Genomic DNA, 124627 nt, shown 5'->3' with positions numbered 1-124627 from the left:
GTATTCAGCTGGGAGAATCCACAGCCATTCCTCCGAAGGTGGATTTTTTGCAAGGGCAATGTGGATGCATTATCAACTACTTCATTTAGAATAAAACTGCACTTTACAGGTCCCATGATGCCAGGGTCTGTGGCACCATCTCTGTCCTTCAGGAGTGTTTCCTGTCCTTGTTTCCAGCTACCTGGAAAATTCAGATTTCTGCTTCAGCCAAAATTTTAATTCATGCTGGAAAGCAATTCATTGTTTGGACAAGCAAGCTCCCCTGGGCTCTCTCTGTTGGAGCGAGCAAATAGCAGCCCTATTGTCTGGCCAAATTATAGACTGGCCAGTGACTCTGTGCTTCCCAAAATCCCTCACCATATTCTTCCCTCTCTCTCCTAGACTGTTGCATGGTGTTACTGTGTGCTGGGGAACAGAAGTGGCGGTGTCTCAGAAACGAGTGACGTGAGCCCAGTACACACGAGCTTGCAATCAATTTGCAAAATGCCTTGAGCTCTTTGGACGGATGACAGGCACTAGGTAAATGTTACCCGAGCCTTTATCACTGTGCGCGCAAACAGGAAAGGAACAGATCCACTCATAAATCCACTCCCGTTGTTCAGTTTCTCACAAGGGCAGCTGGATAAGGACAGGCTATATTGTCCTCCATCCCACCCTTGGTACCAAAAGCTAATTACACTGGGAAGGACAGTCACACACTTTTCCTCTTCTCTAGGTCACGATCCACCTCTTTTTTCAGGGTGACTGGCGCTTCTGGGTATGTGTTGAGAAGTAGCCACTTGATTCGGTGGCAGGACAATGCCTCTCAGGGCTGCAAACAGCATTATCAGTGTGAAAGGAAGCAGATAGACAATTCCTTCTGATCTCTTGGCTGAGAGTTCAGGGATGGACAGAGCCCTGCCCAGTCTGCTACCTATACCCAATTAGCTCTGCCAGAGGGGAACATAATTATCCAAATAAGCAGGCAGCATGATGGCAGAGACCCTGCAGCGAGGGCCCAGCACATGGTAATTAGAGCCTTCATTAGATAAAGAAGAGATTGCACAACAGCCAGAAAGGTCCTCCTGGTTTTCATAACGATCACTGCCTAGAAAATTCATTTATGATCTTCTCCAGCAGGCAAGGCAGTCGGATAGCAGGCAATGCACAGGGTCAGCCAGCCCAAAGCCCTTCATAGGAGCTGGGCCTCCAAACACTCATGGGGCTAAACCAACACATAGCTGAAGAATGCCGCAGCCACCTCGCAACAGAACAGGGGAGGAGAAGACACATCTTCAATGTGAAAATGAATGGAGAGCTGGGGAGGCCATTCCAGACAGCAGGCACTGCGGAGGAGAAGCCACTCATACCAGCAACACTTGTATTTTCTGTAATATCTTCTGTCTAAAGGCCGGCAGAAGGTGAACCCAGCACCGCACAGACACAGCAAGGTGCCCGCAAATCTCCCCAGGTGCTAAGATGAGTTCATTCCATTTATGTCCCCACCATCCCCAAGATCACTGCACTGTGGAGAGGGAATGAAATCCCCCCATGCTGCAGAACGTGGGACCTGCCCGTGTCTGTGCAACCTGCCCTCATCAGGAGCCTCCTACTTGACACCGAAGCCACTGCAGCTCTCAAGGAGCGTAACGGAGTTGGGAGCAGCCACCCAGTGTAACTTGGTGTGCCAGAGTAGAACTGGGGGCTCTGGGGGGCTCCACCTGCTCATTTCACCCCTCCCAGCAGGTAGCGCAGTGACTGTGCCAAATGGGGCAGTGGTTACACAGACCTGGCCTTGAATTGGGAACCTGGGGGAGTGAACATTGGCCAGCACCGGATGGGGTGTGGGGGAAAGTCGTTGTAAACCCTTGGAGCTGCATTGCCACTCCCCAGCCTTTGCCCCCTTTCCCCATTCACCTGAGCTGAGTTTGGCCAGGTGGATATTTACAGAAAACACCCAGGACTGGTGCACAGACCTTCATGAACAACCTGTGTTCTGACCAGTCCCGTGGGTGGAATAGCAGAGACCCAACCACAGATCAATAGTGCTCCAGTTTGTGAGCTGCCCACTGGCTGAAACTTTTTCACATTAAATCTTCAAACATCAACAAACATCTATAAAATCTGTGATTTCTTGGTGGGCAGTTTAAGAACAGAAAGCAAGGCTGGATTCAGCAGAATAATTGTTTGTGATGTACTATTGAGCCAGTTCTAGCCGCGACATTGGGATATTCCTTCCACATGGAAATGGTAACAGGAGCTTTGTTAGACATTTGTACAGCACCTAGCACAATGGAGGTGGAGTGTCTAGGTGCTACCACAATACAAATAACGTATAACAGTCTCCAGCATTCAGCTGGACACAGCACCCAGAGCAGGGAGAGGAAACTCCAGTACTTGCCATGCTAGTACCTAAGCATTTTGCCCACTTTGATGAATTTAGCCTCCCAACAGCCATGCAAAATGTCATCCATTAGCAGCATGGTGCTGCAGTCATTTGCCTATCATGCTGTGACTGAGCAGCGAAGCCAGCGAAAGAACCCAGCTCTCCTGACACCCCATCCTATTCCTTAATCACAAGGCCATGCAATAGTTCCTCCAGCACTGCCTTGTGCACCCCTTTGGAGCACGGGGTGAAGCAGTGCTGGATGTCCACTGGCATTAAGAATTAGGTGTAAAGATCTTTTCTTTGGTGGGTGACACCCTCTATGAATGCAGCAAACCCCAGTGTTACGGAGTCTGAGCTCAAGATTCAGGGGGACTGGACCTGACAGGCTGTCCTAGAGCTGAGAGCCATGCCTGTGGATCTATGTTAACATTGCAAATGTAAGGCACAACTTCTGAGGCTTTTTGCAGGTAGCAGTTGACTAAGCAGTGTATTAATGGAGGACTACAAACCAGGAGTGAGGCAGCTGGGACTGCAGCATTCGGAGGAAGTTGACGGAGCAATAACAGAATCCAACTCCATTTATGAAAAACAGATTCATTTTATCCTAGAGTAGCACCAACAACTGACTTAATTAAAAAAAAAGTCATTAGTGCTCTTCTTCCTGTCCTTTGTGGCAGCAAGACTCATTTGCTGAGGCGGTCTGAAATGGAAAGAGACGTGCGATTGCTAATGGGAGATTAGAAACGAGCCCTTTGCACTGGAAGTAATTAACCGCCCAGAAAGTATTTACAGATGTGAACTGATTACTGGGTCAGGTTTCCTGTGTATTGGTTTGCTACGTGTCTCTCTGAGCCCAGAGTGTACAATGCCAACGTGCTGTACAGAGAGTGCAAGGGTTTCCTCCCTTCCCAGCTGCTCACCCCACAGCGCTTGCACCCGTCCGATAGGAAGGCAGGGAAATGACCCTTAGCAGCTTGTCCTGAGGGCTTCCTCCACCCCAGCTCTGGAATTTGAAATCCAGGCCCAAGCTTTGGGGCCCAGCGGGATCATCCCTGTTAGTCTGTGAGCCAGACATGCCAGGCAGCAGGTCAGCGCACAAACCTGCTGGCCACACAGCATCTGTCTCTCTCTCTCCTGCAGAGCCAGAGAAACCAGAACCAGCCCAGGCGGGACACAGCCAGGGGTGGTGCAAGTTCCCAGGCCCGCCCCTCTGCATCCCTCAACCAGAGTCCAGAGCCACCTCCATCCCCCGCAGCCACCAGTCCCCACCCCAAGCTAGCTCCCCCCAGCCCTGGAGCCCTGGGAGGGCGGGTGGAGCGGCCCGAGCCGGGGCCACCCTACAGGGAGACAGGACTCCAGCTGCATGGAGCAGGAACCAAAGGGGTCACACCTGGTACCTGATACCCACCACCCATGGACACAGCCAAGGGTCAGACGGGCCAGGGGATGATCTCATGTCTGAGGAGAGGGCAGAAGCGAAGGAACTGCTACATCAGAAGCATCCCCCACTGGAGCCCTGCGAAGAGCAGCCACCAGCGGTTCCCCTTGCTTTCCATATGGGCTTGGGGGGAAGAAACATTCTGTTGCCACCTGTGGCATCCCCCAGGGACCTGCCATGTGGCTCTCACAGGCAGAGACTGGAACACTTTCAGGCTGGAAGGGACCATCATGATCACCTAGCCTGACCTCCTGCACATGACAGGCCACAAACCTCCCCCACTAGCGAAATGCCCTGCAGCAGGATTCTGCATGGAAGAGTTCAGAGACACGTACCAAGCACTAGCAAACCGTGTCCCCCAGTTGTTCTGCATTTGAAACTCTGCCCCAGGAGAAGTGATTTGGAAGCCCCCATCCCAGTTGCCAGGGAAGGGGGCTCCATTCTACACCCTAATTGTTTCTTTGACATGGCCAGGTGTAACATTTAGATAAGTACTGCTCCCACAGGCATGGTTGCTCTTTGACACGTGAGAATCAGTGGAGCTCTCATGGATTACATGGGAGTTGACATGCTGCCCATCATTTCTCTTACAAGTTAGTGTTTGGATGGCATGGCTCAGCTGCCAAGCAGACAGAACAGGGACTTTCTCCTTTTGATTTGCCCTGCTGTGGGGGCTGGGGGTGGGGGGGGAGAGAGGTGTGTTGCTCAACCTTGGACCCATTACTCCAGTCAGGAGGTAGGCACCATACAAATGCTTGGGAAGAACCAGTCCCTGTGTGCTCATAAGCTAAATCGATAAGGCAGAGTAATGGGGATACAACACAGAAGCAAACCCATCCTGTTTCCGGTTACCACATGCCCTAGCTGAATCTAACTGCTCTGTGGATCTGGATCATGATGACGTTGGAATGAAAGTGCTTCTCCAAGTTTAGCAAATCCCATTTCCCTGCTTGCAGAAATCCTTGTGCATTTCTCTCTAGTTTCCCTTAGGCCACAAGCACAGCTGGGAATATAAATCTTGCTGCCCCATGAACCCAGGACCGTTCAGACTGCAGCACCAGCAGTTTGCAGCCCACAGTTTGGCCTGAAGCAGTCACTGCATGTTTCCCACCTGCAGCTATATACAGCGTGTGGGTTTTTCCAATATGACTAGTAGTGCACCTTCCCAAAGAGTCAAGAGCTTCCCCTTTGTGAGCCAACCCAGCAGAGCTGGGAGGCTGTCTGCACTTCGCCTGAGTCTCCCCTGTCTGCAGAGCCAGCGTGGGAGCAGTTACAAGAGGTTCCCGGAGGACATGGAGTTACCAGCAAGGCCCTCGCCCTGCAAGCTGACTCCACAGGCAGAGCGCTGTGCTCAGCAGTTTGTCCCACCTAGGTTTAGTTTGAACCCCTCTATTTTCAGCCCCTCCATAAAGCAGTTTTCTCCATCCTGCTGCCTGCTCTCATGTGTAGCCCATGTTCCCTAGCTGGCAGCTGTGGTCTGTTACAGGAGCACTGGGCTGGGCAGCTCCTCTGGGTGTTGGTCAGGCAGCACTATCCCCCTTGCCCAGTGCAGTACTCTTAGCTATACACGTTTTGCATGGCTACTCTCCTAAGAGGTGTCACTACCAGCTAGCTTACACCAGTGAGCTCCAGCCCTGCAGGCTAAACACCCTGTGAAAGGGACCTTCTGAAGCAGCCCCTCTCTCCACTTTCTCAGGGTGTCCCTGGAGCTAAGCTCAGGTGCATTGAACCCACTGCTCTAGTGTGGGAGCTTCTAGAGGCAGCAGTTCCCTGCCACCTGCCGTCCCTTTCATTCAGAGTCCTGGCCTTGGCCCCGAGGCAGCTACAGTCCACTCCAGTTTGCCCAGGGCCTGGCTCTTCCCCTAGGTCAGCTAGAAAAGGAATCTCTCTAGCAATGGCTGCAGTGCAAGAAAGTAACAGCCCTGCCCTCAGCTGGGCACAGGTTACAGAGCCTGCCTTGTGACCCTCCTGATATAAGCTCTCCTGCAGCCCAGTCAGCACCCTGGAACACCATACACCTGTGTAGGCTTTAACCGGAGCCCAGCAATTAACCCTCCATTAACCCTCTGCACTTGTGCTCCTAACGAGCTCTGGCCTGTCCCGCCCCTTGCTCTCTAGTTCCCCAGGATTGTTCTATGGGGTGAGATTAGAAGAGATTGGACAGCCTCTGTTTACTTTTCCTCTAATTACCTCATGTTGGTTCATGTGTCAAGGTCTCCCAATCCACCTGTTATCAGACTGAAAGGGCTCCTGTCTCAGCTTTAATGCCCTTCTTTAGATCCCTAATTACACAGAAGTTTGTTGGATTTCCCCAGGTTGGAACTCAGCAAGGAGGGGATCCAGCTATTGCAGCCCAGCTGCTTCTTAAACATTTACCCCGGTTCTGAACAAAGATTCCTCATTGTCCTTAGAATTCCAGTCAGCCCTGCTCTAGGGAGGAAGCACTCCCTAGTGGATGGAGCCTCTGGGTTCTGTCACTGAACCCCTGTATGAGTTGGAATGAGCCCCCTGCCCTGCCCCCTCTGTGCCTTAGTTTCCCCAACTGTAAAAGGGAGCAATGACAGCGACCTGCCTGTGTAAATGCTTGTGAGATGTATGGATGAAAATCTCACATATATTCATCCATATGAAATAACGGATTTTATTGAGAGTTCTGTTGTTATTAAGGCACTGGATAAGCCCTCATGGTTCCTTCCTCAGCTATTCTGATCTCTATCTGAGCTAACTGGGCCCAGCCATCTAGCCTCACATTCTGAGTTACAGGATCTGCTCTTCACTTGCACTGAAGAGTCTATACAGTGACATCCAAGCATTAAGAAAAGGAGTACTTGTGGCACCTTAGAGACATGCATCCGATGAAGTGAGCTGTAGCTCACGAAAGCTCATGCTCAAATAAATTGGTTAGTCTCTAAGGTGCCACAAATACTCCTTTTCTTTTTGCTTATACAGACTAACACGGCTGTTACTCTGAATCCAAGCATTACTATCCCTCCCGCCCACAGCCCCTAGCACTTACCCAAATGTAAGCGGTGGAATGTTCCTGCTATCATGGGGAACTTCCCTGGCCTATACCTCACCCCGGTGAAATTGGCTAGCGAAAGGAGTCCTGAGTCCTCACTCCCACTCCCTTTACCCAGAGGCCTGCCTGCCCTCGAGGACTCCCCTTCCTCCCTCCCGTGGGGCAGAGTCCTCATAATCCCAACAAGGCCAGGCCCGGGATCCCTGGGGGGCTGGACCCCCAGTCTTGTCGTGGTCACTTAGGACAGTGGCTAGGGTGTCCCCACGGCGGGGGGGTCTCTCCGCCCCGGCCACGTCCCTGACCCACTGCTCATTACATAGAGTGGTTCAAAGCAAACACGACTGATTAAACAGCAACCAACAAACAAAATAAGGACAAATGGGCCGGTTACAGGAAACCACGTCACCCCCTCGGTGGGCCGGGGACACACCACCAGCCGCCTCTGGGCTGCAAGGCAAGGTCAGTCCGTCCCTCGCACGTCCCAGGCCCTGGCCGCGCGGCAGGGACGCCGTGGGTGAGTTGCCAGGTGTCCAGTTTTCACCCAAACACCCAGTTGAGAAAGGGCCCTCCCCAGCCCGGTGAAACAGAGCGAGTGGGGGAGGGGGGGAGATGGAGGGGGCGGGGCCTCGGAGAAGGGGCGGGGCAAGGGTGTTCGGTTTCGTTCGGTCAGAAAGTTGGCAGCCCGGCGGGTCGGACACTTGCTCTGGCCGGAGCCACCCTCAGGCTCTAGGTGGCAGGGCCCTTCCCCCAGTGTTGCCCCCTCCCCCCGTCGGGGTCACGGCCCCCCTCCTGGTCCGGCCTGTGAGACCCCTGGGCTGGTGACCTCTCCCTGCGCTGGGCCCTCGGCCTGGGGTCCCCCCTCGCAGTCCCCAGCTGCTCACCGCACGCGGCTCCGGACGGCCCCGGCCTCGGCCCCGGCCTCAGCGCGGCTCCCCAGGCGCCCCTCCGGCCGGCCGGCGCGGCTCTGCTCCCGGCCCGGCCCGGCCCTCTGGGCTGCTCCTTTCTGGCTCTGCTCCCGGCTCAGCTCGGGCCCCCGCTCCCCTTAGCTCGGCCCCGCGCTGCCTCAGGCAGCTCCAGCGCACACGGAGGACGGGACCCCGGGCTCCTGACTCCCTCACTGGCCCGTCTGCCCTGTCAATCGGGCTGACCTGGAGGTTGGCCCCTCCCCATTGGCCCTGGGGACCATCAGTCTCAGGCTCCTGATTTCCCATTGGCCCTGCCCCTGTCCTTTGGCACTGGGCGAAGACCCACCAAAACCGCCACTCGGTGTCAGCGAGGGGCCGACGGTCCCCTTACCCAAACGTCTGTAGGGCAGCACCACACCCGTCAGAACGGATCTGCGCGCACACCACGTCGGGCACCCAGCTGTCCTGTCTCCTGCTCTGCGCCGGCAGCAAGTGCATTATCACGAACTTCAGCACAGCCGCCATGTTTCCCTGGCCTCGGGCAGCCCTAGTTGCTATCACAGCGTGTCGTGTGGAGACGCTGTCGCTGGAAAATAGGCTTTGGGGGTCAGACTCAGACAGCACTGAACAGGAATTGTCGCTTTACGAGTGGGGTGACCCCAGAGAGCCTCTGGGTAACATGGAGGCTGGATTTTGTTCTCCGGACCCAGTCACATGAACTGGGGCTGGGTGACAAAGCCGCTACCCTTAATAGGCTGCTGTTACTCCATGTGCAGTCAGAGCCAGGAGCCTTGGTGCCCAGAGGGTTTTGTGAAAAGGCCTGTTTTGTGCACTGATAGGGAGAAGCGTCCAGGGCCGGCGAGTTCTCACCCCTCTACAGCTCCTCTCCTAATGGCACATCTGACAGAGTGGTGTGTCCCTCCCTCTCCGTAAGCAGCTGGTTGTTCATCCTGGTTACTCAGCTCTCCCTCCGCCAGCCTCATGCCGCAGCTCAGAACTGTTTGGAGAGCGAAATGTGGAAGAGAAGCATATGGAAGAGAAGCATCTGTTCAGATCTTCAGCCCATTCCTTCCCTTCCCCTCTGGGGCAACATCCCAAGCCTTGGCTGATCATTTACTGAGACTGATCCTGCAAGCTGCCCACACAGACAGGTGGTTGTGTCTGGAAAGAGCCATATGTAATCCACTCTGGCAGCAGGGCTTCCTAGGCTGGGCCTAATGCGTGGCTGCAAAATGAGGGGATGCTGGAGGTAAAGGGCTGGCCACGTTATGCTAGGTCATGATGGCTAAGGCTGGAAATTTACCCAATTAGCTATTCTGAATTCTTACTCTGGGATGGTTATTGCACTATAAACCCCGGGTGGACACGCTTATTCTGGAATGAAAGATTAATCCACCGCCAAGATATGGATGATTATTCTGGACAAGCTATTTCAGTCAATCCCAAGTGCAGACAAGCCTTATGTCTTTACTGCCCAGTGAACATGAGTCAGCTGCATTCCGGCTAACTCTTCTCGAGCTCGCCTCGCTCAAGTGAGAGCAGCCACACTGCCCAAGGACATGCAAGTGGCACGGAGAGCATTAGCAGCTGACAAGTTGTGCTAACTCAGCCTGAAGGCTATACCTGCCGACAGGCTAACCAATTTGAGTTCAAAGCACCACCACACTTGGGAGTGTGGACAGGACTTGAATTAGAGCCAACACTTGAGTTATTCCTCGAGTTAACTGTGCAGTGAAGACAAGGCCTGGGAGCTTTCCATACGTGGCACATCAGGTGAGAACTTCCTGATACTCTTGAGTTCCTAGCGTTAATCCTTGCCACTGTCTTTCCCAAGGGTGACTGAATGCTCTGGGATAGATTCCTGGGAGTAAGGAGACCCAGAATGTGCAGATGGGGAGATGTGCAGCAATCACTCATGGGGCAATGCACCAAAGGGAAAAAAGCCAGGGGAAAAAAATCTCATGTCCATTAGTGAACTGGACCCATCAGAATTAAAATCCTCCCCGCTCCAGCTGTCATTGGCCCTCAGTAGCAGCATTGTCCATCTGCCCCAGATCAGCCAGGGGAATTTTTTGCCTCACACATGGCTTAGGCATCTCTGTACACTGTGCTGCTGATAGTCCTTCCCACAGTACAGTGATTTCTTGGCCTTGTTGAAGTATTTATCCATGTTTTCCATTTGCCAGTGAGAGTGCTAGGTCCAATATCTGGCTATATGTCAGTGCCTTCTCTCATTGACACACAGGATTCTCGGCTGTGGGCGGGAGACTCAATGCTCTGCTTACTGGTCTCTTGGCTCCACAGGCCTTCTTCTTCCCAAGAGACAGTGGTAGTTGGTGCCCAATGCACAATGCCATAAAGGAGCTGGTTTTCAGGCCATGCCAAGCACCCACCCTCTGAGAGCCAGGCCCCTCAAAGGTGTCTAGGCACCCAAAATCATTAGCCTAATAACCAGGGAAGCTGTAATCCACATGTGTTGTGTAAGACCCAGGAAGCAAGAGCAAAGCTTGGCTCATGTCCTCAGGAACTAAGCAGTTCCCTGAATGTGCCGCTTTGACCTTCCTGCGAGATGCTTCCATCACTTTATGGTAATTTTCTTGCCTTCCTAAGCTTTCCAGTGAGACTTTTTCCTCTTGTTCATTCGTATATTTAATACTTCTTGGGGGTGACTCTGAGTCTGGTCCCTGAATGTTCCAGCACTGTTTGGAAATCAAATCCATCTGAAGGCCCTGATTTCTTGGGGTGCAGGAGCTCTATAGTTACAATGACTCGCATTGTGACTAGGTTGGCAGCCTGGTGTTTGACACTGTCCTAGGTACAGGAAGTTCAGTTTTTCTTTGTTCAGGTATATAGGATTTATAGTAATGGATCAATCCCTTAACCACAGTCTGGTATCCTGCCTCTTACTGTGCCAGACCATCCATCTGTCTACTCAGCTAGCTCACTACCTTCTCCACCAGCTCCAACCACTGGAACATACAGTCTGGCAGCTCAGCTTTGGAGGAGGTAGAAAAAAAATCTTCCAAATGCCCCTGTCCAGCAGTACCACGCTGCACATGGAGGGAAATTCCGGGGCCCAACAGAAATGTATTATAACCCACATGTCTGGTGGTATGAGGAAGACGCTATAGGGGAGACTGGCTGTTGTGCACTTGGGCTTAGCTGGGCATTGCAGCTCACTGGCAGACACTCACAGAGGGACAGGAAGGAACAGGGGGAATTGTGGGTTGTTTGTTTTCATTTTATTTTGTACTTGACAAAGCTGCAGGTTATGCTCATCACCATGGGTGTTTTCCATGGCAACAGAACATATATTAAAATGAAGACTCACAATGAACCATTCTAAGTTATTTTATTAAATTTAATAAACTACATTTTTGAATTCATGTCTAGACTGGATTTCGGAAATAAAGTGTATTGTAAATTCCTTTTTCTTTTTAATTAGGAGTTAAATGGAAAAAATAAACTATACACATAGTTGCATGCTTAATGCCCTGTTTTAAAATATAGAGACTCTCTAAAGACAAAGACAATCACTGCATGGCACAAAACTGTGCAATTATTTTACACATCTAGGTACAGGAAATAAACATTCCTCATAACACAAAGATTCAAGTAAAATTGCCAGTGATGGTGCACTGAGGATGTAAGGCACAAGGACGATCCCAAGATGTTTAATGCAGTCATGTACTAAGTGCCATTCTCTGTAAACCCAGGCTGACTGTAACAATGAGTGAGAGCCTGCTTCTTAGTCCCAAATTCACCATGGGCAGATGACCAGAACAAAGTCTGACCTTACCACAAAATAGACTTTAAATGGCGCACTGGCCTAGTTTTGGCCCTTTTCATGGGGCGGCATTTCTTCTTGGGCAATAGAACCAGCCTACATCTTTCCCTTCTGCACAGTGAGGAGTGAGTAGGGTGACATATTTCCCAGAGAGAAAATGGGACATCCCCAGCTGCTTGCCCAAGGACCATTCTCTCCACACACCCCCTCCGCGAGGCTGTTGCCCATGGCTAGAACCCTGCAGGGGTTGCGGGGAGCCCTCAGGAGGCTGTTGGCCCCTTGCTAGAACCTTGCTACCCTCCCTCCCCCCCATACTGGAACACTGCCTCCCCTCCCCAGCCCTGCCTCCCCTGTTGCAGGGAGCTGGCATCTCTGCTTGCCCTTCCCTCCCCCCGAAATTCCTCCACACCGCACCCCACCTTTTTGAAAAAGTGGGCATTTGTCCCATTTTCTCTTGCCAACTGTGCCAGCAAGAGCACAAGGGACAAATGCCTCCTTTTGGAAAAAAAAGTCAGGACGGCCAGGGCAGGGCTTAAAAAAGGGAATGTGCTGGCCAAAATGGGACGTAAGTTCACACTAGGAGTGAGCCACTCCAGCCCCATGCACAGACACACACTGCAGCTGATCTTCTCAGCAGGGCCTGCGGAATAAGGTGGTGATCCAAGACCGAACCCATTGCTGGAACGGACTACAGAGCACAACACAAAAGCTAAGGGAGACCCAGAGCATTGAAGTCCTGTCTGAATGATGGAATCAGTAAGGGCAATTTCCTTCCAATTGCCTCACAATGTGTGCATGGACTGTGGGAGGTTGTAACTGTGACAGCCACGGGTAGTCTGCACAGCATGTGCCCTTTTCATGCACACTTAGCAAAAAAAAAAGCACAGTCCAACTTGACTGCACACTGTGCCGCAGGATTCCCACATGTTCACAACACAGCTAGAGCTAAAACAATGGTCCTTAGGGTGCTCCAAGACTTTTCTCACCTGGGAGGGCTTTTTCCTTGCCAAGGGTCGGCCTCCAGCCCTCTGCCGTTTCTGCTGTGCAGCTGCTAAAGAAATGACCAGAATGTTTTTCATAAAGGGGAAAGTATCTTCCCTTGCTGCTCATACCAACAAAGAGCTGAGCCATTTTTGCTCACCCTTAAAAAGCTCTTCTGGACAGAGAGCAAGCTTGGAATATGTCAGCCTGGAAAGGGAACGTTTCAGAAAGTCTGACAGCAGCAGAGCTCAGGGGTTTATAATAGAAACGGTCACAGCTTTTTAGCTAGGAGTTGCCCTGTGCTCCCTAAGAGATCAGACTTGGTGACAGTGATCTTCTATGAACTCTGGGTGAAGTTTCTGCTAGAATGACGTCCAGGTTGCTGGAGAATATGTACCTGTGACTGGGCTTCTGCTCTCGTAGAAGTCCATGTATAGCAAACTGCTGACAGCTCTGCTCTGGCAGAGCTCGCGGCTGGATTTGGCTACCAACATGTGGAACGATACTGATCGCACGCACTGGACGCCACAGGAAAGATTTTCTCTTTGGACCCGTTGCCCTTCTTGCCTATATGCAAAGCTTTGCTACAAAATAGAGAGTCATGAATACATGTGTCAGAGAGATTATCCCAAATCTGTCTAATTGGGGGGCTCTTGCACCTTCCTCTGAGGCAGCCAGTGCCACTGGCAGAGCCAGGATACTGGACTAGATGGCCCCCAGATCAGATCCAGTCTGGCAGCTCTATATTTCTATTGGCTTCTAGGGAAAGCATGTGTGCAAAGTGCTTTGCTGGATCAGGGCATAATGTCCCAACTGCACAAACCTTTCCCTGGCTCCTGGTATCGCAGGCAGACTTTGGAACTTTCTCAAACTGGCACAGATGCTTGCTGGGAGAGCTCTCACTCAACTGAGGGTCCCATGATTGCAAGGGGGAAGGACTGCTCAGGTACTTCACCACATTACCAAGACAGCTGCAGGGAGTTAGACAGTGGGGGACACACTCACTGCATGGCAGTGCTGAAGTTCGTCTTCTGTATTTATTGCTTTGGTCTCTCTCAGATAACGGCACAGAACCTTCATTTATTTCTTAAGGCTTTGTAAAGCCTCTCTGGCTGCTCTGGCCTCCTTTTTCAATTTGTCCAGCTGTGACAGTCTAAAATCAGGGCTCAAAGACTTCCTTGAGATGTAACAATAACTTGCTAGGACAAGGTTCCTGTCATCAGCAGGTCTTGGGCTACTGGTGCTTAGGAGAGTTTCCTGACACAGCAACTGGCCTGGAATCTGTGGCAGATGGAGGAAGATGGCCAAGCTCCCCAACTAAAAAGGACAATTTATTTAAAAAGGAAAAGAAGATATTGCGATAAACTAGTCCTTGGGGGCCTAGGGAAGGAGGGCAACCAGCTGACGGGATACTTGTCAAGCAAGCCTTGTGAATTGTGGGGAAGCAATAGACGTGGTATATCTGGGCTTTAGTAAGGCTTTGGATACTGTCTCGCATGACCTTCTCATAAACAAATGAGGGAAATACAACCTAGATGGAGCTTCTATGAGGTGGATGCAAAACTGGTGGAAAATCATTCCCAGAGAGTAGTTATCAATGATTTGCAGTCAAGCTGGAAGGGCACATCGAGTTGGGTCCTGCAGGGATCCATCATGGGTCCAGTTCTATTCAATATCTACAGTGATTATTTGGATAATGGCATAGAGAGCTCTCTTACAAAGTCTGCAGATGATACCAAATTGGGAGGGATTTCAAGCACTTTGAAGAACAGGATTAGATTTCAAAATTATCTTGACAAACTGGAGAAATAGTCTGAAATAAATTGGATGAAATTCAATAAGGACAAATTCAGAGTATTACATCTAGGAAGGAATAATCAATTGCACAAATACAAAATGAGAAATGATTGCCTAGGAAGGAGCACTGCAGAAAAGGGTCTGAGGGTCATAGTGGATCACAAGCAAAATTTGAGTCAACATTGTCATACTGTTGAAAAAAAAGCAATCATTCTAGGATGCTTGTCAGCAAGACAGAGAAGTAATTCTTCCACTCCACTCAGCACTAAGGCCTCAGCTGGAGCAGTGTGTCCAGGTCGAGGCACCACACTTCGGGAAAGATGTGGACAAACTGGAGAAAGTCCAGAGAAGAGCAACAAAAATGATTAAAGATCAAGAAAACATAACCTATGAAGGAAGATTGAAAAAAATGGGTTTGTTTAGTCTGGAGAAGAGAAGACCGAGGGGGTACATGATACAGTTTTCAAGTACATAAGAGGGTGTTATGAAGAGGAATGTACAGTTCCTCCCTCTCGGGGCTGGGGCGACCCCTTTTGATAGTGTCGGGCAGGTGGTATGCCTGCTGGCAGCTCGCCAGGCAGTCTGACTTGTGGCCGCACAATTGCCCATATGACAGTTCAGGGTGCAAAAAGGAGGATTCAGCACACCACCAGTCAGATTGTAGCCTCGGCCTCCTGGCTGGGTGGGCAGCAATACACTGGGGTGCTGGCCCTTTGGCATGGGCAGAGTAATTAAACAGTCTGAATCACTGACCTTCTGGCCTAAAGGTTTGCATGCAACCAGCCCCGCATACAGGGCTAGAGGTAGGGAATCCAGGCCCACCCTGCTCCACCAGGTCCCAGCCCAGGGCCCTAGAAATGACGGGCGATCCCACCACGGGGCCAACAGGGAAACTTGCAGTCGCTGCCTTGTGTCCTGGCAGCACAAATGGACCAAAATCTTGTTTCCCTGAACTACTTCCTACTGGGTTCTGCTGGTGCTGCTCCTTCGCTGCTGGGACCTGGCTCTCAGTCTCAGTCGGGTGGCCCTTCCTCCCGTCTCTCCCTGGGGTCTTCAATCTCCTGGGGCAGTGGGTGGGGCTGAGGGCTCAGCTCCCTGGGAGAGATGTCTGCCTCCTTCCTGGCTCCAGCCCCAACTGAGCTGCAGGGCCCTGCTCTTATACTGCCTGCCCTGCCCTGCACATCCTGGGGGAGTTAACCCCCTCTGTGCTGGAGGGAGGCCATGCTGCCTCACTACAAGGAGGGTGATAGATTGTTCATCTTATCCACAGGTAGGGCAACCAGATGTCCTGATTTTGTAGGGACAGTCCCGATATTCGGTGCTTTTTCTTACATAGATGCCTATTACCCCCCACCTCCTTGTCCCGATTTTTCACACTTGCTATCTGGTCACTCTATCCACCGAGGACAGGATAGGAAGCAATGGGCTTAAATTTCAGCAAAGGAGATTAATGTGAGACATTAAGAAAAACTTACTGTCAGAGTAGTCAAGCACTGGAACAAATTACTTAGGGATGTTGTGGAATCTCCGTCATTAGTGAACAGGTTGGACAAACACCTGTCAGGGATGGTCTAGATAATACTTAGTCCTGCCTCAGTGCAGGGGACTGGACTAGATGACCTGGCACAGTCCCGTTCAGTCCTGCATGTCTCACACCAGTTAATTTCATCAAGATCACTAAGGTTACTTCAGAGTTGCAGCAGTGTATGAGATCCGGGCCTGATTCTCATCCACACTGTGGCCCCTTCATACAGCTCCAGTGTAGCTGTGGAGTCAGGCTTGTATAGCTCAGTCTGGAGCTACAATAGATGTTTCTTACTCTGACTGTTACCTGTTTTTAAAAGAGTGTGATTGTGTGAGGATGAACAAAATCAGCTGTAGTCATTGAAACGTTTCCTTCCACAGAGTACTGGGGGATCGATGCTATAACCCAGGGCCTGTCTACCCTGGCGCTTCACAGCGCTGACACTTTCTCGCTCAGGGGGTTGAAAAGCCCTCCCCTGCGCACTGCAAGTTTCAGTGCTGTGAAGTGCCAGGGTAGACAGTGCCCCAGCGCTGGGAGCTGCGCCCCTCGTGGAGGTGGGTTTTTATAGCGCTGGGAGAGCGCTCTGCCGCGACTACACAGCCACGTTACAGAGCTGCTGCGACAGCGCTTTAAGGTTGCTAGTGAAGACGTGCCCCCAGTGAGGGATGCCCAGAGGTCTTTCCCTCCCACATATCTGAACACTAACGTGCCTGTATATGATGCAAAGTAAAGGCAGGATTGATGGCAGACCATGACAAGTGTGTCATGCAAAAACATATTTGCAGGACAAGTATTTAGATACACCCAGTGTGTCACATTGTCTTCTAGCTTCATTTCAGAGAGTCCCACAGGAGCACTTGGTAATTAAGCTGCACCTCAGGCAACAGCACTCCACTGGTTTTTCTGCCCTTTAGCATGGCTCTGAAAACCAGGAGCTGTGCGAGGCTGTAACAAAGAGAAGAATGAGGCTGAGGTCAGGCCCAGGGCTTGGGAACATTTGGCAGGGTTTGGTTAGCTAGTTTCCCTTACACTGAGTAAAGTTCACCACTTGTGGCTATTGTTCTGATTTTGCAAAGTTGCCAGTAACTGGTTCGTGCCCTGTAAAGAGTTATGTGTCTCCGTTGTGTGGAGGGTGTACGCAATCAGGGGCTGGAGCTTGAGGGGCTGAAGGGGCAATGCATACTTTGAGGCGTACTTAGCAGAGCCTTGCTCCAGCTCCCATTGGAAAGACTGCCAGTGACTTGGCTGGATCAGGCCCAGAAGCTGTCCCACTGATTTTAATGGGACCATTGGCATGAATCCATACTAGAGGGGTGAAAATCACCCTTGTGCAGCGGGCGACCATTGGCCAATGTAGCACTGACATCCCACCTAAGTCCAAAGCGTACGTGGTGCATGGCCCTGGCCTGCCCCTCTGCACGAGGAAAGAAAGAATTGGTTCTGCATTCCACATGTGCTGGCCCAAGCTGCTCGCAGAGCTAAAAGAACAGGTTTTCCATTGGGACGAAGGGAAATGGTGTGGTCAGCTTGTGGCCTAGTTGAGGTCAAGCGCTGATGAACATACAGTGGATTGATTATCCCCTCACCAAGAGTCATAGCTCAGCTGCGGTGTTTCTACTCTAACTGTGGGTTTCGTAGCATGCTGGGTTGGGGGTGTTATTCAGTAACAAGGTGGCAGCATTTCAGCAATGCCGCTGACAATCAATAGCAAGAGGAAATTGATTATCTGTGTGAAGCAGGAATTAAAAATAGAAGCTTGATGCCAAACCCCAGGTCTATTTTGACTAAATCCCAGCTAATGAGAGACATGATGGAAAAGCAGTGATGGTTACAGAAGCACAAAGCCCAAGAAGCGAGGCTTTAGGAAGCAAGGGACGGAGTGGGAGAGTGATTAATACATTTTTAGATTACATCTTACCATCCAGCCGAAACTGGACATGCAGCTTCCAGGAGGTAAGTCTTCCCTGCAACCGTAACCCCTGTGATGGGCACCTAGGTCTGAGCCCTGGGTTAGCCTAGGTGGGGTGTGAGCTGCCCTGCAGCAAAGCCCTGCCTACATTGCTGTGACCTCCCTGGGGCTGCATTCACTGGGACCGCTGGGAGCACAAACCAGGGTTCTTTGGGTTACAGTCAGCTGAGCCGCTCTCTGATTCCTGCCTAGGGAATTGTAGGAGAACTGCTCTGGGGGTGGGCGAGCAGGAAGCACTAGAGAGCTCTGAGCACTCACCTGTTCTCACTGCAGAGGGAGCAGGTTACTAGCCTGTGTGAACCTGGGCTCCCCCAGTTAACGTGGCCTGGGTCAAAGCTGGTTAGGTCTGAGCAGTTTAAAAAACACCAGTTGGCATCAGTGGGAGCCACGTGGACACAGAGGCCATGGCTGGCTAGCATGGGATAGATTCACACCCCAATGTGCCACGAACAAACTGGTCTTGCAGCCACACCCTTGGGGAACTTGACTAATGTGACCGTCATTCTTGTGCTGGCTGATGAGCAGCTGAGTGTTCATGGGGAGGCTGTAGTGGGGCAGGGGCAAGCTGTGCACCTCGCTCAGTCACCAAAGAGACTGAGCAATGGACCCAGGCCAGCTCTGAAAGGAATGAGTGGAGCAGGGGCCCACATCGAATCTAAGTTACAGCACAATGACTCCAGAGTAATTATACCAGAGCCAGTGAACCTAGTGTACTGGGGAGCAGAGTCCGACCATAGGACTCACGACACTCAGGGTGTGTCCGTGCTGCCTCGTGAGCACAGCTCTGAAGGAACTGGCCTACGGACTCAGCATCCCACTTCATTGTAATCCTGTTTGGCCGACTGCTGGCCCTGGGTCTCACAGCTGTGCTAACAGAGCTGCTGATGGGGCTGTGGCTTGAGCTGCGGCCACACTGCAAACATGCCAGGACTTGGGTCCAAGGCTCAGTGGGAGTCGGGCTCTGACCTGCCCTGGTAGGTAGCCAGACTGATTTGTGTGTGGACAGAATGAGGTCTTGGCAGGGCTTAAAGACTCATAGAGTAGTTCCCAGTGCCTCCCCCTCCCCCCCGCAACATCCTCCCCATTCTCTGCCTACCAGACTGGGAAGGGGATGGAGCTCTGCAAAGTGGGGAGGTCATGGGGCTAGGGGAGTTGTGGGGGGAAGAGCCTGGGGCTTCTGCCCTGCAAGGTGGGGTGGTCTAGGGGCTTTTGTCCTGTGTGGCTATGTGGCTCCAGGCTTCAGCTACAGGGCAGGAAGCCCCCCCGGGAAGAATTGGGGCTCAGGGCTTCTGCCCAGCAGGTTTTAAAATATTTTCCGGAACACCACTCTGGCCAGCACCCCCTGAATTTAAGCTCTGGGTCCTTGGGTTCAAACGCGAGCCAGAACCCAGGCTCAGTGCCCACTGTAGCCATAGCCTGCAGTGTAAGCCTAGGGTTAGTGACTAGCGTTAGCAGAGCCTGTGTTTGTTACCCTAGGGCTTGCACGTCCACACCCATTTTTAACCCCCAGGTTAGGAATTGTTGAACCCTGAGCCCAGCCTCACTCCTCTCTAACAGCGTCTATACAGTTTTATATGGACCTGAGGCCAACCTCCCACAGCCCAGACTTTCTAGTGCCCTCCCACAACGTGGCCACTCTAGCCCTCTGTTCATGGTGTAGCGTGAGAAAACTTGCCTGCCCATCCAAACTTAACTGTCCAGAAGATGGTCCGTGGGCTTGTGGGATACTATTGGCCAAATCGCAGTGTCTGGCCACATCTACACTGCAAAGCAATAGGGCATAAAACTTGGGCTTGACTCAGACTTGGCCCCTCCAGCCCTGTGGGGGCCTAGCATGATAGCTGTGTAGACCGAAAGGGATTGGGCTTAAATCCTGGACTCACATTGCAATGTAGACCAGGGGTGCTGGAATTGTGGTGGGGGGGAGCATGGCTTTGCCACTTTTTACCGGCCCTAAAGGCAAGCAATGCGGGGGAGGAGCAAGCGAGGACAGAGTTGTCGGGGGGCGGAAGAGGCAGTGTGGGAGTGGGGACTCATGGGAGAGGACAGGGCAGGGGCTCAGGGAGAAAGGGTGGCATGGGGCGGGGCCTCAGGGGGAAAGGGTGGCATGAGGGGTGGGAGAGGCACACTTCAGGCACCAGTGACCCCCTACTTTTAGGAAGCTTTCATCGCTCCTGGTGTAGACACACTCTCAGTGGCCCCAGAAGGCCCATCAGGAGATAATAGCATGCATGCATTGCAGAAGATTAACATAAGCCCCTGAAAGCAGTGGGAGGCACTTTTTAACTTATGATAGCGACCCTCAACAGGTTCAATTCAGCTCAGACCGTGGTTTAGAACATTATACTGGGTCAGACCAAAGATCCATCTATTCCAGTATCCTGTCTTCGGACAGTGGCTGGTGCCAGATGAGTTAGGGGGAATGAACAGAGCAAGGCAGTTTATCAAGCGATCCATCCCCCATTGTCCCGTCCCAGTTTCTGGCAGTTGGTGGTTTAGGGACAGTCAGAGCATGGGGTTGTGTCTGTGACCATCTTGGCTAATAGCCATTGATGGACCTGTCCTCCATGAACTTATCTAGTTCTTTTTTTAATCTATATATAGTCTTGGCCTTCACAACATCTCCTAGCAAGGAGTTCCATAGGTTGACTGTGTGTTGTGACGTAGGACTTCCTTATGTTTGTTTAAAACCTACTGTCTCAGCATTTCATTATGTGACCTCTAGTTTTTTTGTATTATGTGACATGGTAAACAACACTCCCCTATTCCCTTTCTCCACCCCATTCATGATTTTATAGACCTCTATTCTACTTCCCCCCTTTAAGTGTCTCTTTTCTAGACTAAGGGTAAGGTCAGTCTTTGTGTGGTCCATAGCGGTTCGGCTTTCCCTGCTTGTGAGTCACTATTTTGACCTATTTCAGAGTAACAGCCGTGTTAGTCTGTATTCGCAAAAAGAAAAGGAGTACTTGTGGCACCTTAGAGACTAACCAATTTATTTGAGCATGAGCTTTCGTGAGCTACAGCTCACTTCATCGGATGCATACCGTGGAAACTGCAGCAGACTTTATATATACACAGAGAATATGAAACAACAAGAATATTGTTTCATATTCTCTGTGTATATATAAAGTCTGCTGCAGTTTCCACGGTATGCATCCGATGAAGTGAGCTGTAGCTCACGAAAGCTCATGCTCAAATAAATTGGTTAGTCTCTAAGGTGCCACAAGTACTCCTTTTATTTTGACCTATTAAAGCTTTTTCCTACTAGAAGACACAGGACACTACAGGAAAGGATATACTGTCCAGAAGGTGTTTGTAGGATACCACCTGGGCGGTATAAGCTATAGCACCAATCACCACACCTAATTCTGCACCTTCCCTGCACTTTCACTTCTCTTTTTAAAACAAAGTGTACGTAGCAGTGGACTGCAAAGTAATATGTTTTATTGGGCCAACATCTGTTGGTGAAAGAGAAATATTTTCAAGCTCTTCTTTCACCATTAGATGGGCCAATAAAAGATCTGACCTCCCCTCCGGTCTTCATAACATCCTGGGACCAACACGGCTACACCACCACTGCCAATATCATTGGATTGTCTCATTTTCAGCAGGGTGTCTTCACTCAAATTTAAAGTCACATAGGGGTCTTTGTGTGTGTGGTCTGATTGGCTGAACATCTGGACATGGATAGACACAGTCACTACTTTCCCAAGAGAAACAAGCATTTAGGCCAGTAAAACAGGCATTACAAATCAAATCTTTTATTGAGTTTCTGCTCCTTTAGCATGTGGCACACAGAGTATTAAGATACAAAGTCTAGTGAGAAGTTAGGTATTTGTGCTTCACCGAACAAAGGCTTCCTCCTCTCACCCAGCAAAGATATACATACAAGTCTAGAACATTCAGATCAGTCAATCATGATGCACAGTATAGACTAGTGCATGGTGTGACATTTAGGGGAAATGAGGCTGAGCTGGAAACTGATTGCTGGCTCAGGTGCTTGCTAACCTGAGTCACCGTACCTGTACATTGGTGATTAGAGAGGAAGGGGATGACTGCCCAAAATTGTTTAATATCAGTGAAACAAACACTAATGTATTTAGCAACTTAGAGAACAGAAGTCCAAGATTAAAAGTCTCAAAAAGTCCATTTGCTGATAAATACCAGCTGACTTTGTAGGATTCAAAAACCTGGTACATTGAGATGTGGTAACATCATTTTCTGGATCTTGCAGGTAGTGGCATTAGCAACCATTCATTATTCACAACAGACTTTTACCTTGGTTTGAGATTTTAGACACTTCTCTTATTAAGTAGCTGCTTACAATTTATGGAAAAATTTAAAGTAGGGCTGTCAATTAAATCAAGAGATTAACACAAAATTAGCTACAATAAAAAACCTCTAATTAATCACAGTTTTAATCACACTGTTAAATTTAAACAATAAATATCAATTTATTATAAATATTTTTGATGTTTTTCTACATTTCCAAATATATTTATATAATTACAACATGGAATACAAAGTGTACAGTGCTCATTTTAATATTACATTAAAAATGAAACAAAAGTATTTTTCAGTTTACCTCATACAAGTAGTGTAATGTAATCTATTATGAAAGTGCAACTTACAAATATAGAAATGTTACATAACTGCTCTCAAAAACAAAAACAATGTAAAACTTCAGAGCCTACAAGTCTACTCAGTCCTACTTCTTTTTCAGCCAATCGCTAAAACAAACAAGCTTGTTTACATTTACAGGAGATATTGTCAATAAGAAGCGGGCAGCATTGTCACCAGAAAGTGAGAACAGGCGTTTGCATGGCACTGTTGTAGCTGACGTTGCAAGATATTTACGTGCTTGATATGCTAAACATTTGTATACCCGTTCGTGCTTCCACCACCATTCCAGAGGACATGCTTACCAATTGAAATTCAGCATGGATTCTAGTATTGTTTAACAGTGCAATTAAAATTACGATTAATCACAACTTTTTTTAAAAAAAATCTCATGATGAATTGTGATTTTTTAAAAATTGTTTGACAGCCCTAATTTAAAGCTTTAAAAATTAAAAAAAAACTTGTTTATATTTTTTGTGCTCCCCTGTATTCTCTCACGCTGTACTGCTAAGGATCATTTATAAAAATAAAGATCTAGTGTTTATGCAAGACTTTCACCTGCTCCTATAGCCCATTTCCCACCTCACATCAGAACCCTGCTTGTGTCAACACAGTACTCTTCACTCCGCATCAGACAAGTGACGTCACAGAGGAACAAGCAGCAGTAGCAGACAGGGGTCGGGGGGAACGGATAGCTCAGTGGTTTGAGCATTGGCCTACTAAACCCAGGGTTGTGAGTTCAATCCTTGAGGAGGCCATTTAGGGATCTGGGGCAAAAATTGGGGATTGGTCCTACTTTGAGGAGGGGGTTGGACCAGATTGACATCCTGAGGTCCCTTCCAATCCTGATATTCTATGATCTATAACTGTGTTCATGCAAATGGCCCTAGTGAGAATACAGAAAATGGATCATTTTCCCTGAGGAATCAACAAATCTTCAATACATCACAGAAGGAAGTTTGGGGTACACACGGCACAAACTTTGAAAGGCTCATGAACATTTCTACGTGAATAAGAAACCTGTAAACATGTGGCTGAATTCAGATTGATCACAATAATAAAGAGCTGGTCACATGAAGTCTAATCAAGGCTTCTATTTATACGGTTCCAATCAGTCAGAAAATGCAGCAGCATGCTTCTCCCCATGCCTCTTCCCTGGGGCATGTCATCGGTGTGCAGATAGGCTGAGAAGGTCTCTGTTACTGGTCCAGCATTTTACACATTATTTTACAGACCAACCTCCCAGCTCATGTTTTATTCCATCTTCTTCCTCGGGCAGCAGATCCATAAAATGTAAACCACAAACATCATCTTGGGAGACATAACAGACCAAGACAAATTTGACCACAAAGTGTTTCTTCTGCCTTTACCTACGTTGGAACAACTAGGCCTGGAACGCCTCACTGTTGCCACTCAGCAACAAGTTGTTCAGACTGTAGGACAAGTGCAAAATAACTTTGTTTAGTTCCATTCTAATCCACTGCTTCAGTGGCTCATGGTGTGGGAGGTGGCTTAGGAGATGGACATGAGCCTTGGCTGTCGAAGCTTGCTGCTCGGCCTTGCCACTGATGGGAGAGAAAAGCAGCACGTTATTTCCCTTGTCACGATCACAGTCTTACTTTCCACAGTCTCATCTGCTGCTGAATTAGGTTTAGCCTATGATTGTCTACTTCCATCACTTGGTCATTAAGACCTCATTGGTGGCAGCCATACCTGCCTGACACCACCTATGGGAGGTTGCCAGTGCGTTTTATTACTTTTTTAATCCTGAACCCCGGTGCAGAGACTGAGCATCAGCTAAATCATGCCCATGCTCCTTAGCTGGAGAAAGTTTTGCCCTCCCGCTGCTTCCCATTTTACCATGCAACTTTTTTTTTTTTTTTTTTTTGGTAATACTGAACGACAGCAAAGTGAATTAAATCACTGCAGCACAGAGAAATAATGAGACTCCACAGGACCCAGTGCCGGAGCCACTTTTCAAATTGAAAATCAGATCAGACTGGGGATGGATGGATAGGTTAGTATGTAGTAAACACTTCATTGTCAGGGACTTCAGACCATAAATTATTAGCAATTTGTCTTTGAGCTATTAGTGTAGTTTAAAACCAGTATCACTCGAGCTTTTGACGTCTTGCCAGTCTCTTTCTCTCTCTCATTTTATTGAATGCGAATGACAAACTACATGTATCACCCAAAGACTGCAGGGAACATGGTATTTCACACTGCACCTGCTCCTGGCTCCTGTTGCAGTGTTGTCCACCCCAAACCAAATCTTCCCTCTCCTGAGCCAGCAAAAATCTTTGCATGTAAATATTAGAGCTCAAAGTGCATGAAGTTCACATAAGAGAAAATTCACCAGCTGATTTGCACCAAATCACTGCAAATGAATGAATCCAGGCAAAAGTCACACCACCGACTGGCTTTGCCACAGGGTTTCCCTGTTCCAGTCCAAACGTGCAACGTGAATGTTACACTGTTTAGGAGGACCAATGCTCTCAACCATCATCCATGCACGTAAATCACCCTGTGCCATGGAAAGCATACACAGGACCCTGGGGAAAATCAACTTGCCCAGTAGGATCTGAGAGGTGCAGTTACTCACTTAAACTCTCAGAATAACTGTGATAATAAGTTCCAGAGTAATTGCTCCCCCAACCCAGTATAAACCTTGCAAGTGGCTGGGTTTACTGCCATAGAGAAACAAATGTGGTTCCATACCTGGTTGTGGCTCTCATGTCCACGTGATGTCATTGCAGCTTTGGCCTCTGATGGTCTAGTAATTCATTCCATGTAAAGTGGGTGGAAAATGCCATGACAAGTATGTATGGGTGGAGAATTCGGATTCAGTTTCATTTAACACCCACTTTGCACAGGTATATATGGTGATCCGAGGTGCAAAGCAGTGGCCAATCAGGCCTTTCACCCATCACTTGCTACCTTGGAGGTACTGTCCCTTCCACGTGCAGTTCTCTCCTGTACTCTGTTATGCCACCAGCACAGGATGGCAGATCAGAGCTATGTAATCTCCTTTGTGTAGGATGGCTGGCTCCAAAGATCCTGTTTAAGACATGCTATCTGAATACACTCGCTGGCCTGTAAGAGTTCTCATTAATTCTTTCCCCGTTTTTCACTTCAGAAAATAAATGCTTGCTTTGGCCCAGGCCCATTAGTGAGAAGAATGAGTCAGCATGGGGAAAAGGCATGGTGGTGGGAACATGATAGTGACCAACCAGAGAGAAAAATAGTCAAAAAATCCTGCTTCCATGTAAGAGTCATTTACTCAAAGCCAGAGGGCTGCAAGTGGGACATCAGGGTTGCATAGGCCTTGGGCTGGTTCCTTGTATGGGGGAAGTTTCTCAGGACTCCCCATGTTCTTTGCAATGGGCACAGTCCATCTGCCCAAGAGGATCGGATGTGCTAATGCACAGATATGCCTGGCCGGATTGTGAGGTCTCCAGTCAGTGCTGAGCAAGTCACAGGGGAAGGTGTGCTGGCCATTGCCCATCTTGGCTCAGCTCTGCCTTTGCAGGGTACACTCAAATTAATGTAAAGCTAACATTATGCCAGCAGCAGACCTGCTTTCATGACTTATCTGTACAAATACTCATGCTGGGGAGGCAGGGGGCAGAACTGGGGGGTTAAGGGTTGGCATTTACTTCTTCTCCTCAAAGAGGACAGACCTTTTCATTTCCAAAGCAATCCACTACACAGCAGAGTGGGCATTTAATTAAAGGTCAGCAGAAAGTACTGCGTTAAGAACCAAGAATGGTCTCTCAGACCTAGGGTACCTTAAGGTAATAAAGGCATTCTGCTCACTACAACCTAAAGCCCCAGAGGAAAGCACAATGCAGATGTAATCTCAATGGTAGAATTGCCTCCAAAAAGATGGGACATCAGAAATTACTCCAGAAATAAGCTCTTGGTAGAGTTTAGGATGTGCCATTGCAGCATTTCTCCTGCTTTTACATTGATAATGTTATCTATTCTTAACAGTGAAGGAAGCTCTAGTGAGACCAGGTCAAGTGACCTATGTGTCTTGAGAAACCTCAGGATAATTTTCCCTTCTCTTAATTAGAGAAGTGAGCCATTCTTTCTGTAACAGCCAGGGAAGTGTCAGTTCTTGGAAGGCCAGATGGACTCAAAGGACTAGAGGAGATTGGCTTTGCATATCATTAAAGATGAGCAGTTATCCTTCATTATGGACTAGATCCTGCTCCCAGTGAAGTTAAATTATTTCTCCAGAAAAAAGTTTAAAAACAAATAAATGCCCAAGTGCTGAATGTTAAAACTGCCTCGTAACATTGGAGACGCATTTTATACTGGGCTGGTGATATTAGGTGCTCCGAGACAGAGACAAATCTCCACTTTTCACTGTTTCCTTTAATGTTCCTAAAAATACTCTGATTTTTAAAAATCTCTTCCTGTAAACATGGCAGTTAAAGATCCTGACTGACTGATGTCAGGAAGTATTTTGAGGGAGACAGCAAGGCATGATAAAGTAATTGGAATGGCTGAAGCATACCTAGTACTGCAAGGGGAAACTCATCAGATGCTGAATTGTCCTGGATCAGCCTGTTGGTTCTTTAGCCGTGTGCTGATGATTGTAGGAAGCGTGTGTTAGGTACCAATTAGTGCAAGGCACTGGAAAGCAGGATTCCTGGGTTCCATGACCAGCTCTATTGAAGTTGGTGTGAATGTGGACAAGCCCCTTAATCGGTCTGTGCTCATTCAAAGAAAGGGGGAATAACACTTCCTTACCTAATAGGGGCCTGTAATTAATTAATTACTTTAAAGTGCTTTGAAATCCTTCGAAGAAAGTCACCAAAGAAGTGCAAGCTTCTCACTTACTGGCAGCAAGACAAGAGTGAACGGAGCTGTGGCTATTGACCGTGGTTCATTGGAGATCATCGCCATGAAAGAGGGAAAGGGAGAGCAAGGACTTGGCTCATGCAGACTCAGGCCTGATTCACCATTTTACTACTCCAGTGCTATTCCTGCAGGAGCCATCCGTGTAAGACTGATGCAATGGCTGGAGGAACCAGGCCATGCAGCACACAGGTTCCTCTTGTTGAATAGTCAGGAAATGCCAATGGGAAGGCAAGAAGTCCCTGGAAGAGAAATCCAGGTTTTACACAACTCTGGAAGATTGCCACTGAGAAGCCATAGTGCAGTGTTGTGTCTGGAACACACACCAGCAACTGGAACTGTACAGGGATGGGCAGCAGCAGCCTTGGAGGAGAGGAAACCTGGGGGAGGGACAAGTTCATTTCATTAAAGAAAGTCCTTCCTAGCAAGGAATGTCTTTTTCTGATTTATTTGAGGTCTGTGATCTTATTCCAAGTCCAGAGTGTGACAGGAGCACCTTTTAGACAGATTTCTTCCCCCTCCCCACAAAATAGGCATTAGTTGAGTGCAGATTAGAGAACGTATAACAATTAGCAAGGAATTCTACATTGCTCTTCAGTTTGCACATGTGCAGTCAAATTGGGAAAGGAAGATGAGATGGCCGGGAGCTTTATCTGAGAGGAGGAGAGGAAAGACGTACAGAACTGAATGGCATAAGTCACTTCAAATTCCCCCAGGTTGACACAATTTTCTGTTTTACAATTTAGATCACTTAAAAAAAAATTCAAATTGGTTTCCTTGCTTTTGACTTAAGATCCAGGTCTGCATTTGGAAAGAAACTGTCACATGACAGATTGTTCCATTTCTTTCTAAAGTTGTTGATATTCCTCATATTCAGAGGGAACACATGTGGTGGACGGAGAGAAGGAAATCCAGAACTTGCTTATTCTAATGGAAGCTTCCTAATAGAGACATTGCCCTGAATACCCTGGTTATTACTGTTCCCCACAATAATGCAAAGTAAGCTCACCCAACCCCAGAGGGCAGGAAGGGGAGACAGTGGCTGCTTCATTGTGACAATTCACACTACCCTCTGCCATGTACATTGGTCAAACTGGACAGTCTCTACGTAAAAGAATAAATGGACACAAATCAGATGTCAAGAATTATAACATTCATAAACCAGTCGGAGAACACTTCAATCTCTCTGGTCACGCAATCACAGACATGAAGGTCGCTATCTTAAAACAAAAAAACTTCAAATCCAGACTCCAGCGAGAAACTGCTGAATTGGAATTCATTTGCAAATTGGATACTATTAATTTAGGCTTAAATAGAGACTGGGAGTGGCTAAGTCATTATGCAAGGTAGCCTGTTTCCTCTTGTTTTTTCCTCCCCCCCCCCAGATGTTCTGGTTTAACTTGGATTTAAACCTGGAGAGTGGTCAGTTTAGATGAGCTATTACCAGCAGGAGAGTGAGTTTGTGTGTGTATGGGGGTGGGGGGGATGTGAGAAAACCTTGATCTATGCAGGAAATAGCCCGACTTGATTATGTAAAGAGTTGTCACTTTGGATGGGCTAGCACCAGCAGGAGAGTGAATTTGTGTGGGGGGGTGGAGGGTGAGAAAACCTGGATTTGTGCTGGAAATGGCCCACTTGTTGATCACTTTAGATAAGCTATTACCAGCAGGACAGTGGGGTGGGAGGAGGTATTGTTTCATGATTTCTGTTTCAGATGAACAGCCGTGTTAGTCTGTATTCGCAAAAAGAAAAGGAGTACTTGTGGCACCTTAGAGACTAACCAATTTATTTGAGCATGAGCTTTCGTGAGCTACAGCTCACTTCATCAGATGTTTACCGTGGAAACTGCAGCAGACTTTATATACACACAGAGAATATGAAACAATACCTCCTCCCACCCCACTGTCCTGCTGGTAATAGCTTATCTAAAATGATCAACAGGTGGGCCATTTCCAGCACAAATCCAGGTTTTCTCACCCTCCACCCCCCACACAAATTCCCTCTCCTGCTGGTGCTAGCCCATCCAAAGTGACAACTCTTTGCATAATCAAGTCGGGCTATTTCCTGCATAGATCAAGGTTTTCTCACATCCCCCCCACACCCCCATACACACACAAACTCACTCTCCTGCTGGTAATAGCTCATCTAAACTGACCACTCTCCAAGTTTAAATCCAAGTTAAACCAGAACATCTGGGGGGGGGGGGTAGGAAAAAACAAGAAGAAACAGGCTACCTTGCATAATGACTTAGCCACTCCCAGTCTCTATTTAAGCCTAAATTAATAGTATCCAATTTGCAAATGAATTCCAATTCAGCAGTTTCTCGCTGGAGTCTGGATTTGAAGTTTTTTTGTTTTAAGATAGCGACCTTCATGTCTGTGATTGCGTGACCAGAGAGATTGAAGTGTTCTCCGACTGGTTTATGAATGTTATAATTCTTGACATCTGATTTGTGTCCATTTATTCTTTTACGTAGAGACTGTCCAGTTTGACCAATGTACATGGCAGAGGGGCATTGCTGGCACATGATGGCATATATCACATTGGTGGATGTGCAGGTGAACGAGCCTCTGATAGTGTGGCTGATGTTATTAGGCCCTGTGATGGTGTCCCCTGAATAGATATGTGGGCACAATTGGCAACGGGCTTTGTTGCAAGGATAAGTTCCTGGGTTAGTGGTTCTGTTGTGTGGTATGTGGTTGTTGGTGAGTATTTGCTTCAGGTTGCGGGGCTGTCTGTAGGCAAGGACTGGCCTGTCTCCCAAGACTTGTGAGAGTGTTGGGTCATCCTTTAGGATAGGTTGTAGATCCTTAATAATGCGTTGGAGGGGTTTTAGTTGGGGGCTGAAGGTGACCGCTAGTGGCGTTCTGTTATTTTCTTTGTTAGGCCTGTCCTGTAGTAGGTAACTTCTGGGAACTCTTCTGGCTCTATCAATCTGTTTCTTTACTTCTGCAGGTGGGTATTGTAGTTGTAAGAAAGCTTGACAGAGATTTCTGTGTGTATATAAAGTCTGCTGCAGTTTCCACGGTAAACATCTGATGAAGTGAGCTGTGGCTCACGAAAGCTCATGCTCAAATAAATTGGTTAGTCTCTAAGGTGCCACAAGTACTCCTTTTCTTTTTGCGAATACAGACTAACACGGCTGTTCCTCTGAAACCTGTCACTACCTAGGTGTTTTCACCAGAGGATCTTTCGATGCAGGTGATGCGTACCGAGTACACTGGATAGGGACATCTCAAACAAGTGCCTCTGTCTTGAGAAGTGTGACCAAAGATTTGAGTCATCAGCTTTGCTAAGACTGTACATCATGAGAATAGAGCCAATCAGCTCCCTTGTTGGAAAGCTCAGCTGCACACACAAGATCTGAAAAGGCACACTTGCTGACAAGCTCTGGGAACAAGATACCCAGCATTTATAGGAGAAACCTTTCATTTGCCACCCACCTTGTTTTCTGTGAATTGACGTCTGTGAACATGACAGTGGGTGATGCCCAACACCACACAACAGACCATTAAGGAGCAGGAGGAGGAGGGGGATGTGCAGGGATGAAGCAGCTAATTCATCAAGGCATTTTAACAACCTTACCCATCTGTTTTACACAGGGATTGTGTCCTGACCTCCTGAGAATCCTCAATAGGAAAGTGATCGGCAGATCCAGCAGGGGGGCAGCAGAGCTATTTTTATGCTCAGAGGGAGATTAAAGACACCTTGACCCTAAACGCTCTTACAAGACTATCTATATTTAGTGCAATAGAAAAAACATTTCCCCAGTAATTGCTGCTTGGGACTCTGGTAGGTTTTTTTGTTGTGTTTTGTTATTTGGTTTTTAGATATGTCTGTGTACAAAAGAGTTGCACACAGGCGGGCTAAAAAATAAACACAAATAAGAGATGGTATGATGGGATAACATGATTTTGGTAATTAATTGATCTTTAAATATTCATGGTAAATAGGCCCAATGGCCTGTGATTGGATGTTAGATGGGGTGGGATCTGAGTTACTACAGAAAATTCTTTCCTGGGTATCTGGCTGGTGAATCTTGCCCACATGCTCAGGGTTCAGCTGATCGCCATATTTGGGGTCGGGAAGGAATTTCCTCCAGGGCAGATTGGAAGAGGCCCTGGAGGTTTTTCACCTTCCTCTGTAGCATGGGGCACGGGTCACTTGCTGGAGGATTCTCTTGCTCCTTGAAGTCTTTAAACCACGATTTGAGGACTTCAATAGCTCAGACATAGCTGATAGGTTTTTCGCAGGAGTGGGTGAGATTCTGTGGCCTGTGTTGTGCAGGAGGTCAGACTAGATGATCATAATGGTCCCTTCTGACCTTAGCATCTATGAAAAGGGACCATTTGCTTGCTGGCTGTGTGTAGTGGGTTGTGGCAAGAATACAGGACTCAATGATGCTGGGCTTTCGTAATTGTCCCCCTGATCTGCCCAGCATTAGGGTGAAATGATGCATTTGATTTTTTGTTTTCAACGTTTGGGTGGCCCAGCAGTGGGTTTTGATTTCCATTTTAAGTGGGTTTCATATTGTGCCTGTTTCTTTGAATTTTCCTGTAAATAATTGAATTTTTCCTTGTTTGTTACCAGAAATTTTATAGGAACTGAGCCTTGAAACTGCAATCTGGGTCTTAAATATAATGGAATAAAATCATGCAAACTGCCAAATGGAGAAATGATTCTATCCTCCTGCATCAGACATGACAGCTGGAACCAGGTGCTGTGTGGCTGCTACTGATACTGCAGAGGAGGTTAAGCTTCCTGGCTAATGGATCACTGAATACTGCATATTTATCCTGAAACTTAGCAGCCACTAAATGCCAGCCCAGCAGACAGGAATAACTCCTATATTCCTGCCAGAGGGGGTGTGTGACATGCTGCAGTTTTAGCCTGAGTGGTATATTTCACAGCACAGCTCACCACCCAAAGTCACTGCTATTGTCAAACAAATTCCATATCAGAGATGATTCTGGGTCTGATTCTAGTCTGACTTGCACCAGTTTTACACTACTGACTCCTGATTTACGGTATTCTAAAGCAACTTGGTGATAGATGACCAGGTTTCAATGGACACATACTGGTTCAGGCCACTGCTGTGATCCATGGGGCCCAGCATCTGGCCACCAGCAGAGCTCAATCTCTGACACTTCAGAGGACAACAAAATACTCCTTATACCACACCTAGCCATTGGGCAATGCTGCATAGGAGGGGAACGCTGGCTGTCCTGGCCCTGGCCAGCGTGGGGATGTTATCGTCTTTATTGCTTTACATGGCATAGCTGTAAATGGTAGCTTTGTTTATCATCACTAAAGTGCCATTGATGTGCCTGGCACTGTGCAGGTTGGCAACTGCATCTCTAGGGATTTACCATCCAAATTAGACAGATAGCAAAGGAGACCAGAAGGCTGCGGGAGGAAGGGGAGGAAATGGAGAGCGAGGGAAAGGGAAACCTTGTGGATGGTCAGGAAGTTGTCCAGCCTTTTCAAGTCCAGTGACCATACTGAGGGATACAAAGATGCAGCAAAATGCTCTCCAAAGATGTTTGGAGCAGTTAAGAGTAGAAACATGTGGTGTGCCTGGGGTATTTATTCTGGATCACAGCAGTGTTCCCTTTTCCTGTCTGTTCTCTCAGATAAAAAAAAAGAAAACCACAAAAACAACCTGATCTGTAAATTCCATTCCTTTCCACTCCTGCTTGCCAGCCAAGGAACTATGTCAAGCCAGAGCAGAGATGCTGGTTCTCTGGGGTCCACCTCCAGCAAAAAGCTCCACTCAGCCCATCTCAGAAACTCCCCAACTGAGAACAGAAGCTTTTTGCAATCCTTGCACCAGCTCAGCCATGCGTGGCACATGCAGTCAAAAGGAAGTAATTGACTTCAAGCACCTCTTTGAAGGATTTCTTCACCTCCACTAATGGGTGCCAGTGTGCAATCGGTTTGCGAGGGTATGCCAGCATCTCGTTCCAGTGGTCTCGGCCCAGGCCCTCGGCATTGATCCCCACACGGCAACCTCCAATGATCTCATTATGACCAACTCTGAAAGGCAATGGGAAAGTGGCATAATTATTTTGACTAGAAAGTGTATGTGCACGTTGCCTATACAGCCATACTGCTTACAAGTACTGGAAGTTTCCTGTGGACTGCTAAGACAATCTCTTACTATCTCTTGCAACGTGTATGCTGCTCCCAGCACAGTGGGGCCCTGATTGCAGCTAGGCCTCTGGGAGCTACCAAAATATAAATAAAAATCATGCTGATGGTTTTATCCAATTACAGGCCTTTTGGGATTCTGTATGTTGGGCTGACTTCCAGACTAGGTCAACAGACAGGATCCCAATGGATGTGTGTTCTGATAACTGAGGAGTGAGAATAAGTGCCACTTTGGGGGAAGTGGTTTGCCTTCTAACAGGGATGATGGCTCAGATGAAATGCATTCAACACTCTGCAGCTATGGGGCATATTGTGCTCACCCAAGGAGAAAATTACTTAAAACCTAAGGATCAGGTTTATTATTCTCATGTTTCTAGCAACATAATTATCCATAGCATTAAATGTCCATGACATTTTGCAATGCATCGTTATGGGATGCATGTTGACAGAAACTGGCTGTGTAATCCAGGCAGCAATACCAAGGCGATTTGGAATGGAGCATGAAAACCAGGCCGAATGGGCTTGTCCCTTCTTTCTGCTCTCCAGAAGCTCCCACCTACCTATCATAATCCATGACGGAGATGAGCAGGCTAACTTGATCCATGTTCTCTGGGGGAATATCAAAGATTATCGCCTCATTGTAGGTAGGATTAAGAGTGTTTTTCTTAATGGTGGTTTTCTTCTTTTTCAGCCTCCGCCCATCACAGAGCAGAGACACCTTGACATACGGATCTGAGGAAGAGTGGAAGGGAAAAACCTACTGCTTATGGAGGATCATTTTGTCCTATAGGAGGTAAATACAATGCATAACACCACCTCTGTGGGATGTTTATAAGAGGCCATTCCACGCAGCTAATTTATTAAAAAAAAAAAAACTCCACCCTTTTCTTCTACCTGCAAATATTCCAATTTCTGTCCCACAGCAGTAGCTCAGGGCTCAGTAACATGAGTGAGCAGCAAACAGATTAAACAAGGGAGGTTATTTTTTGCTGCAAAAAGAAAATTTATTTAAACCCATATTCTGTAGAATGCAGGAATGGCATGAACAAGAACCCCATTCAAATTTCCCTGGTTATAGCGATAATTATAAGACATTTGACCTGACAGAACTCTACTTACTTTGACCAAGGGGAGAAGGGGCCCCAAAAGAACTGCTCTCTTCACCAATTCACCACTGGGAAGTGAATGTGTAATAAACTCAGCCCACATGGGTCATCATCAGGGTTTGAAACCAGGATCTTCAGCACCAAAGTAAAGCCTTCTACCCCTTTAATTAAAGGAGTAACTCCATGAAGCTGGTAGAGGTAGTAGACTGTTATCCTGTAGTGGACCCACTAATAGAATGGGACCCAACATGCATTTTGCCAATGAGCTACACAGGATATGTAGCAGCAATGACTCATTTCTCTGCAACGATGAGACAGTTCAGCTGCCGTCTGTATCAGTTCAGAGTAACTGTCAGTCTCTTAAGGAGAATCTTTCATTGTACTTTTTCCCCCATTAGGTTTCATCCTGACATTGCCTTGATACATCAGTGTCTAAGTTACCTCAGGAAGGTGCCATGTGCCTACCATAGAATCCTCACTGTATTTCCAAATGGAGGGAATGTTCCACAGAACAAGCCAGCAGTGTGCCAGTTTTCACCTTCATCCCACTGCTTTCAATCCCTGTTTAGTTTTTGTCATTTTACATTGTCAGCTCTTTGGGGAAACCACCTGGTCTTCCTACCAGTTTGTACGGCTCCTAGCACAATGGAGCTGAACTGAATCTGCAAATGCATCTGACAATACAGCAACCCCAAAACATTTCCTGAAGCAAAAACAACTTCAAACACTTGTAGAACAGAGTAAAAATGTAACACAGCCACCTTGAAGATCAAAATATGAAGTGGAACTTAATTTACAGAGATCTTTTGCTGCTATAGCGCTGTGTGTGTGTGTGTGTGTGTGAGAGAGAGAGAGAGAGACAGACACACACAGCGCAGGTACTCAGCATACAGTCTAATTAGATACAGCAAAATGCCTTTGTATCTTAGCCAAAAATATCCTATTTCTAGGACCATTCTCTAGGAAAGTTTCCATAACTTGCACATACAAGTTTATTGTTTAAGTGGCGAGGAAATAAATGGCTGTCACATCAGGGGCCTGATAGCAAGAAGTGGCATTTAACAGCCCTTTTTCTTGGTGCGAAAGGGCAGGGGGAAGAAGAGGAGGTAGGGTAGCCGTCACTTGCTTCACCAGTGGCTGGTTTTGGCAGAGTGCCTCTAAGTTACGAGCACAGCTTGGTTGCTGGGTAGACTGCTGGGGAAATCTCAATGCATTTTGAAGTTCCAGTAAACAAACAGCATGTTATTGCAGAGCTACTAAGCTGCCTTCCATCTGAAACTGGGATTCTCAGACATTTCACACTGCAGCAAGTTCCATTTGAGCAGAGCTGAGTGTGCTCAGAGATCTCTTCAGTTAGTGTTACTGTTTATTAAAAGAAAAGGAGTATTTGTGGCACCTTAGAGATTAACCAATTTATTTGAGCATAAGATTTCGTTATGCTCAAATAAATTGGTTAGTCTCTAAGGTGCCACAAGTACTCCTTTTCTTTTTGCGAATACAGACTAACACGGCTGTTACTCTGAAACCTGTTTATTAAAAGGTTTGTCAGAAGAATTCAAGTACTTCCATTAGACCTCCAGGTAAGAAACTTGGCTGGCTTTCTTGTTAAACACTAGTGTTTGTGCATGGTGAGTTCCCAGGCAAGATTTTGGTTTTAGGAACTATGAACGCACAAAACCTTGCTAGTTGATTAAACTTTCTCACGCTGGAGTGCTAGGGCAGTGCGTGGAGTGGAATTCCCGGTCACACACATTTACTCATCATGGGTCAGATTATTCAGGCAAATAGTCTAGATTCTGGCAACAAGTGGCTAGCAGAAATTTCCATAGGTGGAGGGGAATGTCCTTGCTAGCAAAAAGCGGCTGGAGCCAGTGCCTGCATCATTCCCCAGGCCCCGGGAGTGCCGAGAGAAGTGGAGGGACATGTCTGAGCTCCAATCCACCAGGACCGCACTGTTGTAACTGGTGATGCAGCACGACATGCCCAGCAGAGAACGAGGAACCATAACTGTTCCCACTTCCCTGGGCCGAGTGGTGCGTGGCTCCTGGGAGGATCGAGCACCCCTCTCATTCTCCTGGGGCTGGCTTTCCAAGTTAGTTTTATTTTTAAAGCTTTGTGAGTACAGCTCCATATCTGTCTGCACACACAAACACCCCACACCCTTTATCAGGGCACCTCAGAAACAACACAAACTAGCACAGCATCAAAGCCAGCAAGCTGCCAGGTGGGTTAAGTAAAAGGGAATGACACGAACTCTTTGAGCAAATGAACACATACCTGAGTAGCCGGTAATATCCATAGCTTTAAGATTCCTGCATTTAATGACTGTTAAGGTGAGGCGACCTGCAGTTGGCAAATAACAAAGGGAAAACATGATCTCTCCCAGGTCCACGCTTTCCTTTAATAAAAGAGGGGACAGAGCATTAGAAGTGTGTAAGAACCAGCCATGCATCAAGGTCAGTCCTTTGCATTTTTTGACTCTTTTACCCATCTTTCCTTTTTCACTCTGCAGAACTGCTTCACTTCTCTCTCACCCCAGAAACCCACTTCTGGGGAATGCATTTTGAATGCTAGCAGTGCACCTGAATTAGATACCATGGACTAAAAAGCTTCCTGTTCTCCCGAGTTAATATCTGTTGGGGAAGTCAGTATTGTTTAAAAATCCTAATTTTGCAAATATTCTCTGCTCAACCCAGGTTTCTTGTGAAAAAGAAACCAGTCGGTTTCCTGCTCAAATTGCAACATATCCCAAGTTTCTCTATCTCATCAATGTGTGAGAGGCAAGGCAGATACCATAATGTTCAACAATGCTTCAGTAGACAGGCCTCTTTGGATAGTGGGCAGAGACTTGGGGAGTTAGTCTGAATTCTGGGCAAAGGCTTTTCTTCATCTGAGTCAGTTTGCCTGTCTCATTCTGTTTTACTAACTGACACAAAGGGGTCAACATTCTCCCCCACCCCTCTACAACCACTGCTCAGACCCCTACATTGGTTTTATCTGTAGTGTCTCAAGGAGTCAACTCATCTTATTGTGGTAAATACCTGCCCGGATGTTGCTTTTCCACAGCCATTTGAATGAGGTTCACTAGAATTCCTCTAGGTGGCGATGGGACCCCTCCCTTTCCTCAGACTCATCCTTCCACATCTGTCCTGCCAACTAATTAAATCATTTATGGAGTGTAATGAGCCAGGACCCACAGGACTCCCACGTTTGGAGGGGCGGGAGAGGTGCAGAGGTAACACTATCAGCTCAGCCGTCACTGTTCTTCATGAATCCTTGCAAACTGGATTGTATTTAAGTCAGCGGCTCCAAAATCCCATTTTAAAAAACAGATGCTATATCTCTTCTGACTCCAGTCGCTGTACAAAACCCCATGCTGAGCACCCAACATCAAGGGACAGCCATTATACAGCCATTAAAAAAATCTCAGGCCAGGCCAAGCACAGCTTCAGTTGGCTAAAAAACTGTATTCTAACTGAGCTGAGGTGCTTCCTGTGACCCTAGGCTGCAGCCTCTGACCCTATCCGTATTTGTACACCGCATTACAGCGGCGCCTGGAGAGCCTAGCCAAGATTAGGGCCCCATTGTGCAGGGCACTGCCCGTACATCTAGTCAGAGACGGCACTTTCAGTCTTAACAAATAAGACGGACACTGGATGGGAGGGGAAACTGAGGCCCAGGAAGAGAAAGTGATTTGCCCAAGCTCACCCAGCAGCTCAGTGGCAGAGCTGGGAACAGAACCCAGGTCTTCTGATGCCTTATCCGTGCCCTGACCACACAGATGGGGAGATGCCCGTCACCATGACAGCGACCCTTGACACTGCTTATCCTGGGCAGGACTGCGGCACATTATGCTATTTGTCAATCTCATTAACTGATGTATGTGAAGCTGCATTGCAGACAGCCTGGAAAGCACGAAGCATCCAAACCAGACTGCAGGCCATTACAAACATGCGTTACATACCACACAATTCCTGCACCCTCTGGATGGGACACAAGGTGATTTTCATTTGCCTTCCTAATTTGGTTTCACTGGCCTGGGATATCGTCTTGCCCTAGTACTGTATCATTTGGAGAATTTCTTTGGGGTGTCATGTGCAAACTTGCTATTAGCTGGGACATTGTTCCTCACAGAGCCAGGGAACTGTCCCTGTATCAGTGTGGTGGTGGTTCCCACAGAACACCACTACTCCACCTTGCTCATCAAGGTGACATAAGCTGCACATCACAGTATTACACTTTGCTTGGGTTTGATCTCAGTGAGCGTATTAGTCTGCCTAATACACAGTATTTCTACAATGGAGCCCAATTCCCAGAAGAGGGTTTTACCAGAATAGTTCATTCTAATCAACTCGTGCAATCAGGCTGCATTACTCATGGCTGCTAGTGGAAAGCCTAGCCATTTGCAGATAGCGCTTCTAAGGGCCTCAGGGAAGGGCCGCCTATGTGACAATCATAATTCAATCACAGATCTTCCCTAGCGTCTCTTTCATTTACTGGACTCTGCTCATTCCCTAGGTCTAACACCTAGCCACCCAAATCTTGCTAACTGTATGCTCATGAAACCAGAAGTGAACAGGTCAAAAGGCTATTTCTAGCTAACCCTCACCTGCACAGCACACAGAGCTCATTAGTTGCTTTAAGTATGGATGGGGTAAATGAGGTTTCTCAGCAAATACAAGGAACTGGGACTAAAAAAAAAAAAAACACTGAGCAAAGAGGCTGACAAGCAGCCCGCATCTCTCAGAGTATTTAGCTTTCCTCCACTTGGCCTTTAAAATTCCAACCTAACCTTCCTCTGCTGTGGAAATTGCCAGGCAGTAACTCTGCCAGTCAGCTCACCTTGTCTATCTGCTCTTTTGTAAAGGGGCACCATATGTTTTGGTCTCTTTTTTATCCTAGCTAGAGAGGCTTTGTGACTGGAGAGTAGTCGCTCTGGCAACTCCAGACAGCATGGCAATGTGTATTTGGGGGGCGTGGGGGAGGAACAGAGAGAGAGGGGCCCATATGCTGGTAATGAGATGCACTTGAACAGCCTAATGCTTCTGATTTAATTTCTGAAGAGCATCGTGTTTGGAACTTCCAGATTGTAAATAGCTTTTCAAAGGCTCTTGCTCCTTAGTAATGATGATGCGGGGAGCTGGCTCAGGATAGAGGCAGAAGGAAGCCTGCTGCCTTGGCTCCTTTCAGGAGCAGCACTGACTTGTTGGTAGAGTTGAAAAGAGTTCAGTTATCTTGGGAGCAGGAGTATAGCGCTGGCAGAATGGCCACAAGAGGAGGAGATGTTGGCCATTCTACTAGTGCTATACTGCTGGGCCACTAGAGGACGACAGGTTACTACTGCTACCACTTAAACATGCCTTATAGTGTTAAGTTAAATAGATTGAGCTCCTGGAGCCTAACAAAAAGAGGAGGTTAATGGCTGCCTTGATTACGGTCGTATGGGGAACAAATATTTAATAGGCTCTTCAATCTCCCAGAGATTCAGACTGGAAATAAGGTGTATGTTTCTCACAGTGCGGGTAATTACCCATGGAACAATTTACCAAGGGTTGTGGTGGATTCTCCATCACAGGCAGTTTTAAAATCCAGAGTGGGTGTTTTTCTCAGAGCTCTGCTTTAAGAAGGATTGTGGGGGAAGGTCTCTGGCTTGTGCGGTACAGGGGGTCAGACAGATGGTCAATGGTGGCCTGGGATTCTGAATGGAGCCGTTTCTCTAGCTGAAGCAGTAAGAAGTCTGGTGCAGCTCTGAAGTTCCTAGTTTCCAGCCCTGCTGACAATTCATGCCGGGAGAGGAAGGCAATATTATACAAAGAGGATTTTGGTGGCTGAAACAGAGTTTCAGCAACAACAAGTGTTGGGTGCTATAGAGAATCAGAGATTCTGGATCCACTACATCCTTATTGTACAGTAATGTGTGAAACTGGAGCATACTAAACTCACAACTGAGGAGATGCTTTGCAAATTAAGAGACTCAGGGAACTGATGCAGACCTCCAAAACGTTGTTCTTTCCAGCCCGGCTTGCTCTGCCAAAAGCATGCATTCTTTCCTTAGCATTGCTGGGTTTGTGGATAGCTTGATACATAGGGGCAGGTGGCCTAAGCATCAGCAGTGGGGAAGCTGGCTACAAACAGAGCTACTGGGATGTGTTTGTCAGATGCTCAGACTCATTTGAAAAAAGAAAAGGAGTACTTGTGGCACCTTAGAGACTAACCAATTTATTTGAGCATAATGCATCCGATGAAGTGAGCTGTAGCTCACGAAAGCTCATGCTCAAATAAATTGGTTAGTCTCTAAGGTGCCACAAGTACTCCTTTTCTTTTTGCGAATACAGACTAACACGTCTGCTACTCTGAAATCAGACTCATTTGTAACCCCACCCAAACAAGGCTTCTTTTGAGAAGAGACTTGAGCCAGCAGAGCTAGACAAGGCAGAAGAGCACATACCAGAGCCATTGCCTCCTATGACACCAGTATCCTCAAGACTTGGAGCCTGGCATTCAGAGGCAGCAGAGGCTGCAATTTCGTATCCGGACCATAAAACAATATAGTATAAGTAAATCACCAAATCTGCAGATGCTAGTTTAAAAGCAGGTGTGGACCCAACAGCCAGCTTCACATATTGCAAAAAGAAAAGGAGTGCGAATACAGACTAACACGGCTGTTACTCTGAAACTTCACATATTGGTAGTTCCTAGATGTAATTCTGAGACAGTGAGCACATCTGCTTCCCCATTAATACAATGGGGCCCCATCTACCAGGAATGCTGTGAGGCTTAATAAGTTATTGCCTGCAAAGTGCTGGGAAACCCTGGAGTGAGAGGTGCTCTGTAAAGGAAATTGCTGTTTTGAGTAAAAAGAAACGGAGTACTTGGGGCACCTTAGAGACAAACAAATTTATTTGAGCATAAGCTTTCGTGAGCTACAGCTCACTTCATCAGATGCATTCAGTGGCCGCATCTGATGAAGTGAGCTGTAGCTCACGAAAGCTTATGCTCAAATAAATTTGTTAGTCTGTATTCGCAAAAAGAAAAGGAGTACTTGTGGCACCTTAGAGACTAACACGGCTGCTACTCTGAAAGCTGTTTTGAGTGTTTCCATTGGCTTTTGGGATGCTGCTCTGGGCCAATGAACCTGGAAAGCTTTTCCTCAGGCTGACTTTCCCCTAGACTGTGAGCTCCTTGAAGCAGGGACCATGTCTGGAGTGTTTGGAAAGTGTCCACCACATAGGAGGTACATCCCTGAGTAATAAAGCATGGCCCCAAATAGCTGGCATATCCCCAGGGTACAGACTGACAAGAGTCTAAGTACTGATTATGCCAAACTTTGAAGTTTGGCTTCCAGAACCCGTGTCTATTCCTCTTCCTTTGGATGGATGGATGCATCTTAAGACTTCACTAACTTAAAATCCTCATGTCCCTACCAACCACATACAAGGGAAAGCCATGGCCTGAGTTTTTCCCTCTTCTGAATGCAGGCAGCAGGAAAGAAACATAAATGTCCATTGCTTCTAAAAATCACTGATATTTGTTCGAGTGATGGAGAAACTTGTGTGTCTGAATACAAGCAGCAGCCAGCTAGAGAGCGTCTGAGGATATTTCTGTGGAAAAGACCACGACTCAAATTCTTGGCATGGACAGGGAAGCTCTGATGGGAATGCCAGCTCGAGCTGTGCCAATGCAGAACTGGGGTTTGTTCTGAGATGTAGTGATCCCATTTAATGGGTGTCTCCCTGCTGAGAGGCTCCAAGCCCACCTGGACTAGCAGGGTGCAGAGGGAACTCTGCACAAACACCTGTGGGTTTCCAAAGCATGATGGGATGCTGCACACTCTGGGGTGGTTGCTGTGTTTGCGGCATCCCTCCACTGTGTGTATCTGAGCTGAAGAAGAGAGTGTGTTTTTCACTCTGAAGAGCAGTGGTATGGTATGAGAGAACAGCAAGCGTGGGCACTGAGGTGTCTTATGTGAGACTATAAGAAAACGGACTTTGATGCCAAAGACAGGGGCGGCTCTACCAATTTTGCCGCCCCAAGCAGTCACCGCCGAATTGCCACCGCACCCGAAAGAGCAGCGGAGCTGCCATGGAATTGCCGCCGTGGGACACGGACTGCCGCTCCATTCTGAATGCCGCCCCAAGCACCTGCTTGGAAAGCTGGTGCCTGGAGCCGGCCCTGGCCAAAGACAGGGCTATGACTCCTCCAGACACAAAGGAAGTGAACAGACCCAGCCAAAGTGATGCTTTCACCTCAGTTTGACGGAGTTGAAGCAGGTAGAGATTTCTGAGACACTCTGCAACTGTCCTGTTCTCTTTGAGCACATGCAGGACTTCTACTGTGTAGCCCCTGATTCCACAAGATGAGTTATTGATTTCGGGGATCTACCTTCAGCCCTGGGTATCATGAGCAGCCCTTAGCTGTGAAGGGAGCATAGGACGCAGGCAAACACCTTTCAGTCCATTCAGGAAAAATTACTTTCTTTTGACAATATTTGCCCAACCTTCAGCCTCTCAGTTGAGCAGTTTGGAGGGGCTTGCTGGGAGAATAGAAAAGTGCATTTGTGGGCAGCAGTCACAGGAGGGGGTTATTAGGAATTACACCAAAGCCAAGGGACGTTGGCTACTCCATGCTTGGATTCTAAAAACAGCCTATAAACTATTGCAGATTTCCCTTCTGAACAGCACTGCATGCTGCACAGCTCACACTACATTCTGTGAGCAACAGGATTTCACTGATTTATGTGAACGTTTAGGGTTAGTAACGCCTATGGAATCTGCATTTACCGCCTCAGTTACATTGTTCCTGTGCAGTACTCATGGAAACACCTGATGCAAGACAGGATATTTTCTGGAAGAGACGTGAAGATGAAAGGCTCTATTTCGGGCATTTGCTGGCACACAAATTCCTAGTTTACAGGGTTTGCTTCAGAGAACACAAACTGTCCAATATATGGCTGCTGTTAAGACACCCAAAACACAGCCCATTTCCTTCTTCCAGTGGGGTGACTGTAGGCCCAGAACAGCATGTGAAGGGTGAATAGAATGAGAGAAGCGCTTTTCTGAACACCTAAAGGCCTTCCTTGGAAGAGTCGCTTTGATTTAGCATTTGAGATTGCACCGAACCCCCGATCCTCATGGATGGCAAAATACACCCTGTGCCAAGGGCCAGCACCAGGCTTCCACACTGCTTCTTAGGTGGTCAGTCAGCATTTGGCTGTCCCTCAATGCCAGCATACATTTCACCCTGGAGAAAGCTGCCCCGCACAACCAGCTTCTCTTCTTCTTGCAGTTTCTGGAAGACTATCTTTCTCCATGTTCTGATTTGGATCTTCATAAGGAAGAGATGAGATTTTCCACATCTGGCTAGAAGGTAACCTGCCACCTGTCTTCTCAATCATGTAGAATGAGTTGTTGGTAAGATAGCATTTACGCAGCCTCACTTGGATAGCTCACATTAACCAGAGCAATTCACTTTAACCTACCTAATTCAATGTGCTAATAGCAAGCTGCAATTCAAATAGACTTAATACTGTGCTTTTTCAGACAAAATCAGATACATTAACATGCGCTTTCACATTAAGACCTTTCATATCACTGGAGAAGCTGGCACTGTTTGTGGTAAGAGTCTAAATGAGACAAATTGCTCGTGTCAGATTGAATTGCAAATTGTGAAAGCCTGAGTTTCTTGTTCACTCAGAATTCTGTGCTAGGATGCTGGCCTCAATGGTTCACTACCCCTATCGATACCTGTTCAATGAGACCTGACACCCTGGGGGGGGGGGGGGGCCTTGAAAGAACTATTGGGTCTGATTATCTTATTTCTGAAGAAGCAAAACAAAACCAAAGAGGAATTATTTCTGTTTCCATACATACACATATTCCTTAGGATGCTGAAAATCATCTCCTTCATTGTAGAAAGGCCCATCCCTGCCTCTCACTTTCCCTGTAAGAAAAATACGGTTACTTACCATCTCGTAACTGTTGTTTTTCGAGATGTGTTGCTCACGTCCATTCCAATAGGTGTGCACGCACCACACGCACAATCATCAGACGGTTTTACCCTACCGTCGGGTCGGCTGTGGAGCCCCCTAGAGTGGTGCCTTCATGGCGGTGTATATAGGACTGCTCAGTTCCTTCTTGCCGGAATACTCCAATAGAGGGGAGGCGGGCAGGATTTGGAATTGACATGAGCAACACACCTCAAAGAACAACAGTTACGAGATGGTAAGTAACCATTTTTTGCTTCGAGTGCTTGCTCACGTCCATTCCAATAGGCGACTCCCAAGCAGTTTCCATCAAGGAGGGGTCGGAGTTCACAGAGTTGCTGATTGCAGGACTGCCTTGCTGAAGGTCGCATCGTCCCTCGCCTGTTGGGTGATGGCATAGTGTGAGGTGAAGGTGTGGATGGAAGACTATGTTGCTGCCTTGCATATGTCCTGAATAGGGACTTGTGTGAGGAATGCAGCGGAAGAAGCCTGCGTTCTTATGGAGTGCAACATCAATGCCGAGGCTGGAATCTTAGCTAAGTCATAGCTTGCTCTGATGCAGGATGTGATCCATGATGAAATGTGCTGGGATGAGAAGCCCTTTCATCCTTTCAGCGATTGCAATAAAGAGCTGTGGCGACTTACGAAATGGCTTTGTGGGTTCAATGTAGAAGGCTAGGGCACACTGGACCTCCAGAGAATGGAGCACTCTCTCTATTGCTGGCATGAGCTTTAGGAAAGAATACCGGTAGAAAGTATGTCCTGATTTACATGAAGATGTGAGACTACCTTGGGTAGGAATGCTGGGTGAGCGCATAGCTGCACCTTGTGTTTATAAAAAACAGTGTAGGGGGAGCTTGGAAGTCAGCGCTCTGAGTTCAGAGACCCTTCTGGCTGAGGTTATGGCCACCAGAAAAGCCACCTTCCAGGACAGGTAGGATAGAGGGCAGGCTGCAATGGGCTTGAAGGGGGGCCCCATAAGTCTAGAGAGAACCAGGTTGAGGTCCCATTGGGGAACGGGCTGCCTCACCTGCAGATAAAGCCTATCCAAGCCCTTGAGAAACAGGCCAAAAATGGGATGTCCAAAGACCAACCTAACCGCTATGCCTGGGTGGAAGGCACAGATGGCAGCCAGGTGCACCTTAATAGATGATATCGCCAACCCTTGTTGTTTCAGGTACAGAAGGTCATCTAGCACAAGGGGAATGGGAGCTTGCTGCGGGGCAGTACCTTTCTTAGGGACCAAATGGAGAAACGTTTCCACTTCATCAGGTACGCTGTGTGAGTGGAGGGCTTGCTACTCCCCAACAGAGCTTCCCTAACAGAGTCCGATCACTGCAGTTCCAGCAGATTCAGCCAGGGAGTTTCCATGCCAGGAGATGGAGGGACTCCAGGGTGGGGTTCTGTAGTTGGCTGTGGTCCTGTGTGCTGAGGTCTGGGAGCACAGGAAGGGCTACTGGCCTGTCCACTGATAGGTTCAGCAACGTGGTGAACCAGTGCACCAGCGTAGCCTTGCAGATGAGGATCACTGAAGCCCTGTCCTGCTGGACCCTGAGGACCAACTTATGCACGAGAGGGAAGGGCAGGAACACAGAACAGGTGACCCGTACTTGGGAGGTGAAAGGTGTCTGCGGTTCTGAAGAGAGCAGAACAGCTGGCACCTTCTGTTGCTCTGTGTGGCAAACAGGTCCGCGTGGGGATAGCCCCACCTCTGGAAGATGGAAAGGCCATTCCCCATGTTCAATCACTTGGGGCAGAGAACATGCGTAGATGTTACCAGGCACCAACAGAACTTCATCCACCCTCCAAGTGACTGTCCTGGGGCCCATTTTTATCCATTGTCATTTTAATTATGCCCCCGAAGATCACAATGGACCATCAAGTTTCCAGTAGGTTGTTGCACTGTAAGGAGCCTAAGCAGGTCCAGCTGGAGCTGCCTTAGAGAAGATACCGCTCTGGGGGGCTTGGTTTTTTATTTTAAAAATAAATGATAATAGGATGAAGAAGCTTCTTTCATTTGATCATTACCTGTTAGGTTCACTCCCTCTGGGGCACCTGGCATTGGCCACTGTCAGTAGACAGGGTACTGGGCTGGATGAATCTTTGGTCTGACCCAGTATAGCCATTCTATTTTTAATTCCCAAAGGCAGGGAATGCAGAGACAAGAGCCTCATCTCTTCCCCAAATCCTCCCATGTACATGTGTGGGAGGGTATTTAAAGAGTGGACATGGGGTAACCTGGCAAACAGGAACTCAAACATGAAGCACTTCAGCCCTTAACTCTCTATTTTATGGATTTCAAGGCCATAAGCCAGACTGATAATACCAGTAATTTTCCTCATGTAGGCTCCTTGCCTTTATGTTGTATCATACTGTAGATTCATCACCAGAAATCAACCTTATATAACACGACACCAGACCTTCCCAGAAGACAGAACTAGCTACTGGAATGGGGCTTGAGTCAGTCTAACAGAAGAGAAGAAATAGGTCCAGATGCCACTCCAGCTAAGAGAATTGATGTAACATTGGTACAACAAGACATTTTGAGTAAGAAACTAGAATACAAAATCAACATGGGACACATTAAATGGATTAAAAACTGAACAGATATACAAATACATTTTGAGACCTATGGGGAATCATTATTAAACAGGTGTGTTTTAGCAGGGTCCCTCAGGGATTGAATCTTGGCCCTACACTATTTAACATTAACAACGACGTGGAAGAAAAAACAAAAAAAATTCTCTGAATGTTTGCAGATGGCAAAGACTGAGGATGTTGGAAATAAAAAGGTGAAGTCACTGATATAGTGTGATCTGCATTGCTTGGAAAACTGACCAAAAGCAAACAATATGCATTTCAATATGGCTGAATGTAAAACCATACCTCGCACAACAAAGAATGTAGACCATACTTACAGGATGGATGACTCTACCCTGGGAAGCAGGGACTCTGAAAGAGACTTGGGCTCATGGTGGATAATCAGCTGAACATGAGCTTCTAGTGCAATACTGTGGCCAAAAGGTCTAAGGTGATCCTTGGATGTATAAATAGGGGAACACTGAGTAGGAAAAGGGAGGCTATATTCTCTCTGTATTTGGCACTGGTGCAATCACTACTGGAATGCAGTGTTCAGCTGTGATAGCCACAATTCAAGACAGATGTTGAAAAACTGCAGAGAGTTCAAGAGAGTCTACAAGACTAGAGTAGGGTTGGAAAGCATGCCTGATAGTGAAAGGAGCTCACCAGGTTAAGGGTGACTGGAACACTGTCTACAGGTATCTACATGGATAGCAGACATTTGAAAATAGACGGTTCTTTAATATAGCAGATGAAGGTATCACAAGATCCAGTGGATGAAGGTTGAAGCTAAACAAATTCAGACTGGAAATATGGCGCAAACGTTTACCAGTGAGGGTAATTAACTATTGGAACAGCTTACCAAGGGTTGTGGTGGATTCAATGTCACTGGAAGTCTTTATACCAAGGTGGGATGGTTTTCTAACAGATCTGCTCCCATCAGGGAAGTCTTCTGGCCTGTTTTATGCAAGTGGTCACACTCGGTATCACATTGGCCCCTTTGAGTGAGGACTCGGAACAGACAATGAGAATGGAGAGAAGGCACACAATCCCCTCCCTCCCCACCCCACCCCCCAACAGCCGGATGGGCAGGATTCACTCCAATGCAAGCCCACTGCAGGGTGGGGAAACACTGCAATCTGTGACATGGGCCCAGACCGCTCAGAAGCCGTTTGTTGTTGAATGTAAATTAATTCATTAACAGGATGAAGAGCTGAATTCAGAATGGATGTTATCCTGGAAGTCTCTTTCACAACAATTTGGTTTCAGGGTGGTGATGGGGGTGGCAAAACTCCAGGCAAAGGCTCCAAGCAAAGGATTTTGCCTTGATTTAGAAAGTACTCAAGAGTCTGCAGTACGTGTAGGAGTCAGACAAACCCTGCGACCTGACAGCCTGGCATTCTAACGATCTGCATCCAGCCAGCCATTTGCCTGGAACAAATAAACCCACCAACTTATTTTGTAATAAAGCTAATTTCTAAACTCAAATATTTTTGTTCCAGGATCAAGGTCTGAAGTGAGTGACACCGCTCTAACTGGTGTCTGTTAAATGTGTTTTATTCTGGAAGAAAAGATAACATTGGAGGAGAAATTAGTTGATCATTATCCTGACAGAATTTGGTCTGTCCCTCTTGAATTATAAAACTGATACACCCAGAAGTTTCACTAAGCTAGCCTATTCTCCTCCCTCCCCTCCTCCCATAATTTTGCAGTGAATAGCACTATATTATTAGGCCTGGCATAATGGAATGTGTATCCGTGTGCCCCAGGCACGTATTTCCCCTTTCTCTTAAAAGCTGAATATTTGGAACAGACCTACAAAGTAGCCTGACTCCTATCCTACAGCTCAGGTTAACCGTTCTCTGCCTCCCAAGGAATATGCAAGTCCCTGCACAGTGCAACACTTACTTCTCATTGTTACAACCAATGCACTTGTCATTTCATTTCTGTATAAGCAACAGCAGAGGAAAGGACATGTAATGCCCAATGAAGACCATTAGGAAAATTATATGCTGTACATTCAAGCTACGCCAGCTACTACTATATCTTCCCTTGCCAAGCATGTGACATTTGTTTCCTCTGCTCCAGGAATATAGAGCAGAGACAGGAAAAGACAATACAGAATGTGAGCACGTCATCTTAGGGAGCTGATTGCATCCCAGAAGTTTGGATTTCTGGCTGTCTAATGTGATAAACAAGGCAGAGCTCCTTTCTAATTGTTCCACTCCATTGGCACAGCCAGAGCAAAACCCAGCCTCCCCTCAGGCAAGAGATGCCTTTGGAGGGTGCAGCTGGGCAAAACTTTCAATAAAAAACAAAGAAACAAAAAAAACACGCAGCTTCAGGTCGACCAAAACCATCTGTGAATTTGGGTCTATTTCAGCAAACTGTTTTGGAAGTAAATAAAACAAATATATGAAAATGTCAACCAAAATGTTTCCATCCAAATGATGAAACTTTTTTCCAACATTTCTGTTCACTGAAAAATTTGAAACATGTTCACTTTGAAACAAGTCCCTGCCCTCCCAGTGTTTCAGACCCCAACCAAACCAAATATTCAATTAACTACAAAACCTTGTTGGGGGGTTTCTTAGTGGGTCACATTTATGGCATGGGTTTTGTGAGGATAAATACGTTCGTGATTATGATTGCTCTAAGATCTACTGATGAAAAGCGCTCTGAGAGCTAGGTATTGTTATGGCAAACCCACCTGGAAAATAAATAAATAAATAAATCTTTGCCAAAAGACTGTGGCAGAAAATGGGTTAGGAGTATTTTGTTACCGATTTTCACTTCATTAGTCTGGACTTGTCCACTCTGGATTTTCCTCCTCTGCTCTCTGTACAGTCACCCTTGATGCTGTAGCTCACCTGCATGTATTGTTCCTACCAACTGCCCTCTATCATGCTATAGGCACTGGTGAGGTGTGTTATCTTGTAGGATGATGCGTGCTGGACTAGGTCCCATGCCATAGTCTGCCATTTGCCTGCACAGGACAACGCGCCTACGATGCGACAGAAAGAGACACATCAGGGGACTGGGGTAGTAATTCATTCCCAGTATCTTTCGCTTCTAGGAAATACAGACTGGCTTTGGCTCAACCCATATTGTTATACTGTGTTTTGGCTCTTTAATGTCACAGAGATTCCTGACTTGAGGCCAGTTGGGAAGGATACAAACGCTCATGTTTCAAAACGCTGGGACTGTCAAGCTCCTGGGTTGCCACCGTGCACGCTGGCAGACATTCAATAAACCACTCAGTCCTCCTTATGCTGTGGAATTGAAATCTAACCTAAAACCCCAGAAACTTTAATCCAGCTTTCTTTGGACCTACCTGAATATTAGCCTTCCAACTGGTTTTCTTTGGTCTCACCTGCAGATGCCAGACAAGCAATAATACTCAATGCAATGTACCTTGCCTGCAAGAAGGACTTTCCCTTCCTGTAAAATGCTTCCTCCTTGGGAGGAGACAAAGAGCAAAGTCTAGAAACCGCTCCTAAGTATTTAAAACAGCCAAACCAACTGAAAGATTTGGAATTAGGGTTGTCAACCCTCCAGGGTCGTACTGGAGTTTCCTGGAATTAAAAATTATGTCATGATGAAACCTCCAGGAATACGTCCAACTACAATTGGCAACTCTAGTTTTTCAGTTTTCAGAATGGAGAGAGGTGAACAGTGGTGTCCCCCAGAGGGCTGTTCTGGGACCACTCATAGTCAACATATTCATAAATGATCTGGAAAAAGGGGTAAACAGCGAGGTGGCAAAATTTGCAAAAAAGCAAACAGAATGTTGGGAATCATTTAGAAAGGGATAGAGAAGAAGCCAGAAAATATGTTGCCTCTGTACAAGTCCATGGTACTGTTTGTGGTCACCCCAGATGTGGTCGCCCCGTCTCAAAAAGAATATATTGGAATTAGAAAAGATTCAGAAAAGGGCAACAAAAATTATTAGGGGTATGGAACAGCTTCCGTATGAGGAGAGATTAATAGAATGTGGACTCTTCAGCTTGAAAAAGAGACAGCTAAGGGGAGATATGATGGAGGTCTATAAAATCATGACTGGTGTAGAGAAAGTAGATAAGGAAGTGTTGTTTACTACTTCTCATAACACAAGAACTAGGGGTCACCAAATGAAATTAATAGGCAGCAGGTTTAAAACAAATAAAAGGAAGTATTTCTTCACACAAACACACAGTCAACCTGTGGAACTCCTTGCCAGAGGATGTTGTGAAGGCCAAGACCATAACAGGGCTGAAAAAATAACTAGATAATTCATGGAGGATAGATCCATCAATGACTATTAGCCAGGATGAGCAGGAATGGTGTCCCTAGCCTCTGTTTGCCAGAAGCTGGGAATGAGCAACAGGGGATGGATCAGTTGATGATTACCTGTTCCGTTCATTCCCTCTGGGGCACCTGGCACTGGCCACTGAGCAAGTCACATCCCCGCTCTGTCCCTCAGTTTCCCCATCTGTACACTAGGGATAACAACACTGACCACCTCTGTAAAGCACTTGGAGATAAAAAGCACTAGGTAACTGCTAGGTATTCTAAAACAGCGTTTTTCAAATGCAGCCACCAGGACCTTTTCTTGCGGTCACAGTCTCATGGACAGTGACTGGGAGACAAAGCAGCTGCCCTTCCCCCTCCCTGTTGCTCCTGGATGTGCCGCCTTGCTGTTGGTTGCTGGGGCTGCCAGCAGGGATTGGGCCCTGTCTGACACACCTGGGGCATAATGCTGGAGGAGCAGTCAGCCAGTGAGTTCCCCACCTTCCTGGGGCTGGTGATGTTCAGGCTTACAGCCCTGGGGTGGCAGGCTCTGGCCACAAAGCTTCAGGCTTCATGCTCGGTCCCTGAGCCTTCAGACTCTGGCCCCATCCCATGGCTGCAGGCTCCAGCTCTGGCTCCCCGCTCCAGCTCTGGCTCCCCATTGCCACCCCTGCCCCTCATTGCCCCTGGTGCCTATCCATCCACTTCCCCATCCAGGACTTAATTTTTCCCCAGGCTTGGCAGGGCTGAGTAAGTCTGCTGTGAAAAGTGATACTTGTATATTAGTTAATATTGCTTTTCACACCTGCAGACTTACTAGCTAGCAATAAATATATTACAATGATTTGGACGTGTCTAGGTACATATTCATTTGTTTTTCCTAAAGTTAATTATTTTAGAACAAAGTGTAAGAGCAGCGATCAGTAGGAGTTGGTAACTGCACTCTGAGGCCACCAAAAATTTTGTTGTGAGAACTCCTGTCAAAAGATCTGCTCCAAGAATGATTTCGGAGCAGATCTCTGGCCTGCATTACACAGGTGATCAGACGAGATGATCACAATGATCCCTTTTGGCCTTGAAATCTCTGAAGTCCTCTATCCAGCTAGAGATATTACAGGCAACAGCAGCACACGTTTTCCCCAGTCCCCAGAAAGTGCTTTGGCCTGGGATGCCCACCTCGGACAGTGAAAGCGTGGTAGATATTGCGTGTCTTTGGGGAGACACTGTATTGAGTATCTATCACTGTACATGTGATTGTGTCTGCTTCACGGGAGAAGGCTACCACAACTCCCCTCAGGAACTAAAGCGGGGGCAGGAGAGGAAGAGGGGATTAATCTGAATCTCACATTGTAAGAGCCTCAGGGTCTCCTTTTTAATCCAACTAAATGGACAGTGCCTTTTGTGGGGCCTCCACCCTGGACAAAGGGCTTTGACCTACTAGGGTTCCACATGATTCAGGGGGGACCACGCGTATGCTGTTAGCATTGAGAATAGGAACTTTTAGTGGTTGTGTGTGTGTTCGCTGTAATGCTTTTCCCTTAAGAAAAAAAATGTTCTTGTTAGAAGGAGCTGTGTGGGGACTTGTAACTGCTGGCAATATGCAGTTCATAGCCCATAGACATAAGCAGAGCTCAGGTGTTGGCCTTTAGGCAGACTGGCTTGCTAGGGCTATCACAGCGTAAGGCAGGAAGCTGTGCAGCCTTACAGACCCTCAATCAGAAGAGAGAGGGGCAGGTGTCCCTGCCCAGTGCCCAGACAGGTGATGGTTGGAGATCTGAGACTGCCTGAGAACTCCTGCAGTGAGCCATGGAGGCGAGAATAGAGGGGCTGTTACCCTGAATTGGTGGCAGAAAGGAGACTTAAGTTGCCATAGTACATTCAATTTTTAGTCTCTCCTCTGAGGCTACCAGTAAGGAGGCCATTAGTGTCAGCTGTGCTTGTGGGTTTGTGATGTTTCGTAAAATCTAGAGTGAGGCCACTAAAGAGTGGTCAGACAGTTACAGGCCCCCCCAGACCAGATTCAAATGTAATCCTAGAGGTCTGCATCTGTTCCCTATCCCATCCCCAGTGCAATTGGGCATGCTCTCAAAAGCACTTCCCCCTACAGATCTCATGAATGTCTGAATGGAAAAGCCGTGCCCTTCATCTAACAGTCCACAGTCTGCTTTTTATCCTTTGCAAAAATAAAGTGCTACATAAATATTAACAGAGTCTCACAATCTTTGTGAGATAGGTATGGGATATATCAACCACTAACAAAATGCAGACACTTCTGGGGTGGCACAGCAGCAGTTTAATAGAACACTTCAAGACACAGGCAAAACAAGAATCACTGTGGAAGCATGCTGCATTGTTTTCAATTTTGTGTGCATGCTGGCTAGAAGGGGACCAAATTGTGCAACTGCTAATATAACGAAAAAAGGTTAGAATAGCAACGTGGTGCAAGTCATAGGTATGAGCCTGTCCACATGACACTGGGGACAGTTACTCATGCTTATTCCCCACGTACACACACCGTTATCCTATCAACAAAAGCATACTGGCTATGTCCTGGAGTGTTCTCATCTTTGCCTTAGGAACTCAGTATGTATGCAAAGGGATTACGTGCTGTCCTGCTGCATGCAAAAGCCCCAAGCCAGGGAACGTCTCTCTCTGGATCTTTATGATGTGAATTACCTTCGCCCAGCCCCCACTTTTATAAGCTCAGCAAGCACAGATTCATTAGCATCTCAGGCTCTCTCAGACCAGACCCATTTTCAGTAGAAGTTTTAAGTACAGCAATGCTAGTAGCATGAGCACAATTACACAGCATGAAAATGCTGAACTAGTCACGGAACCGGAACATGTATGACCATGTACATTGACCTGACACATACATACTGGAGTAAATGGGGCCAGAGAGGAGTTTGACTGAGATAAGCGAAGGAGAAGAAGAAAGTAACTAGCTGTACTGGGACCAGTAGTTAACTGTGCAATTAGTAGCTACATTTTTGCATCAAATCACTAGTGAAAGCTACTTAAGGGCTGAAGCAAACTCTGGAGTGCCTCTGCCACCCCAGCTCCAAGGAAACCAAACCGCTAGTTCCTGGAGGAAGTGGTTGGTGTTCTGATAAATTACAGCCTTTTTCTCTCCCTGCTTCCCTTTGCCACCCAGTAATCTGCTTCAGCGCTGTCAGGACTAGATTAATGGCTCACTGGCCTCTTGGTACTTGGCAAACAGAGAGAAGAATCACAACTAATTATTGTGTCATCTTACTACTTCCTTCCCTGGTATTCTACACCAACATTCCAGGGTACCCGCAAAACACACATTGTGCATCCTCCTGCCTTGCCAGATCAGTGTATGTTGTAATTGTAAAGCAAAATGCTCAGGTGCCTCTGGAGCTAGTCCATAATCCCCTCTCCAGCTCTATTGCCTACTCTACCGTCTATATAAGAAGAGTCCTAGAAACAGGGCACTCCAGCCAATAGAAGAGGCTTAAATGGTGACCAAGTGCTCTGGAAAGAGCAGGCAAAGGAGACACCCCAGATGGTGGTATGCAGTGACTGCCATTACAGTTGTTGACATTTCACAGTCATTGGTCAAGACTAAAGGGGACCAGAGAAAGGTTAGCAAAAGAGAAAACATTCAGAGGCATAACCCCAAGCATTATAATGAATAGGAATGTTACAGCTCCGTAGCACATAATCAAGTGAAGTTAAGAAAATCTAAGTGAACTATCTCTCTATCTCTATATATCACAGTCCTGTTGCACTGCCAGAGTGGTGGAAGTGAGACTCAGGAATGGAGTAGATGGAGAGCCAAAAGCTGTAGTAGTAACCTACCGTCAGAGGGCCAGTCTGCTCCATCCCATCTGGCCAGCCAGGCCTCCACTTTTCCTCTGACTCTCTGCTGACCTGCATGCAGCCTCATCACATTCCTCCCTCTTAATTAGGGCATAACACAAGACTAATGTAATCAGTTTGCTTGGCCATGCCAGGCACAAACTCTTCCTCTCCCAGCACAAATAACCCCCTTTACTGCACTGAGTTGCAGTCACAGGCTCCTCGCCCCCCATTCCTGACATTGCTTGACTCTCCCTAAACTGAACACAGTCCTCACTACCAGAGAGCCACCCCCCAAATCTCTACTGCTGAGGAAAAGGCTGCCTTTTATAGTAGCTCTGCCTCCAGGCTGCTGTCAAATGACCCAGTCACCTGATCCACCTGCAGACTGCACTGGGGTTTTAACCCCTTGTTGTGAGTGCTCTATAAATGAGTGGAACACTTACTTAGGGTGACCAGATACCAAGTGTGAAAAATTGGGAGGGGGGGATAATAGGGTCCTATATAAGACAAAGCCCCTAATCTTGGGATGTCTGGTCCCTCTAGGATGGCTATATATGTAAATAGCAAGTTAACAGATACACGGCCAGTAGCTGGTGCTCAGGAACACGTAGCATAGTTCCTGGGGTTTCTAGGACCAATAACACATGTTGTTGTGCACCGCAAATGGATTCTTGTGTACAGCTCTTTACACACAGCTCTTAACACCCTTTGCAGGCCCAGCCCGCCCTGTCACACCTTCTAATAGCATAGTCTGGTGTGTATCACTGTCTTGCTCATGGGAATTTAAAAAAAAAAAGTGAAGCCAAACTGAGTTTATAAACAGATTGGTATTTCTCAGACTGTGGAAAAACATTATCCTCTGAACTAAGCAGAAAAATCCCCAAACATATACAAAGCATGGTTACAAGTTTGCTTATTTCATGCATAGGGCATACAATCCATTTATCATTGCAGAAAGGGTATTTGGTTCCTTCCATTGTGATACAATTATCTCTTGAAATTGCAGCTGTTAGTATCCAAGTGACAGAACTCGCAAGAGAAGTATATGCATTGGGGAAAGGTAAAATGCCCATGTGTAGCGGACTAGGTCTTGTTGATGCATGTGATTTATGCCAAATTATTTCCCACTCTTTCTCTGGCAAAAGATTAGATATTTATTCCACTTAGATGTGCAGAATACTAATGAGCGATGTATTAAAGTATTGGTTCTAGACACTAGACTTCTCTTGTCTAGCAAATAAATCCCAAATTTTTTCAAACACGAAGAGTATGAAAGAAGCACTGACAGCTAAATGCTTTTTGGATAGAGGGGCTGTATGACTAGACTTGTGAGAATCTAAAGACACATTGTCACAGAAGATGCAAGTTGCTTGTAAAAGAGTTTGATATACCAGTCCATTCAGAGCTCCCTCCAGGACCTCTCTCGTCTTAAAATACCAACTCTCCTAAAGACCGTTCCCTTCAAAATGACAAACAGAGTTTCGTCTAATGGCATGACAAAAACATCTTAGTCCCAATCTCATTGTCAACGTTCAGTAATGAGATACACGGTATACATCTGATGAAGTGAGCTGTAGCTCATGAAAGCTCATGCTCAAATAAATTGGTTAGTCTCTAAGGTGCCACAAGTACTCCTTTTCTTTTTGCGAATACAGACTAACACGGCTGTTCCTCTGAAACCTAGTGACTGTGTTTTCACCTATTATATTGCCCTATCCTTAGCACCTACTGACAAGTCCATTGTGAGTTGAATTTCTAGCTTCCCAGAATATTAACAAGGGGCCTTTTTAAAGCATCAGAGTTCTCTGCATATCATCTGCAGCTTTTAGAATCTCTGTGGCTTCAGGGTCTTGACTGAAGTCCAACTACTCCCAGCCAGAGAGATGAGGCAGGCAGATAGCTTGAAAATAATAGCTGCTTCTGAGTGAGGTCGCTGAGCTCAGAGAGAATATGAATGAACAATGCTGCCTAAGTGCTTAGACGCTTGCAGAAATGTTGCTAGTTTCTATTCCAGTTATCCTGTGCGATATCATCTACATTCAGTGAAGAGTTAGGCTGTCCTGCTAGCAGCTTTACTCTCTCACTCTGCAATGTAATGGCTTGGCTCTTAATTCCATTAGCTACGCTAATCGGTGTTATAGCTGTATTAATCATTAGTTCTTGGAAAGAGCCATTCTCTATTTTAATGTTCCCAAGCCCACTAAGAGTTTCATCTAATAATCTACTCCTCTTTTGTTTCCTTTTTCTTTTTTAATGAGGCGAGGAGACACAGGTGGCTACACCGTATGCTCTATGGCTCTTCATCACAACAGTAAATCTGTGGGGCGGAGTTTTTTTATTTTTTTCCACGGAGAGGCTATGAAATGATGTATTCAAGTAGGGTGAGATTAAAATGAATGTCTTGAGCAGTTGCTCAGCTGTGTGATTTACAGCAGATTCCCGCAAGTGGGTTTGAGGGGGAGGGACACTTCCAGAAAGAGGAGAAGAAAGGACAATATTGTGTATCTGTTATATTACAGAATGCAGTAGGACATTCCTAGAAACATAAAACATGACATTCCAAACTAAAGTAGAGTTTGTCCGTATTGCATCTCCAATTTGACAGGAATGAGAGCAGTATCAGGGCTGTGTATTCAGGTTCAGATATACATGCCTGCCCATCTGCAGTCTGCATACTGGGCTTCACATCACCTTCTGCAGTGATCATCCCTGACTCCTGCAAACTATATAGATCTTCAGTGTACCCTCAGATGGGAAGTTTGGAACAGGAATCTGGTTAAAGTATAAATGTTATCCTAGTCCACACATCCACTGAGTTCTTAGGACTGTATGATTAAGAGGGAGAACTACTTAAGTCTGCTTTCACTCGTGGAAAACTTTCCTCAGTCTAATACAAATCAAGTATTTTTGTTGAGGAATCCCAGTGGAATTATGTGATTCTTTGATACTCAGCAAACCTCCCACTGAAGTGAATGGAACTCTGATTTTAATTATAGTCGCTGAAGCTAAGATACTTTCTAACCTGTAACAAGAGTGCCCAGCAAACTACCTCCACTGTTCTGCTTTTTCCTTGTCAGAGTCCATGACCCTGACCTCCCTGTGGGATGTTATTCTGCAACAATATTTTCCCCATTTAAACCAGCCAGTGTAATTTATTTCCCCTCTCACTCTGCACAGTCTGTTTGCGTCACTTGCTTCGTCCTACCCCCAGGTGCAGGGTAAGCTCTATAAGGTGTATGGTTTATATGACTGCAAAGCTCATTGCACAGACTTTGGCCACTGAATAAATATAACAATACAGCACATGCTGATGAACATACGGAAAGAGAAAGGCACAAGAGAAGGGCGCTCATCAATACCATTGCTTTATTTTTCATCTTGTAAAGTGATACCCTCCCCTGTGCAGAGCTTCAGGACAAAACCTACTTGCCACATAAGTCCCCCACCCAGATATGTGCTGCCCCGGGGTAACGTTTTATTCATGTTAGCTCCAGTATTGTGCAAACAGTGGTCAGACTGGGCAAGTATAAGGGTGTCTGCCTGCCCCTCTGCCCAGCACCAGCCACGCCACAGGCAAGAGACGTAGCCTTCATTCAGTGGCATTTTTATTAAACATCTGGTCCCTAGACCAGAAGCCAGCGGGCTCAGAGGGTAATACACAGCTGGGCACCCATAAACCCTGCTGCCCAATACTGCCAGGGGCACGTCCCACCACCTCCCTGTCACTAACGCCCTGCAGCTGAGGTGCTATGGGCTGGGGACAGTCAACATGGCCATGGGGTGTCTGAACCCTCTGGGGCAGCCCCTGCTAGAAGGGACCAGCCTTGTACGGAGTAGCGCCTGGGCACCTGCAAGAAGCTGGAGCTGCTCCAGGGTTGTGAGGGACAGAGGGCAAGAGGCCCTGGGAGAGACCCAGTGGGCGCTGCAATGCAACCATTGGCCCCTACATGGTGGTGGTGAGGAGGGACATGGCCCCCTGAGGATTTCGCCACAGGATTTTCTATATCTTGGCCCAGATCTTCCTCTTGTCATTAATTCTCATAGACTACCAGGGTTGGAAGGAACCTCAGGAGGTCATCTAGTCCAAACCCCTGCTCAAAGCAGGACCAATCCCCAATTCTTGCCCCAGATCCCAAATGGCCCCCTCAAGGATTGAACTAACAACCCTGGGTTTAGCAAACCCAATGCTCAACCCACTGAGCTATCCCTCCCCCCAATGCAGCAGAATATCTTGGTGCTTCAGTTAGAATATTGTGCTAAGTCGTCATTTAAAGCTTTCCTGCCCCAGCAGCTTCCCTCCATGCAGTGGGTGTTGGAGGGGCAGTCATGCCTGCTCTACCCTCGGGCTTTGCCCCGTGGCTTCTGCGTACCCCAGCCCCAGGCGAGAGCTCAGGGGGCCCCATGTGGCTCCATGGCAGCTAGTTTATGGTTCAAGGGGGCATTCCACAGATCTTGACTCCTAATCCCATGCAATTGCCAAGTCAATTGCCCCCCGTGCAAAGCCCAGGTGCTCCCTGTGATCTGGGCTCCGGGTTCCCTCCATTCCTCCAGACACAGCGCGATAGGGGGAGGGCATGCGGCAACATTCAGACAGACAAAGGGACTCGTGCGCCTGGCTGGCCAGGCAGGGGCCATTTCGGGCTAGCTGGGCCTAGCTCCTCTCTACTGGTTTATTTCAATCTGCGCCTGCGGAGCTTGGTGTAACCAGGGTAAGGAGCATGGACTGGAGAACATCTAACTTGGCACATGGCACCGCTAGGAGTCGGACAGCTGTGCAGACCCGTTCTTCCTGGGCGCCGGTGAGCACAGGCCCAGGTGCTCCTCACTGATCGCAAAGAGCTATCCCCACATTAAAGAGGCACCCACTCAGGCTCTGACCCTCCATGCAGCTAAGATGGGGGGAAATAGCTAGGAGCCAGCCCAGCAAATACAGGAGAAAACGTGAGCAAGGCTTTAAACCTTCCTCCTCCCAGGTTGTACGGACAGGCTTTAGAGCCTGTGAACTTTAATGCACCACACCAGGTCTGCTCCTGAAAGTGCTGAACTCCTCCATGGAGCCTGTTCCTCAGAGAGCCAAGCTTGGCTCTACATCACAGCCTGGTGTCACTGCCATCGATTTTACCCTATGGGATCTGCTGGAGCTGACTGACTGGATATCGCACTGCCAGCCTGACAAAGCTGCATCAGAAGTATCAGATAGCATATTCCTGTTTAACTCCATCCCCCCGCAGACATGGTGCAAGGAACCCCCAGCTGCACAAAGCAGCCCCCGCACATGTCAGGATTGCCAGGATAAATGCAGACTGTAACTGATGCAGACTGTGTGGGCCCCACACTACAAGAAGGATGTGGATAAATTGGAAAGAGTCCAGCGAAGGGCAACAAAAATGATTAGGGGTCTGGAACACATGACTTATGAGGAGAGGCTGAGGGAACTGGGATTGTTTAGTCTGCAGAAGAGAAGAATGAGGGGGGATTTGATAGCTGCTTTCAACTACCTGAGAGTTGGTTCCAGAGAGGATGATTCTAGACTATTCTCAGTGGTGGAAGAGGACAGGACAAGGAGTAATGGTCTCAAGTTGCAGTGGGGGAGGTTTAGGTTGGATATTAGGAAAAACTTTTTCACTAGGAGGGTGGTGAAACACGGAATGCGTTGCCTAGGGAGGTGGTGGAATCTCCTTCCTTAGAAGTTTTTAAGGTCAGGCTTGACAAAGCCCTGACTGGGGTGATTTAATTGGGGATGGGTCCTGCTTTTGAGCAGGGGGTTGGACTAGATGACCTCCTGAGGTCCCTTCCAACCCTGATATTCTATGATTCTATGATAAATGTACCTGTAAAAGAGAACATTGAAAGGACCCCTCAGTGATACCTGACCTGCAGGGCTATGACAGCTTTATCCAGGGAGCCAGCAGCACCCATTCCATACATCACTTACATCCCTCAGAAACCCCTCACTGGGGCCTGGCTCTCTACACAGAGCTTAGCAATCACCACTTGTAATGATTCTCTGGCTCTGTGGCTCAAGTTAGTTCCCAAGCCCTCTTTCTGCATAGGTGTCGGTGCATTTGCTCTTGTCTATACAGATTAGTGACACATTTGGCGGAAGAATTCAATGGGGATTAGTTTTTTCTGTTGTTGTTTTCCAAGGTAGAATTCTGAGAGCCAGTGGCTGCAGGTGAAGGTTCTTACAGACTGCAGGGGAAGGCGCCTATCAGAGACCATAGAACCCCACTGACACATCCAAGAAATCCAAGAAAGGTCTTGAGTTCTCTGTAGTTACTTGGACGTGGCCATGTAGTGAGTGCTTCTATTTTATCAGGATCAGTACTCACACCCTCTTGGGACACGATGTGACCCACATACTTCAGTGAGGTTCTGCAGAACTGGCATTTGTCAATTGAAAGCTTCAGACCATAATCCTCCAACCTATCAAGCACTTTAAGAAGTCTTTCTTCATGCTCCTCTAAGGTTCTTCCAAACACAATCAGGTCATCCAAATAAACTAACACTTGCAGTAAATTCATGTCTCCCACAACTTTCTCCAGGAGACGTTGAAAGGTGGCAGGTGCTCCAGAAATCCCATGGGGCATGCGTTCGAACTGATAAAACCCTAATGGGCAGATGAAGGCTGTCTTCTCCTTATCTTCTTCTCCCAGAGGGATCTGGTAGTATCCACTTCGAAGATCCAACACAGAGAACCACTGGCTTCCCAGCAAACAGTCTAAGGCATCTTGCACTCGAGGCATAGTGCACTGGTCGACCACAGTACGGCTGTTTAGGGTGCGGTAGTTAATACACATCCGGATTTTCCCATTCTTTTTACGGACTACCACAATGGGTGAGGCGTATGGGCTGCGGGACTCTGTAATGATGCCATTCGCAGCCATCTCCTGAAGATGATGTCGCACATCTTCCATCTCAGAGAGAGCAATCTTCCTAGATCTCTCCCTGAAAGGTCGAGAGTCATGTAGTCTGATATTGTGCTCTACTCCTTTTGCACATCCCACATCCCACTCATGCAGTGAGAACACCTTGGATCTTTCACAAAGTTTCTTCCTCAGGCGATCTTTCCAGTCCTCGGACACTGGTGAATCTCCAAAGTCAAACTTTGCTGGGTCTATTGTCGGAACTGGAGTTTCACACTGGGGTTTTACAATCGACTCAGGCTCAAAGAGGTCTGCTATCTTTTGTCCTTGCTTCACAACAACATCACGACTCGTTTCATTAGCAATCAGTATAGTCACCCTTTCCTGGGCTTCAGCAGGTAGGGTTATGACTCCACTGGGGACCAGCACTCCTTCAGGGAGCTCTCCTCCCATCGGCTGCTCTATCATTGCTAACATCCCTTTACTGCCTTTCAGCCAGGTACTCATGACAAGCACTTCTTGCTCCGTCCTTGCAGGCACTACTAAGGGGGTTGTGCCCGCGTACTTCAGTGCCCCAAGCGGTAGCTCAGATGTGTCCCTTTTAGCGCTCTCAATTTTCCTATAGGCTTCAGCACAAAGCGTATGGATCATCAGGGTATTCAGGTATTGGTCCCCAGGCCGCCTTCTGCAGTAATCCGCGAGTACCTTGAAGAGACTGGAGTTGGTCCCTATCAGCACAGACACATCAGAGGTCCCTTTAGGGTCAGGGCATATTAAGGCAGCTGTGTCTACCTCTTCTCTTACCCCAGCAACCTCCTCTGGGAATTCCAGGTGCGCTATGACATACCCTTGGTAGGGGTATTCATCCATGCTGAGGCCACACAGGCCAAGGCCAGTCAGTGGCTGTATAGGCAGGTGCCTAAGCATCTGTTGGTAGAATGACTGAAATATAATAGTCACTTGAGATCCAGTGTCAAGCACTGCTTTACACTCCACCCCTTCAATCCTCACCGTGACCTCTGCTCGAGGCCCTATCAGTCCTGTGGGGATCCCAGCTGGACAGTCTTTTCTGAGGGAATCTTCAAATCCTGCAGACCTGGGGGGTCCCCGTCCCCAGACCCTCTGGCAGCTACCAGATCTCTCCCAACTGATCCTCAGCTTTCCATACACTAAGGAGGGGTTTTCTTCATTACAGCATTTGGCAGCACTGTGTCTATCCTGACCACATCGGTAGCAGAAGAATTGACCTTTCCCCCTTCGCTTGGGTGGGATGGTGGCTCTAAGTGCGGGCTTCTCAATCGTCACAGTTTGAGGCTTCTTATTCCTGGAAGTCTTAACTCGGTCAATGGTACTTTGCAGCTCAGCTATCCGTTCCGTCAGGACCTGCATTTGTTGGGTAAGTTCTTCTCTGGTGCTCACTATCAGTACACTGGCCATTTGCAGTGGTGTTGTGCTGGCTGGATCCGATGTTTGGGCTTCCCAAAACTCACTGGCAGTCTGCCTTTCTTCCTCCTCTCTGACCTCTTTTATCAGCTGGGAGTAACTTGGGGGATGTTCCTGTCGTTCTCTTAGCTGGAGATGAAGTAGAATCGGGTTCTGATACTGAGTTCCTCTTACAATTTGAGCCAGTCTGGTTTGATCCATCTGCTCAGCAGTCACTGCTCCCCTCATGACAGCTCTCTGAAGTAGTCTCTCCAGTCTCTGTATGTAGGCTGAAGCCTTCTCGCCCTTTTGCTTTCGGGAATTAAGGAACTTACAGTAGCTGTCTTCAGGGCCCTCTACGCTCCCAAAGGTGTGTTCAAGGGCCTCTAGGCAGTCCTTCACAGTGATCCCAGGGTCAATGAGCTTCAGGGTGCGAATCACATCTAATGCTGGGCCGCCAAGGCTCTCTATGAGGCATCTTCCCTTTTCTGCACCTGATACGGCCCACACTTGCAGCATTTCAGTGGTATGCTCTAACCAGGGTTCAAACTCCTCCTCCCCAGCAAATGATCTTAACTTACGACAAGAGTTTGACGCAGCATGGGACAGCACAACCTTTTCCAATGTTTGCCCCAGAGCTTTTGTCCAATCATCAGCCGAGGCTGCAGCCTCTGAGCTAGAAGCAGCTGAGCCAGGGCCCAACAAACCTGACATATTAGCCATTATACAAACAGTAATTTCCTCAAAATATAAGCACAAACAAACAAAATATAAATTGTTTCCCAATGTAGTGGATCACTCAACAGGTGCTTGCGAGGGGTACTGACCCAGGGATTCTGGACGAGCCCCCCAAAATGTAACCCTTCTGCCCGTCAGAGTTGGCAGCAACAAGGGCCGGGTTCAATATCTAGGGGATCCATTCCAATAACACAATGCAAACCGGCTCGAGCCCCCACCCAGTGACCTGGGACAAATATATACAACCCCTGCTGGGCGCCTCCAAGAGGCAATACTTCCCCTCTTGCAAGCACATAGTCTGAGTGTAGCAAAAAGCCTTTTAATAACAGAGAGAAACAATGTGGCATTATGTTGGGGAAACACCACCAACAGGATTCATAACACAACCCATGAGCAAAAAACCCACCCCAAGCAAATTGGGGCATGCCCTTTCCCTTTGGTTCTTGAGTCCAGCAACTCCAAATCACCCAAAGTCCCAAAAGTCTAGTGACCCAAAAGTCTCTGTCCCTGGTCAGGGCAGCCCCAGAGTTCGAAAGTTTATCTGCAGAGCTTTACCTCCCAACCTGGGTGGAGGTGGAGGAGAGGGAGAGGTAAGGGGCACCTTACATGATCTGAAGCTGACCGCCCCACAGCTCCATAGGCCTTCGCTCCGCTCCGCTCGCCGCCCCACGAACTGCTTCGCTCTGCTCCGCGTCCCACAAGCAGCTCCCGCTGGCCTATAAACTGTTCCACCAGCCTGTCCACAAGGCACTCCAGCCGTCCCGCAAACTGCTCCACAATGTTTCTTCAGGCTCCCCCACTACTTAACACAACACTCAGTGATTTCAGCTCTTAGTCAGTTCAACTCTTTGGTGAATTTAGCTTGTAGTAGGGGAGCCTCAGTGCTGGTCCACCATTAGCCCAAAATGAGCTCAGCAGCCTGCAACTAGACTTCTAATGGAATCAAAATTAGCTCTGATATTCCACAGTGGAGAGAGAAGGAAGTGCAATTAGCATGTAAGGCCCTCACCAAGGGGCCCATACCACCAAATATTAATACTTGTCCCCAACCTCTCTCAATTCACAGAATTTTGGAACCCATGACCCTTGCCTAGCGAGTGCTACTAAGTTGATGGTGAGTCCCTCCATCATAACAAAAGGCCAAGTACAGTTCCAAGCACAGTTCCCATAATCAGGGTAATAACAATTTATTCTTCCTGCCCCAATAACAGAGACACTGGGGATCCCACAGCAGCCAAAGTGACCATTTGAGTAGCTATGGCCTCATTCTAGGCGGGGTGAGTGTGCCTATGCAAATGAGATCAGCCCCGGAAGTTCTTTTCCACAACTTGCCACACCTCACCACCAGATGTCAGGGTGGAGCTCATTCTGACACTGCTCACACACACAAATACTGGGGAACAGCCATTCTGGCTCGGACCATTTGTTATCATGCCCAAGCAGACAAATAATGAGTGGGAAAGCATCTGTGCTTGGTTCTGGTTCTCTGTGCCTGACTGGTCTGTGCAGCACACCAGTGACTGCTCATTTGGGCAGGGCACAGTGCTGGCCTTTATTCATTCCATGCATTAGTCAGAGTGCTGGCTTGGGAGTATGTCTAGCAGGAGGCCTTGGACACGAGAAGAGATCTCCTTTAGAATGAGAGAGCATCCAAAAGGCACCTTCTCCTCTCCTTGCCCTGCAAGAAGCTGCACAGGGCACGGACCTGGCACTACCAGCACTGACTGGGAGCATGGTCCGGAGGGTTTTACTCTGTGACCACAAATGAGATGGGTGAGAAGGGCCCTATTGGATGGGTGAGTTGCCTGTCCATTTGAGACACTGGGCCATTTCCTAACTTCATCTCTGCAGCTCGGCGGAGTTAGAGGAAAGTCTGGATCAATAAGCTTTGCAAACACCAAGACCAGAATGGCTCACAAGTTCGTAAGCTACAGTTCATTCAATAGCTGCTGAGCAGCGGCACTGTCTGAATGGCTGTACATCCTCCTTTGGGCACATTCTGCTTTCCCACATGAACAAACTAATATGTTCTTCGCTGCTCAAGCCTTTGCTGGTACTGTAGGATGAGAACCACATTTATCTTCCCACTCTCTGCTAAAACAGAAGTGTACCTGGGTAGTTACAACTGGCTGTGACAGACCATGGAAATGAATGGGACCGTGTATGTGACAGGGAGAGGATGGCAGGATAGAGCCAAGCAATTGTCCCATACTGTCCTGGGGGAGTTCCTCAAGGCTTTCTCGATGCTACTGTCTGCACATAGCCTGCTCTGCTCACCCCACAGCCAATATGACCCCTTCACAGGCCTGTTCTTTAATAATCCCTCTGTTAGGGATTATTAAATAATAATTATTAATAATCCCTCTGCTTGTTCAGTATGTGCCATTAGCTAACCCCATTCCCTCTCCCCTGAGAAAGCCCTTACCACTTCCTACACACCCAACCTTGATCTCTGCTGCACATTCAAATACAAACTATACAGCTGGCATTGTCACAGACCCTCTCCCGTGACGATCCAATCCTTTTGTTCCCCTCTGACACTTTTACAATAAAGAGGAAACTTGTTTTCCTTCTTCCGGAGAAAAGGAAAGAAAAATACCTTTTCCTTCTGGGCTTTGATGTTCTTTAACTGTGTTGTATTTTTCAGATTTCACGCTGGAAGGCGCTATAAAAACTCCATATCATCTGCCTCAGCTCCGAAGGGCTGACCAGTGTGCTAGCAGATGCCTGTCCCAACCTGGGCTGGCTTTATTACCAAAGAAATGAACAACACAAAGTTAGGTTTAAGCCTCCTTCCTCAGTTGGGCTGCTTCTCAGCTTCCTATCCCAGAATTGCTCAGCCTACACTCTAGATCCTCTCATTCCAGAGAGCCACTCCCTACTCCATTATGTCCAGGTTGGGTAAGAAGCCACCTGCCTCTGGTAGTCACAGCAGCGCCCTGTTACCCAGAATAATTTACACCTAGAACTGCAAGTGATCTATGGTACACAAGGGTCTGGGAGCAACACCAGCCCAGCGCGCCAGCCACCGAATATGCTTTTGAGAAAAGCTCTCTCGAGCAGTCTATACATATTACCTCTCACTTCTAGGTGTCAGGAATGGCTTAAACGTAGGTGCCATATTGACAGATGCTAAGCCTGGCCTTGTCCAATAGGATGAAAAGATAATGCCTGTATGTGATGATCGTTAAAGATAACAGACACCCTTCCAAAGCAGCCCAGTACACAAACTTCAATCTCAAGCAAGACAATTAATCTGGCAAATTTCTTAACTACGTATTTAAGTGGTTTTGTTTAAACTCCCTCTTATAAGGAACATTTCATAAGGAAGAGCCTTTCAAAGCCATTCGAAAATTAAATTCAAGCCAGCCTCAAGCCAGCTAGATCAACCTGCAGGGAGTAAGGGCAGACTCTGGCTATGAAATGACCTAATCAACTCTTTTTGTCCGGTAGGTAAATATTAGCTAGAGAACCCCAGCTGTGGCCAAAGAGAAATCGAAGCATATTCTCACAGTGGGAAAGGGAAGCAATTTCATAACAATGTCTGGAGTGCAAAGCTGGTATTAGGATTTCAAAGCAGGGAACGATTCCCTAGTAGTAATTTGAAGTTAGAAACATTAAATCAGCAAAAGAACACGTCTGTGTCTTAAGTCTCCAATGCACTAGTCATGTCAAATAACTGATAAAGCAAGGCAGGTTTAGACTGTACACTCTGGGACCAGGAAATTCACCACTGAATCTATGCAAAACTGTATAGGCCTGAGCCAGGAGCCTCACAAACTGAACAAACAATGGAGCAAGTGGCTGGAGTAGCACTAAGAAGTGGGTTCAGGGACAGTACTGTGAGTGCCGGGGGTGGGGGTATTGATTAAGTGCCGAAATAGAAGGACGATGGATGAAGATAAAAAAGGGCTGGTGTTTTGGGTGGGCTGGGGAGTGTCTGGCTCGACTGGTGCCTCTTGTTCATTGGATCAGATCCTCAATCCCTCAACAAAATCAGAAAATCCTCTTGTAAGAGAAACAGCCACCACAGGCATTGTTCTGAAAACGCCCCTGTCTGGAACCGAGTAGCAGGCAGCCCATTGAGCGCTGTCAGTTATGAGCAACCACCTCACCCCTGAACAGGGCACAGAATCAGTGCGCGGCAACGCGCGCACATGGACACGCGCCCCGCGCACACGCCAGGCTCCCCGTGAGGTCCCTCTGAGCTGAGTTCAAGTCGACGCTGAGGGTATGTCTGCACTGCAGTTGCCACAAGCGGCACAGTCCTGGTGCTGCAGCGGCGCAGATGTTGCACCGTCACGTAGGTACCTCCAGCAATGTAGTATCCACCTCTCCGAGAGGCAGGAGCGAGGCTGACGGAAGAATCCTTCTGCCCACCTAGCCACATCCCCACCAGGGATTAGGTCGACCTGACGATGGCCATCTGGATGGGACATTCTGCACAGCCCTGAGCGACGTAGCGAGGCTGACCTAAGTTTTAGGTGAAGCCCAGGCCACGGGACCGTTCAGGATTAGCACCAGCAGGGCAGTGCGGAAGGACCCGATCACAGGTCCTGGATTTCTCTGAAACAGGCTGAACTGACATCCAAGAGGAAGTGGGAACAAAGAGGCTCCTGCAGAGCTCTGCCTAGAGAGTATCCCAGCTGCAAACAGCTCAAGTGCAGGGGCCACCTGGGTGCAAATACACCCAATCTCCATGCAGTGTTGCTGGAGGCAGCCAGAGCATGAGGGTCTATCCGGGAGGGGGGGGGAGACAGACTAGTGTAGAGCTTGGAGATCTGGAGTGCCTGCTCTACCATCGACTCCCCGTGTGACCTTGGGAAAGTCACTCAGTCGCTCTGTGCCTCAGCTCCCCCCCTACACATGGGCTGGTGTGACGATAAATGCACTACAGATTACCAGATGCTGTGTCAGTAACTGAGACCCACAGCCACACACTGGTTTGGTATGGCTGCGGGCAGCCCGGGCTCCCAAGGGCCCTGTCTTTGGGAATCCAGCCAAACAAGTCGCTGCTGCCAGCATGTCAGAGTCAGAACTGGCAGTGTGATGGGATGGAGACCAGAGTCAAACAGGAACTGGAACGCCTCACCTATCCCTGGCCTCAGAAACACTTCAGGGGACTGACTGCTTAGTTCAGCTCACTCCATCCTTTCCCACGCAGAACAGTCAAACTCCAGCCCTGGCCACATGCTGGGCTCTCCAGCAATTGCATTAGCAACGTGCAGCTCTCTCCCTTCCCTTGGCACTGCACCTCCCTAGGCAGAGCACAACTAGAGGGCCTCACCAGCCCAGTCTCACCAGGCAGCAGACGGGCAGCACTTGTAGGTCAAGGAGAGCCCTCGCTTGAGGGGAATGCAAGGAAAGGTCAGAACTCAGTGTGATGACAGAGTGATATTGTTGGCAGAAATCAACCGGCAAGATGGGAGTGTGGCCAGCGAGTGAGAGCAATATTGCTAGTGGGCTTGGAGCAGTGCCAACAGGTGTCCTTTAATATTGCTGGCCCCTGTGGAATAGCTACTGCTATGCAAGAGCTCAGTCCCCACGCAGAAAGCGAGAGAGCTGAGAGACCAAATAAGCCTGGGGGAATTCCAGGCAGGATTACACACAGCATTCACTCCGTTTGCCAGTCAGTCGGATATGCTCATCGCCAGGCAGCGTTGGCAGGGCCTTTGCTTTGGGCCACAGGGCTACGGAAATCCCATATTCTGCAGTCTCAGAAATAAGGCTGTGACATAAGACAGAAAAAGAGCAAGTCATTTCCAGACCTACAAATGGTCTGTTGTTAGCCCTCAGGACTAACTATCTCCAAACAGGCACTCCTGGAGGTGATATGGGAAGAGCAGAAATGCAGCAATTCATGTGGTGGTTGACGTACACTTCTAAACTGAGCAGTCAGTGTGGGCAGGTGGTGCCCCCAGCTGGCCATAACCACAGTGTGACCAGTCACAATGGGTCAGAACCACCTCCCCTTCATTCACAAAAGGAATTCAAAACACCCACCAAAACTCGAGTCTCCAGCCTTCACTGCTCCTAAGGGTCCTCCCTCCCTCCGGCCTGCTCAGCTCACACACTAGATCTTCTCTGCAAAGAACCACCCTCATGTCCTTTTATCCCCAAGGGGTAATGAACATTCTTTTCAGTGAGTCAGCACCATAGGTTTTACTTCCCCAGCAGGATCATCACCTGCTGACAGGGCTCGGGGGCGTGCAGCTAACACTGCAGCCTTTTACAGACCCTTGTCCATAATGTGCTGCCCTGTCTCACCATCATCCTTATTGCTGGTACTCCCCCCCCGTGCAGCACAAGGGAGGGAGCTACTGCAACTGCTCCACTGCCAAAGATTGGATGAGGGTAGCACTGCGTGGGTAACTGGTCAGTGTCACACACACACACAGCTCACGTGGCCAGCCCAGCCGCACCAATAGCTAGGGGGCAGTGAGAAGTGACACTGCCAAGCAGCGCTGATTGACTGCTACCCGTCAGACAATCACAGCCCAATGAGACGCCAATTGCGCACTTGGGGCTAAGGGCAGTGTCTGAATGAGGAAGCTGCCACTATTTGTACATTTTATCCCCAGATTCACAGATTTTACGGCCACGAGGGATCATTACGATGCTCTAGTCTGTCCTGCACAGCACACGGAATAGAATTTTACCTAGTGATTAATCCCACAACTTCTGGTTGAACTTTAAAAGAGGTGAAATGATGATGCAACCCTCTAAATGAAAAGCAAACAAAAGTTATGCTTCCAGCTGATCCCTCTGGGCATAGATTTCCAAGGGGCTTCTGAAAGAGGCAGATTAATACTGAATAATAATGGCTGGAGCATCTCTGTTTGAATTTTCCACGCAGAGTCAGCTTGGAGGTTGGAGTTTTTTGCTAATTTGTTTTGTTTAGAGGACTTGAAAATGTTACTTTTCAAAAAGGTAAAAAGAAAAACTCCAGGAAACCTAGCAGTTCCTACATGTTTCCGAAATTATGTTTTCTGATACTGTGGAAACAAGTCACGCAGTAAATAAAGACGATGTAACTTCTCAAAATGGAGGTAAGTGATCTGATGGACCAGGATGTTCCTCCAGAGTAATTTATTAATGTCTATACTATGCACATGGCAGACATTGAGAGCTCTCAGGCTACCATGGACTGAGTACTTGACTCACCACATGTGGGGAACAACACACAGTACTGAACAGGGAGATAACAGCAAGTAGAGCTAGAATGGCATCTGCAATAAATGAGGACCCTGGTAGAGCTGACAGGCCTGCGCACACAACATCCTCCCTCCCCACTATGCCTGCAGTGATTATTGGTTGAGTTTAAACTGTGGGTCTTCAGTGCTAAAAGTACAAGACCCTCTCACTTGTGCTAATCAAGAAACTCCATTAGCTGGCTACTCTAATAAACTCTTATTTACTGGTGTGGGAGGAGAGGACAAAGACACACTCCTGGTGCAGGTGGCTAGAGACACTATCCAGTTTAATGTGCACAGACAGTGCATACAACATTGATGCACAATACCTGCATAGATCTCAACCCATCTGAAGGCCAACATGTCTCCCCTGCAGCAGATACTCACAGTTGTCGCGTACTGAATATCCTTCCAGATGGAGGTTTCCCGGGAAATGTCCGAGGCCTCAAACAGGTTCTCCAAGATAACCTCCCCTATCATGTCATGCCTGGAGAACCTGTCAAAGTCGAAGACACTCAGGTGGAGTTTCCTGCTAGTCAGCTCCTCATAGGGCACAGGGAAGTGGAAGGACTCATCGAAGGTGGGGTTCAGAGTCTTCCTGTGGACTCGCGTCTGGAACTTGCGCTTCCTGTCAGGCAGGAGGTAGATCTTGACGTAGGGGTCTGAGCTGCCACAGAAATCCTTGGCTGGCAGGTCAAAGGCCTTGAGGATCCGCACAATCAGTGTCTCATTCTCATAGTCATATTTGAGGGTGAAGTTTATTTTCCCACAGGTTTTTGCCGCCTCCTTCTTGGGGTCCTCGGAGTCCACAGACTTTTGCTTATAAAGCTCTGGTTTAATCCTGCCAATGCTGGTTGGCTGCTCGGCCTCAAGGGGCAGGTCTGTGCCATAGTCCATGCTGGACACGTGCATCTGCCGAGGCAGGTGCCTCTTGAAGGAAATGTGCCTGCAGGGGAAGAGGACAGTTGTACACTTTGCCTGGCGCATTCACACAGCTCCCTCCCAAGATGAGCCCAAGCAGAGCTGGGAATGGGAGAAAGAGGGGAACAGGTGCTCGTGGTGTCTGTGGGGAACCTCTGAGCTGGTTATGGGCTAGGGGCATTAGGCTCTCTTCCTGGATCTGCAATGGAAACATCCCAGCCTAGCTTGCAGAGGTGCCGCCTCCCATCTCACACACAGAGACGTGCCTGCGACTGAGGAGCCCAGATAACAAGCAGACACCCAGGGTCCTTCCAGTTCTCATTTGTTCTCCTTCCATGCCCCTGTGACACAAATGAGAGCAAATACTCTGTGTCCAAGCCAGAGCCCATAGGCCGGGGAGACTCTGCAGCTCTCTCGCCCTTTTCCATTGCCAGACCCTGGCACTAAACTTCCTTCCCCTCAGAATTCACAGAACTGTGAAAGCCAGGCAAGCAGAGGCAGGACTAGCTAAGATGGCTGCCTTCGGGCCCCTGCTGCACCCAGACCTCCCCAACAGATGCCAATCGGGTAGTGGGTCCTCATCTCGCGTGGAAGCTGCTCCAGCCCCAGGGGACCTCAGCATTAAAAGCATTTCATGCTACTTCAGATACATTTTTCATGTTTCCCTCTGACAGGAAGGGGCTCAGAGAGGCCCTGCTGATTTCCCAGTACAGGTTCTCTGTGCTCTAGCAGGATGCTGCTGTTGTTATTCACTTTAATGGTCTCTGCAGGGCTGCAGAATCTCCCCCTGCGTGAGCTGAGTGGCTCCTCTCAGTTCTTCCTTTTGCTCTGTAGCTAAAAACTGAGAACTCAAGGAGCCCCCATTCCCTGCCTGATCACCCATAACCTGCCTCACTCCCAAAGCTGGGCCTGCACCACACAGTGCTGAGCCTGCCAGTTGCCCGGTGGGGTGTGAGAGGCCATGTGAAAGCATGGCAGGATCCCCTGGGGCAGCAGCCTAGGTACTGCTGAATCATTGGGGCAGGTACAGCTCATTAGACTTTCCCCGAATACAAGGGGAGGGGGCAGCACCCCTCTGGCAGAGGACTCTAGGGCCTGGGGACTGTGGAGCATCCAAGAGAGGGGAGAAGGCTGACACTGGGGGTCATGTAGCTTGGCTTTGGAATTACCCTTCCTTAATATAGCAGGCCCCGAGGAAGATGAACTCAAACTGGAAGCGGTACCAAGAAGGGCTACTAGATGACAAGGAGGATGGAGAGCTTGGCGGGTTTAGCCTAGCAACACAACGGCTGTCAGGGATGCGACTGCTGCCTGTAAGCACATCGGGGTAAACACCAGGGAGGGAGAGGCGCTGTTTAAGTGAAGGACGGTGTGGGCACAAGAACTAATGGCAATGAACTGGCCATGAATACATTTAGACTGGAAATGAGAAGCTGGTTCCTACCCATCAAAGGAGGGAGGCTCTGGAACAGCCTCCCAATAGGAGCAGTGGGGCCAACCAGCTAACCAGCTTTACGACGGCTGTTAGCGATGCATTTATGAACAGGGTTATGTGACAGGGCTGCCTGTGAGAGCAGGGAACTGGACTCAGGAGGGCTAGGGGGAGTTTTGACTTGGCAGTGAGTGTGTCGTGGTTGTGTGGAGCTGGATGGGGATCTCACCAGGCACTAGGAGGGTACAGAATGAAAATGTGCGTGCCTGGCATTCAGCTAGCACAGGAAGGAGCGATTTGGAAATAAATCCAAGAACAATCCCTGCTCCAGCACTTGTCTCTACCCTACCTGCAGCCTCAACACCCACAGCAGCTGGACCTGCTACAGAGACGTCTCATGTGCCTGATTTGATCATTCAGACCCATCCACATGCATTAATTAGGGATTCAAGAGGATACTCAGCTATGCAATACTCAGTACAGGGAAGCAGCCCCAGGGCAGCGAATCAAACAAAGGAGGGCAGCGTTAGCAGCTTGATCTCTGGTTTTGATGTGGCACTTAGGGGCCAGAAATGATGTGACAGGACGATGATTAAAGTGCACAAAAGAAACAGGGCTGCTACCCAGGGGGCCTTCTCCACTATGCAAATCTTGGAGCCCAGGTGAATTTTGAGTGTGTTACCACAAAGGCCAACGTGCTGTGTCTCTTTCTTGGAGGTTTGTACATGATTTTTTCCATGCAGTTTTGTACCTCCGTACATCTGAGGAAGGTGCAAGAGGGAGATGAGTGACGATAACACATCCGCACCATTATCCCAAATACCCCTCTGTAACTCAGGGTGCAGTGAAATGTTTGCCAGTGGAGTCTGACACAAATTCCTGTTTAATTTTTTTCTCTGTTGCATCTTGGGGGTGAATTTAATGATGCAAGTGACTATGAAAAACTAGCAGGGCTGGCATACCGTCGGCAGGCCCCGGCAAGCTGTCCCCACACACACAGCCTGACCCAGCTTTTACCCTCTCTTGTGCATGAAAGGTGCTGGAGAGGCAGAGCGTGTGTGTGTTTGTGTGTGCACAGAGAGGGGGGTCTGGGCATGTGTGCAGTGTTTGTGTGTGTGTGTGTGCACATGCTGCACGTGTGTCATGTGTCCATGTGACTGAGCTGCCCGAAAAGCAATGCAATGGTCACAGACAAAGCCTGGCATAATTCCAGCTGTCACAAGCTGAGCTTTAGTTCCCCTTCAAACGGGAGACTGAGATGTGTGTCTTGTATGCTGGGCGCCAATGCAAGCAGAGTTCTGAGCAACAGCTGCCTGCACAGTGGTGCTGCCCACCTCACTGGGGTTGTGGCCAGCACTTCAGCCAGAAGCATGGACTCAGCTCCCTGCCCTTGTTTCCCAGACTCTGGACACAGGGAGAATTTTTGGATTCTCCCCCAGACTAGCCATCCAAGGCCCATGCATCTCACCTCTAATGTTAATGACTCTCATGCACAGGCCTTTGGGCTGCGGCTGGGGCAGCAATGAGCCATTGATCAGGGGCACTGGCATGCAGCTACTCCTACGCCTGGCCAGCAAGTGATACTTCAATTCTGTTTATCCAGTGAGTCCTGCTGTGAGCCAGAGAAGCAAGAAGAGAGCAAAGGGGTCTAATTCTATCTGACAATATACCAATCCTTCCCTCGCCCTGTCTGTGCTGTCACAAAATTAAAGTGGCCACAAGCATATTGACAGCTTGACACAATGAGGGCAAGTCACAGTAACAGGGTTTGAATCTTTTACTTTTAATCAAGAGCCTATCCTAAGATTAATACGACAGCTGGTTCAAAACCAAACAAATCTTTGGCAAACGCTCCAGCATGGGGATGGGTGTATTTCCTCCACCCCCCTCGGTACATCTCCCCTCAGGCTCAGACATAGTTCTTACATATTGAACAACAAATAATTATTAAGAACACACCCAAGGCAAGCCAGTTGCCGGAAACTAGAGGTACGTGTTATCACACATTCTCAATAATCAAACAGCATTGAGCCCAGGGTATAACTACCCTGTTGGGTGTAAGTTAGACACGTACACATATCTAGGGTCGCTAGTGTAGAGTGATATAATATCTGATTCCTTGTGAGTTAGTTAATAACCGTTTTGGAAAGTCTGACTTCCCATTGCTGAGCTCCAGGACTGATCAGATGGGATGAATCATCCAGGCTAAACTTGAACATGAAGAACGCCCCCGTTACACATCATGGGGATTCTTTCAGGGGCCCATGGAGCCCCTCTGGTTTAGGCACAGAAGCCAAGAAGCTGCAGGCTGTACTCTAGCTTTTAGGGCTTCTCTCTAGCGCCAGGCAGACATTAGAAACAATAAAAGAAAAGGAGGACTTGTGGCACCTTAGAGACTAACAAAATTTGAGCATAAACTTTTGTGAGCTACAGCTCACTTCATGAATGCATCCGATGAAGTGAGCTGTAGCTCACGAAAGCTTATGCTCAAATAAATTTGTTAGTCTCTAAGGTGCCACAAGTACTCCTTTTCTTTTTGCGGATACAGACTAACACAGCTGCTACTCTGAAACTAGAAACAATGGTTCGCTTTTGTTGGCAGCTCAGTGCCACTTACTACTGAACTTCCAGAGACAGCGTTTCTCCCCTATGGAAAGGCACCACCTGGTAAATTTAGTTGAAGTCATTCCCAAGGAGTAGTGCAGTGGGAGCGGTCTTGGGGAACATGGGCTGGGACATACATGAGGGATATAGAACCTAACAGCCTCTGCCCACAGACCATGTCAATGGATACCAACAGCATCTCTAATCCTCTCTTGGTTTGCTGGCCAGGCTCCATTCTTCTTCAGCCTGTGCTCAGGATTACTGTACCTTCTGTAAATTCAGGGAACAACATCTCCCTGAGAAACCCAACCTCCCCCCAACAGTTGCTAACTCCATCCTTGACCACCTCCTGGAAGAGTAGGCAAATAGTCTTTGACCAATGGCCAACAACGCAGCTCCACCTCCAGCCACCAGGAGGTGCTGTATTAACAAGGAAACTTACATCTCTTCTATGTATGGGGCAAAACTGTCTCTTCTTGCAGGCTCATGCTAGTAAGAATCCAACCGAAGCCTGAACTTACGCCTCTTGCTTTAAGTGCCAGCAGTCGCCAAGGTGTGGGGTGTCTGGGAAGGCCTGCAGATCAGCCCAGGTATTGCACAGCTTCTTAAATGCAAGGCTCTCAGAATGTAAATGGAAAAGCCATTTCAGCCAAGCTCGTGGAGCCAATCTGCACAGACCCACGCGGTCTCCATGCTGCACGGAGCACAGCACTGCACTCACCTGGTGGACGATGCTGGCTCTGTTGTTTGCCTCTGTAGCCGAGCGTGCCGCATGATATGGTCTTTCATGGACATCTGGACCTCGGCTGGGATATCCGGCGAGGTGTGGCTGATCTTCACAGCTGCCTCCAGGAAGCCAAGCGTGCCTGTGTCCTTTAGCTTGTCTGCCATGGTCTCCTGGTTGCAGGCCGCCTCGCTCTGGGAGACGTTAGAAGAAATGGCCTTGTTCCTCCAGGGCACCCAGCACAGCTTCCAAAAGAGAAAGAGAAAAACTGCCACCAAGGCGAGGCCACACACACTAACTATCACTGCAAGGAGGCTGATGGAGAGCTCTAAGGGCAGGAGAGGTGAGGGTGACACACAGGAAGGGAGCAGGAGGGGCAGGGAGGGAGAAGAGAAAAGAAAAGAAAAGAAAAGATGGCTGTGAGAAAGCTGTAAGGTAAAATGAGAAGATGGTCCAAGCTGGCTTGTCTTGTCTCTACACCGGGCCCTGCAGTTCTGTGCGTGACCGCTGAACACGCACAGGTCCCCTGTCAAGCGCTGGACTCAGACAGACTGAGTCAGCAGAAGGGGCAGGGACGAGAAGGAGCAGGGGCTGCAAGGCTACCAGGCAATAGCGATCTCTGCTGTGAATGGTTCAGAACGCTCAGATTCAGGGGTAAAACTACATTTGATCTGGCTCATTGGCACTGTCAGATATTGAGTTTGCACTTGGGTTTGTGTCCCTAGCAGGCCGCTTAGCCGCAAGCCTGACTGCAGAACTGCGGTGGGACCGAGCTTTAATAAACCACCCTGGAGACGCACCTTTCTGCTGTTATGGCAGAACGTGCCTTCTCCTGCAAAACAGGGGCTTTCTGATGTGCTATTAAAAACCCACTGCCATGACTCTCAAAGGCAGGCTGGTTATTGGCCTATTAAAGTGCACCTTCCATCCAGTTGTGCTCATGGAGAATACAAAACCACAGGCTGCTGACACAGTGAAATCAAATAGAGAGGGAGGTTTTATAGCAGGCAGTACATGTTCTCCCCTGCATTAAATAAAACAGACAAACCCAAAGTGAAAGCTGACACTGTCCTCTGGCTGCTTGGTCATTTTCCCTTATATGGTGTAGGTTTCAGGTTTTAAATCTCTTCTCTGGAGAGGAAAGAGGGTTCATAGCAATAGTGGAAGAATCATGAAACAAATAAAGAGCATGCACATGACATGGTGTTTAATAGGATCCACAATATCTCAGAACAGGATAGGACAGTTTATTTTTACATCACTTTTTGCAGCATATTAATGGACAAATCACTGATATAACATCGTAGGAAGATTCCTCCCCATAGCCTAGATTCTGGCACTTTGGCATATATGAAGAAGAGACGGCCCACTCAGCATCGACGTGTGCCCTGGGACTTTGGGAGCTGAGGTAGGTCTGTGCACAGAGTTGCAAATAACCGTTTTGGTAGTTTGGGATTTGAGTACACAACTGCAGATTTGTTCCCCTGCCTAGCTGTGCAGCTTAGTGACCATTAAAGCTATATTCCAGGATCTAGCCAAGACTCTCAGGTGCAAAATGGGTAACAGAAAAACAGGCAAAAAGGGAAAAATCTCAGTGTTCCAAAATGTGGTCCGAAGTGAAACTGTGCCCCCTGTTGTCCTGTGTCCGTGCAGACAGTTGGGCCATGGGTTGACATGCAGAAAATAAAGCTCACACCATCAGTACCCAAAGCTCTCAAGAACCTGGGTTGCCACAGTTTTGTTAAAAGAAAAGGAGGACTTGTGGTACCTTAGAGACTAACAAATTTATTTGAGCATAAGCTTTCATGAGCTACAGCTCACTTCATCCGATGCATTCAGTGGAAAATACAGTGGGAAGATTTATATACATACAGAACATGAAACAATGGGTGTTACCATACACACTGTAATGAGAGTGATCAGGTAAGGTGAGCTATTACCAGCAGGAGGGAGGGTGGAGGGGAAGAGGGGACCTTTTGTACTGATAATCAAGGTGGGCCATTTCCAGCAGTTGATAAGAACGTCTGAGGAACATCTATATCACATTGGTAGATGTGCAGTGTATTTTCCACTGAATGCATCCAGTGAAGTGAGCTGTAGCTCACAAAAGCTTATGCTCAAATAAATTAGTTAGTCTCTAAGGTGCCACAAGTACTCCTTTTCTTTTTGCGGATACAGACTAACACGGCTGCTACTCTGAAACCTATGCCTACCTACATGCCTCCAGCTTTCATCCAGACCACACCACATGATCCATTGTCTACAGCCAAGCTCTACGATACAACCGCATTTGCGCCAAACCCTCAGACAGAGACAAACACCTACAAGATCTCTATCAAACATTCTTACAACTACAATACCCACCTGCTGAAGTGAAGAAACAGATTGACAGAGCCAGAAGAGTTCCCAGAAGTCACCTACTACCGGACAGGCCCAACAAAGAAAATAACAGAACACCACTAGCCATCACCTTCAGCCCCCAACTAAAACCTTTCCAGCGCATCATCAAGTATCTACAACCTATCCTGAAGGACGACCCATCGCTCTCACAGATCTTGGGAGACAGGCCAGTCCTTGCTTACAGACAGCCCCCCAACCTGAAGCAAATACTCACCAGCAACCACACACCACACAACAGAACCACTAACCCAGGAACCTATCCTTGCAACAAAGCCCGTTGCCAACTGTGTTCACATCTATTCAGGGGACACCATCATAGGGCCTAATCACATCAGGCACACTATCAGAAGCTTGTTCACCTGCACATCTACCAATGTGATATACGCCATCATGTGCCAGCAATGCCCCTCTGCCACGTACATTGGCCAAACTAGACAGTCTCTACGTAAAAGAATAAATGGACACAAATCGGACGTCAAGAATTATAACATTCAAAAACCAGTGGGAGAACACTTCAACCTCTTCGGTCAGTAGATTACAGATCTAAAAGTGGCAATTCTTCAACAAAAAAACTTCAGAAACAGACTCCAATGAGAGACTGCTGAATTGGAATTAATTTGCAAACTGGATATAATTAACTTAGGCTTAAATAAAGACTGGGAGTAGATGGGTCATTACACAAAGTAAAACTATTTCCCCCTGTGTATTCCCCTCCCCACACTGTTCCTCAGACGTTCTTGTCAACTGCTGGAAATTGATAACCTTGATTATCACTACAAAAGGTTTTATTCCCCCCCCCGCTCTCCTGCTGGTAATAGCTCACCTTACCTGATCACTCTCATTACAGTGTGATGGTAATACCCATTGTTTCATGTTCTCTGTGTATATAAATCTCCCCACTGTATTTTCCACTGAATGCATCGGATGAAGTGAGCTGTAGCTCACGAAAGCTTATGCTCAAATAAATTTGTTAGTCTCTAAGGTGCCACAAGTACTCCTTTTCTTTTTGCGGATACAGACTAACACGGCTGCTACTCTGAAACCTGTCAGTATTGTTAAGGTATTTACAGAACTAAAATTAACACTTGCTGAATACCACAAACCCAATCAAGCCATCGAGATACTCGAAGGAATATAACAGAAGCATCTGCTGGACGTTCAAACCATCTGGTGTGAAGTGGAACTAACGAGACCCACTGGGTACCTGCCTACTTTCCCCACACTGCACTGCGGGGCAGACTCTGAGCTCCTTGCCCAGTTCTCTCGAACCATACCTGTGTGAGGAGTGCCAGGCCTCTGCTCTACCAAAGGGGCCAGCACAATGGAGCTCAAACCAGCTCCAGGAAGCAAAGAGACAGAGGCATTCATTGGTTGGAACAGCCCTTGAGAGAGCAACCATAACTGTGGCCACCCCTGGGCAGGACTCTCCCGCTCTCCCAGGACAGGTGTTGAGGGAAGAGAAGGAATGATGGAAAGAGGGAGAGACGGACTGGGACGGATAATGACAAGAACAGGTAAAGAGACACCCTAGGAGGAGGGCAGGTGAGTACAATGTCTCAGGGAAGGAGCAGAGTATACAGAGGTTGTAACAATAAACAGGAGAGTTGCACAGAATAAAGAGACGTGAGGACAGGACACAGAGAGCAGCTGGATGGGAGAGCTGGGGCTGATCAGAACCCTCCCTGCCTACAGTCCCAGTTCAGGGTTTTATTTTCTGCTACCGCTGGGCTTGTCACACACAATGGAGAATCCGGAGAGTGTGCTGTTTTCAAACCAGCCTTTTTATTGCTGGTTGAGATTGAAGTGCATTGGTAGAAATTTATTTATTTGCTATTTATTTGCTATTTTTTACAATTGGCATAAATGTGTATGAGTGTACAATACCTGTTTGCACTATGCCTAAATCTAGATAATGCCAACCACTTCTCACTTTCATGAGCTCTAAAAGGTTCTTAATTCACCCCAAAACTGCAATTTAAAAATAAATCACTCCAAACCTGTTATTGGGCAGCTGAGCCTTTATCAGACAATCCAGGCAACTTGCATCTGTTCTTCATTGCAGCTGTTATAGAAATAAGCCTTGAAATATATCTCACCATAAAATACAAGGTCTTTCCATGAGTTCTATTCCCTTTGATTCTATGTTTTACTTTAGATCTAGCCATAATTAGATCTTTGATGTTAAAGGCTAGAAAAAAAATCTATAAAAAATGAAGGGGGTTTAAATGTTCATATTGACAAAACACCTGAATCTAAAAATGAAATAAAGAAAATCACTTTGTTGGCATAATGAGGGAACCTGTTCATATTGTTAGCTGTCGCTGGCTTGCTATTTGGGAACACAACTGCTATTGGATCTACATGATTTTTAACATCAGTTGAAATAAACAAACAATTCTCAAACAAGTGTCATATATACACAATGTGACATCTGGATATCAATAAGCTAGCGCCACTGAGGTAAAGAAACCTCTTCAGGAGATACAGTTTTTTGTGGTTCCCAGTGTTCCATGTATCTTAATTGTATTAACACCTAGGAGCTGCATCCCAATTGCATTAACTATCTAGGTTGCAGGCTGTCTAGGAGAGCTGGGGAAAGCTTCTTTGCTACCTACAGGTTAATTGCCTTGAAGGAGGCATGTAAAAGCTGCCAGTGAGTGAAGGAGCAGGACGTGGAGAGAATAAGCACCCACCTCCCACCTCTCTGAATACTGGAAACCTCCTGCACTCAGCTACTCTCCTTCGGCAGCCCCATGAACAGTCCATGTCTGAGTCAGATTGTACAGATTATCTTATTCAAGCCACTGCAACCAGAGCCTCGGGAGAAAGGGCATGTCATGGGCTGGTGAGTGAATGGGTTTAGTCTCATTTAATAATAAACAGAATTGCAAGACAGATGGCGGAGCTTCCTAGGAGACTTGGCTAATTGTGTTCTCAACATCACAGAGTTCCGAGACACCGATCTACTGTATTTTGAGCTAAGTCCTAGAATTTTTCTCAGGGTTCTCAGTGTCAAACACAGTTCTGTACGAGGGATAGCTCAGTGGTTTGAGCTTTGGCCTGCTAAACTCAGGGTTGTGAGTTCAATCCTTGAGGGGGCCATTTAGGGATATGGGGCAAAAATTGGGGATTGGTCCTGCTTTGAGCAGGGGGTTGGACTAGATGACCTCCTGAGGACCCTTCCAACCCTAATATTCTATGAAAACATAAGGAGTTGGGTTGTTTGAAAATGTGTCTTTGTTGCTCCTTTTCTGGCACTTTCCTTTGCAAATGGTTTTTGAAATGAAGAAATAGTTTCCACTACAGTTCCTTCAAATCCTTGTCAGAAGTCTCTAGCCCTAAGCCTGGAGATATAGATATGAACACACAGTATATTAGCATCAACAACACGAAGTTACCATGTGGTGCATCCCCTGAAAGCATCTTTATCCTTATTATTATTCCTATGATTAGCAACAAAAATAAGGACATTTGTTGCTGGCCCTGAGCTAAGGCCCTGAGGCTGAATGAGAAGTATCCATATCACCCTGCAAGGGGACAGCAGAAATGAGAGAGCAAATCCTCAGACAGTTCAGCTGTCTGACAGGAAGTTTTAAAAGGAAAAGAGTTACAAAATGCAACAGCCCAGCCTGGCTGCATCAGGACAAAGCTGCTTTTTGGATTTACCATCAGGAAACCCAAAATAATAATAATCATAATTCCTCCCCTTAATGTGCATTCCCTCCTTTTGATTATTTAAACTACCTACAGTGCATGATGCTATAAGGGAAATAAGCAGAGCTGCAATGCAGAATCTATCACTGATAGAAGTGGTTGTGTTGCAGGAAACTTCTCCTAAGACATTTCTTTCATGCCATGGAATTATGTAGGACTCACAAATCTGCTAACACACCATAGCTGTTAATGAAAAGTTTCAGAAATAATGAATCATCAACTCTGAAAACTTGTTGCCTATTTGAGATGGCTCCACACGTCTCCTTGCTGAGCTGGCATTCACAAGATTTGACAGGATTTAGAGATGCTTTTATGCATGAGCTCCGAAATCCTTCCTCTGGCAGCTCACCTAAAACAAAGGAGGATGGGACCAGGAGTTTACAGATGGTGTTAAAAAAAGAGCCGGCCTCAGAAAAACATCAGCTTGCTTGAAGATGACATTGGATTATCTGAGAACAGATTTAACAAACAAATATTAATTTGATGGAGTTGGACCATAATTAATGTGCTTTGGTTTTGAGAAGGGGTGAGGGGATGTTCACTGGCTGGAGGAGGCCAGGTGGTACAGAGGAAGCTGCTGCTAAATGAGTTTTTCTCACTGTTTATGCAGTAGGAGGAACAGTTAAAACATCAAAGAAACTGAGTCAATTTTGTCTCATCCTGACACTAAGAAAAACAATGAATCAGACGAGTCCTCTGAGCCAATGAAGAGTCTGGATCAGCTCATCACCGAAACACCACTGTGCGCTCTTGTTTTCCTGCAGAAGTAGCTGTCACTTTAACAGAGCAGCGTGGGAGACAGTGGCCAGAGGGGTGCAGCTCAGGAGCGGCGCATGTTGTGTGAAGGCAGCTGGAGCCACCCTAGGAAGCTCTGGGTCCCTTTTGCTCCCTCTGTCCGATGGACACAGCACACTCAGAATCCTGCTGGGACTGGTGCACAGAGCTCCCTGTAGGCCCCTTGCATGCAGGGTCGCTGCAGTAGCTGGCCCCCTCTTTCTGCCCGGTTTCTGTACAGGTGCTAAGAAGCTCTAGCTACGCTGCAGAACCACCGTCAAGCTGCCAGATGCCCCCAGCTGCCTGCACTAGCGACTGATCTCAGAGGGCGCGGTCTGTCTCCCCTAAGTCACTTCCCAGCCAGACCCACACCAAACCAGCATCATGAATCAGGCATTGCTCTTTGCAGAGAGTGGCATAGCTCCCTGGGGTCTGCTGCCGAGGAGGCAGCCCAAGTGAAGCAGCTCACAGGATAGCCCCACAGTGTCAGTGGGCTGGCACCCCGATACAAAAGTCAGTGCAAACTGCTCCTCCAACGCCTTGCCAAGTGGCCTCTGTGTCACCTACCTGCTCCCATGTGCAGCCAGTGACCCTGCTGGGAAGTACCTGTGGCCGGCTGGCTCCCCTTACAAGCAATGTCCCTGGCTCCTGATCCAGGGCTGCTCATGGCTGCTGAGAAGGTGTCACATCCACATGCCATCCCCCAGCCAGAGGCTGCCACTGACGCCAGGCCTGACCTTGGTTGCAGCACGCAGTCCTGGAATGGGAACGCTGGTTTGGAGACCTTGGCAGACTCAGAGCTTAGCCACTCTGGTGGCCGATGCAAGTAAAAAACAAGGAGGAGGAGATGGCCTCCAAAAAGCCAAGGAAACAGCAGCAAGTCCAGAGCCCCAGAGCATTCTCTCCTTCCTGAGAAATGGAGCACATGATCAGCTGCTGCCTCAGCATGACAACACGGCGCCTGGCACAGTCAGAAGCAGGGGTGACTGGGAGAGCCGCGCAAGGGCCATGTCATGGGCTCACCGTACAGGGGGGCAGGAACCTGGCTTAGAAGTCTGGGCATCTGAGAGCAGGCCATCCTCAGGGTCTCTACTTGGCAACCGCAACTTCCAGCCTCAGCGACACTGGGATAATGTTTGGTTGGAGACTCACACACTGAAATGTCCAGTAAAGAAATCTCTTTGTCATGGAAACAGCCTATAGAATTTAATGAGTTTAAACCAATAGAGCCCTAGAGGAATGTAACAGGGTTCTAGAGAAATGGTGCTAGAATCGTTCAAACTGAACTGAGAATGATCTCTCTTCTCTAGTTATCTGTAGCTGTCTAGAGAATTACATTCCTGTGATTGATTTGTCTAGTAAACCCTGCAGGATTTACTCAAAAGGAAGAAAACCAACCAACCAACCAACCTGTGGGAAGGTTTCCATTCTCTATTCCATCTTGTGGGTCTTTTCCAGGAGGGGTGCCCAGGAGATGGGATGGACCCTGTGGGCAGACAGGACAGTTTGGAGATTTCCACCTTCAATCTAAAAGCAAGTCTGTGCTATTTGCAGAGGCAAAGGGAGAGCCTTTGTTGGGCTTGTCAAAGCCCTTCCTGCCCCCCTCCCTCCAGACCCCCTGCCCAGGCCCAATGCCTTCTGAAGACCCTGAAAGCAGCTCATCAATAAATGGTCCGTTTTGTTTCACCTTGAAAACATGTTAGGAGAATATGGTGTGATTAAAATGCAGTTTTTATGTCCCTGGTGATTTTATGCTCCCCAGGCTTGAGTTACCAATGGAGATAATTAGCAGAGTCCAAACAGAAAACGAATTAACGCTCCAGACAAAGCCCCAATTACACCAGTCTATTCACCGCAAGACAATGCTGGGCTAATTACGGCAACCCTTACTTTTATTACTTTGAAGTAGCTTTCACCATCATTAAGATTCATAGATGATTCTTAGTCTAATGTGAAGAGTTCTACTGACTATATCACTAGCTATAATTTAGCTTTTTACCCAACCCTCCCCGAGAGAGAAAAGAAAATAAATTTGGTAGCTCACACAACATTGTAGCATCTCTGGGTCATTCTAGCCACGTGGGAAACTGTCATTGTGTACTGTGGAATGCCTGCATGCCTCCCAGGGAACTGTGGGATGCCTACCAACTGTGCAACACGCTTTTGCCATGCAACTGGACTCTGTGTGGACAGAATGCGCTGAGTGGGATGCACGCTGCAGAAACAGTTTTGTTGGTGGCACTACACTGACCGAGCTTGTGACAGTACAACTTTCTAGCTGGCCTGGACTCTGTGTGTTGAGAGAGAGAGAGAGAGAGAGAGAGAGAGAGAGCGCATCTCTCTTGGGAACGCTTCTCGCCTGGTAACATTGCAAATGGCCTAGTGAGAGATGAAAAGTCTTGGCACCAGGAGCAGGTGTGGCTGTTGCATTCCCAGCTAAGATTTTCTTTCAGATGAAGAACTGGCTCGGAGCTCTACTGGGATGTGACAGCCACCTGCTGAGGAACACCAAACTCCACAGTTTCATTACAGGAGAGTAGGAAAAGTGAGAATATCTCAGGTGGCTCCTTTTAAGAAATAACCTCAGAGCCCTTTGTCTTGATGTGATTCCGAAGCATTTGGATACTTTCAAGTCAGTGAGACTGATCGATAAAAGTAGTTTGTATAAGACAGCACCTTCCCAGCTCTGCAAAGACGTTATCTAATTAGTCTTCACAAAAACCTGTCAAGTGATCTTGGACAGCACAAGTCATTACAAAAACCTTACAAAGCAATACGGCAGAGTCTTGGCTGCACTGTGCCCACTGTCCCTGGGGAAGGATGCTAGTACAGCAAGCCAGCCACCCCCCCTACCGACACGGCAGGGCCTGGCGGAGTCCTGTGAGGGCCCCTCTGTCATTCAGCACCTCTCTGTTACAATAGCAGCTATGAAGATGTATGGGTCTATCTCTAGAGCTTTTGGCAATCAGACTGTGGGTTTTTGTCAGATTACTATGAGAGCATATGGCTAGGGGAGAGGCAAAGACGCTCTGCTGCTATGGCAGCCCATGTGGGACACACACCAACTGGCAATTTAATTATTTTTCCACCAAGCACCACCAGCTGGGCTTTGCTATCTGTGCACAGGGAGCTGCTTGGAATCTCAGGCACAAATGGGTTAATGAAAGAGAAGAGCTCACCTTGAATTTATCCATTAAGCCTCAGCTATACACAGACATTGGCCATTGGAGCTCTGCCTTGTGACCTGTGCAGAGACACCCAAGGAAGCAGGGAAAATATGGGACAGAAGCATAATGTTAACAAGAGGAAAAGAAGAGCACCCCAAGGAACAGCAATCACAGACCACCTGGGTAATAGGGAGTGGGTCCTGCGGAAGCAGGAACCCAGCTTGGACTAAGCTCTGGAAGGCTCAGAGAGGGGGATGAAAGCAATGCGAAATGAAGACCTCTTTTTACCAGGGCATTTAAGAAGAAAATCTGATCACCTTTGACCCCCTTATGACTGCGGACTCCCAGCTTCAGGCCCGCATAGGGCCCAATCAGGGTGAGAAGTATCCCCCACCTTCTCTCTAATGTTGGCATCAGAGTCAGGTGCCAGTCAACCAGCTGATAGTTTTGTGGCTGTGTCCTTGGGCTACTTGTTTCCATTTGGGTGGTGTCCTAGGCTTCAAATTTAATAATTTTATTAAGGTAATGTTGAAGTAAAAAGAAAACCGTACAGAGTTTAGGCATAGAAGTTACTGGTTATCAGGGAATACGGTACAGATTATCAAGGGGTGCGAAATTCGGTTTAGGAGCGGGTGGCGTAAGGAATAAATAATCTGCAATCTCCCCGATTGGGGGTAAAAGTTTAACAGGTCAAAGTACAGACATTGAGCTATGGGGATATGTTGTCCATATAATGGCTATGTTCAGGTGTGGAGTATAATGAGCAGATACGATGATGAGGATGGATCTACCCTCATTTGGTGGGATTTAATGTTCAGTGAGTTTATGATTCCCGTTCATATGGTCCAATGGAAAAAGTCTCTCAGTCCTTTTCCCATAGTTGATGCACGATGTCGTACTGGCTCACACCTCCTGGTACTGCTGGTGGCCGGTGATGTGTTCGATGTAGATGTCCCTGGACCATCGGATGGTGTCTGAGACCATGAGGCACCGCATGAGCTGTGCGTAGCATCGACCGATCCCACAGGTCTGCAGCACAAGCTCGTTGCAGGGGTCCGACGATCAGGGCATCCATCTGCACCTCGTAGCCCTTCGCTCTCAGGGTGTTGGCCGGGGGGGGCGTATTTTTCCAGCTTTTTAATGCTTCTAATTCTAATTAACTGGCCATGTTCTCTTGGTGTCTGCAAGCTACGAAAATATCTCCTGAAACATTCTTGAACTAGAAAGGTTATTTGCATCTGTTGCTTCCAAGTCTAACTGCAGCTGGTTTGCTTTTCACAAGCCATCAAACAGGCTGGATGCCTGATGTGAATGTGTTGTTAAGCACCAAAACTGTGCTCCTGTAGAAACAAGCCCCCATCAGGTAGAGGCGAGGGGCACAACTGATGGGGAGATATTTCATTAAGTTCTCGGCAGCAAAACAGGTCAGAAAACAATTAGGAACCGGACAGAGCTTTATCCTCCTTCAGACATTCTTCCATCTTGTGTGCTGTAATAAGGAATGCAAAGCAGCCTCTCTCTGAATGGAGCCTCCATGTAGCAGCCACTCAGCCAGCAAATGGCATTCAATGCGAACTGAGATTTGGCCCCACAAGTCCCCAGGTTCTGAGCTGGGTGTACTTGGTTTTCAGAACAGCTTCTGTTCAACCAGTAACTTGAATGACAAGAGCAAATGTCACCAGTCACTGTATCTTTCCCACAGTAGCAACTGGAACTAACACAGGTTTATACCTCCAGGCAAGGTGAGGTACTTCACAGCCCAGCCATCTGAGAGACTTGCAGAAGAGCAAGCGTTTCAATTCCTAGAACGGACAACAGGGCAAACCTTAGTAAAAGGCAGCTGACCCCCCAGTTACCGAGTTCTTTGCCAGTGTGACCAGGCAAAGAAAACAAATCAATCATTTTCTTTCCCCAGGAGTATATCAGACCTTTCACTGCCCAGTGCAGGGCAGCATTAGGCAGTAGCCACAGAGATACCAAAAGGTGCCAGGGAATGCTGGGCTTGTTGGGGACAGCAGCCCAGGAACCCAGGGGGGCTGCTTCAGACGCACCATGCATGGTCTCAAAGGAGCAGGGCACATTTGCAAACTGTTACAGCCTGTAGAGGAGGGAGTCTTGGTTTCGGCGGCTCCCTATCATAGAATGTGGGCTGAATCCTGTTCTCAGTTATGCTTGGGTTCAATCCGGAGTATCTCCATAGGAGTCAATGCAGTTCATCTGGATTGATACCAGTGTAAATGAGAGCAGAATTTGATCTGCATAGCTTTATATGAAGTATTCCTGCAAGGTTTAGCTGTGTGCATATCTTCCAATGGCTGGCTCTCCCTTCCCACAAGGGGTGGGGCAGAAATCTCCACAAGGAAAACTTCACTGATACCCCGCTGGGAGAGGCTCAAGGGCCCCTTCCAAGCACTACAGATCTGAGATCCATGTGGCAAGGAACCTCCCTTCATCCTGGACCCAGGAGCCACCATGCATATGTGGTTAGGGACTATTTAGAAAAGCTGGATGTGCACAAGTCCATGGGGCCGGACGAGTTGCATCCGAGAGTGCTGAAGGAATTGGCGGCTGTGATTGCAGAGCCATTGGCCATTATCTTTGAAAACTCGTGGCGAACCGGGGAAGTCCCGGATGACTGGAAAAAGGCTAATGTAGTGCCAATCTTTAAAAAAGGGAAGAAGGAGGATCCTGGGAACTACAGGCCAGTCAGCCTCACCTCAGTCCCTGGAAAAATCATGGAGCAGGTCCTCAAAGAATCAATCCTGAAGCACTTGCATGAGAGGAAGGTGATCAGGAACAGCCAGCATGGATTCACCAAGGGAAGGTCATGCCTGACTAATCTAATCGCCTTTTATGATGAGATTACTGGTTCTGTGGATGAAGGGAAAGCAGTGGATGTATTGTTTCTTGACTTTAGCAAAGCTTTTGACACGGTCTCCCACAGTATTCTTGTCAGCAAGTTAAGGAAGTATGGGCTGAATGAATGCACTATAAGGTGGGTAGAAAGCTGGCTAGATTGTCAGGCTCAACGGGTAGTGATCAATGGCTCCATGTCTAGTTGGCAGCCGGTATCAAGTGGAGTGCCCCAGGGGTCGGTCCTGGGGCCGGTTTTGTTCAATATCTTCATAAATGATCTGGAGGATGGTGTGGATTGCACTCTCAGCAAATTTGCGGATGATACTAAACTGGGAGGAGTGGTAGATACGCTGGAGGGGAGGGATAGGATACAGAAGGACCTAGACAAATTGGAGGATTGGGCCAAAAGAAATCTGATGAGGTTCAATAAGGATAAGTGCAGGGTCCTGCACTTAGGATAGAAGAATCCAATGCACCGCTACAGACTAGGGACCGAATGGCTAGGCAGCAGTTCTGCGGAAAAGGACCTAGGGGTGACAGTGGACGAGAAGCTGGATATGAGTCAGCAGTGTGCCCTTGTTGCCAAGAAGGCCAATGGCATTTTGGGATGTATAAGTAGGGGCATAGCGAGCAGATCGAGGGACGTGATCGTTCCCCTCTATTCGACATTGGTGAGGCCTCATCTGGAGTACTGTGTCCAGTTTTGGGCCCCACACTACAAGAAGGATGTGGATAAATTGGAGAGAGTCCAGCGAAGGGCAACAAAAATGATTAGGGGTCTAGAACACATGACTTATGAGGAGAGGCTGAGGGAGCTGGGATTGTTTAGCCTGCAGAAGAGAAGAATGAGGGGGGATTTGATAGCTGCTTTCAACTACCTGAAAGGGGGTTCCAAAGAGGATGGCTCTAGACTGTTCTCAATGGTAGCAGATGACAGAACGAGGAGTAATGGTCTCAAGTTGCAGTGGGGGAGGTTTAGGTTGGATATTAGGAAAAACTTTTTCACTTGGAGGGTGGTGAAACACTGGAATGCATTACCTAGGGAGGTGGTAGAATCTCCTTCCTTAGAGGTTTTTAAGGTCAGGCTTGACAAAGCCCTGGCTGGGATGATTTAACTGGGAATTGATCCTGCTTCGAGCAGGGGGTTGGACTAGATGACCTTCAGGGGTCCCTTCCAACCCTGATATTCTATGATTCTATGATTCTATGACCCCACCCCTCCTTCCTGGAAGCCTAGCTCCCTGTGGCTGATTCTAACTCCCACTGAGATTCTCACTTGGGAAATCCAGGGGCTCTGCAGTACCATGAAGAGTGGCTCCAGCATGCAGGGCCCCGGTGGAAGGGCATTGGCGCAGGGATGCAGAGCTCTACACACAGAGAGAGCACCCTTTGTCCCTGCTAAAGAATGTTCCACAACACTGTGGAGATACCAGGTCCTGGAGTCAGCTACACCAAAGTTTCAATTACATAGAAATGACTTCTGAAAAGTTTAATTTACCACTACAAGATGCTTCTTCAATGAGAGAGCTTATTGGAATGCAAAGCGCCGACTTCAAAGGCTGGGATGAATCAGAGGATATTTTGAGAGTAATTATATAAGATTATAACATCAAAACCACCTAATTATTGCCAGCTAAGCATGGAGACAACCTGCTTTCTAGGGAGAGGCTGGAGGGAGCTAGTGGCTGGATCATGTTCGGCTGCCCATGAGCATACAAGGCAACCTCACATTTTCAGTCTAAACCACCCTTGTTCCATAGGCAGCTGCAGTTTTTCCCACCCTCTGTAATTCTTTCTTGGGGTGTTTTTATAGACTCCAGTGCCTGAATGCCACTGACTCAAGGATGTGGCTTTGAGGTCCTTTCCATGAGTTCTAGAGCTGGTAGAATAATTGGAAAAGTGGCTCATTAACAACTTTGTGAAATGTGTTCTGAGTTCTACATCAGTTACTCAGAGGGTGAAATTATTCCTTCTTCATGAGTCTGGACACTAGTTTATTATGTTTCATGAATTTCAACTTGAATTATGATTAATCCAACTGCATAATTCATTATTTGTAACTATTTTGCTTCAGAAGCTTCATTCACCCAACAGACATCAAACCACGTGGCTAGATAACCAGTCACAAACCACAAAAAATTATCAGCAAACAATGAATAGTTTAAATATTCTGTCAATCACACTTTGGATACAATTGCAGAACTCATCTCTTTCCCCACTGCTCTGTTCCTGTTTGAGCACAGCACTGTACAACTGACATCTTTTGGACTCTGGTTTGGAGTCAGGTCCCAATTAATGGGTGATTTTTCCATAATGAGTGTATTACCGCAGAGGGTTTGTTGTCACTATGACCTGAGTAAATGAGATATTTCTTCTGTTGCTTGCAGCACTTCTCATCCACACCTATCAATCTGCTCTCACTGATGCCCCGGATTCCAGACTTGGGACCTAGCGACATCAGCTAGGTGATGGGCAACTGTATTGCTAAAGTAACATGGCTGTTACTCTGAAACTTGTATTGCTAAAAGTAGGCTGTGACAACCAAGACATGGAAAGAGCATGGGGATGCATCAGCTGGGGACCATCAACCAAAATGGGGAGAGACTCATTGAGCTGCGCTTGGTTCTGATCTTATTTCTGCAAGTAACCTGTTCCCATACAAAGAACCATGGAATTCACCAGATGGCAATATGAACACTCAGGTTGAGCACATCTGCATTAGCTTGAGCATCAGGTCACCTGACCCAGAATGAGATCCTATCATCCTGTAGATATTCTGCAGTGACCACAACACTTGCACTGCTAAACTGAAATTGAAATTGAGACGATCAGCTTTAAACAGAAGGTGGTAGAGAACATTAAGAGTATAAAACTGAAAACAAAGGAGTACTGTGAGAAATCCCAACAGGAACTAAGGGGCAGATCTGCGACACTGCCAGAGGCAGAGGAAGGTGAGATACAGCTTGGTTCTGATGGAGAATGAGCAGTGCTCAGAGACACTGTGATTCAAGCTGCAGCCGTCACAACTGGATATCAAAATAGACAAAGCAAGAAGTGGATAAACCAAGAGATGTGGCCTCTCACTGAGGAAAGAAAAGTACTGAACGGAAAACTCCGGAATGCTAAGACCAAAGAACTACTGGAAAAGGCAAAGGAGGCATATAAGAAAGCAGACAAAAGCTGTGAAAAGCAACACAAGGAAGATAAATGGAGATATGCTGGAGACCTAGCAGCTGAAGCTGCTGCTTTGATAGAAAACCACAGAGCTGTTTATCTAGTGACCTGGGTAGAAATTTCAAAACAGGACATGGACCAATAAAAAGGAAAGATGGAAAAATGCTTACACCTGAGATAGAACAGAAAAAATGGATGGGGAGAGCTGTCCAAAGAAGTCCTCAATGGATCCACCCCCCACCTCCACACCAGATTTTAATGCAACATGTGAACTTGATCAACATGACTCTGATCCTCTCCTTTGCTTTGGATATCTAAACGTGGTTTCCATCTCTTTGGTAAGCTGCCAACCCTTTTTGCTCACGTTTGTGATTCAGCCCCACTGGCCATTAGCAGAAAATTAACCAAGTACTGCAATTCTGCTCTACCATATGGTGCTATTCCCCAAGCCGCAGAGGTGCTAAACCAATCCATTATTTATTTTTAATTACAAAGCAGGAACCAAAACACATATCTGTACAATTAGGGGCTAATGCAAAACAGGTTCAGTCCCTGCAGTGTATTTACATACAGCAACGAAGTGTATCAACATCATTCACCATGCCAGAAAGATCCAAATCTGGTAACAGCTATAGGACATCAAAACTCAAGTAACTTCTTCTTCACATCAAAGCAGATTGAATACACAGATAATCTACCATGTAGCACCAAGAAAAGTCTGCCATATCATTAATGTCCAGTGGGTACAGGGTCTTTCCATGAGAAGACTGGATCTTTGCAAGCAAAAAGAAAAGAAAAGCAACTATGCTTAGCTGTTGGTGGCAGCTGTTCACAGACTGGGCAGTGCCTTTATTTAGGAAGACAGGCCGTGTGTTTGGCTAGGCAGACCAGTGGGTTAGTCGCCCAGGCTCAGGGTCCTGTTCCCAACTGACATTGATTCACTTCCTGACACTGAGCAAGTTAACTTCTTTCTGCTTCAGTTTCTCTGTCTGCAAGCTTGAGATAACACCAACCTCACAGGGGCATGCTGAGGCTTAACCCAACCTTGTAAAGGGTGCTGAGATCCTCAGATGAAAGGATGATGATCACTTTAGATAAGCTATTACCAGCAGGACAGTGGGGTGGGAGGAGGTATTGTTTCATATTCTCTGTGTATATATAAAGTCTGCTGCAGTTTCCACGGTATGCATCCGATGAAGTGAGCTGTAGCTCACGAAAGCTCATGCTCAAATAAATTGGTTAGTCTCTAAGGTGCCACAAGTACTCCTTTTCTTTTTGCGAATACAGACTAACACGGCTGTTACTCTGAAACCTGTCAGATGAAAGGCTGTATTATAAACACAGCAGGGACAGTATATACACATATATTAGTGCATTATTAGCAGGGCTCTCCATACTGTATTCCAATACATAGCTGGAGGTTCATTTTGAAGACAGAGAGCTAACACTAGCGTAAATGGGAGAAAATGGGAGAAAGCTGAGCTTCGGAAGGCCTCCAGCTGTCTCTACGTTATAGGCCCCAGTCCAGCAAAGCACTTAAGTATGTGCATAGATTCAACGCGATTACCGATGTGCTTAAAGTTATGCATGAATTTAAGTGCTTTGCTTTCACTTGATAATTGCCCTGTTTTGTTCATTCCCTCTGGAGCACCTGGCACCAGCCACTGTTAGAAGACAAAAAGAAAAGGAGGACTTGTGGCACCTTAGAGACTTACAAATTTATCTGAGCATAAGCTTTTGTGAGCTACAGCTCACTTCATCGGATACATTCAGTGGAAGACAGGAAACAGGGCTAGATGAACCATTGGTCTGACCAGTCTGGCCATTGTTTCATTGGTATGTTGCTGGATGGGAGCCTTGGTGAGCCCTTCTCTGTGGTATTTAGGTGCTATGAAATGCATTAGTTCCCACAGTCACAGAGAACAAGGGATGGAGGTTGCATAAACTCCATTCAGGCCCTGGTCTCTTGCCTCTGGGGTTCCCCATTAGTGGGGATGCTGAACAGTCACTAACAAGGTAAACCCACTGGTTTGAATTTACCCTGTAATGGAGAATGCTCCCTGCCTTTACTGATACCGAGGTTTAAGACAGTGACAATGCACAGTGCACCCATTGCTGCAGGTGGAGGATAAGGTAATGGGGAGTTACACACATCAGTGGACTGGGAGACTGTGTTTGTGGCTATCTTCTCTTCTAAGGAGGCTGAAGAGGAGAGCATGGCAGAGCAGGGAATGCAGCGCCTCTAATGTTCATCACTAGAGTACAATATTAGCAATAAACAAAACTGTTCTTCAGCACAGCCTGGGAGCCTGGAGCGCTCATTAGCTTGGTAGTTTGCATGGTGTCTTTCTGTGGAGGTGAAATGCATAGTGCCACTTACTGAGATGAAATTCACTAGGAGCAAACATTTACTAGAGATATGGCCGGGGATCCTGTGCTGACAGGCCCCATACTGCTTGCCTTGCTGACACCCACAGTGCTGGCTGCTTTGCTGTGCCTCTCCTCTGCTGCTTATGGGCAAGGACTGTACCATGGGTGTTCCTCACGTGACTTTTCAGAGCAGTGGGCAAAGAAAGGGGAGTGTCACAGGCACACCACTCCTGGGCAGTTCTGTAACAGCCCCTCGTGGCTCAGAGTGGCTTTGCGGCACCTGTCTCAGTTTCCCCTCTTTCAGGACTTTCTCAAACAAATTCCCAAACAAACTTTTCTCTGGTTCCCCTCCGTGGGGCTGGATTTTGTAAAATAACAAAATCATTCCCACAGGAAGTTCTCAGATTCACACCAAGTTCAGACTCCCACTTTTCCTGCTGGGAGTCTGCCAGGCCTCCCCTGCCTGGAGCCTTTTCCCTGACACCTCAGGGTTCCCTGCCAGAGCCTAGTCGCCCCACAATCTCTGGAGTCTCTCTATCCCCATGTGATGCCTCATGGTTCCCTGCTGGAATCTCCTCACTCCCTGCCTTGGCAGGCCTCTGCTCGTCTCTCCCTGAGCATCTCCCCTTCTCGGGAGCTTCCTGCTGCTCTTATAAGGGAAATCAGTTGATCCCTGCTTGGGTGGACCTCCTTAGTAACTAGGGTTGGCTGGCCGCTGCATCCAGCCCTGCAGGGGAAGTCATCCCATTACAAGTACACTGGGGACATGAGGTTTCCCCATGTGTTCCAGCTGAGGTTTCCTTCAGCAAAAACAACTGCTATCACGTCAAGGTGGCAAGCTGCTCTCTGAGATGGACATACTATTCTGAACTTGCTTGGCTGCATCTCAGTTTGTCTCGGCTGCCTGAATGCTAACAGCAGGGTGCCCTATTTCTTGCACTTTCTGGGGCGGAGACATGACTGAGGTCGTATTGGCCACATTATCTGGACAAGCCTGTATTTGCAGAGATTATTAACTCTAAGCAAGACTTTGTTCTGAAATTAGTCTGGGGGCTGGGCTAAGAATTAAATATTTTATGCCAATCAGAGTGAGGACATAAGTTTGGAGCTTTTCAAAGGACAAAGCAACAGGCCCTGGTCATGTTCTGCCAGTGCCCAGAGCTATAGAGGGGAATTCACATGGAAGCCAAGGAGCCTCTGCTTCCAAGCACATGTAATAGTGAAGAACATGGGCGCTTCATAAGCTGCTGGAACAGACCTGCTGAAGCATTTGTCCTCCCTTCAGTTAAGCACCTCTCAGCAGCAGCAGAGACTTCCAACAATTCCATCCGGAACAGCAGGAAAGTCTCCATAGCTGTGGAGCTGCCATGCACCGGGGAAATGAGCAAACACCTGGAGGACACTTACAGCCCAGCCATATGGAGACTATCACAGTGACTCCGTCAGCATCAGTCCCCACCAATCCCAATGAGAACACCATCCACCCAGCAGTACAGGACTGCAGGCCATCTCCTAGAGCACCTCGGCACTGGCAGCTCTTCCCAGCAAATGGCAAAGAAACTAAACAGAATGCAACCCAATCAGCTGAATGAGGTTTCTCCTCCTATGCCACTGGATCGCAGCATGCCCCCATGTCCTCAGGCTCTGGCAGGAGGGAGGCTGGCTGGCTGTCTGGCGGAGTCACCCCCCTTTTATCTCACATGCTTTCTATTGCCATGAGCTCAGGTGGGATTTTTGGAAAATGAGCTGTTCCTCTGGGTTCCTCCCCCAGCCGGGGCTGCTCTCCCTCACCTGCAGAAGGGGAATTCCAGTTATTGGGCTTGGGGACCAACAGACCCAACGGCAGGTTCTTGCTGTGGGCAGCTGCTGCACAGGTCTCCTCTGGATAGCGCCGCTCTGGCTGGCAGCAGCTTTCCCACCTAGGCAGCGACAGTAGAGCGAGATCAAAAGTCTGACAGATCCAGAGAATCAAGCTCAGAGATCAACACCAAACCCAGGCATTTGAGCCCTTTGCCTACATGGGAACAAATCCCACCCAGCGCTATTTGATCCCTTGTCTCTCATGCAGGCTGGGCCAGAATGCTGCCTGGGGATTAAAGCAGCGCTCCTGCATGTCAGTGAGGGGATGCTGGGAGAGAGAAAGATGAATGAGGCAGATGCAAGAGGGACAAGCTGTTTCCAGCTGGAGACATGGTGACGCAGAGGAGCATCGGCGGGCACAGAAATGTACGGAAAGATTCCGCGTGGCAGAAGAGGGGCCCCACCAGTAGCCTCGCAGGATCAGCCCCGGGTGGGCCGTGACTTGGGGCTTTTTTGTGGAGAGCCCAGGTGCCAGGATTTAAGTCTTTGGGGAATGGCTCACGACATCTCCGCACTTGCACGGCCGCAATCGCCCCAGTACTATGAATGCTCCGACCCCTGCTAAGGATCTGTTCTGTGAACACAACCATCAGTGGGACAGAAAGTGAACTGTGTCCTGAGTCCGTTACTCTACATTCAGAGCTCGATTCTAGCACGTGGGAACGGCTCAGCTTAAGGCAGCGAGGCCAAAGTACAGGGTTACGGAGCGAGGCATCGTCAGGGCCACCAGAACAGCTCAGGAGCTGCTGCTCGGACACCACCCCCTCTCAGTTCTGACTGGAAAGGAAAGTGCCAGACTCTGCCACAGGAGAGGAGAGACCTGGCTGCCGGCTTCCAGGAGCTATGTTTATTTTGGGTTGGCTGGCCCTTTGCTTGCTTTGCTGTCACTTATAACGTGCTGGGAGGAGGGACGCTCTTTGAGAGAATGTGAGCAAGTGGCATTCTAAAAGGCCTTTGAGCAGAGCCTTGGGTGAAAGAATTAACCTTGTTGTAAACACTACCCTTTGCACCAGCAACGCCTACCAGCATGGATGCTCAAACCAAGGGACACTTCCTGAGCTGCACAGCAATGGACCTGTACACACCATGGTCTGTCTCCAGCACATCCCATTGCTTCCCTCTCACCCCCGTCTCTCTGCTGAGGAAAGATGGCAACTGCAAGGCTCAGATCCTGGACCAGCAGCCACAGCTCACCATCTTTGGATGCTGCTGAGATCGGGGGGTTTCATCTCTGCCTTCAGGCTGCAGCTTGAGGCCTCGCTTGCTGCAGAGCTCCTGGTTCAGAGCAAATTGTACAGGAGGCTATGTAGGTGGAAGGGCTGCAGGTCCCTTTGCCATCTTAGCTGGCTATTACACGCTCACTTCTTCTCTGGCACAGAGTAGTTACCACATAACACCTGCCCTCAGAATTGCCTCTTCTGCTTTCCAGTCTCAGTTCCATGATCAGGAGCCTGCGTTCTTTGGGTTTGTCTACACTGACACTTTGTCGGCCTCCCCCTCGAATGACAAAAGTGTTACTGGCGAAAAGCACCGGTGTGAACAGGAGCGCTCTCTTGCGGATGAAGCTGCAGCCACTCGTGGGGGATGGAAGAGCTCTCTCCTGCCGACAAACAGCAGCTACACTGGACGTCTTCTGGCGGCCCGGCTGTAGCAGCACAGTCGTGTTGCTAAAAGCCTCGTAGTAGTGTAGCCAAAGCCTTTGTCTTTTAATGGTGTGTTTTATGGAAACAAATTAAACCCAGAACTGACCTTCCCCCCATACCCAGCGCCTTTCAACGTGTGGCTTGATGCGTTTAGAACGGGGCAGCGAGCCCACTAATCTCTCTGACGAGGGCTAATCAGGCACAGCTCGCGAACCAGTTTATAGGGGGTGGGCAGCTGGCTCATTGTGCTGTGGCTTTAAAAACCAAACCAAACCCCAGAGCCAGTAACTCCCAGGGAAATACCCAAAGGGGGGTTCAAATGCAGAGGCAGATTATTTTATAATGGGAACTGACTCAAGTCTCCAGTCTGGCTCTTGGGCCCCTCTGGGTGGAGTGAGGCAGGGAAGGATTTAATTGCCCAGCAAAGAGCAAAGGATCATAAATGACTGATGAGCACAAGGATTCTGTGTGCCTGCTCCATGTATGAGAAGCCTCCATCTTATCAGGCTCCAGCCAGGCAAAGCGCAGCTAGTGAATCCTGGCTCTCAGAGACATCTCTACTAAGCACTAATACCACACACAAGCGACAGAGCTTCTGTGGGGGGACACTGAATGTTCAAGAGGAGATATAGTTAGTTTTTGCTCCTCTGGATTGTTGCAAGTACAGTGCCCCATCTAGCAGGATGGGGAAATCGAATCACAAGCATAAAATCAATCTGCCTTTAGACATCTTTAATTTGCAGGACTCTACCTTTGTCCAGTGTGAGTGGAATACACAAGCCACGGTGGGTAAGTGCTTTGTATTTTTGTCCCTATGGGGTGGCTCTGGGGTCTGCCCCTCAGAAACTCTGCAGCCGTCGCTGACTCATTGCTGTGCATCACCACTGATCATAGCTTCCCTTTACAGTTATACACACCCACAAAGTACAATTTACAGCTTTTGAGACAGACAGGCCCAAGATGCAGAGCTTAGCTCTAACTGCAAACTTCCCCAATATTCTGGGGTATCTGAAGCCAGGCCCACCTGTCTCCCAAAGGGATGGGGAACTGGCTTCCAGCTTAGGCAGACTGTCTGTCTTAAAGCAGCAAGTTCCCTTCCTCTTGTCTCCACTAGATGCACGCTGAAGCACTGAAAGGTTACATAACCCTGATGTGTTTATATGGCCTGAGTCAGATCATGGCTGATAAACCAAGGATTAGCAGTAAAAAGAAATCTCAAATCTGTTCTAGTGGGAAGCTTCAGGCCACAAAGGAGAAAATGGAAAGTTCAACACTGAGGCTGGAGTGAAATGTGTTATTTCTTAATTTGGCTGCAAGGGCTATAGAAAAGTCACAAGCCAAGTAATAAGCAAACGGTCACACTTGCTGTACAATGAAATTCCTTTAAAATCCGGAGCTGTTCTTAGCATAAGGGCTCCAAGTGTAGCAGATCTCTGCAAATTCCTCTTTCCACCCTGTGTGACAACCCAGGCTGCCCCTGGAGGGATGCGGGTGGGGGTGGGGGAGGCAGGTGGAGTTGTACTTGAGGCAGCTGGCCCATGCTCTGCTCACAGCTGCCCCACTATGTTTGGCCTGCTAGCTCGGATGAGAGCTCGTGCAAGTGTGTCTATGTGAGCTGGGACTTACTCCCCGCTCATAGTTTATCCATGGGCTTAATCTGCCCTGTGCCTCAATTCCCCATCTGTGAAGTGGGGATGAGACATTCCCTGTCGCACATTGCGAGGCAGCAAATACTACCGGAGTGGGTCTCAGACACGTACCTAGAGAGAACCAAGCAGCCATTTCAATGGGCTGCCACACTCGCAGAAAGGCAAGGCCCCTACACAAATGATACAAGGCATGTGGGAATCATGGTTCAATGAAAGGAACACAAGGTTACTGCCCCGGTAAGAACCCTGCTTCTGGAATCCTGGCACCCTGCATGTGCGCAGCTTGCTGTTTGGCCAAGGTGGGCAAGCAGAAGGATAGTTTTCAGCTACAAGATGCAAATAACAAAACAAAATCTCCCCATGCCCCCAAAGCTCCCATAAACCCGAACAAGAACCAACCAAATCCCTCCCCCAAAAAGCTCACCCTACCAAACTAAGCCATTCCGAGCACACACTTTTCCCCTGCAGAGAGGATGAAGGGACAAACCACGTGTGACAGGTGTGAGTGATGTTGAGTAATTCACTCCTGGAAGGTGCTCAGCTACTACAGCGAGGAGCACAGTAGAAGAACCTCTAGTGACGAGAAGCACCGAAATATATTTTCCATTATAAAAAATGAAAGGTAAAAAACCCTTCTTCCCAAATCCAGGGAGAACACAATTCCTCAGTGATTTACGGTGTTGTGTCTTAATCAGCTGCTCTCCAGAGGGTTATAAATGTAGTTGTAACAGTTGTCAATGCTTTATGCCTAACAGATGCCAATCTAATAAGCTATAACAAGCCATGCTGAGTATAATTATAGTACTGGGCTGTGTGCTAACCCCATGACATTTTATCATAATGTGCTGTAGCAACATCTGTAAATTACTCCGTAATACTGAATACAGAGGACTGCTGCTCTGTCCCAGGCTCATGTGAAACAGCTGCAACTGAACCTCACGACATTCCTCCTGCAAAATGCCCGATGTACTTTAGCAGGCTCACTCCCTTGGGAAGGCCAGAGCCCTCTGGTCTGTGAACTCTGCTGGGATAAAGAGGAGAGAGACACAGTGGTGTCCCCTGAATGAAGGCTACATAATCCGTACACAGCATGTCTCTTTGCCCAAGCCGCTGGGACCTGAGTAGAGGTGGCCAGAGGACAATTCTGCTTCACACGAACTTGTGAGGTTTTAAAATCTCTTTCCATTCCATTGTGGAATAAGAGCAAATCCTTTTGAGCATTTTTGCAGAACGGGCACTTTTGGATCCAGACAGCCGGATCTCTATAGATAGATAGATAGATCCGACTGTGTGGATCCCAAAGTGCCCATTCTACAAAAATGCTCAAAAGGTTTTTGCTTTTGTTCCACATTGGAATGGAAAGAGCTGTCAAAACCTCACAAGTCTGTGTGAAGCAGAATTGTTATCTGGCTCTCTCTCTGGTGCTCTCTCTCTCTCCCCAGAAGTGACCAGAGCCCAGGATCTCAGAAATCTTCCCACTGAAACGTAGTTCCCAGTTCAAAACCACTGCAGCTCCGCTAAATGCTCTGGCTTGGATAGAACAGCACATTGTGACAGCAATACATGTGTGACATTATTGACATAATCTGGGACCGTATAGATCATTGTTGCAACCAAGGTCCTGCAGCGGCACCAAATCTTGTATAAAGGGGGTCAAATAAGGTGTCTAAGACAAGGTTATGTTTGGCTGGTTATGATTAGACTATCTGTTTGCATGTATCATTTTTGTATTTGAAGTTATAAGTATTGGCTCTGTACTGTCTGTATTTCAAACTTACGCTGTGCTTCTGGGTGACACCCCAGACAAGTTGGTGTCAGCTCTGCCTATCCTGCTTGATGGCTCATTAAGGACCATCAGCTATACAACTGACCCACTGAAAGAAGACAGGTTTCAGAGGAACAGCCGTGTTAGTCTGTATTCGCAACATACATGTATGTAACACATACATAATCTAACACATACAGATACACCTTGTGACTCAGCAAGGTATGCAGGGACATGCCTATGGACAGAACTCTGAGGTTTTTCCATGCCATGTGATGGACAGCTTGTCTTTGGGACAAAGAAAGCAGAGTCCACATGGCAAGAAAATATAAAAAGCTGCTGCAGCTCCTCCATCTTGTCTTCAGTCCTGCTCCATACCTCTGGAGGGACTTTGCTACAAATGGAAGCTCTACACAAAGGACTGATGACCCATCCCAGCTGTGGATGTACTCCAGAGACTTGATTTGAACCTGCAGTTTATTCTATCAGTGCTACAAGCCTGAACCAAGAACTTTGCCATTACTGTATGTCATTGATTCCATTTAACCAATTCTAGCTCTCATCTCTATCTTTTTCCTTTTATGAATAAACCTTTAGATTTTAGATTCTAAAAGATTGGCAACAGCATGATTTGTGGGTAAGATCTAACTTGTTTATTGACCTGGGTCTGGGGTTTGGTCCTTTGGGATCGAGAGAACCTTTTCTCTTTTACTGGGATATTGGTTTTCATAACCATTCGTCCCCATAACGAGTGGCACTGCTGGTGATACTGGGAAACTGGAGTGTCTAAGGGAATTGCCTGTGTGACTTGTGGTTAGCCCGTGGGGTAAAACCAAAGTCTTCTCTGTCTGGCTGGTTTGGTTTGCCTTGGTGTGCATAGAAACCCCAGCCTGGGGCAGTAACTGCCCTGCTTTAAGCAATTTGTCCTGAATTGGCACTCTCAATTGGGTCCCCCCAGAACCAGCATCATTACAACATGTCACCAAAACTGTTCTGCCCCTCTGCCGAGCCAAGAGGCAGCCTGCTGGGTCCCACAGCGGGGAGGGGGGGAGAGGGGAAGTGCCTTGCAGTCCCAGGAGGCAGGAGGAGTCACCCAAGAGCATCCCCACAGCTCTGCCTTTAACTCTGCTTGAGTGCATGAGCTGCAGCGCAGCGACAGCTAGTACTCCTGGACTAAACCCCTGCTCAGAATCTGGGCAAGGGAACTCTAAGCCAACTCGCCTGGGCATCCCGCTGACCTGGGCTCTGGGCTAGACCCAGTGCTCATGCTCTTGTCTGTCACGGAGCTTTCCTGCAGAAGCGCTCAGGACAAGGCTGGATTGTGGGTGGAATCGGGGTCTCCTCATTCCCACGGTCAGGCTCTGGGGCTCACATTTCTGATCAGATCTGACGTGGGGGGAGACAAGGCATCATCCACACACTTGCATGGTGCAACGCACTGGGGACACAGGACTCATTGAGGGAGCCCCAGGGATTTGCACAGGAGTGACCCTAGACTGAGCATCAGGAAAAGCAGCCTGTGTGTGAGCACTATTAGACCATGGGGCAGGCTCCCCAGGGAAGGGGTGAAAGCCCCACAGCTTGGAACAAAACAGCCCCTCAAGCCTCCCATCCCATGATGGGGCAAGGCTGGAACTACGTCCTGAGGGCGTCCCCTCTTGGCAAAGCTCCAAAGGACACATGGCTGTTTCTGCTCTCAATTGCTCCCCTGGCATGGGGTATCCGGGAGGGGGGCAGTTTGGCTGCCGGTGGGTTTAGGTCACCACTGAAGTCCCACTCTTGATTATCAGACCTGACTCCCTAATGGCACTAGTTGTGGCTGTGTGCTGGTCGTCAGCAGGCAGGATTGAACTGGGGACCCCTGGAGCTTAGTGCATGAGCCTCTACAGCATGAGCTAAAATCAATTCGCTCTTAGCTAAGCCTGTAGAGCAGACTCATTTAACTCGTTAAGTGGTCTCAGATGGGACAGAACACCACACCCAGAAGGTGTGTGTGGGTTACACTAAGACTCACCCCAGCATGTGACTGACAAAGCCTCTTTGCAGGCTGCAGGGAAGGATACCCCAGCCTAGCTCTGTGCAGGGGCCAGTGCTTCTCTTGGCCCCAGCTCCCTGCTCCGGACACCCGGAATCGCCCAGCCTTGGTAATGCAGCAATTATGGAAACCATCTCTCTTTGGTAGAGAGGCTCAGGAGCTGACTTCAGGCTCAGCTGAGGGATCGAGAACTCTCCACTCCAGCTCTGCACGGCTGGCTCCTGTTGTTAGATGCTGCTGTCGTTTCTATTAGCTTGTAGCAAAGGCGGAGCTCTTTAACCCCTAGAATGTACTACACAGCAGCAGCTCACGCAGGCAGGACTGTCTGATCCTGGAGATTTACAGGCAGATGCCAAGCTTCCTTTGCCTTTTCTAATTAGCTGTGTGGCTCTGTGCCATGCACCGTAACACCCCAGCAAAATAAACCTTTTAACCAGAGACCAGATTCAGCACTTCAGCCAGGTGATTTTGGGGCAGATGCTTGCCCACAGCTGACAAACTACACTGCACATAGAAAGGTGCATTCAAGTGGGGTTTGGAGGTGTTGACCTAAGACTGTATTTCAATAGTAAATACATTTCCTTGCATCAGCTGCAAACATGGATGGAAAATCAGAATTATAATTTACAGTACAGGAGGCATCAGGACACTGGAATTTCTATGCAATTACTACTCAGACAGGACCAGGCACCCTGGATTTTCTGTCCTAATGTTTCTGGTGGGTATGTAAAGAACTGAGATCTTGGCAGCCTGCCTGTAGTCTTTGCTGCACAGTTTCCTCAGATGTTGTCAAACACTAGCATACTGTACCATAACAAATTGAACTAAATTTCAAGGTGGCCCTAATTAGCATCCACAGCTTCCAAATGCTTAGCACTCCCCAGAGAGTAACTTCGTCTTTGCATCCCGTCTACAATTTCATTCACAACATCTCCAAATCTCCCCCGCCTCAGCCCCACTAGGATGCCATTTTGCAATGTGTAAGTCTAATTAAAGACACTGCATGGTGCAGAGAGGATTCATATCTCCCCCTGAACAACTGCTATTCATTAGTGACTGTTAGATTAGTGAGTTCATCAAAGTGAAATGATGACATCTATTGCAGACAAGTCTTGTGTTTACACAATTCCCAGGTAGAAAGAGCACCAATCATTGCTTCTGACAAGAAGGAAGAGGAAAAATATCATACTGGACAAGGAAAGCTGCCAAAAATTGTAAGAAGAAAACAAGGGTTTCTCAGGGAAAAAATGAAATTCCACCTAAATATGTGAACAGTGAGAAAATGAGCAGAGATAAAAAAGCAAGCAGTGGTTAAGCATTAAAGTTAAATGAAGAATTGTGTCAGGCAATGAGATCCACTGCTGGTTTTGGTGATGTTTATGTATCTCTCACTGATACATACACACATGTTGGAATGTGTGCATAGCCGGCATGGAAGTGCAGCATACACTACACTGAGACTAGTTTAACAAGCAAAAGATGTCAAGCACAAACAAACATCTACAAATAGAAAATCACTAGCTTCCCAGTTTCATTTTGCCCGACAATGGATAAGAGGATAGAAAGGGTTTGCTCTGATCTGAAGTAGTTAAAAGCACATACTTGGTCTCAACACAATCTAGGCAAAATATTTGAAAGCAAAAGAAAATGTTTCAGAAACAAAACCGCTGAGGCAAACTGTTAATGCGGAGGAAGGGTTAGCATTACATTTAGAAAGGCAACCAAAATTAAGAAAGCAACTTTGGAAGTGTAGACTTACCAACCAGGCTTCTGTTCCTGAGCCCAATTCCTAGCCACCTTCCGCAGCCCACTCCAAACACACAATTAACACTGGCAGAGATCTGGCTGGCTGTTTCTATGGAGTTTTAGATTCTGATTCCTGACTATGTATGAGGCTACTGCAGCTGCACTGGAATAGGCTCCGAGGTACACAAAAAAGTCTACAAACATGATCAGCCTCACTGTACGGCTTCAGGAGTGATTCAACCAACAACAATCAGCCAAACCTAAACCCACATCTGTGCGGAGGGATGCTACCAACACACGCACACCACAAGGCTCTGTGTGTGCATGGTATTTACATGTGCAAACATACTACACAAATATAGCTACATATATAGGTACACACACAAATACAAACATTCACGTGTGAATAGGTGATTCAATTATTGTTTCTATCTGCATGTCTCTGGTTTTGTATGTTTAATATTCTTTTAATATAGTTTGATTAAAGATGTAACCTGCAAATGTAATACACCCTATATTTGAATCTGGAACCTTCAACATCAAAAGAGAGCCCTCTCTCTATTATTTGAACTAAAGGAATAACTCCATCAGCTAGCAGTAGGCTCTTATTCTAAAGGTGGACTAGCCACTAAAGGGGAATGCAACATACATTCTTACAATGGTGTTATACAATGTTTAGATAAAGTAGGTGTCTGTCCCTGTGTCTCCCCTGTCAGCTCTTTGTCCCTACATGCTACTCCTCACCTGCGTGGCCACTAGAGGTGGAATTATAAGCAAGGAATATCTTTGCTTTAGAGGATTAGGACTCACATGGCATGGCATGCTATTGTATTAATGTCTTTGTTTAAAATACATTTTTACCGATGGTTCGAATGAACCCATTATGCCCAGTGCACTAATTTACTTCACACATCTGCCCTTTCAGAGCTGCTGCTTGTAGCCACACAGCATCAGCAAGGAGTGACGTCACAATTCTATGCAGCTTTCCCGACAGGTCTCCCTGCTACTTGTACCACCTCAAACGGAGTTTTTTCCCCACAAATTTTAGAGGCAAATTTTCCATAGAAAAAACCCCAAGCAATGTCTGTGCCCAGCAAAGTCTACACAATGCAGAGAGCTGCAGTGCATGAAGAGGCATCTGCATGTCTGTATGCAGGGACCACACAGCCACAGAGCGGAGTCATTCACGTGTGGGTGTTTATAGTAGTTACCGTTTATGAGTGTTTGTCAAGTGCCAACAGGGTGTTCCCCACTGTCCAAGGCCCGCTCCCTGCCCCCAGAGCATGCACGGGGCACCCCCCAGGACTACACACAGGGCTACAGGTAAACAGGACCGGGCCTACACAGACAGACGACGTCTGCCAGGAACTGGGAGCTTAGCCTAGGACCTTCTGTTCTCCTTGTTTTTACGCTTTGCCCACCCCGCCATTTCCTTCCTCCTCTCTCCACATTGGTATCCCAGGGGGCGGGGAAGCGTTTTAACGGCAGTGACTCAGCGGGAGTGGGCGTGCGGAAGAAGTGAGTTTTGAGGCAGGTTGCGTGTGCTGTACTGAGATTAGCGCCCAGCACTTGTGGTGGGGACTTACTGGCTGACAAAGGAGGTGCTGTCGTCATCATGAATAGGTCGGAATATGAACAAGAGGCTGCTCGGCAGCTCTCCAACACCACTTTCTACAAGCCATTACCCTCTGATCCCACCGAGAGTTACCAAAAGCAATGACAGCATTTGCTCAAGAAACTTCCTGAAAAAGCACAAGAACAAATCCGCACAGACACACCCCTGGAACCCCGACCTGGGATATTCTATCTACTACCCAAGATCCATAAACCTGGAAATCCTGGGCGCCCCATCATCTCAGGCATTGGCACCCTGACAGCAGGATTGTCTGGCTATGTAGACTCCCTCCTCAGACTCTACGCTACCAGCACTCCCAGCTACCTTCGAGACACCACTGACCTCCTGAGGAAACTACAATCCATCGGTGATCTTCCCTGATAACACCATCCTGGCCACTATGGATGTAGAAGCCCTCTACTCCAACATTCCACACAAAGATGGACTACAAGCCGTCAAGAACACTATCCCCGATAATGTCACGGCTAACCTGGTGGCTGAACTTTGTGACTTTGTCCTTACCCATAACTATTTTACATTTGGGGACAATATATACCTTCAGATCAGCGGTACTGCTATGGGTACCCACATGGCCCCACAGTATGCCAACATTTTTATGGCTTACTTAGAACAACGCTTCCTCAGCTCTCGTCCCCTAACGCCCCTACTCTACTTGCGCTATATTGATGACATCTTCATCATCTGGACCCATGGAAAAAAAGCCCTTGAGGAATTCCACCATGATTTCAACAATTTCCATCCCACCATCAACCTCAGCCTGGTCCAGTCCACACAAGAGATCCACTTCCTGGACACTACAGTGCTAATAAACAATGGTCACATAAACACCACTCTATACCGGAAACCTACTGACCGCTATTCCTACCTACATGCCTCCAGCTTTCACCCTGACCACACCACACGATCCATCGTCTACAGCCAAGCTCTGCGATACAACCGCATTCGCTCCAACCCCTCAGACAGAGACAAACACCTACAAGATCTCTATCAAGCATTCTTACAACTACAATACCCACCTGCGGAAGTGAAGAAACAGATTGATAGAGCCAGAAGAGTTCCCAGAAGTCACCTACTACAGGACAGGCCTAACAAAGAAAATAACAGAACGCCACTAGCCGTCACCTTCAGCCCCCAACTAAAACCCCTCCAACGCATTATTAAGGATCTACAACCTATCCTGAAGGATGACCCAACACTCTCACAAATCTTGGGAGACAGGCCAGTCCTTGCCTACAGACAGCCCCCCAACCTGAAGCAAATACTCACCAACAACCACATACCACGCAACAGAACCACTAACCCAGGAACCTATCCTTGCAACAAAGCCCATTGCCAACTGTGTTCACATCTATTCAGGGGACACCATCACAGGGCCTAATAACATCAGCCACACTATCAGAGGCTCATTCACCTGCACATCCACCAATGTGATATATGCCATCATGTGCCAGCAATGCCCCTCTGCCATGTACATTGGTCAAACTGGACAGTCTCTATGTAAAAGAATAAATGGACACAAATCAGATGTCAAGAATTATAACATTCATAAACCAGTCAGAGAACACTTCAATCTCTCTGGTCACGCGATTACAGACATGAAAGTTGCGATATTACAACAAAAAAACTTCAAAACCAGACTCCAGCGAGAGACTGTTGAATTGGAATTCATTTGCAAATTGGATACAATTAACTTAGGCTTAAATAGAGACTGGGAGTGGCTAAGTCATTATGCAAGGTAGCCTATTTCCCCTTGTTTTTTCCTACTCCCCCTCCCCCAGACGTTCTGGTTAAACTTGGATTTATGCTGGAAATGGCCCACCTTGATTATCATACACATTGTAAGGAGAAAAGGAGGACTTGTGGCACCTTAGAGACTAACCAATTTATTTGAGCATGAGCTTTCGTGAGCTACAGCTCAGCTAAGGTGCCACAAGTACTCCTTTTCTTTTTGCGAATACAGACTAACACGGCTGTTACTCTGAAACCTATTACCAGCAGGACAGTGGGGTGGGAGGAGGTATTGTTTCATGGTCTCTGTGTATATAATGTTTTCTGCAGTTTCCACGGTATGAATCCGATGAAGTGAGCTGTAGCTCACGAAAGCTCATGCTCAAATAAATTGGTTAGTCTCTAAGGTGCCACAAGTACTCCTTTTCTTTTTGCGAACATACCTTGCAATCATTCAGTCCTTAAACTGCAGTGCTTCCCCATGAGGCAGGGACACATTTAACATATGGATAAACTGAGGTAAAAGAGTAGCTAATTGGTTAACACAGGGTCACGCCCTGCCTCAGTGCCACGGTTGGGACCAGAGCCCAGAGTCCCAGCTCCCAGCCAGCTGCTCTAACCATTACACCAGATTCCCTCTCAGAGCCAGACGTAAAACCCAGGAGTCTCAGCTCTCTGTTCCCTGCTCTAACCACCAGACAATGTTTTTCCCACGTGAACACCCTCCTGCCAGCCTCTAAGACACTAGCCAGTTCATAGTACCTATTTCCCATTTTATTCCACTGGGTCTCCGTCCAGTATTGGATCCATTTTATAATTCTCATCCCACCTTGGACTCACGCTCTTGATATCCCACTTGTCTCTCAGACCCCTTCTGACCCACCACATTCATTCGAATTGTCTGCCACGGCTTGCTGGTGACCCTGCCTTCCAGTAGACAGCCCTGCTGCCAGAATGCCCCAGGCCTCTGGGCCTTGCTCCCCCAGGACATTAGGAGTGAGTCAGTAACACAATTCAGCCCTGAGGGGCAGCCTAATTTTGCAGACCAGCTGACTCCTGTCAGACTCTGAAGGAAACTCATTGTTTGCAGGCAGCCAGAGGAGCTCATTTTCATGCCACAGAAAAACAATAACATGTTGTGAAGCTGACAATGAGGACTCTGAATCCTGCACTGGCCCCTGGGAGAGGTAGGATGGCTGTGACCTAACTAGGTCTTTTCCCTCTGACGGACAGTTCAGTTAAATGAACTGAGAGCCTGCCACTGCAGATTCCTGCTTCTCAAGACCCCACTGACTCCCCCACCACCACTCTCTCACACACTGGTTTTGCCCAGTCTCTCAGATGTCACACAATGCTGCAGAATCTCTAAGCAGCGGCCCAGAAAATGGGGACTTTGGGCTCCCCCACAGCTCCATGGCATTTGTCTTTGGCCACTGCTTGCCCTGCTAACCTGCCCTTCCAGTTTTGGGGGGGAGGGGGTAAGGGTGTGTGTGTGTGTGTGTGTGTGTGTGTGTGTGTGACGATGTGACGCAGCAGGGAGGGGGGGGAGTGTTGACCTGGGAATGTGCCCTGGGGATGGGAGACCTGAGAGCCTGTAATCTGAGCCAAGAGGGGGAGGGGGAGGTAACACCTCTGCCCGGGAATGTGGACGGAGGCTGCAGCAGGGAACCTGCTGGGTGGGTTTAGTTTCAGTTTGGGGCTGGGTGGAGGAATGCAGGGAACCCCAGGGCTGGGGTCTAAGCTCCCTGCTCCCCCAGAAGGACTTGACTGAGGGGTCCTGGGTGCACCCACAAGCTCTGTTTTGGACTGTGTTCCTGTTGTCCAATAAACCTTCTGTTTTACTGGCTGGCTGAGAGTCTCAGTGAATCCCAGGAAGAGGGGTGCAGGGCCTGGACTCCCACACACTCCGTGACAGTGTGTGAGCCAGCATTGGATTTCACTTTGTGCTTTGGACTCTAACTATACTGATTCCTCTGCTCTTCTCCCCCAAGGGCTTCTCCTCATTTTACAGAAGGAATTTTCTGTCTCCAGGCAATAAAGCCAGTGGTACCTCCAGAGTGTGGGCCACCAGGCAAAAAGACCCCAAGTCTGCAGCCACCAACGTCATAGACTGGGGAATTTCAAACACATTGGTCAGATTACTAGCTGGATTCCATTCTTCTCTCAGGCCAGACCTGCTGCCTCCCGGCACCGGACAGGAGAGATTCCCTAAAGGAAGGAGTTGGGGTTTCTTTTGGAGAGAGCTCACTGTGATTCTCAGTCATTTACCAACTCCCGTCTGAGTACCAGAGCTCTGGCCCTTGAAAAATGCTGACAGAGAAGTAGAGTTGTTATTATTATTTGTGTTACTGTGGTGTCCTGGAGCCCAGCCATAGAGTAGGCCCCGGCTGTGCTCAGCGCCGTACAAACACTGAACAAAACAATCTAAGTGTCAAACAAGCCACAGACTGATGGGGGAGCACAAGGGATCAAGGACACAGTATTAGTCACCACGACGGGCAGTGGTATCAGTGCATAACTCCAAAGAGAGTTTTAAGGAGTGCTTTGAAGAAATTCCTTAGTTTTGCAGGTCTTTATGGGAGCCCCTCCCCAGCGTGGGGGAAAGCATGGGAGAAAGCAGAAAGGTGCTTACTTGGATGTTATTGAACAGGCGGGTGATGGAGGCTGCCAGCATGGGCTGGTAGGAGGCGGGAGCCAAGGTCTACAAATTGGTTAATCTCTAAGATGCCTTTTCTTTTTGCGAATACAGACTAACACGGCTGTTATTCTGAAAAAGGTCTAGAGAGTGAATTAAAGATCAGTAGGGTGGGAATAGGCAGTGAAAAGCCTCGCAAGGGAAGACAGCAGCGATGTGATGGAGAAGGAGGAACCAGTGGAGGGATAACAAGAGAGGGGTGATGTGGCCAAAGTGACAGGCTAGGAAAATGGCCTTTGCAGCAGCATTCTGACAGTTAGGAAAGGTGTCAGAGCACATTTGTCAAGGCCAGAGAAGAGGATGTTGCAGTACTCAAGATGCAAGATGATGGACAAGAGTTATGGCTGGGAGGGTGGATAGGAAAGGCTGTGTCTATGCAGGAAGAATTGGCAAGATTTAGACATAACCTGGAAGTGAGGATCCAGAGAGGTCTGGGTTGAAGGTGATGCCCAGGTTACGGGCCTTAACCCTTAACGCCAGGCAGGATGGTGGTATTGTCCACAGTGACTGAGAGACAGACAGATACAACAGCCAGGGTTTTACAACCTGAGTCTGTGCCACTATGGGGCAGTCCCTGCAGGATGCTGCGGAGCTCCTGAAAGATGCTGAACTGTAGGTGCACAGCACCACTCAGGATCAGGCCCACTATTGGTTCATTGTTGCAGATACAGCATCATGCGATGCGTCTAGGTTGCAAAAAAAGGATGTAGTAATAAACAAATAAATCAATAAACACTTATTGTCAGCACAGAATCTACCTCTCGGTCTAAGAGCAGCTTGCTCAACTGCTGAGAGCAATGGGAGGGCAAGGGACCCTTCCTGCCCACAGACCAGTTCCGGAGCACTGCTCAGACTGCATTGTGGCAGGACCAATTCTGCATACACCAACCCCCCAGGAGGGGCTCATTAGCTGCCTCGGGGCAGGTACGCAATCTACGTTCAGCAGCCGGTATTCCAACCAACCAGGGTCCCCAGGCTGCTGTGGGAGCTGCTGCAGCAAATGCATTAGACACCAGCGCACAGCTGCTTTTACTGGCAAGAAAGCAGGCAACAGAGCGATCCGGGCTGGCTGGGGTGAGGGTGGGTGGCACTGGCTTGGTACAAGCAAGTCTCTTCCAGCTCTGGATGCGACACTGTGAAAGCTCCTTTGCAAACAGAGGGTGTAACTCACAGAGGGGGATTTCGATTTAATGTAACAGCACCCAAAACTGCCTGCTCTTGACACAAGCCAACACGCCCCAAATATGTCATGGGATCAGGCTACACAATGGAGCCACAGCATCACAAACTACATGCGCCCCCATGCATGCCCCCGTCCCCAGCAGTGGGAGGCCGGGGGGGCTCACAGCATGCCCTCTAGGTAAAAAACCTGGGGCCCAGTCCCAGCTGCATTTCTCCAACTAATGCCAGCAGAGCTGTGTCACTCCCAGGGGTGAATGGCATGAAAGCAGCGTAAAGCTGGAGGGACACAGTGGGGAGGCTGGCCGGCCCCTGGGCTCTGTCACACAAAGCAGGGAAAGGCACGTAAAGGCCAGGCAAACCAGGGGGGCATGTCCCCGGCAGACAAACCCTTACAGAGCAGTTCCCGGAGGAAGCTTGGGGGATGGGGGGAGAAGGCAAGTGCCACCTTGGGTGAAATGTACCCCCAGTCCCACACGCTCATGCCTGGCTGCAGTTCAGCTGGCCTCTGACAGGCTTTGTCCAGAGCTACGTGGCATGCCCTGGCACATCTGCTCTGGACAAAGATGGGATTTGAACATGCGGCCAGTGGCATGTCACACTTCACGCCAGCCATGTCACAGGGAATCCGACTAGAAGCACGTTGGAGCTGCAGATGGGAGCAGCTTCGGTGTGAGATACTGTATTGACACAGGCACGCACAGAACAGCCTCCAAACCTGCCTCACCCCAGGGCGCATCCTGCTTGTCTGCATGGCCCCCTCCAGAAGGGCACTTCAGGGAGCGATGTCACAGTGCGAGTGAGTGCTGATTGGTCAGTGATCACATCACTCTGAGACACCTGCCCAAAGGAAGGCGGGGCGTTGCACTTCTACAATATAAGGCACACCAGCCTGCAGCAAAGCGACCCTGGAACCCTCTCTTTCTCTCGGCTGGACAATCCATTTTGCTGAAGCACGAGGGAAGCGGGCTAGGAATGAGACCCCCTTCCCCATGGAAAGCTGCACTCCATGGCAAGCATGAGGAAGCTTTATCTTACAGCCACTCGCATGATGAGAAATGCACCCCGGGCTTAGCTCTCCTCCTGCCCTCTCACTGGCACAGAGCTTCCAGCCAGCTCCGTAGAAGCACAACTCCTAGGCACGACAACAATACAAAACAAACAATAATAATAAAGGGTGCTTCAGGCATTGGTATGACAGAGCCTGGAGAGGTGCTGTCTTAGCTGGCAGACCTGCTATAGCTTCCCAGATCCCCAGCTCAGCCAGCGTGACGATAGGCAGAAGTAAAACACCACCACACTGCATTTGCTGCTCTGTTTCTAGTAAACATTGTCACTTCCAGTCGTGTGGAGAGGGCACAACTCTCAGCCCGTATGCTCTTCAGTGCGGGGACTATCTCTCACTGGCCGTCTGTCCAGCACCTAGCACAACGGGCATCAATCCCGACTCCAGAGCCATACAAACAAACAACAATAGATATTCTGCACTTCTCTGGGACCTGTTCCCCCGTATTTCAAAGTGTTCTGCTAACTTTAAGCCTCACACTGCCACAGTGAGATAGGTAACCCATCTATCCACCAGCTAAGGTGCCTATTACCGGGGTATCCAAGTGCTATGATAAAGATGAACTGATATTTTAGAGTTCACTTCTGCCAGCATTAAATGCGGCTGTCCCTGGGGTGAACCAAGATGAGCTGTTTAACAGCTCAGAGCACCACTGCACAACAGCTTCAGACTTGAAGGGAAGCAGGATTTCCAGAGCTGCAGGGGGGATTTGAGGCAGACAAAGCAAAGTGATGCTCTCCCCTGCTAAATTCCCATTCAGATCCCTGATTTTTCTAACTGACTTAATGATCTGTTTGCAGTATTAGCCAGCAGCAGCCTGCAGAACGCCTTTGCTGTGTAAACAACACTGCAGAATGGACTGGGAACATGCTGCAGCTGCATTAACCTGTGCACTTTGAATAGGGGAGAAATAGCTGATATATAACCCTAAGTGCATACAATTGAACAGCATCTGCTTTTATATACTGTAGCACCTTTCGCACACACCCCAAAGCACATTAACAAAGGTTCCCTGCATAAAAACCTGCTCAGCTTATCCTCGATTATTCCAGCTCATGAACCGTTTGGCAAAGGTTTCTGCCTTCACAGGTTTAGGCACTGACCAGGGCAACCAGCAGCATTTGAACAGGATTAGGATCGGCTGGCCATTTGCTGTGTAACTGCAGTTTTGCCCAGCACACACTGCTCTCCATTGGCTTATGAAAGCCCACCCCAGAATCCACTCTTTCCTACAGGTCGGGTGACAAGCAGGAGCAGCCATGCAGAACAGCCATGGCTCCTAGCCTTGGAGTGTTAGTTCAGTTTTCTTTCTCAAGTCTAACAAAAGGTGCTGCACTTGCACTTAGCAAATCAAAGACTGATAGATAAACGGATACAGAAACTGCAAACGCTGCTTGATTTATTCCTTGGTTAACAGATTGACCCAAACTATCAAACTCGGATAGAGAAATGGCTCCAGAGATGCTGTAATTAGAGAAGGAGTCAGTCTTGTCTCGGTGACAACAGGTAACGCATAAGAAAAGTCCTGCAGCTGCTGCCTCCCCATTACTGCACCAACTATTATATTTATTGTCTTTACCATACGACCTGCAGGCTTCTGCTTGGGGCTTGGATCTGATTCTTCACACAAGATTGTCTGGCTCAGTCTGTTCTGTGCTGGATTGATAAATGAGCCTATGTGGTGCAGAATAAGCAGAACTACCATTCCCCAAGTCAGAGATGGGCTAAATACCCAAGTTCATTGGGCGTACACCAGAAAGGGGGCTGTGTGTTCCAAGTGCAACGTGTAAACAAGAGCATCTAGAACCCAGAAGTCCGACCGGGCGTCCAGTTAGCTCAGTATTCTCCCTCCAACAGCAGCCAGCACCACTAGTGGAATAGCCCATTATGCGGCAGCATGTCCCTAACCCCCGTCAGTTAGTGACTGGTTTATGCCTCGAATCAGGAAGGTTAATATCCCCTATAAACATTTGATCCTCTCTACTGGAACTAGATTTTCTCATTTATCCATATAAATGTCTAATCCATTTTTAATCTTCCCAAGCCCTTGGCTTCAGTGACACCTTGTAGTGCGGAGTGGAGGAGAATGTTAAACATTGTGTAAAAACATGCGTCCTTCCATCACTTTTAAATGTTATCTTTTCATTGGGTGTTCCTTGTTCTCGCACAATGAGAGAGAGTAAACAGAAGAGCCCAGTTTACCTGCTCTACACCATTCCTTCGTGTAAACACCACACTAATGGCCCCCCCATTCATCTTCCTTCTGACTTGCACAGTCTCTTCCTTCAGCCTCTCCCCATTTAGCACTCTCCCTGCACACAGCATTTTCATTGGCCACCTCTGGACCCTTTCGCCTTGTGCTCCATCCTCATGCAGGAGAGGTGACCAGATCTGAGCCCAATATCCCAGGTTATAAGTCTCTAATGCAAAATGTGTAGCAGGCAGGCTAAGACAGTTCAGAGAGGAACTAAGGCATACTACAAATAATAAACAGTAGCAGTTGGGAGAAGTTTCTTATCAGAGTGAAGGCCTGAGAGAAATTGCAGCTGCTTGTACTCAGCTCAGTATGCAAATATGCTCATTTGCTGGGCTGGAGAAGTTCTGCAGTCAGACGTTCTGGAATTAGCCCTACCAGCTCAGCTAGGCACCAGTCAGCGTGCTGAATGCTCCGTAGGCATACACATAGCCCTGGCCTGCCCCACACAGGGACCAGCGAGCAGAGACAGTGGTAGCAGCTATTAGCATGCCCTCTGCTCAGCATGATCCTCTCCCATAGCCAGGTTCATATACATGATGTAGCTCCACTCTGAGCTAGGAACACTGCAGTCATAATCAGACAGAGTTTTTAACCCTCGAAAGGGTATAATGCTGAGAACGGTTAAAACGGGACAGGCCACTGCAAGGAAAAACTGCATGCAGTTCTCCCTGTGTGTGGACTAATGGGGTTTTAAATGGCTGATGGATAAAGACCAGGTAGCTTCGTGCCACTGTAACATTAGTGACTAGAATTAACATACAGGTACGTAGCCCCAAACAGCAGTTGACTGACAGATAGACACACACACACACACACACACACACACACAATGGAGAGAGACTCCAGTGCAGCACGCCTGCCTTACTTAAAACACGCAGATAGGATCAGCGCAAACTCTGCTCCTATGCACATGGGGAACGTGCTGGCTGCCGTGGGAAGTGGAGCAGGAGCAGCTGAGTGGAAGATGGTGGCACCATCCTCCTGCAGGCTCTGCAGGGTCCCCCTCTACTGTACACCCCCACCCCAGCATCTCCTACGGTTGAGAGCAAGATCCGAGAGCCCTAAGCCAGCGCACTGCACTGCCCTGGGGACACAGATGTGTTACCTTGCCTCAGGCCGAAGGACCCATTAGCTGCATGCTGCCCTGCTCCGGCAGGGGGGTACAGGCCCTCTCTTGGCAGAGACCAGTGCCAGTCCCCAGGGTCTGCAGCTCAAATTGAGAAAATTGGTGAGACTTCAGTAATTCCGCTTATGGCCAAAACCAGGGAAATGTAACCTTTTCCTAACAGACTCACTTCACCCCTTCAGCGCAGGTTTAGCCTAGGGCTTGTTTTAAACCAACAATCCCTAATACTATGCTTTACAAATACGCAGAAACTCCAATAATAGGGTGACCAGATAGCAAGTGTGAAAAATTGGGACAGAGGGTCGGGGGTAATAGAATCCTATATAAGAAAAAGTCCCAAATATAGGGACTGTCCCTATAAAATCAGGACATCTGGTCACCCTATCCAATAAGGAGCTGTGAAATAGAGACATCAGTTCCGACTGGCATGCTAACAGTGTAGTGCTGTGGGCAGTAGAAAGATGTAGACAGACGTGATGTCTGGCAGAACTATTACACACAGCCTGCACAGTGCACACACAAAACAGGAGATGGGCACGCGACTCTCCCACTGCCCTGTACGCTGGCGCCTTGCACAGGTTGTGCTGAACACAAAAGGCCCTGTTTAATAAGGCTACAATGACTGCCCTGCCAGCCTGTTCTGAGCACAGCACCAGGACCAGCCGGCAAGGCTGGCAGGATTTGAGATGCTCTGGGACAGAATGTGTTTATATAGCACCGAGCACAATGGGGGCTCAGGCACCACCACCATGTAAGTGTTAAATAATAACAATAGTGATGCTTTTAAATATGATTAAATTGTTTAAAAGAACAAGAAACAATGTAGCAAAATACTTACCCCTCCCGGGGATCACGCCATTGGACTGAATGAATCTGGCCCAAGAAGTCTGTGAGAACTGCCTAACACAATCTGTGCAGGCTGCGTACTGGTGATGGCAGAACGTTCTCTTTAAAGATGTTAAAAGACTCTCAGCAGCTGACAGATATTGCTGAATACGGATTCTGCACTTTGTGGGCAACTGGCCGCATTCCAAAAAAGGATAGTGCTCAAATACGGCATTATAACCTCAAAAGAGGTTGCCTGGTTGATCTCCTGAACTGTGGAGGTGGAGTGCAAGGATTCCTCTGCAATGAGACGTTTAATCTAGAAGCCCCTGGAATTGCCAGTTGACAGGCAGAGAGATCCAGGAAATTGACCTCACTTAAAGGGTGAAATACCCCTTTGCTGCTAGAGCTGCAGCGCCCACACAGAGTGCATCTCGGAAATGCCCAGGTGTCCCTCTCGTGTTAGCCAGCTGGCAAGGACGAACTGGGGACAGATGTGAAACTACAACTGCGTTTGCTTTTGCTAGCAAACAGATACAGAAAAGTCTTTTAAATGCCTCATTAGTTAAACAAATCGATTCAAGCCCTTCCTGTCCTCCTAAATAGAGATATGGACAAACACTTCAGACCACTCTGGTCACTAAAACCACTGCTGTGTTTACTATAAGTATCTAACTTGTCGGTACAACATGGGACTTTCACAGAAACTTTAACAGACAAAACTTCTCTGCAGCATGATTGTGCCTCTGTTATTTGCATTGGTAATATCCCCTCCCTCTCCAGTTCCATTCTAGCTGTCCTCACAGCTGCTAGCTCCAGAACTTCCAACTTGCAACAGGTTACTTGGAATTTCCAGACAGAACATGACAGTGGAACTACGGGATGGTGGGGGGTCAATGGCAACATATACACAGAGATGGAGATAAATTCTGGACAGAGACCCAGCCCCTCAGCTCCTAGCTAGGGGATTATCAGTGCTGCTAGCTACACAGCTGTGCCAACTTCAGTCGCTTTGGAGAAGTCACCTCCCATGCCAGTCTACCTTGGCTCTTGGTGTGCGGTAGCTGTCTTACCTACAGGAAGAGCTCAGCCCTGCAGGGCAGGGGTTACTGTACCTGGCTCCGAGATACTCAGGCTCTGGTCTGAAGGCAGGAGGAGGAACCCCCTGCAGGTGTCCAAATCCAGGCTGGGCAGGCTTTTCTTCCGGCACAGGTCAGTGACAATCCGAACTGCTTTCAGACACCGGCTGTCCTCCTTGGTGGCACTCATCTCCCAAACTGCATCCTTCACTCTCCCCCTAGCTGACTGTCTAGGAAAATCAAACTAGGGAAAGAATGTATTTATCTCCAGGAACACAACACCACCCACTCTACCCCCTGGTGCTCCTGAGCTGTGCCCGGCTGCACACTGCCCCTGAGACGTCAGGGATCTGAGCCCTTCTCAGAGTTAGGACTTGACTGCCGGAGGGCAGCTTCCTGCAATCCAGCCAGTGTCTGATTGCCTCTGAGATCAGATAGCGCTGTGCTGCCAAGGCGTGTGCCAGACAAGGAACCTCCTACCCAATTCAGTTTGATACCTTCCATGTTAAGTTTTAAAGCTGCAGCCAGAGCATTTTTTTAACCTCTTACTTGCTGCACCTTCTCTCTCAGCATGTGAGGAGACATTTCCCCTGCCCAGGTGCAAAGCTCAAATCCAAGCCCAAGAGCTTCTGTGCAGAAAAATGAGCGTTGGAATCCTCCAACCAGGAACAGCTTGTCACCAGAAATAGCAGAAAGCCGGGAGTGTGCTGCACACTGCTTCCAATTGCAGAGAGCAATACACAGAAAGAAACAGGTTTTATTTACTGGCTTTTGCCAGTACTAATGTACCAGGCTATAGACAGCGACAGGGAGTGCAGCCATTGTTGTGTTGTGTAATTAGATGATTTTTTTAATGTATGATGGTGTCACTTTTGGATGCCTATTGCAATTTAACAGATAGGTCATGCCGCATGACAGAGCTGCTCTGTTTAATAGAAAACACATTTGTTAGGCATGAGCGAAGAAGAAGATCACATAAGGGGATAATTACAGTTATCCTCAGTGGAATCATTTCTTGCTGCTTCTGGAGAGGAGCAGTAGTGCAAATATAAACGAAGGTGCTGGAGAGAAAAGCAGAGTTACGCTGGCTGGTGTGCTAAGCCGCCATTTCACGGCACAATAGGAAGTGTGTCTGAACACATGCTGCCCTACCCGTCCAGGCCGGTAATTACTTGCTGCAGCTCTCCGAGCAACACCACAATGTAAGCCCCAGCTCAGGGCTCCGCAAATGCCCATACAAAGCATCAGGCACCTCTGCAGCTGTGTTTCCTCACATAGACCAAACGAAAAGACACACTGCAGCCAACTATCAGGGGCTTCAACGCCCACTCCTGGGGGCACAGAATAAACTGGCACTGTTCTGCCAAATAGCACTGCAGATGGACCAATATGGGCTGCCTGGCATAGTTTAAAATTTAAACTGAAATAAACCTGGTTTAATCTGAAATAAGCGTGTCCACATTGGTTTGCTTCGGATTAACTAAATCACTTAAAAATCATGCCGTTAGTTAAAACAATGCAGCTTGTTGTGTAGCCAAGGCTTCAAGATCCTGTAACATGTGCAACAGCCCTGGATAATAATATTTTAAACTGGCCTTCATGCTCTCATCTCCCTGATCAGTAACGGTGATACTGACCAGAAGTTTAGGCTGCCCTGATGGTGAGATCTAGACCATAGAACGGTCAGTCCCTTGAGCAGTAGTTCTGACTCTTTTCCATACAGTAACCTGGGAACCGCCCTCCCCACCCCACATCTAGCCAGGAGCCCCCACCCAGCAGTGAGGGGAGGGCAGGGTGGTCACAATCCCCTGACCTTGTTTGTGACACTGCTGGAGGTCATGACCCCAGGTTGAGGGGCCCCCCGACTCTGAGGGAAGCTCTGTCACTTGGAATATTTATTGTATTTTTTCACTGGGCTGAATATAACACTAGAAAATGGGCCAGGCCTGCTCTGACCCCTGGATGTGGCCATTTCCTTCTCTAACTTCTCTCACCTTCTGTCTCAGGGACATGGACGTCGAGTTCAGAGACAACTGCTACCAGAGCTATTTGCTGTGGGGCCCCAATAGAAAAAGGCAGGAAGTGTCCAGTGCTCTGTCAGGCCCATGGTCTGTGCCTTCCCAGGCCTAGAAAAATCCTTGTTTGTTACAGAAAAGGTGGTATTTGCAAACCTCTGGAAGAGGTTCCAAATATTTAGTTATGTATAAAAACAACCTATTACTTCCCAATTCAAGAGCCACTTTTGGGAGGGATGCCCAATTATTTCATACATCAGAAATGCCATCAGGGAGTTAAGGAGATACCCTGAGTGAAAGGACACATAAAAATCAGTCAGACAGCCACAGCGCATAACCAAGTCCATTAAAACGCACAATAAATCGCCGGAATGGCAGGTTAACGGCCCGCAAGGCAGGCCGTGTGGATTCTGTAACGGCAGCGACAAGCCCTCCAGACTGAGGTGCATGTGCCAACGAGTGGCACCAGCAACGCAGGCTCCGAGGTTCACATGTAACTGTGCACAGGACTGTCACAGGCGCCTTGTTCCTTGCTACACATCTGGAGCGTGCGACACTGCAGCGTACAACTCTAACTGTGCGAGAGTTGCCGTTTCACCATGGCAACGTGATGCAGTGTTCCAGCTGTCCTGTCTGTGCACAGGCTGCCATGCGAGTGCGGTATGGAGCTCCGCAGCTAGTGTACCGCATGGAGCAAGATACCACGCACTTCGCAGGTCAAAATTCCAGTTGCTATGACATGATTGAATCTGTTTATTGAGAGGCAGTGTCCTGTGGCTAGCCACACACAGATACTTCTAATTAGTTCCCCCACCCTGGCCAGCTCAGCCACGAATACGCGCAGCATCAGAAACATTTCAGGAATAGTTTGCCATGCACAAGGGTAAGACAGAACGTTATCAGTGCCAGCAACCTGCTAGGGTCTCGTATGGAGCGCACAGGACTCTGCAAACCATGCAGGGAGCCCAAACTTGGCAGCACTGGAAGCCACATTGGCAATTTGTGCAATTTGCATTAAAGTTTACATAACAGCCTCACTAAACCCCATCTTTATTTGCCTGTTGAAAATTGCAAATCATCCACAGAACTCGTCCACGTAACCAAGCCGCCGCCTGCGCCTGCCGCCCAAGCACCTCTCCCCATTGTTTGCATCTCGGCGTTAGTTAGACTGTACGCTCTTTAGAGCGGGACCTCTCATTTTGTTAGGCGAGGTGTACATCCCTAAGCACAGGGGGGCTTGACCCTGATTAGGGGCTTTAGGCTCCCCCACAGTACCAGGACATTAATAATAAAGTTCTCTCCCAGCAGGGCTGCCCACTGGGCACGGGATGCTCTCAACTCTGCATTGGGAGTGGCGGGGTGTTGCTGCCTCCCACAGTAAGGGCATATTCCTGTGCTTACACTAGTGTAAGTGAAGAGGGTCAAGAAAGTGAAACCAAATACACTGTGTCAGGAAAGATTCAGAACAACTGCAACCCGCTTTCTCTTCTCCCGGTCTGTGACTGAGAAAAATGCAGGGTGGGACAGGAGCTCAGAAGGAGGTTCTCCATTGCAACCAGTCAGGGGCTCACTGGCCTTCAAAGTCTCTACAAGACACACACTCACACCCCAGGGGGATGTATGCAAGTCTGTGGCTCAGAGCTGTCTCCCCTCAATGCACAGCAGCTATGCCTCCAGGGTGTGCTGGGCTCAGCCCTCCTGGTTTTAAAAGACACAAGCTTTGTTTTCTTTATTGGGTGTGCCATCAGCTGGGCGGCAGTGGACAGGGTGTAGATGTGTGACCATAGAGCTGGCTGTAAAAGAAGGAAACAAGAGAGGGTATATTCTGGTTATAACCAAACTGCGCTCAGTACTTGATCCCTCTCCATTAGTGCCTCTCGTCTCTCTCTTCTGAGTCAACAGCTTTTATATACTTGATCTCTTTCCATGAGTGGGCTGGCACCCTCTACTCTCAGTGCTCCAGAGCACATGGGTCTATGGCCTTTGCATCAGTTATTAGTGCTAGCAACTCCAGAATCAGGAGCAGCATGCAAACAAGCAATTAGGACAGGGATTGGGGAACATTCTCCTAGGCTTCCAGGAGAACCACACACTCTCCAAGCTGATTAGATCTACACACACAATATCCTGGAGCTGCACGGCAGTGATGGAACATGTGCAACTGTTGGCCTTGTCAGCAATAATCCAGATCTATGGGTTTTAGGCCTAGGCCTAGATTCTGCTCTGCAGGTGGAGGTTTAAGCCATTTTAAACAAGAGCTGCAGGATCCAGCCTTAAGTTACATCTTCTGCAATTCATTAACTCCTGTGCAACTGAGGAGGAAGAGAGGCAGACTATGCCTTAGTCAAAGGTCTGGGAAATGCATACAGAGTGGCAGACTCTGTCCAAACAATTAGGTATATATAATCTCCTCTTGTGAAGAGCGAAAAGCAGCCCAAGCCAATTGGGGCCCTTCCTACTGAAAGGCATGAGGGTCACGCTTGTCCTTTTCTCAGTTTCTTTCTGGGAAAGGAGAGGTTGTACCCACGTGGGAAAGTGAGAATCAGCTGCTCAGTGAAAACACTGGAAGATCCTGCCCTCTTCTTCCAAACCTCTGCCTTCCTAGCTCACCTCTGCATCTACCCCAGCTCTTTCCCTGCTGCCTCCAGGATCCAGTCTGCCTCCAGCTGTGTGCAAGGGCTGAAGGCAGCAAGAACAACAAAACAACTCTCTGAAAGAGACATCCAGACGTTCCCTAGAGCACCAGGAAGAGTGTCCAGAGATGCCGTCTACGCCCAC

At 48.0% G+C, this 124627-nt stretch overlaps 1 protein-coding gene across 2 annotated transcripts; it reads right to left on the bottom strand.

Moving 5' to 3' along the window:
* Positions 1-21534: 21534 nt before the first annotated feature.
* Positions 21535-120498, bottom strand: SYT6 (synaptotagmin 6). Of its 2 annotated transcripts, XM_075121903.1 has the most exons (8): positions 106257-106468; positions 85389-85464; positions 77088-77335; positions 71797-72355; positions 36809-36929; positions 33986-34157; positions 33161-33311; positions 21535-23974 (listed from the first exon to the last, which is right to left on the bottom strand). In XM_075121903.1, the coding sequence occupies exons 2-8, from the start codon at positions 85404-85406 to the stop codon at positions 23903-23905; spliced, it is 1341 nt and encodes a 446-aa protein (XP_074978004.1). In that variant the 5' UTR covers positions 85407-85464; positions 106257-106468; the 3' UTR covers positions 21535-23902. The 2 variants fall into 2 exon arrangements, with proteins under 2 accessions (XP_074978004.1, XP_048682731.1); XM_048826774.2 differs by lacking the exons at positions 85389-85464; positions 106257-106468 and adding an exon at positions 119871-120498 and having other exon boundaries at positions 77088-77418.
* Between the last annotated feature and the right edge of the window lie 4129 nt (positions 120499-124627).

This window comes from Caretta caretta, chromosome 21, assembly GCF_965140235.1.
Source record: "Caretta caretta isolate rCarCar2 chromosome 21, rCarCar1.hap1, whole genome shotgun sequence".
NCBI classification, from domain to species: Eukaryota; Metazoa; Chordata; order Testudines; family Cheloniidae; genus Caretta; species Caretta caretta.
The sequence above is the reverse complement of the archived record's forward strand: the minus strand, read 5'-3'. Positions and strand labels throughout refer to the sequence as shown.

Bases quoted from the DNA above. Each gene is read 5' to 3' on its own strand.
- SYT6 (XM_048826774.2), bottom strand. From the start codon at position 120,024: ATGAGTGCCACCAAGGAGGACAGCCGGTGTCTGAAAGCAGTTCGGATT. The intron at 36,930-71,796 runs GTGAGTATCTGC...CTTTTATTAAAG, and splicing joins ATATTCAGTACGCGACAACT to GAAAGCGTGGACCTGGGAGA. The intron at 34,158-36,808 runs GTATGTGTTCAT...ACTCTTCCTCAG, and splicing joins GGATATTACCGGCTACTCAG to ATCCGTATGTCAAGGTGTCT.